The sequence below is a fragment of the Camelus dromedarius genome, chromosome 21 (genome assembly GCF_036321535.1).
Source record: "Camelus dromedarius isolate mCamDro1 chromosome 21, mCamDro1.pat, whole genome shotgun sequence".
Classification (NCBI taxonomy): Eukaryota; Metazoa; Chordata; class Mammalia; order Artiodactyla; family Camelidae; genus Camelus; species Camelus dromedarius.
Window position 1 is genome coordinate 35,289,556 of NC_087456.1, and position 144,179 is coordinate 35,433,734.

A 144,179-nucleotide genomic window follows, 5' to 3' on the forward strand; every position below is an offset into this window, starting at 1 on the left:
TTTTTATTGTTTTTTTTTTTTTTTAATGGAGGTACTGGGGATTGAACCCAGGACCTCGTGCCTGCCAAGCATGCGCCGTACCACTGAGCTATTCCTACCCCCACCTAGATATTTTTAGGGGCTGCAAGGACTCTGTCCATCTCCAAGGCCCACAAGCATTATCTATAGTTCAAATAATGAAGCCTTCTGCAGGCGCCCACTCTGGTTTTCAAATGCATAGAGATATTGTGACAATGACACCAGCTCACTTCCCTGGGCTGCTGACTTCACAGAGGCTTTCTGCCAGCAGGCGTTTTCATAATTAATGGACTAAGAACACCATCAGAATCCTGAAGAACGTTGTGTGTTTATTTGTTGTCTTTTAATCAGAAAGATTGGGAGAACATTGCTGAGGGAAAAACAAAAGTTAACTTTGGTCAAAGAGAGCTCTTGGTTTAATGACCCTCACGCCCTCATCAGCACCAAGAATGCCCCCAGCCACAGAGCGGTCTTTGCTTTGAAGCAGGATTTGCTGTAGTGGAGGTGACTTTCCGATTCTGCTCCTGGCCCCAAAAGGAGAGCTGGGAAAGATGCGGGGCATAGCCGTTAAGTTCTCTGAGGACGCTTTGGCCCGGGAAATGGTTTAACTGCTAAACCCGCCATCTGGCTGGTGAAAGCACCCTGGTCACCAAAAATAACCCGGCAGGTAGCTGTTGACTCACTCTTTTGGCCACTTTAAAACAAAGACAGGCATCTTCTACCACTTCAGTGAGCATTTCATCTCACTAGCCTCCATTTTGTCAGGGCCATGCTGACTCTGTTTTATCATCTTTAAGTAAGAATATTGTGGATTTTTTGGGGAAGAGTAGGTGTTACTTTTAAAAAGTTACGATGACCACCTCATGGGAGTGTTAGCTGTATACTTAAGGCACATCTTCCTTGAAGGGAAAACGTTTTAAAAGGCCTACTAACTCAGTCTAGTTACTTGAATTGAGGAAGTAAGATGCCTTTGCAGTGACTTTGAACAACCTTCTCCACTTCCTGCCAAGAGGCCCCGTTGCAGCGCTTTTGGAGAACTTGGTGAAACCGAATCTGCCGCAGTCCCTCGCAGCCCATGCCGCTGGCGGGCGGTGAGCTCTGAGGGCGACAGCGGACGGAATCGCTCCCCGTCTGATAAGACACCAGAGCAGCGTACGCGTTTCTTTCTTTTATTTTTTGATTCGGTTCCACAGAGAAAACCTTCTACGGAGATAACCATTATTTTGCCTTTCAGACGGACGCATGCTGGTTCCCGGGAACACTGCTGATCTCCAGATATGACCATGTATTTGTGGCTTCAACTCTTGGCATTTGGCGTTGCCTTGCTGGACTCCGCAGCACTGGTTACAGGTGAGTACGAGGCAGCTCACGCTTGCTTACTGATTAACATTATTATCTTTTTTTTTTTTTTTTTTTTTGGCGGAAGGACATTGGTTTGAAATAGAAAAATCAGTTGCGTGTTGGTGACTGGAGGTGAGGGAGCCGCTGGATATAGGTCAAGGTTATTTTAGCTCAGAGAGAGGTGGCTTGTTAATGTGAAGAGCACATTGTTTCTGTTTAAAAAGGCCGAGAACTCGCAATTTAAAAGGCAAACGTTGTTTCTCTGTATCTTGGTTTACAAACTCTTCAAGGATATCCCCAAAGCAACACTATTACCTTATCCTGAAATGACACAAACGTAAGTTTGAGCAAGAAGTAGATGCTAATGACAAAGGAAGTATATTTTTGTTTTTTTTCTTTTTTAACAAACAATGCATTTTCCAAAAAGCCGTAATACGGCTTTGCTTGCACGTAAGCCCTCCTCCTTTCTGACCAGGAGTTTGCTTCCTCAAATTTTGATTGTGACTGAAAAACTTTATTGAGTGCTTCACTATATGGTAATTTAAAATAATACACTTAGGTATTTTAATTAAATATTCACTTTTTGTGAATTCTTATCACTGAATGTATCTGAAATCAAGGTTTTTGGTTCCTTATGATTGTTGCAATGATTATTTGCTTTGAAAATTCTTATGGGGCCACCGCCCTTCCTGGGTGATGGGTAAATATTACAGCCTTGACGAGATAAAAATACTTAAACTCTTAAGAATCATGCAAATGCTGTATTCTATAGGAAAATGTACTAAGTGGACTTCCGCTACCTGTTAAATTTGAGATCTTTGAACAGTTATGGTCTATTTAATGGACATTTCTTGAATGGTTTCAGTTTGGGTCGATGAGTGTATTTTGGTTGATATTTAATATTATTCCTTATGGTGTAGTATCTAAAAGTTATTTTTTATTATTGAAAGGATATTTAAAATGGTAGTTTTGTAGATTTCTAAGTAAGTTTAAAAAACAGGAAAAATTATTTTAAAAAATATCTTGCTTCTTGTAATTCACTTTGAAATCTCTTTTTGACTTTCCATCGCTCCCTGTCCACTCAAAGGTCCAGGACAGTAGCTGTCTTCTGAGTGTGCTACATTGTTGATTTACATTTTATGTAACCAAGGACAGTAAAAAGCAGTGTGGATCGTGTTTTTTTGTTTTTTTTTTTTGTTTTTTCCTTTTCTGTAACTGAAGAGACAGATTAAAAATTTTTACATAGGTACAGCATTTTGTCTCAGGACAGAAAATGTTTATCAAGTTGTCATTCTGATAAAGTTGGTTATCATAACAAAAAATGATAAAGAGTAATCATTTTAATAGGGTGATAATCTGTGTATTATCACAAATCAGAATAAATTTCCACTAAAAATTCCCACTCAGGAACTGTTGCAAAACATTTCTAAATGAACATAAAGAAAAACTAAAATATTTTGTTGGCCACAGAGCAAACCATCATAGAAATTTCAACTCAGTCTACCAAGAATGTTTACCATAAGAAATATTTTTGAATTTATAATGAAAATGAGAGAGTAAAATGACCTAGAAGCCATTAAACCAATTTTGCTGAATAATTTATACTATAAATAAGTGGGTAAATATACATAGATTCATTTTGAAAGACAGAGTTTAACTGCAGTTGCTCATATAAATACTGAGAGCAAACATTTTTCTAAAAGGCATCGATAGTCTTCCTGATACACACTTATTTTTGAAAAAATATATATAGACATAATTATCTGAGTGTGCAAATCTTGTTTATCATGCTTTTAAGTTCTGAGAGCTATTTTGTGATTCAATATGTAATTTTGAAAGTTATTAATCCTTTAAATTATATATTTTTATTAGCAATGTATGAGTTGGAATATGTTTACTCTAATGTGTCAAAATTGAGTTCATTGTGTATAGGAAATCCTGGACATCAAATTTATATTGTGTGTTCTAAAGGCATAAAGAAATAGGGGCAAAGGTAGAGAGACATCAAGGGATAAATTGATGCGCGACTCAGATGTGTTATTTAATCTCTAAAATCCAAATCCGGTCAAGACCCAAGTTCAGCTTTGCCAGGGCAGGAACAACGGCGGGTTGATTTTTACATAAAAGTTGGTCGTCTCTTTGCTTTGTGCTTCTTTGCGGTGATAACTGGAAACCAACACTTTGTTTAATGTTTCCCAATAATTCTAGGGGACAGTGATGGTTTTGAGAGTGCAGGCAGGGAAGAGTGATCTCTGCCTCCAGCAAAGGTGCCAGGCCAGGCAAATCTGCCACTTCATAACATGACAGCCATGAGTACACGAGTGCTGTGAATTATGAGTCATAACGGTTAAGAGCCGTTTCCTGGACCTGGGTTTGCATTTTTTCATCTACACAGAAAAGAAACAGCTCGTGTTACAAACATGTACCTTGCCTTGCATACCACAGGCGTCCAGTTCTAACTGTGAATTGAATTTGGTGAGCAATGCTGTTAAAGTTCTGGATTCTCTACAATGTAGAGACTTGGGGGTGTGAATATGGTTTCTTACTGATTTTTTTAAAAGTGTATTCCTGATACAAACCTGCCTGGGATCCTCATCGTCGCTAGAGTTTCAAGTGCGCTTTGTTACAGGAAGGATAAGGGGAGCCCAGGGGTCTGCCGCCCTTTCCTCCCTGGTTCCCTGTGACTGAGCCCAGGGTCAGAGCACTCGGCTGGAGCCGCATCTTCCCTCTGTGCTGGGCCGCTTGGTGTCCTTTCGCCAGGGACAGCTAACTAGTGTGACAGGGTAGACGTTTCCACCCTGTTCGTACACACACAAACACACACACACACACACACACACACACGTGTATAGACATACTAGTTACATGTGTGTGAGTTACAGATCCTGTGTACTACGTGTGTGTTACATCACACACACACAGGTACATGTATGTGTATGTATTGGTCTGTCTATCCTCGATCTGCTGGTTCTCCCTATTGTCTACTTTTTTTTAATTGAAGCACAGTCAGTTACAATGTGTCAGTTTCTGGTGTGCAGCACGGTGTCCCAGTCATGCATGTACATACACATATTCATTTTCATACTTTTTCATTAAAGGCTGTTACAAGATATTGAATAGATTTCCCTGTGCTATACAGAAGAAATTTGTCTTTTATCTGTTTTTATATGTATAATGGCTAACATTTGCAGATCTCAAACTCCCAAACTTATCCCTTCCCACCCCATACTGCCTACTTTTAAATATTGGGATTCTGTGGGCGTCAGTCCTTGGCCAGTTTTAGCTTGTTTCTTGCATTCAGAGTTCCTCATCATCACCTAGTGCATATTAATGGTCCTGGTCCTCTGTCTCCAGAGTGTCACCCCTCAGGGGGTGGAGCCTACTCTCTTTCCTAAACTGAATCTTGTTTTGTTGTGTTGTGTTTTTGCAAAAAGAAAAAAAGAAAAAGAAAGAGAGAGAGAATCTGAGATATATATTTAAATGCTCCCTGAGGACTATCACTTTATTTTTTAGTAACCTCTAAAATCTTTCTCCCTTTTTCATCCCCACTGCTGTTGCTTTAATTCATGCCTTCATCACTTTTCACTGGCAGAATTGTAATAGTTTCCTAATCTGTCCAAAGTCACATGTATTTCTTTTCACACCCACAGCTTTAAAATTAAGTAAAAGAGGAAAAGGCCCCTCTAATATCTTCTTATTTTCTGGTGTACACGCTAAACTCATTGCTGCTGAGTCCAGCAATGCGCAGGGCCAGGAGCTGGGCGGGATCTTTTTTTTTAATTTTTTTTTCTTCTTTCTTTCTTTCTTTCTTTCTTTCTTTCTTTCTTTCTTTCTTTCTTTCTTTCTTTCTTTCTTTCTTTCTTTCTTTCCTTCTTTCTTTCCTTCTTTCTTTCCTTCTTTCTTTCTTTCCTTCTTTCCTTCTTTCTTTCTTTCCTTCTTTCCTTCTTTCTTTCTTTCCTTCTTTCTTTCCTTCTTTCTTTCTTTCTTTCTTTCTTTCTTTCTTTCTTTTTTATGATTGACCAAAATAGAACAAGTAGGAGGTAGTTTCAACCCCCGGCTGCTTCTCAGCACTTCCTCAAGACTTCTGAGGCTCTGTGCAAATCCTATTTCCCCTTGAAAATTCTCTTTCATCACTTTTGCCATGAAACATCTCCACTGAAATTGTATACTCTTTATCGCCTTTCCTGGTCACTTTTCACATACTGTTTCAACTTGTTGTTGTTGGCATCATTTACCAATCAGGGCATTACTGCCATTGGGACCTTCGTGGAGGCAGAAACTGTCTTGTGCTTTTGTGTATCGTCTGTACTTGATTTCTTACCAGGCCCTGAAGAAGTAATGGGCATTTTGGGACAGAACTGCAGATTCTAGTCATGGGGGAGAAGGAGGAGGACGAGAACATTTTCAGGAAGAAAAGGACAGAAAAGGGATAAACATGAGATAAAAAAAAAAATCAGCCAGAGACAAAGTGGGAAGATGGAGCAGTTAGACAATTTCATCAAGATTAAATACAATAATTTTGGGTCTAGATCTTTATAGGTTTTGCCTTTTTTTGGTTCCTATTTCCTTCTTGTATCTCCTGACTTTATCTCTTATCCGGAAAAAGCCTCTTGATTTCTTAAAAAGCCATCATTCAAGAATGTGGTTCCTAAATTGTCTGTGACCTACTCCGTGGACATACCTGCAGGTGGCATTTCATTTGGTGGGTCAGCTTTGTTCTTCAGATCCAGACTCCACAGGAAGAAGGGGAGGGGATGCTCATGAAGCCAGGGGACAAGAACCCAGGGTCAGGGCCAGTCTTACAAGTGCTGGCGTGGGCAATGCTCGCTGTGGTGCCCTGGGATGGTTTCCAAGGGCAGAGAAAGAGTGGTGCCCCTGCAAGGTGCACTGTATGCTCACAGAAAGTCTCCAGGAATCTGGGCATCATTTCTTACTAGATAATGTGGTAACACATTTCAGTCTGAGTAGGGAGAGAGCAGAGATTTGCTGTCAGGAAGATTAGCTTTGTTGATGAAAGCATACCTTTAATATAGACAAGGTTTTGTTTTCAGACCATGTGGCTGTAAGTTACTGGTACAGAGATAGGACTTATTCATTACCACAGAACTTTGATCTTCCTCAATCTTGCAAGTTTATGGGAATATTTAGACAGGAGAAAAGACCATGGAAATGTAATTTAATCTCAGTTTAAACTTCCTTTCAATCTTATTTAAATCGTTCTGCCAGTATAGACACCCAAGCACATACTAGTTACCTGTCACCAAAAGATGAGTGTTATGACTTTGGCATGCATGATGATCATAGTCTTATGGAAGGATAAAGAAAAAGTAAAATATTGCAATATACATAAAACACTAAAAAAGTCTAAAAAGAAAAAAATATTGCAGGCTATTCATTTAGCAATACCATATGATATCTATTTCTATGTGATTCTGAAATATACAGAAATAAAAATTATCATGATCATTAGATTTTGTGTACATGGCCCTAGCCAATATTTAGACTAGAAAACATCTAATTATCATCTAAAATCTTTAATATGTATTTCTTTTATATATCAAAATGTTACTTTAATTTCAGTCTGTCAAGAGTCTGGGGAATGGCTATTGTAAACAGAGTATTATGTGTTCAGGACTAACAACAAAAACAAGAAAGAAAAAAAAAACAAAAACAGAGAAATGAAAACCTTTTTCCTCTTTTTAGCCAGGACAAGTGTAAGGACACAACCAGTCAGTGCTGGTGAAAGACTTGAGACTCTTTCATTCCATGTATAGTGTCTTCAGTTAATTCACTTCTGAAAAGATAATCAGCAAGATTATCAATGCTTTTGTTAGATTATTTACTGAAGACTCAAACTCAAACAGACTTTAACAGCTTTTACGGTGCATAGGTATACAGTGTTTAAAGATCAAACACTTGGTGGAAGGTTCTAGCTCAGTGGTATAGCACCTGCTTAGCATGCATGAGTTCAATCCCCAGAACCTCTATTTGAAAAAAAAAAAAAAGAGATTAAAAAAACCCCACTCATTTCCTGTTAAAAATGAGACCCAAGTATCTGCAATAAAAAAAAGTTACTTTACTAAAACTTCAGTTTCTCCTGTAAATAATTGCAAGTCTGATAAAGTCATAACTACATGCAACAATATTCAAGCGATGATTGCCATTCGTGTATTACAAATTTACTGCCACTAGAGACACCTACGTAAATAAATGTGGTCGTCATATTTTAAATACCTCCTCTTAAAACAACAATGATTTATTTACTGATAAAAGAAATATTAAACATCACAGCAAATGAGGCAGGAGCCATTCCAAGTTGGAGAAGACCATGGTAGCTGCAGTGGAGAAGTATTTCGGAAATCAAATTCTATGAATTTTTTATCTTGATCCAAATCATTTTTCCATCTCTAATGTACAGTTTCCTCATCTATAAAGTGTTGTAAGCATTAAAAGGTATACTGTTTGCAAAAGTACTTTAAAAACTGCGAAATGCTTGGCAAAGTTGTAAATCTTACTTGTGTAATCCCATGAAATCACAACACACAGGTCCTTACCATTGAAACATGATTCCACATCTCATCTCTTCCTTTGAGAGAGTCTGAGAAGACAGTTTAAGGCTGTGTGAGAGAGGAATAAACCCTTCTAGATCTTTGAAATCTTTTAACTTTGTTTCTCCTATTTAGGGATTTTCCAATTACTCTGGATCCTACTTCTTAAATAGTTTATAGATCCACCCACATCACAGCTCCTGGCTAGAGTCGTACTGTTTCTTACTGTAACGAGAGCCTGTAATCTCGTCTCCCTTCAGTCCCTACTAGGATAATCTTCATAAAAGGCACACTCACCTTTGCACACGCCTCCTTCCTCGGCTCCCTGTGGGATAGAGAGCATCCTGTCCTGGGATTTTGATCTCAAGAGTGTTTTGACTCAACATTTATGAAAATAAACATTTAACTAGAATATCTCAACATTCATGAATTTTCCTTGAAAATAGATTTCACACAAAAACCTCCATTATACCAGTTTAATTCCATGAGTATTTTAATGTATCCTGATTAAATTATTACCAATTTTTCTATCTTTATTTTACTGAATTAAAAGTTCAACAGCATCAATTTTCATTTAATTTTTACAATTGCTATTAAATTTATGAATCAATTGACAGCTCAGTGGTACAGCTGTGTGCTTAGCGTGCACGAGGTCCTGGGTTCAATCCTCAGTGCCTCCACTAAAAAAAAAAAATATATATATATATATATATATATATATTTTTATATATATATATATATATAAATTTATGAATCAGTTTTTACCCACATCACATTTTATTGATTATAGTTTATGCCTGTGAGACTTTTCCTTTATGGTTATTATCTTTTAAAATGTGATTTTCCCTGCGAAACAATACACATCTAAATTCCCCAAGAAGGTTTAAATGTTTCTGTTTAGCCAGAAACAACATTTCCTGTGTGCAGTTTTAGCCACTGTTGCCTTCTTTCTTTCTTTCTTTTTTGCATTTCAATGTTACATAAAATGTAATTTATGCAATACAATTTTTCACTTCGGTCAAATTTCAGATGGGGCAGCGCTGGCCGTTCTTACTTCTGTTTTGTGTTGGCACTTCTGTTGGTAACATCCACTTTGTGGTTGCGAGTTCTTTCAGCAAGATTTCCTTTGAGATTTTGAGAGTCCGGGTTACTTCTCAGGGAGCCGAGGGACACCTGAGAAATGATTATAGGACTGTGTATAGTCTAGCATTGTTAGGTTTTAATTCTCATTCATTTGCATGACGTTCTTCTAATTAACTTACATACCTTGTGCCAACTTCTTACTAACTGGTGGAACAAAAAGTGAATAGAAAGATGAACACAGATTTGAATGTTCTCAGTGTACAAGGGCAGGTGAGGTCACAATTAGTTGTCAGACCATCCTCCTTCGGTCTCTGCATTTAGGGAAAATGAAAGCAGTTACACGGCACACAGGGTTCTAACTGAATCCCTCGAGATCTCTCCGGCTGTGTTCCGGGGTCACTTTGTGGCAAGTACTCCATACTCCTCTTGTAAATTTCATTTTCCCAAAAATATGTTTTTCTGCTTCTAAACTGTTGACCACACTGTGCTTTCTTCCCTCCAGAATTTTTTAACTGGGCAAATTATGATTGCTTCAGTTCCACATATGAATATGCATATGTATATATATTCCACATTGAGTTCAGAGGTCACCTCCTCTGGGCAGCCCTCCTGCACGCCTTCTGGTCCTCCACCCCTTTCGCACCTGGACGGCTGCTCTTGTGACTTGATGGTCCTGTGGCTGGCCCGCTGGTGACCCCCTCACCGGGCTGTCTCTCGCAGTGGCTGGTGAGCTGCTGTCAGTTTTCACTGGGCCTCTGCTGACGCCGCAGTGAGCTGATCGAATGCGCGGCCTGTCGGTGCGGCCCGATCCTGCATGCAGAAACCGCTTGATAACTCGCCGAGAACGACTTTAGTGGTCCTCCTGCTGTTGCTGTGCTTTAGGTGAATTTTTTATGGTAAAATTTCTACATGATAGAAAACTCCAGGGAATAGAAGAAAGAAAAAAATGCGTGCCATCTTTGCTAACATTTTATTTTATTTTTTGTCCCCTCTCTTTCTTTCTTTGGATCACACATTGTGTATCAAATTGCATGTCCCATTATTTTTTCCTAAGTAAACCGGGATTATTTCAGGCAACTTGAGAAATACAGGAATAAGTACGTAGGAGAATAAAAATCTCACAGATTACCAGTACCCGTCACCTAGAAACTTCCTGAGTACTTTATTTTACCGGGTTAGCTTAATCTGTTTTATTCACTTACTCATTCCATGAGCAGATGTTTTACGGGTGCTCTCCTGGCCCCATGAGTTGGGAACACCGTACCCCATGTCCTCCCTCGTGAATCGTATAATCTCAGCATGGCAGGGGCTGCTGAGGGAGGGAGCGCGGTGAAGTCTTTCAAATTCTCCATAAGCTTCATCCTCAGAATAATAATATACCTTGCAACAGATAACTATTTGTGCTCACAATCCTGTACAAATTATAAATTATTCCTCTAAAATCTACATATAACCCACTACTCTATTCTGGCCAGACTCCACCCAGGGCCCCGCGCCAGCCAGACCACTCTGGCAGGCTTCCGGTCATAGGAATTCTGGAGTTGCCACCACTGAGCTCTGTACATGATTCTTGGACACTGAGTAAATGAAAGTGGTAGATGGGCCGAGGAACTAGCCAACAGTCCCGCTTGTGTTGGTTAGCTTTTTCTTTTATTATTTCAACTGCAAAGAAAAGATTTACTTGGAGAGAATTTTACACAGACACAAGTACACACCGCACAAACAAATTCCTGTTTTTAGTGATCTTTCACAGTAATTTTCCAAGGTCCCCAGTTCATGAGGAGTGAGAGTTGGGGGGTGAGGGCTGAGAGTCCGTGCTGAGTCTCTCTGATTCTGGCTCTATTGTTTCCCAGCCTTCCTAGTGGGCAGCTTAATAACCAGGTAACTGAGGCCAGGACGCCATGACGGTGGGCAGATCGCACCAAGACTGATGGGCAGCTGGTGGTTTCGTAGAGGTCACTTGTGTGAAACATGCATTAATCCTCAACCACTTGATTTAGCTGCATGAGTGAACCATTGTTCCCTGAGCCATTTCCATATCTTTAGCAAGGCCTGAGACCATGTGTCTCTTTTAAAGAGCAAAAAGACATCTCTGATTAAGTTGTCTTCACTGTGAACGCTGATGCCATGTTAACAATGCAAAAGTGATGTGTTGCCATAACCTTGGGGAAGAGGTTGACAAAGCCCAGGGCCGAGTCTGCCTCGAGGTGAGTGATAAGATGAAAATCATGGATTTTCCCTGACCTAATTTGTTTTTGATATTACATAAAGTGAAAACCATTGAATAATTTACCAAAGTATCTCAAATTTTTTTGTTTTGTTTTTGAAACACAAGGGAAGTAACTTGACCTTTGTTAAAGGCTTTGATCATGGAAAATATATGAGGTTCTCATCTTATTCCAGGAAGTGTAGACACCAGATCATCTTTTCATAGTCATCCAGAAGGCATAGTAAATGAATCAGGTAGACCGTTTTCTACTCCAGGAACAAGATGGATATAACTTAAGGGAAAGTAAAGGAACAATGTTGATTGTTCGCTTACTATAAAAAACACGGGTTGCCAGTCAGATAATTCAGGCCACGTGTTCCACACAGACTTCTTAGACTTGGGTTTCCAAGCCTGCTTTTGTTTCTAAACTAAGATTTTAGCTTATGCCTAATACACACTGTCTTCCTACTTTTTAGCGATTCATTTAAAACATGTTTTGAGCTGCCTTATTGATACTTCAGGCATGGGCAAGGTGTCCAGTGGCTAAGAAAAAATCAATAAAGCAGAGACCCCAGGGCAGAGTTCTGACTCTGAGAGGAAGTGATGATACGAGGGAGGGAGGTGAGGAGAAGAAAAGGGTCAGGGGATGGATGAAAGTGATGTCAAGAGACGACGCCAGGAACGCTGGACACAGACGAGCTCTGCTTTGAAAGCGCTTGAGAAATTAGTCTTTGGAATCTTGCCCAGACTCCCTTCCAAGCTTTCCAATTAGGGAACATTCGGAAAATGACCTTTTGAATCCCTGGCTTCGTTATCTGTACAATGGGAGTAACAGTGGTCGTGTTAAATGAGCAGATTTACTCATTGCTCCCCCTGTTCCTCGAGCCCCTGCTCTTCTAAGTGCTGACACAGTGGTACAGACACCAGGAGAGATACCGGCTTCCATGCAGCTTCCCTCCTAGCGAGAGAGAGAGAAGAAACCCAGATCAGTAACTGAGGAAGTTCCAGACGTCGGCAAGTGCTGTGAAATGAAACAGTGTGGTTGGACAGAGACCAGCCAGGCTGGGCGAGGGCTGCTTAGACAGAGTGGTCAGGGAAGACCTCTCTGGAGAAGGGTCATTAAGCGACCGGTTGGCTGACAGGAGTGTGAAGTTTCATGTGAGCTTCTTCGCTGGCAGGTGCAGAGGTCCTTAGGAAAAAGCAAAAAAATTGGCGGGTTCAAGGCACAGAGAGGAGGAACGGTGCTTGCAACATGGCGGGTGGAGGCTGAGTGGCGAGCGGGGAAGCGGGGACACAGCCAGAAAAGGCAGGTCCAGCAGGGCCTGCTGGGGGTGGGGAGAGCTTGGAGTCCCCCTGAGTGGGAGAGGACGAAGCCGCTTGGCATTTTTAAGCACAGGAGGACCTACTCTCTTCTCTGCATGAAGAGACTGCTCTGGCTGGTGTGAGGAGGGCAGACGGGGAGAGAGACAAAGCTTGGGGACCAGTTAGAAGCCAGCTGAGTTGGTGGAAGGGAGAAGGCGGTGGTAATCTGGACCAAGTGTTGACAGTAAAAGAAAGGGCAGACTCACAGGAGCTGGAGAAGTGGCTGTGGGGAGGAGAAGCAGGAAGTTGTACAGAGCGACTTAGACAGTCAAGGGTCTGTTTTGTGCATGTTAATGCTTGAATTCTCATTAGACCTCCACCTAGAAGTGTCTAGAACTCAGCTGGAGTTGAGTTTGGGGCTCATTAGGTCTTGACTGGAGCCATGACTTTGGAAGCCACTATGTACAGAGGGGTTTAAAGCCAAGGGATAAATGTGACCGAATTGGAAGAATGTTCAGATGAAGACGTAACGAGAGCCCACTCCTGAGCCCTGGGACATTTCCTATTTGAAGGGGCTGGAAGGAGGGCGTAGGAAAAGACAGAGAGAGGGCATAGCCAGTGAGGAAAAGGAGAATGTGTCTGTGTTGTGGTGTTTTGCTTAAGCTGAAAAAGGGGCACATCGAATGTTTTGGCAGTTTGCTGTAATCTCAATAATGAAATTGTGCCGAAAAGGCTCAGCAGGGGGGAAGGTTGTGCAGCTCGCTTTCTCTCCTGGCCCTGCTGCATTTTCACACAGAGATAAAGCCGAGTGTAAGCACACCTGGTACATCCCACGTGTGTGCAAGGTGGTGGGGCGGGTAGAGCGGCGGAGGGAGGGGGAGCAGGAGGACCAGCTTATTACAAGCAGTATCTTAGCCTGTGGGAGACGGATAATCGTGTGTGTGGCTCTGTCCTCAGTGAATCAGAAAGCAGAGCTGCTGTCATGCAGAAAAGCTATCTGGTTGTAAGTTGGAGGGAGAGAAAAAAAAAATCCATTTTCAGATGCATCAGCTCAATTACAAAGCAAATATCCCTTTATTTGCCATTGTTCCAAGGATAAATGTTAGCATGAAGGAGATGACTTTCCATCAAAGTAAGAGGACCCGCATCCTTTCCACGTGATGAGCTGCGATGCCCGCTTGCTCCCTGGTAACTTGAGAACCGATGGGACCCACAAGTCCATCTGCAGGGTCAAGAGAGAGAGGTTCACTCAGAGGAAGATCATTCTCAGGGTGACCCACAGCGGAAAATCGCCAAAGCCTTTGAAATACAAGACTACCCCTGTTCTAGGATTAGAAGGTGGTGCTGTGCCGAGGGCGGCTGGCAGGCAGGGCCGGGGGGCTGCGGGGTGTGGCTGGTGAGAGACCAGAGGCCAGGACCTCAGTCTGCTGGGGAGCAAATCAGATACAACCAAGGAGAACTTCAAAGATGGGCAAATACCAATAAAAATGCCTCTAGCTGTCAAACGTGGAAACGGTGCCAGTTTTCTCACGTTCTGTTTTTCAGGAGCATTGTAAAGCTAAAGATATTTTCTGTTATCATCAATTTAACTATACACATTTCCCCCATCTATCTTAATTAGGCAATTTTCAAAGCAACAACAGTAAAAATGCATTATGCTTGAGGAGTCCAGGATGACCTTTCCGTTATCCTTAATAGAACGCCTTCTCTTAAACTAAATTTTAATATTTATGTTTCCAAGGACGGGGCGATTACAGAAAATGAGTAGGAAAGCACTTCACAAAGTGTAATGGAATGCAGCCAGATCAGGGATCCTTCACGCAAGCATTTGGAAAACCACAAAGGAGTCCCAGCTCTGCTGTCGCTGTTACCGCTAGCTTCTCCTTGAAGAACTGGAATAAAAGTTGAAATCTTGATTTAAAAAGCAAGACAGGGTGTGCATATTAATCTTTAAATCAAAATATACAAATAAGGACTGTTCAGCCACTGCCAACGTGGACTCCTATTTTGTAATTAAACTATTCTAGAAACATCTGTATTTGCTAAAAAGCAATGGGCTAAAGAAAAGAAAAAAAAATCAGTGCAGCCCACTAAGCTGTGGTTTTGTGGAGTCTTTGCTCTGGTATCTGTTTTATCAGTTTATGAAAAGAAAATGCTTGTCATAGACCTATTTTTTTGCTAAAAGAGTAGAGATTTACATTTTAAATCCAAGGATTTGCATAATGTTGTCTCTGAAAAAAATTCATGTGCCTTTTATTTTAATTCACCCTTTATTCCATTCCTTATTTAATGTAGAAAATAGTGCTACGAGTCTTCTAAATCAAATGTAAGATAGAATTCATTTAAAAATCTATGCTGGCTTTCCTCGCCCAGGAACTTTCTCAGAAGTAGCACTTCTGAAGGATATCAGACACCGTAACTCGCCTTTCACTCCAGGCTTCCATTTCACAGGCTGAACATCTGGATCTGATGGGCAAGAAAACACTTCCTTCCGCTGACTTTCCTAATCGTCCTTTCTTGCAGATACACATGCTTCACGTTTGCTGACAAAGTTGACATGGTTTTCGTATCTACTGTTTTAACACACAGTGCACTATAGAATTTTCAATGGCTCTCTTTTTTTATTAAATACATTTTAAGTTCCTTATGAAAACAATAGTAAGAGCCACTCTGAAAGGGATTAGGGCCACAGATGTTTCCCTGGGGAGTGTTAATGGATTTAAGATCCATCAAAATGTTAAAAAGTCCAGAGGTTAACGATAATGATGGCACATGGGCGAGATTAAAATTCTTTTTCTGCCAAAAAAAAAAAAAAAAAAAGCTAGCTTAGTTTCTTCTGATTAAAAAAATTAGCTTGTGGAATGAAACAACCATCTGACCTCTAAAATTTCTCATGCTGGTTTTATAATGAAAGAGGATTTAAGATTAGAACTTAGGGGTTACATGGTACCTCCTCCCCCAAATTTATATACATTTTCTCTTTTCACCTATTGCTCTGTTTTACAATGGTAGCCTTTAATCTACTGAACTTTTTATTCTTCAAGATACAGCACATAACCAGTAACTTCGGTCCCTCTCTCGTGCTAAATGTATGAGTGTGGAGATGAAAATCAGTCAAACACTGGTTAATTTTTCTTATCTATAATATTAAAATTACCAAGAACAAATTATAGACCCACGAATGCTTTGGAGAACTTTTCATCTCAGGAAATACATCAATGGGCTGCATCTGTCAAACAAATTCAATTAATTCAGTAACAACACCTTGCTGCTTATGTCATTCATTTTCTTTTGTGTTTATTTTCCTTATGTTGCATGTATGTAGTCAAAATAAGTTACTATGTCAGGATATAAAAGGACCAGGAGAACTTGTCTTCCTATTAAAATCATGGACAAGGAGGATGCCTTCTATTCCTGTCACTTTGTTTTGAGATGGTGCCTTTGAATTTTATTATGCTCTTTGCTATTTCCTGAGAGTCAAATATTGGTCAAGACACTGTTCTGTGTTGAACTGGCAGCAATATTTCCTGCTCCTTTTCGGGCTGGGATTCCTAGAGGAGCTTAAGCAGAAAGAGAAAGGGAGTTTGGGAATTTGGAGGCTATTGTAAGTGTAAGGCATTGTTATTTACACACTGATAAAATTTTAAAGGAATGATAAGACTTTCCAAATCATCTGTGTTAACTCCTCTATTTCACATGGAAAAAACTGAAACTCAAGAACATTTAGTGATTTGTCCTATGTTTTACCAAAAATGAGGGGTCTTGGTCCAGAGTTCCTCCTGGACCACATCACGAGGTCCTTAGCCATTTGCCTGACAGAACGGAATGAGTATCAGATTAGATGTTCCAGGACAAGTTTTGAATCTTGACTTGATCACCAGTTCCTTTGCCCTAGACTGAGACTCTGAGGTGTGGTGTTGGATAAGTCACTTGATTTCTTCAAGCGTCAGTTCCCTCTTCAGTGAAATGAACTGCCCATTTACTTCCTCAGCCTGGGCATGATTGAGGTTTGGGGCGGGAGAACTGGGTGGTCTTGTGCCCTGCACAATGTTTAGCAGCACCCTTGGCGTTCACAAACCAGACGCAGTCATGCCCCTTCCCCACCCCTCCTTCCTGGCCAGTTCATGACAACTTAAAATGCCTTTCGGCATTGCCAAATGTCCCTTGAGGGCAAAATTGCCAGTTCTCACCACCTTCCTTGAGAAGTTGCGGTTTAGTTGAAATCATTTCTTTGGGACTCACCCAGCACTGATGTTGTGCAATTCTGGACACGTGCCTAATTCTTGGATGCTGCTTCACCAGAAAAGACTCACAGAGTGTTAATCACCAGGAAGTTTGTTGGGTACAGTTTACAGTGACCAAAAGGGACATATATTTTTTAGCAACTTAAAATATTCAGAAATACTCACAGGTGAGAATCTTATCATAGCAATGAGATCTTAAATATTGGAAAGGTTTAAGAAGGCTTAATGAACAATGCAAAAGTTTCTTCAGCAGAAGTGGCATAATGTTCTTTTCAAGTAAAAATTATCTGTGCTTTTACCAGGTGTCCAAAGGGCACAACAAGTCAGTCATTATTTCATAGATTAATAGGGACCCACGTTCAGTCATAGATGTCCACCAGCCAGGTTCCTTTCTAAGATCACTTAGACCACGAAGGGCAGTTGTTTCTGGTAAGATCTGTGAGAACAAACATTAAGTGTTTCACAGGGAAAAGGGTCACAGACGGAGTTTCATCTTTTGTGCAGGGAAGAAAGAGACACCTCTTATCCTCAGGTTTTTAATGGAAGGATATGGTTGCTTCCCTTTCTTTGCCTCCTCCATCCTCATCCCACCCCCCGCCCCCAAATCCAGATACCTGCCAGTACAACATGAGCATCTGATTCAGAGCAGCGCGTGTGCAGTCGCTACTAAGGGGCATCGGACCCTTGTTCAGCACCGGATGCTCTTCTGAGGGGCCCCCCACCCCACCGCTGCACTCCCCGGGGTCACTTTGTTGGCTATTCATTGCTGCCAGGCCCCGAGGAAGTTTCCTGACTTATACCTGACTTATGACCGACTGTTTTGCAAGAAATGCGCATCGTGGCGGTGGGGAGGGGGGCAGGGGCACAGGGAAAGTTTAGGTGCTGTGAAGTAGGAGCTGAGAGCTCGGATGGATTGGTGATGCTGTGCCAGATGGAGATAAAAATTGAGGCAGCCACATCCTGTGACTAAAAATTGTTTAAGTAGGCAGACTTCTGTCGAGAAGGAACAGCAAAATGCACAAGACAAGGAGATGCAATTAGAGGGGGAAAACCAATTTTGTTTAAATTGTGTCTTCTGTTTATAGAGCATTTTAAATGCAGCCTATGTTGGCATTGAGATCATTTTGCACCTACTGTATACAGCTATATGAATATCCAGAATCAAGATTTTGATCTCTCTTTTTCCAGGGAAGCAAAGTTTGGGCTGATAACCAAAACATTTGGTTATTAGAACAGAGAAAAATTACGTGGATTGTATTCCTCATCATAGTGTTGACAATCAGTTTTCCAGAAAATTAAGTTTTTCCAAGTCTACTAATGGAGGAAAAAACTTTTCCTGATACTGAATATTCTCACCAGCCTGCTAGTTCCTCAGTTGTCTCTCTTTTTTTTTTTCATTAAAGAAATTCAACTTTGATAAGTTGTACTATTTTCTGTTTAGATTGGAGTCAAACAAGTGAGATTTTATTTCTCCCCAGGTTAAAATTTTAAAAATTAAAATAAAAAAAATAAAAATAGATTCATTATAGATATTTACCCCCAATCCCAAACATATCTGAATGACGTATACCCAGTTTTGTGGGTTAAAAAAATCAATTGTCATTTAAGAAAAATAAGCAATGTTTTCATTTTCAACTGTCTTGCTACTTCCGGGTTCTGACTGAATCCAGAAGCAGAAGTTGCAAAACATTGTGAGAAAACTTTTGCTCTGTGTTTTTTTTTTTTTTTTTTTCCAATCTCCAGTCAAATGGAAATACCAGAAGTCTGAGAGGAAAGTCCGTTCTTGCTACATGCCCGTTTCAGCTCTGCCTGTCCGCGGCAGGGCCTTGGTTACCCTCCACCCCTTCAGCATTGTACGCTGTCACCTCCCTGCCCTCATCCGGAAGGCCTTCTTGTCGGTCTCTTGTTGCCTGGCTCCCTCCGTGCTCCATAAAAATAAGCACTGGTAGCATCTCTTCCACAATTATCCAGAAATAGTCTTATTATGTTTAGATACTCGATGAATGCGTTACACTAAACTGTATCCAGGTAACCAGCCTGTGGGGTAGCCCAGTTTTCTCACTTTTAGGGAAGAGGTTGATAAGCATGTAGATTTCAGCCACCCCACGTGCCGGGGGCCGTCCTTCTGACCCCTGTCTCACTTCAGTGCCTCTCCTCACCTACTTTTTACCTTCTCCCTTCAATACTGTAGGTCCCCTAAGGAGGGACTTCTCCTTGCCTGTATCCTCAGTGCCCAGCATTAGAGAACCGCTTTCAAACATACATTTGTCGAAATCGCAGCAAATGAATGAACTCATGAACCCTTACAACTCTTCGAGGTAACTTGTTATCATGGGAATATTTTATTTTCTTTCTATTTTTTTCTTTTCTGGCAAGATAGTTAGGTTTATCTATTTATTACTTAATGGAGGTGCTGGGGATTGAACCCAGGACCTTGTGCATGCTGAGCACATGCTCTGCCACTGACCTGGACCCTCCCCTGTGAATATTTCACACTGTTTTGTGTAGAGACACTGACACCGAGGACTGATATCCTGATAGGAACACGGTGACTACTGAGCTTGTGTATTATCTTATTCTGTTATTTTCTTATATCAGGAGGGGATGAAATAAGGCAGTGTGCACTTTGAATAACTGTACCCATGAAAAAAACCACAATACGTGGACGCCTTACATCCCCGAGACAGAATGACGTGCAGACCCCGGAATGTTTACCGTGACTGACCAATCCCCAGTATATGAGAAAAATATTCCTTCCACATGAAGTGGTCCATGTCCTTTTGCTTTATCTCTTACAGATTAAAGTAGCAAGTTTTCTGTGCTCCTTCCACCCTTTCCTGTCCCTCTCACCACCCTCCACCGCCCCCCCCCCAAAAAAAAACAATGCTTTAACACTTTGGTATCTGTTACCTGGGGATGCTAAATAAAACATATCCATCTGAAACACACACAAGCACACACACACACACACACACACACATACACGGCCAGACTGTGGGATTGCCCTTCTGCCCTGATGCAAGCTTCTAGAAAGTTGTGATAATTCAGGCCCCCTGCAGAGATGTTAGAGACCATGGCATAGTTGTCTGGAAGTTTTTCATACTAATCAGAAAAGAAACCCAGCTCTCTCTTCCCTTTGGAGTAAAAGTCTCTCAAAGGAAAAGCTTTTTTTTCACTCTAACCATTTGAGAAGTTCGAGTCAAAGAACCAATGTGGTCCTACCTTACAGGGAAATTTCTGCCCTGGTAGAGAGTGTTCTGCCTTCACAGTGATAAGTGAGAACAATGATATTCTTCCCAGACAAGAGCTGACAACAGAACATTTTTTTACAAGTCTTAATGGTGAACTGAAAATAAAGGACCAAGTTATTTCAAGTAAAATATACACATTTGGAGAGGTGAGATTGTATTTTCTTAAGGTTAGAAACTCAGAGGCAGATTAATATGGACCAGTGCACAACTGACTTCACTTAGTGTGATCATCTCTAAGTCCATCCATGCTGCTGCAAATGGCATTATTTCATTTTTTATGGCTGAGTAGTTTTCCATTGCATAGATATACCACATCTTCTTTATCCAGTCATCTGTCGATGGACATTCAGGTTACTTTCATTTCTTGGCCATTGTAAATAGTGCTGCTATGAACATAACCTGTAATACAGAAGAATATGAAAAATATATATATATATATACTTATGTGTAGCTGAATCACTATTCTGTACACCAGAAATTAGCACAACATTGTAAACCAAATGCACTTCAATTGGAAAAAAAAGATGGACCAGTACAGACCCCTGGGCCTACAGCTGGTCCACACAAGTCCTCCATCTCTAAGAAGGAAGTACCAGTGTCCTCATACTTTGACCTCTGCTTTCTTGTCTTGTCTGTCATCACGAGATATGTACTATATCAGAGCCATCATTTGCTTACATTTCCTACAAATCCTCAACAAATGTACGTGTCACTCCATGTCAGGGGACAGAAGACACAGCAGTGACGGGAGATGGGTGGCCTTTCCCCACAGAGGCTTCCTGTGTGCTCCACGGCGGAGGCACAGAGGCACCCCACGCTTATTCTGAGACCAGACAGGTGCTGTCTGAGGATGCACACGGGCAGCGGATACCTGATGACCAAGCCCATCTGGTCCTGAAGGGTTTTCTCATTTAATTTTTCCTGTGGAACTAGGTTATTAATTTGCTGTCAAAGGAGAACATTTGGGCAGCTTTTCTTCAGCATGCGCATACTTGTTCAGAAGCCCTTGTCCGTAAGTGCGCGAGCAGTTCTTCGAGACAGAGCTCGCGGCCTGGAGTCCCTGTGCCAAGAGCCAGGGAGGTGCTCGGTCTCTTCAGGCGTGTTAGCGGCTGGCTTTTCAGGCAGTCTCTTCCCCAGGCTCCTCCTGGCAACGTGTGCATGTTCCCTTTCACAGACGTTTGCCAGAGTTTATTTGTGTCATTTTCAAACGTGTTAATTTTATAGGTGCAACTGGTGTTCCTTAAAATGTCTATTTTGCATTGGGTTTGATTTTTATTGTGTTTTTTTTTTATTTGCTTATCATCATTTGCATTTCCTTCCTGGGAACTGCATTCATGTGGTTTGCACATGTGTCTTTGGTGCAGCTGTGTTTAAATTTTGATATAAAGTTGCATGGAAGAGGACAGAAATATACATATATGTATTTTCGCAGCTGATTCAAATGTTAGAACCAGGACCCAGGTCATCAGCTGCGACTTAGTCTAGAGGAGAAACCATATGTGTTTGGATCAATTTTCCTCTTTGAAAAATTCTTAACAAGTAGTTGCTGGAATGTTCAGGGCAGACTTGTGCAGCCATCAGGGAAACCAGCCTCCATCCACGCAGGAACAGGTCCCTTAGGGAACGCAGGTGACTTTGGCAGTGAGCCCAGAGGCTCACGAGACCCTTCTCAGGGAACCTACCGCACAGCGATCCAAAGTGCATCGGCCAAAATCAAACAAACAAGCAAAAAAACACCGTCCCTGGCGCTGGGGCGGTTCATTTGGCTTCACCTTCACACTCCCACCCATAGCCGCGTGCTATCTGCTGGCTCGTCCAGCAGCTTCATGACAGCCGTGTTCCCCATAGCCTCCCTTTTCATTTTCTCTCGCCAGGGCACTGCAGCATCTGAGCTGAGGGACATCTCAGAGGCCACTAAGGGCAGCGCCCTTGCCCCTCTGGCCAGCACCCTCCCTGACTGAATATTTTCTAAGACTACTGTTTTAAAAGGAAAGCCTTGTCGAGTGGTGAACAGCCCCAATTATTTAAAAGCTGTGGTTTCCAAGTCTTGTCACACCTTTTAGTCTCAGTCCTCCCTCTTAAACATTCCTTAAAATTAACTCCCTTCTTCCTCATCATGGACCCTAAAGAGCTGTTCTTTCTGTGGGTTAAGATCTCAATTTACCATAATGAAAATAAAGAGTGAGACTTTGCGGTTTTTATTTATTATTAATTTAATAATAAGAATAAACCCAATCTATATCAATATAAATGGCATTTTTCATGAAAAATGACCACATATGATAAAAGAAAGGTTTAGTAAGAATGGTGGCACTGTTTGCCGTTTTTACAAGTGTCTGTGATGTCCATCTTAGTGAAGACAGCTCTATCCTTATATGTGCTTTTCCATTTCTACTGTTGTGGTAGTGGATACAGTATAGCATCTGGGATACCCGTCTTCTACTAATGAAAGAGAAGAGAGGCAAAAAATACCTCGGTATTGTGAAAATAGTTTTGACCTCAAAGACACTGTTTTAAATTATGAAGTGCAGTTGGTTTACTGTGCCATGCTAATTTCTGGCGTACATATGTGTGTGTGTGTGTATATATATATTTCTTTTCATATTCTTTTTCATTATAGGCTATTACAAAGTATTAAACTTAGCTCCCTGTGCTATTGAAGACATTTCGGAAGGCTCTTGGGACTCCCTTGGGCCTCCAGGACACACTTTAAGGACCACTGGCTTAAGTCAACTGGGTACAATTCTTTCCTTCACATCAGCATAAAATACCTTCTTCCACAGAATGGTATTTCAACTATTTGAATGCATTTCTTGTATCCCCACCTACACTATTTAATCTTAGGGAACAATGTCCTGCATTTTCTTAAGTTCCTATGCTTGGCGTACTGTCTTACACCCTCCCCACCCCTCTGCCCTCGAGTTCGTCTTTTCTGGACACTCCTGGATTTCAGTTCTGTTCTTAACGTGTGTTATTTATCCTGGGCTGGACCCAGCTCCTCAGGGACCTCGTACTTTGACTCAGCAAACATACATCTTCCAAAGGACGGCTACCGAGAAACCACCACATCCAACCTCGCAGGCCAGCTGCTCATGCGCAGCCCCGGGGACCTCAGAGCCCACCCAGCCACGCGCAGGTGGCCTTTCTTCCCTGCAGCACTGGTTATTTTAATAGTAACATCCATCAGAATAATCACAAAAACTGCTGACGCTATTCAGCACTTGAAATGTGCCGGATGCTGTATTTCATGTGTATTTGCATCCACTCACTAATTCTTACAATAATCCTATGAGGTACCCACATTTATTAACCCCATTTTATAGATAAGAGTGGGAGGCATAGAGAAGTTAGGGAAGTTGTCTGAGGTTACAGAGCCAACAGGAGGCAGAGCCAAGATCCGATCCCACACCAGAGTCATTCTGACTTGGGGTTTTCTGGGAGCTGTGTGTTTAGATAAACATATAAAAATGCAAATGTAAGCCTGTATTTGAATCAACACACATATCAATGTATGTTTTAGACTGGAATGTCGTGGTAGGAGAGGTTGACTTGGAAGCGACGGGAGGCACAGAAGAGGGTGGGAAGAGAGGGAGAAGAAAGGGAAGGGTAATTATGAAGACTGAAAATTCTGAAATTCATCCTCTCCTTATTCGGGAGACCCCTGCTTTTTGTCAGCTGTAAATCCGCCCAGTGACTTCCCACACCCCGACCATGTCACTCTCTCCTTTTTCTAGGACAGCCTTGCAGACACTGCAGGTGTTCTAAGCTGCCTGGCAGTTATGTGTCTGTTGTTTTAGCACGCCTGCCTCTGTTTTCGTAGCAATTAGGAAAGTTATGGGTCCTCCTTTAGCTCCTAGGACTTCATTTCAAGCCCTTGCTCCAGACTCGCCATTCCCTTTGTGCAGTTGCTGTGCAGATGTGGGGGGAGGGGCTGAACTGCCACGGTCCCCAGCCAGGGCACGGGCCATGGGGGAAATGGAGCATCCGTGTCCTGCCCCCCTGGTCCCTGTGCCTAGGAGATGCCCCGCACTCCTGAGTCTGTGATCACGCTGCCACAGAACGGACACACCCGCCCGGCACAATGGCTCAGCAGGCAGGGCTGGACTGGTCACCACTTCCTCTGTGTACTTCTGAATTCCTTAGACCTGAGCCCTGCTGGGTACCCCTGCTCCCCTCAAGCCCTTGCTGCATTTCATTCTTCTCAGTCCTTTAATGGAACCAAACCAAGCTGGTAGTGGTAACAATTTGAATAATAGTGGTCTTCAACTTTTTCTTGAAAAAATAGCATTCTGAGGAGCACCTTAAGCTGTAAGGTTCCTTTATCAAATGAAATAAGCTGAAACTTCTTGTGAAGTGTAAAGGGGCAGAGGCAGGTTTGTGGAAGTAGAAGGAAAAAGTCCTGGGTCTGAGGAAGTGGAGACACTGCAAGCTTCCGGCAACAGTTGAAAGAGACTTCAGTCAGAAGTTGGTCCAGATACACACTACTATATGCAGAAGAGATGGACAACAGGGTCCTGCTGTACAGCGGGGGGAACTGTATTCAATATCTTATAATAACCCATAGTGAAAAAGAATATGGAAATGAATATATGTATGTATAGTTGAGCCTCTGTGCTGTCCACCAGAAGTTAACACAACATTGTAAATCCACTACACTTCAATTTGAAAAATGACAGAAGTTGATCCGATGACTGACGCCCTGACCAGGCTACTGGAGGTACGTAGCCTCCCTCCGAATCCAGGGCTTACCTGGGGGCCTTGCGGGGTCGCATCGGCCACAGAGTAGTTTTGTGGTTGGCTAGATGTGGACTTTAATACCTAGACTTCCTCAATTTAAATCGCAGCTCCGCCCCGTCCTGTATCTTTTAGGAGAGTTGCTTCACCTCTGTGTGCCTCAGTTTCCTCATCTGTGAACGGCCTCCTTCACAGGTACTCAGGAAGAGATGGCTGGCACAGAGAGAGTATTGAATACACGTTAGTAATTATTATCATCGTTGCTAGGCTTGTACCCTTTTAATAAGCATTCCTTTATGCCTGACATCAGGTTACCTGTCTGTCGACAGAGCAGAACACAAACAGAAGAGTTCATCACAGCAATAAATGCTTCTGAAGCTTCAGGCTATGCGCCTCCCCCCGCCCCCACGCCTTTGGTCTTCTAAGGAGCAGAACATCAAATAGCAAGAACACGTGGGGCTGAGCAGGAAGGGCCGTGATGCAATTTAAGGCAGTACGACTCTAGGTTTTACATGTATATCCATGGAAGTTCAGCTGCTCTAAGAAGATGGGACTGTGGATAATTGAGGCGGGAGCGTGGGTTTTCGTTCTGTTTTCCCCAGTGTCTGCAGCTGGCTATGAGAAATGCGGAACAACTCATCTTCCCACATTTGAAAGGGAACTGCACACCAACGGGGAACGATTGGTTCAAAGTGGCTGTGTATTCTGCTGCAGTTGTGAAGTGTTTTAACAGCAAAGTAGATTATTTGGTTGGCAAGAAAACAATGCAAAGATGCCATGTGTAGAGAAAAGCCCAGGCCCCACCTGTCCGAGAACAGGGGTCCGAGGACACGCTATTTTCCTGTGCCCTTAGAACTATCTCATCGGGGCCCAGTGTAGAAACTGTTTCCCTGTAGAGAACCATGGTGGTCTTTTCTTTCTTTCTTTTTTTTAAATCAACTAATAATTTTTAATAGTCATGTTACTTGGAAACAAAGTCAAGTAGAGTGACCCTTAGTGAGACTGAGTGAACGAATGCAGTTTGGAAACCTGGAAAATGCCAGCTTAGATACATGCCAAGAGCGGCTTCCATCTCGGCCTCCGAGGGCGACTCCCGCCCCTGTGTGAAGCCCTGGTGCTGCCGGGAAAGGAGGCCGCATCTCCCATCGGGGGCTGCTTACGGCCCCAGGGGTCGCCAGGTGGCCAGTCGAGGACTTGTCTTCCCACTGCCCTGGGCCCCTCCCTCTGGCCCCTGCGAATTCCAACACCAGGAGAAGGGCTGGCAGGGAGCTTACCTTTTGGCTTCGTGATAGACTCGTATCCACGCAGCTGAGAAGAGGAAGAAAAACGCTCTCTTGTCCTGTTAAGGCCTGAAAAAAATCCAGGTCTTCCAATTTGGAGAGTTAGCTTGAATCTGAATGGGTTTGGAGCCAGTACGGGGGTAGGGGGGCAGCTTTGGATCATTCCTGCTGCCTTTTATAACAGCTTAATAACCATTTGAATATCATATTCTGTAGGGGACTATGTTTTGCTGTTTATTATAATTTTGATGGACATGTGTTGACATCAAAATATGCCAAAGAAGTCGAGTTCGGTGCACGGGTGGGGGAGCCAGGAGGAAGCCGAGTCAGCGAAGCTGCGGGAGGGCCGGCCCTGCAGGGCCCGCGCACAGGAGCGCGCACTGATTTTACAAGATAGAGTAAGAACAGCCTTTGACTGTGCAGAGGCTGTGACAGAGAGGATGCGGACAGATTTTATCTAGACCAGACCCAAGGGTCAAGGGCATAAAATATTCCAAGAGCAAAGTCATCGTAACATAACAGTATTTTCAAGGTAGATTATGAATACGCCCACCATCAATATACATTATAAAAGAGTAGATTCGTTTTCCTTCGTCTTGAGAAGTTAACTATGATCTCGCTTGAATACAGGTATCTGCAAAGAGCTCAATAATGGTCCTGCAGGTTATTGTATCAGTCAGCTTTGTATCGAGCTAGCAAACGAAAGATACCAGTGGTTCAAATATATACAACTAGAGATCTGGAGGATTTAATCCACAGACAGCACAGAGGCATAGGGATGGCTTAAGCAACTAACCTCTTTCCTTGGGTCTCCTCTACCATTCTGTGTGATAGGCTTTTGTCCTTATGCTTGCCATCTCATGTCTCTTGGTGGCTGCTATGCATCCATACTTTTCATCTGCATTCCAGGCAAGAAGAAAAGGAAGGGCAAAGTGGGAGGAGATTTTTCCTAGTGAGCTTTTGCTTTTTGTTTCAGAGATGGAAAACTTCCCCAGAGACTTTGTTTACATGAATTGGCCAGAAATAAATCCTGGGGTACCCACTGCCAAAAGAAGTGGGAAGGAGGCTTGAAGAAATAAACTATTTTAGCTTTCCAGCCTCTCTTGTGGACTAGACCAGGGAGAACGGGGTTGGGCATAGCTTTTGAGTACTGATCGCGTCTGCTCGCCGCCATAGCTGGGAGTCACTTCACGTGATTGAATCTATTAGGACATTTTATCTGACAAGCTTCCTGATGCGCAAAGATCAAAGGAAAATGGTGAGCTTGCCTCACATGGGAATAATTCTGTTAGTGGTAGAAGAGGCCAACTTCTTTGGCCAGATGAGTCTGGGAAGCCAAGATTTTGGCTTGGCTGCTTTACTGACAGGCATTCATCCAGTCTCTGGGTCATGGTAGCGGTGGTGTTGAATCCTTACTAGCTGCAAAGCACTGGGCTCCACACCAGGGAGAGCATGACTGAAAAAAAAAGAGTCATGGTCTCTGCTTTAAAAACACATAGCCTCTATCTGTGGGCCACAGCACGCACACATACATGCAAACTGGTAATTCACAACGAGCCACAGAAATATGGAAAACATACCGGTGAAAACTAGAAGGTTCAGAGATATTCAAGTGGTTGATAGATTTTAAATCCTAAGGCTTGGATACGTAGTTGCTGCATCCCAGGCATTGTAGGCAGTGCCTAGCATAAGCAAATATGGTCATAAAAATAAACACAGGGGACTGGCACCATGTTTGTCTGCAGAGAGAGCGAGGGAATGTTACAGTTACTCAAGGGTTTAGCTCATAGCCAACCCCAAAAGCAGAAGTCGGAGTTAAAATGTGCTCTCATAAATGTGGAATATTGACTGTTAGAGGGATCAGGGCGGCCTCACAGACAGAGACCTTGGACAGAGAGCAGAAATGGTGAGAGTTGACCAGATGTCTCTCTGCGGGAATGCATCCCCAGTACTCAGATCAAGGATGAAAACACAGTGTGATAAGTTTCATGTGAACATACACACAGAGCGACACAGTAGCAAAAAGTAAAGCCAGCTGACTTGGGGTTTTAAAGCCCCTGTAGGAGTCAGATGGACGCAGAAGAGGGGAAGGTGCAGCACCCAGGAGAAACAGAGGCATTGAGACATCTGAGGTGTGGGCTGCAAGCACACCAAGTGCTTTAATTTTGCCAGACGCCTGCCATACAGCTACTCAGAATAGACAGTATTTAAAAGAAGGAAGGAAGGGGGCTGAGGCATTTGGCAAGTAAATACCAAATAAGTGGCATCATTCCAACTGCACGGTTTGGAGGGAAGACAAATGATCGAGGCTGAGGTGCGAGTGGATGGTAAGGTATTAGGTGGGTGCTGTGTCGGCAAAGGTGATTTAAAAGGGAAGCGAGGAATATGGCGGCAGCTAAAACGTATTCCAGGAGGAAAATGAAAGATTTTGTTACATGAGGTGAGAAAGGTCTGTGGGAACCAAAGGGAAGGATCCGAGAAGGCTAAGACTGAGGGTCCTAGAGGTGCAGGCAAACACTTAGGGGTTGCAGAGCTTTCAGACTCCAAAAGGCCAAGGTCGGTGTTTTCACCTTTCAGAACTGGGGAGGCCATCTCTCCCAATGGAAGCATTAGAGCCCTTTGGTGAACAGCGATATATTTAAGGGTGATGAAGTGAGGTTAGCAAAAGCCACCCATCCATGTAGCAAGCAGCAACAAGACCACCAAGGGTATCTTCGTATGTCCAGTAGGTGACACGTGGTCTGTAGTCTGAGCCGTAGAGTTGACGATCGTGGGTCCTGGTTGGTCTACAGAAGACACCATTTTATATGATTCAGCCTAATGGCAGTGGTTTCAAAGGAGTGACTTCTGTGCAAATAACATGGTTGAACTGGTACCCACAGCTAGCACTTTGGGTCAGAATTACAAAGAAGGAGCTAAATGGCTGCATAGTAAACCACAAAAAATGAACACTTATTTTCAGAACTCAAATCATGGTAGATCTGAGAATAGGTGTGGAAATGAGTAACTCTTAGTGTTGTCGCCTCGGTCGCCAAAATCCTGTGCAAGGTTCTGCCTCTCTGAGGGGTGGTACTCACACTGGACGTCCGCCAGCTTTTCCCACGCTCACAACCACCCACCTGCACCCAGGGTCCCTTCAAGCCTCTGGCCCTACTGCTCCCACTGTGGGGGCCTCCCTCCTTCACCTGCTGTGTGCTCACAAAATGAGATTTGTTTTTAAACCTTGACAATCCTCATTCTTCACCTTCCCCAGTCTTCAAGATGACATTTAGACAATCATTAATGAATCACTGTGTTTAGCAGATGACGACTGTGTTTGCTTGTGGGTGTGTGGGTGTGTTTCTGGAGAAGAGGCTAGCGCATTTTTTCTGACACTAACTAGAAGCTATTAGGCAATTAGGAAAAAAATGTTAACTCCTTTGATTTGCGAGGAAGTCATTTGATGACTTAGAAAGTCTATTGATAGGTTTCCTTTGGGTAGGAGGTTGGAAGAAAATTGAATTGTTTGATCAAGATTTTTTTCAAAGTATGAAGTCTGAGATAAGAGTTGACTTACTTCTTTGGAAAGAGATGATAGAATTAGATTAAAGTTAAGTACTTCTTTTAAAATATGTTCCTTCATTTTCAAGTTTTTATTCTGGAGCCATTTATTTATTTGGTTATTTAGGGGGATAATTAGGCTTATTTCCTTCTTTATTTAATGGAGGGACTGGGGACTGAACCCAGGGCCTCCTGCGTGCCAGCACACACTCTACCACTGAGCTCTACCCTCCCCGATTCATTTTTCAAATTTTTACATTGTTTTCACACCATGTTTTACCTTTGCTAAGCCTCCCCTTGCTGAATCCTACAGATATGGACCCTTGACTTGTCTGTTCTTTCAGAAGCAGAGCCAGGGTCAAATCCAGGACTTCCTATAGTCACTCCAAGACCCCTTTTCTCCCCCATCAGCAGATGAAAAATCTGTTTCTTGTACAAAGATACTACTGGGAAATTTTTTGAAAACAAGTTTTATTTTAACTGAATTCATAAGCAAGTCTCTGAGCTGTAACGTCCAGTAAACAATGGAGACGCAGCGCTCGACTGTACACCCTCTTCTTCTCCACATCTGCTCACACTCCCATCGTCCTGAAAAGTGCACTTGGAAAAGGATGGATTTGATCAGATACTTCTCTGGCAACACTCCAAGGACCTTATAAAAGAAAAGCTAATATATGTTCCCCTTTTATTTTTTTTTTCTGTTGTGAACATCTTATTTCACAACTATGAGAACAAATGCTGGGTTTTTTTGTTTTTTGTTTTTGTTTTTTTTGACATTAAGTGAAATCTAAAAGTATTTCCTAGCTTCTGCTTTGAATTCATTTTTATACTTATCTCAGGAGTTTTGGTAGTGATCTAGACATTTTGCAAGTGCGGTCACACAAGTGCACCTCTGGCACAGCTTGGGGGGGCCCACATGACAGACCCAGCTTAAATACTGAATATGAATGTTCCTATTTTTGCCTTTCATCAGCATTTTTAAGGAAAGACATTGAAACCCAAATTCATGATAACATATTTATAATACCTGATTAATAATGTTCTACAATCCCATTAGGTATAAAAATTATATTCACCTTCCTAATGTGAAACCTGATCAGTCTGGGGTTTAAAGGTTGGTAATAAAAGAAAATTCTATTGAAGAAATACATTGAAAAGTGAAACATAAGACAGCTTTGGACACACTGACTACTTAATAAAAACAAAGGCTGAAAAAATAAAGACTGAAATAATTTCCTAATGAATTTACTACATAATATGTTTCAGAAATGTTTACATTACAATTTTTAAATCTAGGGATCTTTTTCCCCCGTAAGCTCCAAAACAATTTATAAGTAATATCATCAAAACACAATTTAGGAGAAGTCACTGTAAGGGCAGTATAACTAACAAATTAAAACCCTCTTCCCGCTCTGTGTCTCTCAGTTACTCTTGAGCTCTGCCTTTCCCTTCTCAGGCCTTTTCCAGCCTCGTCGGCTGCACCCCTCGCTTCCCGTCCACCCACCTGCTTACTACTTTCTGGCCGCTTCTCCTCATCCGCCCCCGAAACTACTGGCTTTCACACCCAAGCATCGCCCCCCGGCCTCCTGGCTTCTGAAACGTTAGATCCCCGGACCAGGCGTGAGCCTCGCTTTCCTCCGCCGCTCCTGGAGCGCGGACGTCATCGCCTGCTTTCTTCCTGTTGAGACGCGCTCTCCTCTCCTAGTTTTCACAGAGCACGAGCCCAGCCCCTCTGGGCGTCCTTGCTCGCCTCAGCCCTCGGGCGGGCTCCCCCTTCCTGCTGGCTCCGTCGGCGCCGCCGCCGGGGCGGCGTCTCCCCGGGGGCCGTCGCTCGGCCCCGCCGCTGCTCTGCCTTCTGGAAGGGGCTGGCTGCCACGTCTGTATCCCCAGCTTTGCTTGCTCTTCTGCCTTAAAGACCCACTTGCGCAGCTGCGCAGCGGACACTGCGACTGGAACGCCACCGGCATCTCGGACGCCGCACGCCCCGAGCCGGACGCAGCGTCTTCCTCCACTGGCCCACTGGCCCTCGCACTCCCCGGCCCAGTGAATGCTGTCGGCCTTCGCACAGCTAGGCTCCAAAGCAGAAACTTAGGATGTGCGCTGAATCGCTCCGTTTCCCGCAGCTCAGCATTTAGTCATAAAATATCCCCAAGTCCGTAGCCTTTAAAGCTCCTGAAATCCCCCCCCCCCCGCGCCCGCGGCCGCCGCCGCTCACCGCTTGGCTTCCTCCAGCGGGACGGCCTGAGCTCGCCGCCCCCCGCACCTCTGTGTTTTTCTGGCTCATGAAAACTTCCTTTTTAAAAAAAGAAATTCACTTTGTGTTTATTTAATTATTTAGCTATTCATGCCTTTCCGAGTGATTTAAAGTTTAGTTAGATCTTGCTGTTTCCATGTGACCTACACTTAGGCCCTGGTTGGTCAAAGTGAATCACGGTGACCATTTTCCCCTTGACAGTGATACGATTTAGACCAATGAGACATTAAGAGGTTTAGGGGAAGCTGCGTCCTGGGTCTTAAAAAGAAACCAAAGGACGGCGAGGCCCCTTTCCTGTCTCTGGTTGCTGTTTTGTGAGAATGCGACACCTCGTCACTTTGAGACCTTGAGGGCACTGAGGTTGATGCCTGTGAATGTCAGAGAAAATACAGGAGGACCCTGGGCTCTGACGCTGTTGCTGAGCCACTGAATTGGCCCTTTTTTGGTGAAATAATCAGTCCCTTAGTGTTTTTTCTGTTTGAGTTGGGTTTGTTTTGTTGTTGTTAGTTGCAACTGAAAGTATTCGAGCAGCCAGCCTTCTGGAAGCTTCTTGCAGCCTCCTCTCCCCTCCCTGAGCTCCACTCGGCACAGCCAGGGGGGCCCACTCGCCGGCTCAGGGCTCTGCCGTGGCTCCTGCTGCCTGAGGATAACGCTCAGACTCCTGAGGCTGTAACAGGAGGCCCTTCGCCAGCGGCCGTGCGCTTCGCTTCCAGAAACGTTGCTAGCCTTCCGGCCGACCGTGCTGCTGGCTTTCCAGCCACGAAGAACAACTTTCACTTTCTGAGCTGTGCTGGGTTCTCCACTCTGGGCCACGCTCCTCTCTTGCTCTGAAAGACTTGTCTTCCCTTCCTGCCCGACGCCCACGGGTCCCCCTCTACTTAGACATTGCTTTTTTGGGGGGTATCACCCACGATCACCCGAGGCCGGGTTAGGCACTCTTTCTCCTTCCCCAGCACGCTGCACCTGGCTCACTGCAGCACTTGGCAGGTCGCCGGGTGGTGGCAGCCCAGTGATGGGGAGAACGGACTCGGCGCCGTCCTGTCTGGTCTCAGCCCTGCCTGTGCCGCGCACCAGGTGAAGCGCCCTGGACAAGCCGTGTGATGCTGTGTTCTCCTCGGCTCTGAAATCGGGATAACGGTCACACATACCCGTGTGACTGCGGTGATGGAGGACGCTCACACACGTGGTCCACACACACAGGGGGTGCGGGCCGTCTGGTGTGGCGCCTGGCACGTACGTGCTGGGTGCGTTAGTGCTGTTATGACTGCATCGCTGTGACTGTGTGTCTCATAGCCTGTAGGTTGCTTGAGGCCAAGGACCGTGTGTCCTTAGCATCAAACATGGACTCATGTACATCAAAGGAACTTGAAAATACTTAGGGTGAGTCAATAAAGAGGGAACTATTTGTTTTCAGTAAACAAACAGACGCTGTTTTGCCTGTTTCCATGACAGAGGCTAAGTCCACGCTCTCACCCTCAGTTTGTTATTCTGAAGAATGGAAGAGTTTGTTCTTCTCACCCCCCAGTGGTATTAAGGAATGCAGTCTTTTATGGAAAAATCAACAAAGTAGTAGGAAAGAATGCAGAAGAATATATTCTCAAAATGAAACAGAATTTCCCCAGAAATAAGCTTCTGTGAGACATAGATTTTTTGAGACGGAAAGGTTTGTGAGACATAGATTTTTTTTTTTTTTTTTTTTTACTTTGCTGGTATCTTTTAAAAAGCAAACCCAAATTTAAGAATTTTGGAGTCACTAAATATTCACAGATACTTCTCTCCAAAGATTTAATTCACTGATTTTTCACACTGTGGATGAATTACGTGCGCACCTGGGGGCTAAACCCTCAAAGGAAAGGCTCTTTGGCCAGCAGACTTCTGGGTATTCTCTGGATATACCGTGAAAGAGCAATTACAACTTTTTTGAAAAAAATTGTGTCTACACACTTTCCACTGAATCCAAATTTATCTTCTTAAACCAAAGACCTTTATTTCCCTCATTTCCTTACTCCTCACATGCAGTAAAAAAGGCACTGCCTCTCTGGCCTCAAGACTGTGTCTTCTTTTTATGGGCGTCTGGACCAGTATCTCAAGTTCACCATCACTGCCTTAGGTGAAGGATGCTGTCCACATCTATGAAAAGCTGTGAGCACGTTTAGCTTTTATTCTTTTAAAAAGTCTATGCCATTGTCAACATCTCGTTAACAGTAAGAACCCACTTGATCTGGGCCTCATTGCCCCCCTGATTAGGGTCAACTGGAGTAGATGAGCATAATCAGACAAAGTGATGCAAAAAATGAAAATAAATCTTTTTCCTTTTCATAGATCAGGCATAGAATTATTTTTCTATCTTTGTGAATTTGGTGTAAGTTATAAAAATATGTTAATGAACTGATCATTCAAACCCAAGTGGTCCATTTTCTCTGGAAGGGTTTATCACTACAAAAGGATGACAGCGCCCCTATTCTTTTTCTTAAAAGGTTAATCTTCAACTCGGTCTTTAAACAATATTTTTTTTTATTCTACCTTTTTTTTAATGGAGGCACAGGGATTGAACCCAGGACCTCATGCATGCTAAGCTTGAGCTCCACCATTGAACTCTCCCCTCCCCCAGGCAATCTTATTCTTAAAGTCCAGCTTTATCTGACCAGCAGCTGCGTGCCTGGATCTGAAATGGGTGGGCTCACTTCTGCTCTCCCTGCTGATGTCCCGTAAGCCTGTCCAGAGCTCTGCCGATGATCAGAATACCATTCCTGCCTCAGAACTGAGGGCTGTGCCTCAAACTCAAGGCTGTGGGTGCTCTGTGAGATTAAAACTGCGCCTTAACGTGAAAAAGGCAGTAAAAGACACGGCTATCGTGGGAAACAGACCCACAAAGAGCAGTTTTACTTGGGCCCCTCCATGTCCTCTCTCCACTATTACTGAGGGGCTTGGGGTTGTTGTTTTGTGCTTTTTAAATAACTTGATTCAGTCAAACCAGCCTCAGTGCAGCACATGGAGCCTGACGGGCTGTGTGGACACCCAGGCTGGCCCTGGCCACCGAGTTCTCAGGCAGAGAGAAGCCATGTTCTGAGGTTCTGAAAGGGCGATGATCTTAGCACCGCTTTAAAAGCCTGCGGTGTTCTTTTGCCTTTGGGGAGTGTCTCCACCAGTCAGTGAGGAGGGACGGTGAACGGAGTGTGAGGCTGACAAGAGGCTGTGTCTTCCTCCGTCCAGCTGTGACAATCTTTTTTTGGTGCGTTTGTCAAACTACACATCCGTGCAGTCAGTGAGGGGTTCTGGGGTAGTTTTCTAGGTGATGGCCTGATGTCTGGGACCCAGACGACACGGCCCTGGTGTCCGAGCACCTTTGGGAGGGGCGGCCTGGGACTCAGAGCCCGTGGGGCCCAGCCGTGTCCACTGCTGCTGCAGAGATAGAATCACGGGTGAGAGGTGATTGGGAAGTCATGTGTGTTTGAGGGCTGGTATCTTTGCTGTCACTCATAAGCCTTGATCTCGATAAGATGTTTTTAAAGCCCTCCACGCAGTGGGGGGAGTGCACAAGGAATGCATAAAACACAGCACTGCCTGTGCTAAGAGCATCCAAGCCAAGGGCACACGGAATACCGCATTCTGCCTGTGAACTCTGGACTCTAAATTTCTTGCCCAGCGCAAGTGGCATTAACCATAGGAAAAATCATGCGGAAATTCAGAATTCAAGACAGTAAGCAGGTACAGATTTTTACCTACCTCATAATTAAAAACAAAATGAGATCTGGCGGGCCAAGTAAATGAATACATGGCTCAGCCCCAAGAGCCTCTTAAAAGAGCTCTAACTACCACTGGGTCCCTGGTGCCCATTGCAAAAGGGTCACCATCGATGGCCACCAAGCGGAAAAGGCAGAGGGATGGATGGTGTTGACTGGAATGAACATTTATTTGACACCACCTGTGTGCCTGCTGTCTGTTTCGAGAAGCCCTGTACCACCACTACATCTCATCGTCCCATTTACTCACACACACACTGGGTGTGTGATTCTGTCTCTGCACAAGGAGAACGAAGCCCGCAGGCATTCTTTAACCTGCACCAGGTCCTGACAGGCTGAGCTAGGATTCAAAGCCAGGCCAGCTGAGCCCAATGCAAAGCCCAGGTCATTCTGGGCATTGTTTTGCATTCTGTTCTCCATCGCAGGCCATAAATATCGATGTATATGAAAATTCAAAAGCACATGAAAATGGCAAGAGGAACCACAATACCGTCTTGTGAAATGAGGAATTACACATCCCATATCTTACAGGGAGTTTCAAAATCACATTGCTCAAAGTTGTGTCACTGAGGGAACGCGTGCGGGAGCTCGACTAAGACCAAAACCCGAGGTATTTATTATTTACCTTCCGTAAACGAGCCTTTGCTGTGGAAATGCGAGGGGTGCCGGTTTCACCGGCACCTGTAGGAGACACACAGAGAGTTAAGAAGTCCAGTGCCCAGAGGTGGTCGCTGCGATGGTGGTGACAAAAACAGTGATTAGGACCATTTTTGATTTCCTAAGTGAGGAAGTGCTCAGCGCTTACTCAAGGGCTGGGTGCTTAACTAAGAGCTTCACAGCCAGTATCTTATCGAACAGGCATAGAGCCTGACGAGTAGATATTACAGATTAACTGAAGGACTGCTGTTCAGAGGGGGTATGTCACCTTTCCAAGGTCACACTCCCTTGCGCTGTTTTCACAGTCTATGAGCTTAACTGGACCAGTCTGCGTAAAAAGATAACTAATTAAAGTCAATTTATGATCAACATCCCCATGAGTGCGACATGATTATTATTCTAGAAGTCAGAAGACCTTAGTGGCCTGGGGAGACCAGGAAATTGCCATGAGGTTGGAATTTGAACCAAGTCTGGAGGATGGCTCCAGGGTCGTTAAAAGAAGGAAAGATACTGCAGGCTAGGGTCAGATTAAACTGACAGGGAGGAAGGCGCCAAGTGCTTAAATCCTGCTGGGTTGCCATAAATTGCATTTGAGCTGAGTTTGAAACGAGTGATTTCAGTTAAGCACATTGATACTGTTATTGGAAAGGCAAGTCAGAGCTGGACTGGGAAAGGTTTTCAGTAATAATAGTAAAGATTTTAGAATCTGCTACTAAAATAATTTAATGAGAACAGCGCATGTCAGCACCTTCTAAGAGTGGACTCGTGGGGCGGCAGAGCGTGGGCTGAGCACGCGTGAGGTCTTGAGTTCAACCCCCAGGACCTCCATTAAAAAAAAAGAAGGTGGACGCGGTGGCTGTATCCGGCATGCGTGTGGGGGGCGGGGCAGTCACAATTCAGAACTGAGTATAAAGGCTGGTGAATGAGGACAGGATGGGTGCTTGGACCAGGGAGAAGGCGGGGGAAGGGAAAGGAGCCCAGAGCCCAGAGAGGAGGTGTTCTCAGACCGTGGACTCAAAGTGCAAGGATCACGTGAAATGAATGTGGAGTCCTCCACTCCCAGAAGGTGGCCTTGTTCAGTTGGTAAAAAACGCAGGTGCTTTGGGGTCTGGCAAACTTGCGACTGAGTTTTGGCAGTTACTCACTCACTCTGTATTGGAGCAATTTATTTCAACGTCAAGTCTCTTTCTTTCCTTATTTATAAAACAAGAGTAACACCGCTGATCATGCAGAGGTAGGCCGAGGGGAGCAGGCATTCAAAAACCTGTTCCTTTTTCACTCAAGACAGAGGAAAACCTTCCTGACAGAAAAAGGCATGAAAAACTCACCCAATATGAACTTTTCTGTAAAAGTCAAATAAAAATGGTCTCCTGACCTTTTCCAGGACAGGTGATTTCTGGATGTTCATACACTAGGTTAGTATTTTCTATGCCCTGAAACTATTATTTTTAGCAATGACCTGGACAGTCAGTAGAAATACTCAGCATGGAAAACTGTTGATTGAAGAGTGTCAGGTGACATGGAAAGGCAGCGAGCCCCTCCGTGCGCTTCTGCTTCTCCGGCGTGACCTTTCACGAGACTCCAAGTGTGACACTAAGGAAGTCACCTCACTCCTCCAGCTTGGGACAGTAGGGTTGATGTGGTATGTCGTGGGGGGAGGAACAGCCTTAAGAGATGGTGAAGGGTTCTGCACTTTTCAAAATAGCCTCGCCTCCTCTCTGGCCATTTCATCGTCTTGAGGTGAGAGGAGTGTGCATTCTATTTACAAACCAGGGCAGCTGCCTCACTGGCCTCTAGGCCATCTCTCTTCCACTGCCAATCTCTTTTCTCCAAGTTGCACTAGGTAATTAATGAATCAGATTTCATCACGGGCCCAGGAGGGGGTGACTTTTTATGTTACTGGAGAGAAGATTGGATTGAACTTTTTTTTTTTCACATTAAAATGTCATTGGCAAACGCTTTTCCAAACGAAGTGCTTCCAAGGGAAACGAGTCCTCTTCCTCGTCCTCCAGCGTTTTGGAACCACCTCTTCATTGAAACAAAAGCACAGCAACCTGCATCCAGCTTCGCTGCAGCTCCTGGCCTTATCAGCCGGCCCCACCGTCGGCTGGAGACCTGTGGTTTCTCCCCGACGTGGGGCGGAGGATGCCGGCGCCATGGTAACGCGCTGCACCATTTGCAGAGGCCCGCGCGCCTAACCGCACCAGCTACACCTCTTCCTTTCCTATAAAGGCTCAGAATCAGAAAAACAGAAGTGCAGCGAGGGGGAGAAACCGCAGGCGCAGAAGCGCCGCTGCCGCTGCTCTGGCCGTGCGAGCAGCCGTCCGGGGGCAAGAGCCGCTGAAAACCTCGCCTATCTGAGCGGGGAGCTGCTCCCGTTAGGCCCCGCTCCTTTAATGATTCTGAAAGTCAATCAAGTGTTTCTGTTGGGAGCTTTCAGCACCAGGAAATGAGAAGTTAGTAGTGCGTTTATCAGCCTTTGCTTTTTTTTTTTCTTTCTTTTTAATTGGAGTCTAGTCGGTTGGCAATGTTGTGTTAGTTTCTGGTGCACAGCCTGGTGATTCAGGCGTCCATACATATTCCTTTTCGTATTCTTTTTCATTATAAGCTGTTTGATTGCAAGATACTGACTGCAGTTCCCTGTGCTGTGCAGGAGGACCTTGCTGTTTATATGTTTGGTACACAGCAGTAGTGCCTGCAAATCCCCAACTCCCCATTTATCCCTCCGTCACCCCCGTCGTCCCCCACCCCCTGCCCCAGCGTTTGCTTTTACTTCCCTGCACTCCTGGGGCCTCGGCAGACCCTCGGACCCTTCTGTGAGACGGGAAACCAGTTGTTGGGCAGACTCCTCACCGCAGCCTAGTGTTGATCTGCGTTTTCCTTGTTATCTTGTATTTAGGTCACCAAAAAAATGGCGTAATTTTAATTTCACTCCCGGTTCGTTTAAAAAATGTGGACGGTGCCGTAAGTCATTGAACGCATCGCTGGATCCATGCACGCCCCCCCCCCACTTTCTGCACCCCCCCCCAGCCCCCTCTTTCCCTCGCCCACTCCTTCTAGGGGCGTAGGTTTGGTCCTGCGCAAGCTCTTGGTTCCGTTGTTTCGTTTTGAAGCATGGGCACAATCAGAGCAAGCCCTTTTCCGGCATGTGCTCTTTTTCCTTCCTTGAAGATTTGGGTGAAAATACTGAAGGCTAAGTTCATAGCTTGATTTTGGGTTTTTTACAGGCCTGTTCACAGCCCCCTCACCCCACCCCCACCCCCGCCTTTCTAAACAGTAAGAATCTACCTCTTTTATAGCCATTGTTCAGCTATTTGCACTTTGTAAAACTTAATTTCAGTGCGTGACTTACTCCGAATCCCACTTTGATGGTTCACACTCGACACATTACTCATCTTGGGTCTCTTTAGTGCAGCTACTGGATTTAGAATTAAGCATGTTCCCCTTGTGGGAGTGTCTAGTTGAATAAGCTTGGACCTTTTTGGAGTCAGACGGATCTGCATTCAAAACCAAACTCTCTTCTGAGCTCTCTAGCCTTCATATATTTATTAGTAAATAGATGAATATCTTTATTAGATAGAGCCTTCATCTGTAAAAAGAGGACCATGCTATCTGCTTTGTGGGGTTTCTGATTAGATAAATGCGTGCCCTTGTTTACCATAGCACCGCCTACCCAGTAGTTGGTTAACAAACAGCAAAAACTATTAACAGCACCAAAGACACTGATAAAACAATGTCACCACCTGGGCAAGCGTCCTTTGGTGACTCTTCGTTTCTTTGATTATGCTCGTTCCCCACCCTGGAGGAAGTGAAGAGGTATGAAAACATATGCTTCCTAAAGATTAATATAATATAATACAGCTTTTGCTATCCTGAGTATATTTTATAAATTTGGTATTTATCCCTGGATTTTTATAAAGGAAAATGGACATTTTCTTAAGAAATAAAGACACACTTAATACAAAAATAAACCTATTCTGAGAAATGTTTTTAACGAGGCCACGCATGAGGAAGTGTTTTCACCAATCACCCTTAGCCCTTGCTTCTCACCGCCAGAACCATCAGAGCTGTAAGACGATTCCACTGCCCCAGCCACCTCTCACCTCAGATCCACTCAGTAGAATTTGCAGGGGTGAAGCCCAGGATTTTTAATCTGATTTCATCTCTATGTTTAATATATACATACAGTTGCACATCACAGACGCAAACCAGCATCACAGGCTGGGATCTCAGGACACTGAGGTCCCCTGGTCCTCTTGTCCACGACAGTGTCTACAAAATATCCACGGAAGAAACGGGTTTGTGGCAAATGCTTTGGGGGAGATTCTGGGTTGAGCAGAGCTGCATACATTTCTCTTTGCCTCTACTGCATTAACACACTGTATAAATCTTTCCAAGGGTCACATAGCATGATGCACTTCTGAAAAAGAGTTTGGCTGTGGGCCATTTTAAGACACGCGAATCTGAATCAAGGATCTCAGGTTGGCTGTCATCACACAGGAAGTAACAATCTTGTTTTCCCCCCTGTGATTTATAGATAAGTATTTTAAGATAGAAAGTAAGGCAAAGTGACTAATCTTTTATAGATGGTCATCTTGTGTGTATTAATTTTTTCTTGTTATTTGTTTAGTTAATTGAAATGGCAGAAATTGATAACATGATGCTTTAAGCCAAATATAAAAGACATACAAATGCACGCCTGCTTTCGGGGATGAGTGCACACTTGCATGCACCTACAGACGAGCAGGAATGCTTGTGTTGTTGCACGTGACGGCTGCTGGGAGACAGCTGGGTGTGATTGCTGCATTTAAAAAATTATGAATTTAAAATTTTATCTCTCCTCCCAGGGGCCTGTGTATTTGCCCTGTTTATTGTCAGCTCAGCTTTGCAGACTGATACATTTCCTTTTTACTTGTGTTTTTATTCACGTGTGTGTGTGTGAGCTGAATGTTTAAACAGTTCTGTAAGGTCTACAGTAAGTAGGATTGGTCCTTGCCCCCATCCTCCTCCCTCCATCCTCCCCCATCCTCCACCCATCCTCCTCCCCATCCTCCTCCCATCCTCCCCCATCCTCCTCCCCACCCTTCTCCCACCCTCCTCCCCATCCTCCTCCCCCATCCTCCCCATCCTCCTCCCCACCCTTCTCCCACCCTCCTCCCCATCCTCCTCCCCCATCCTCCCCCATCCCCCTCCCATCCTCCTCCCCATCCCCCTCCCCATCCTCCTCCCCATCCTCCATCCTCCTCCCCATCCTCCTCTCCATCCTCCCCCATCCTCCCCCCATCGTCTTCCCCATCCTCCATTTTCCCAGAAGCCAAAACAAACACTAGGTGATTTCAGCACCTTTAAATGGTATTTTCTGCTGTCCTGCTGTTTCTTTTTTCTTTTATTTTCAAAAATTGTAGCCAGCATCTATTGACTTCCTTGCTTGATCTTGGAGTATTGTTTTTATCTCCCCTTGTTTTGCCCACAGATGCAATGTTGTCTCATTTCTGAGAAGATGAATTGCAGTTGGTTTCAGGGTCTTGTACTGTCTTGTTTCTCCCGGGTCTCCCTTTTGTTTCTCTTGGTCTCTGTCCTTAAAGGCTTCTGTCTGTGTTTCTTGGATGACTATTGCATTTAAGAGTGAGGCCGCCAAAAAGGTCTGTTGAAATTCTGTGTAATTGGTGGAATGTGTACATTATGGCTGTAACTAAATTGCATGAAGTCAGAAAGGCATTTAAACTCACTGGGCCTTAGTTTCCTTACCTATCAAAGGAGCTACATGTCAATAGATATTAAAATCTTAGGTTTCTATACCCACTGAGATGTCTAAAATTATTTTCTGGTTGGTTTGTGGGATTTTGGGCGCTGATAACAATAGACCCAATGCTTTAGCACAAAGTCTGCATAAATAATAAGAAAACGAGCCGTGGACAGTCTTCTGTCCATCTGCTCCTTCCTGAGTGTGTCTGCGAATGATTTACTAAACTCTTGTAAGTCTCAGTTTCATTTCCTGTGAAATAGGAAAAATAATTGCCAACTCATCAACTTTCTGGGATATTTAAGGGCAAAAATATGCAAAGAGGTCTGCATACTGTCTGATACACACTGTTTCAGTAAACTGTTCCTGCGATTATTGTATTTACTGATGGAAAGAAGGAAGACTGTCCTGTGGTCTCTGAAATCCAGATAATGCCTCGCTTGTCACTTGCACGGAGAGCTTTCTCCAGAGATGCTTATTAATTTGTTGTGACTCCTTGGGTTTGCTGTCTGTGAACTCTATATCAGATTTGCAGAATAAGTAAAAGTGCAATCCTTTCATTTTTATCTTCCTGCTTTACTATTATTATATACTTAGTGAGCAAGGAAAACCGTACATATCTGTTTTCGTGGACCCTTATTTTTGTCCTGATTTGCTTTTTTTCCATTTTTGGGTGGCCTTTGTGTCTATGGAGGTCAGGTTTGCATTCTCAACTTTTAAGACATGCCACCATTAATTTTAGGCTGGACGCTGAAAATAAGCATTTATGTTGTCTCTTCTGTTTCCCCCTTCTGTCCTTGTATTTTTCTCAGATTTACTGAACTAGACAGGTTTAAATCCCTTTGGAAATGGCATTCCATTCTTTTTGCAGAGGTAAGGGAAGGGTGGGGGGAGGGGAGATGGGAATGGCTGGGGTGGGGGGAGAGGGGTGGTGGTAATGGTTGGTATGTAAAGCCCGAGTACGTCTTTTGAAATGTCATTTTCACTCCATTAATTCCTTAGTTTTTTGCTGAAATCTCTGATGGGGGACTTAGGGGTGTGACTTCAAGGTAACTGATTTGCCATCACTTAAACATTTTGAGTTGTAAAAGAAACATATTGGGAAAGGTAAATTCGGTAGCAATACATGTATTAGAATAACACAGCTTTGAAGATCAAGTGGTCTGTTATCTACATTTTCCTCTGTTTCTTGTACCTCGTCAATTCCATGGGTGATTCACAGGCACAGGTTTAAAGCACAAATGATCTACAGATTTCTGGTGCTATGGTGCCACCTACTGGGATATTTCTAAATATTCCTTTGTCTAAATGATGAAAACAGGCACTTACAAAGGAAAAAAAAGGTGTAGAAAATGTTGCCCCCAGAAGTAAAAGTCAAAGGGTAACACACGGAAGCCGCAGGTGCACGGCGGCACTCTGCTTTATTGTGCTCACCTGGCGAGACGTGGGCGCAGAGCTTAAGGGCACACTCGGCGCAGCTTAGACTTAGAGAAACGCGGTGTTTGATGCTGCTTTTCTTTCATTGTCACACCCTAAGTACGTGCCCTCTTATTTCTTACTGTTTCACATTTTTCTTTCCCCGCGTTCCACACCCTCCCAGCATTATTCACAGATAATGTTTACATACGTTGTAACGTTATTTATATGGACACAGCCTCCTAATGTTAAGCGGGCATTTATTATGCACTGGTTATTGAGTGCTTTAGGCAGATGTTTTATTTGCTTTGGGTTCATGTGACTCCACTAACTGTAAATGGTTGCTTTCAAGTGATGCACGAACTAGGGCTGTCACCCACTCCAGACAGCGGAGGTGACCTGGTTGGCCAGGCAGATCACTCCGTGGCTAAACCCAGCAGCCAAATGGGTAGATCGTGACACAACTAAATGACTCCTACAAGCACTCTTACCAGGTCTTGTTCAGCGCTGGTCCCTCCTGCTGTGATTTTGCTAATGTTCTGATGATGTCCGGTTCGCGAAATGCAACAGACACTTGAAATCACTGCTCAGAGAACTGAGGAAGAGTTACAAAATGGGGTGAGATGTTGACACCTTGTGCAGACGGCTGCTGGTGCGGTCCCCTCTGAGGACGCACATCACTTCACCTACCCGCTGCCTTTCCTCGTGCGGGGAGCCAGGCTCTGCGGGAGTGCTTGTTGGTGTCCCGCTGATGTTTCTGTAAAAGTCGTTGGATCATTTTTGGGGGGAGGGGGGAAATATGTCCTTTAGATATTACCTGAGTGCTACAGAGACGGTATATCTGCCTATAGGGTTTTGTGACTGTGAAACAAGTCATTTTAGTCGCATCCCAAGTCTCAACTGTGATGCCGAGGGCTCGGAGTTGTCTTTCAAAATGACAGGAGGCTGGTGTCTCTGCGTGTGTCTGCGTGTGTCTGTGTGTCTGTGTGTGTCTGTGCGTGTCTGCGTGTCTCTGTGTGTGTCTGCGTGCGTCTGTGTGTGTCTGTGTGTGTAGTCCTCTACAAAGAAGGTGAAATAAAGCGTGAGGAATGCTATTGTGTTTTACTATCACTTGGTGGGAGAATTTAGGATCAGATTTTGAGATAGATTGGTAGAAAAAATGCATATTCAACTCGGGGATCCTTTGTGGGAAGCCAGCACGAAGGCAGAAGGAAAAGGAGAGTGATCGGTTTTTAGATATTACGCTGTTTTCCATGGATGCTGGATTTTCTGGTATTGAGGATTAAAGGGTTCGGGGGAAATGTTGGCTGTGGGGGCATGATCAGATCAGGAATACGTAGATGGCGGCACAGATAGGTATGTAGTTACACAGACGAGGTATTTCTCTGTTCCAAGCTCCGGAAGCCACTTCACAGCTAAACAAGAGGTGTGTGGGGAGCTGCAATACTTTGTTGGATGTTACTGTTGTTTGGTTGACTTTCCTGGTGAAATAACATCCTGCAGTAGATGGACACACCGCCGCATTTTCTCTGTCTGTGACATATGCAGAGCATTCACTCAGCACACTGCATTTAATCTGAAAGTCTGTGTTCAGTGTTAAGTTCACTTTAGCAGGTGTAGCACGACTGATCACTTGCTCTGCGGAGCAATCCTGATTAAGATGCTTTTTTGTTTTTACTTAGCTTATGAGCTGTTAACAAACACCAGTCTCTATGGAACCTGTAGCACTGGCTAGAATAATGTCCTTGCTGAAAGGTCGGATGTGAGGAAAAGCTTGCAGGACGAGATGATGGGGAAAGCGGGATGCCTGAAGGTGGAGAGCCAGTCCTGTGGAGTCAGATGGGCTCAGGCCAAGTCCGGGCTCGCACGGACCAGCCCCGAGAACTCAGCCACGGCCCCTGCCGTCTCTAAGCTTCTGGGAGCCACTGTGATGCTTAGGAAAGAAAATGCAAGCAGAGGGCTTAGCGTAGTGCCTGGCACTCAGGAAACAATGAATATTAGCGGTTAGTAACAATAAAATACTGTTAGGATAATATATTCTAGAATAATAATAAAATATTATTAAAATAAAGTATTGTTTCTTGAAACATTCTTAAAAAAGATAAATCTCTACAAACTTTCATCTTCATTTTGGTAACAGTTTACTCTCCTTTTCAAGACGTAGATTAAAACGCTACACATCATCGCTTTCCTTTAAAAAAATGCATTGCTTTCGAACTGATTGGAATTAAATGAATATCTCCGGAGCTGTTAACATGTATGTGGCCTGATAAATGGGTCAGAAACATTTCTGTCATATTGACTCTAGGATTCATAGCGCTTAAGTGAGAAAAGAAACAGCTTCCTTATCAGCCCCTCATCGTGTTTCTCATGTCCCCAATAAATAGGTGGCAAGTTATAACTCCTTTTTATAAAATGCTCCGTGTCCTTTGCACTACGTATTTCAGTGGCCACAGATGAGCGGGTGGGAGCCGTAGACCGTCCGACCTGTGGAGTCAGCGATGGAGCTAGCACAGGCACCGCTAAGGTTCCTCTCTTCTCTGTCATCAGATCTATGTTTCGATTTCTCCTCCATATGAATTGATTCCGTCATGCAGGAAAGAAAGTCCAGCCTCGGGATCAGGTTTCTAACACTCGCTCTTGGCGTTTCTCCCCAGGCCGTTGTCTCCAGGCCTGCCGGGTTTCTCCCTTGCGTTTGCTCATGCTCCGAATCATCCAACAGTGCCTTATCCACCACTTATTATGTGCAAGGCTCTTTGTTACGTAACCAAGGCTACTTGGTTCCTCCTCCCCGCCTCCTCGTCTTATTATATGATTCTTGCTGATCTCAGATGGAAGGAATTTTAGCTTTTAGTCATAGTCAGGTGCATGGATAACCTAAGTGTCTCTGCAGACCGCTGGAGGCTACGGCTGTCTCCACCTCTCTCTGTTTATCTATATGTCTTACGGATTATGAGCTTTTCAGGGCAAAGGAAACCTTCACCATGCTTGAAACGAGCCACTAATAGCGTGCCAGCAAAACCATAAATCTGCCTTGGACCTAACTGAATCAAATTAACTCATCTGAAGCTCCAAGGATTTAAGTGTTTCTATTGAGAAGGAGCACATCAAACAGGTTTAGACATTTAAAAGCTTCTCTGTTTCCCAGATAGAGAGGAGACAGGTATTACATGAAGTGTGTTCACACATGCAGACCAACTTGAACATTTTGAACGCGGCGATACGGGAAATTCCTTCCAAGCCGTTACCATGATGGCTCTTCTTCCTTTTGCTTAAAACATGAGCGATGTTAGCTACTGCTACACCGATATCTTATTTCCCTTATTCCTTCTTTTGCAAATCACAACTCTAAGAACCTAATTTAGAAGGAAATAAGAATAAATGAGAGGAGGGGCAGAGAACAGCTCAAGTGGTAGAGCGTGTGCTCAGCACACACGAGGTCCTGGGTTCAGCCCCCAGCACCTCCTCTAAAATTAAACAGATCAACCTAATTACCACCCCCCCCAAATCAACTGAAAAAGAAAGACTACATAAAACTTTAAAAAATGAGAGGAGAAGGAAGATTATTAATGGGAAGATAAAAATGAAAAGAAAGTTATTTTATATCGGGTAGAAGGGTAAACGCTGAGTAAACAGGGCAAGGATGCAGATGCAAATAATGTAAACTTAAAACAATACTTAAGTATGAATGATTCAGGAAAAGTAGACAATATAGTGAGAGAATAAGAACATGGTCTATGTATTTTAAACTATATCTTGTAATAATTATGCACATTTATATATTGTATATTTCGTATATGTGCGTATAATAAAAAGAAACATTTTATTTCGTGGAACAAACCAGGGGGGTGTAATTGAAGAATACAGGATCATGCACCTCTGATGGCGCTTCAGGGGGAGAAAGTTTTTTCCCATCAGTGTGTCCTCAGAGCATGGAATCCCAAGGCAGGCAGGTGTCTTAAACACGAGAGGGTCCGACCTATCCAGTCAATCAGTAATCGTTATCTCAATAAATGAATGCACTTGGGAAAACCTTTTGAGAAGTCTTTTCAAAGTCTTTTGCAGACAAGAAATTAATTCCAGTAGCTCTCCTTTATTCTATTATGTTTTTAAATTTTACCTGAGATTTCAAAACCTAATAGCATAGTTTTGACACACCTGGGCTTTGTAAACGTGATAGCAATAGGAGGAATATGGTTTCATTGGGGTAAAAGGTACTGAAAGTTGCCACTTTGTAAATGTGAACTAACAGAGGTGTATATACATACACACACACACGCATGTATATGCATGTATATACATAAATCTAACTTACATTTACACATGTGTGTATGAAGTTTGAATCTTTCTAAGAGATGCTTTTTTTTTTTTTGCAGGACAAGGTGTGGATACTACAACTAACGGTAGGAATTAATATTTGGATTTTACTTTATTTTTTGTTGCCAGTTTTATATACTTAATATTGATAGAATTTTCCATTATCATCTAGTGAAATCATTTTTAAGGACAAGCTTTATAATCATGAATGGTCCTTGACCTTCTCTTGATCATAATATGCCTGCTTATAAGTTTTGGTAACTACCTGAACATATATATTATTACTTGTAAATGTATTTTGTGTATAAAGTATAGCCTTTCTTATATGGACAGCAAATCACATGGTAGATTTCCAACCTCTTTTTTAATTTTAACATTGTAAATAAATTTATTTATTTTAGTTTGATCACAAAACTTCATAGTGAAGGAGCTATGTGAGAAATTAGAGAGAATTCTAAACATAATTACATACATATAAATTCCTGCAAGAGAAAAGCTTTGACATTATTTAAGATAGTTTGTCATAATCATTTCCAAATTCTATTGTCACAACTGAATTCAGTTTTAACAAGTTGTCCTAATCCTGAGATAAATTTAAGCAATGCAGATGCTGACAATAAATTCATACATATCACGTGCAAAAGAAGAGAGAGAAATTAGATTGCATCTGGTTAAAAGTTAATTACATCGCTAAAGTGTTACTGTTATGAAATTATATTATTTGATTTCCTGATCAGTTATATGGTTGACATTATGCAATGGTAGGTAAAGCCGTTAAGATAACCTGATGTAACCATTATAAGGCACAGTTCTAGTGAGGCACATTCACAGTGTTCTGAGAACTGGATTATTAAAGGAACTATTTCTGTAATTAAAGAAAAATTCATGCCGAACTTCAGAAACAAAGAACTGTAACAAAATGTTCCTGAATATGCGTAAGAAGCGTGCGGTCTTAATTTTAAAAGGCGTAATATTGGGACTTTGTAGTTTTATAGTGCCTCAGAGAGGTTCCATCCGTACATGAAAGTTGCTGCCACTTAGCGGATTGTGATTGGCTTATGCCACCTACTGGGGCGCAGCTGGGCATTCCTCCTTTGCGGGAGGATAAGTTCATCTCAACCACAGAGACCGGTTGCTTCTGCAGGTGGGGTGGGAACGGGGTGGAAAGGGGAGTGAATGTTTGAAACGATAGGTGACCCTCACCTTGCGGAGAGCTTCCACGATCTCTGCATGGACTCTGTTACCGCAAGCCTCCCGGGGATGGAGCCAGGTGAGTTAGAACCGTGATTCCCAGGTGCCAATCCAGGACGGCCCCTGCCAAACACCGCCAGCAGGACGGAGACCAGTGGGAACCAGCGCATCTGCAAAGCGTGCGCGCGGGGACCGCGTGGGATTGGCAACTGGAGCGCGTCTCCTAACCCTAAATTAAACTCTTATTTATGAACCCAGGGAGTGTGCACGGAGCTTTAGAATGAGTGCAAGGGTGACGGGACTTCTGGGTGGGAGGGTGGCTCTCAGAACACCGTTTCTTCACACACCAGGGACTAAATGTGCTCCAGACCAGAGTGCCTTAGGGGTGCGGCTCTTCAGAACGGTAGAGCGCTGTCCTGTGGGGTGTTTGGGGTGACTCTCCTTCTCTGTAATTCAAATCTGACAAAAGGATGGAGTGGGTGATACAGGGAGATTGTTGCAACATTTTCCTCAAAGCAAAAGGGATCATCGGAACCCTGCCACTCCCAAGTGAGTTCAACCTAAACATAGCAAACAAATAATGGGTCTAGTCTCTAATGATGAACGTGAATTAATGTTATTGGACAGAACTTCAAGCCCCTCCTTCCCTCTCTTCCATCTTCTCTCCCTCCTCCACCTCCCTGACATGTTTTTTTTTAATAAATTTTTTCTTGCGATGAGAACGTTTATTTTTTTTAATTTTTAAATTTTTATTCTTTTTGGAGAGGGCAGTCATTCCCACCTTTTAGTCAACATATATCAATGAGAGAACGAACACAGGTTAGATTTATGATTTTACACCAAAGACAGGAAGACATTCCTTGCCTGTTACTTAGTTGGATGTGATGGCATGTAATTAAGGGTGAAAATGTATTAGTAAAAATATGTATTTGTGAGTTATTAGGATGTGAAATTTTAGAGGTTGGACATTTTCTTTGGAAAATAACACACAGAACAACCGTGCGACCCTTTGGGGCTCTGTAATCACAGACCGCTCTGCGGTCTTTCCTGGGCGCTGGCGTGGAGGGGAGGAGGGGGGTCTACAGGGCTCAGAGAGGGTTTATGTGTATTTAGCAAACATGGATTTCACGTCACCTGTGACATTCACGAGTGAAGCTGGGTCCTCCCTGTGTCATCTTCCTGTTCCTAGTCAGTGACCCTCCGTTCCTGTTCTCAGTTCTGTCCTGTCTTAGCATTTCTGCCCCTTTTCTAGCCCCCCCCAGTTGTCCCCCCTTCCCCTATCTGTGCTGTGCTGTCTCATCCAGCCTTGTTGAGCTGAATGAACAAAACTACTAGTGGCATATAGCTCCATTTTTCACTAATTAGACATTGAAAAACATAAAATGTGCTATTCGTAGAAGTAAATACATGTCAAACAGAGAACATTAGGGAAACACCTCTATAATCCTAATCTTCAGCGATCACAGTGCTGTTTTGCCTTTTTAAAACAACTGGCGAACTCCCCCATTCTCTGAGATAAAGGAGCACTGTTTCCGGGCGAGAGAGCGCGACGCAGAGGCTTCAGCACGCGGTGCCATTGGCCCGCTCTGCTCTCAGGCCAGCTGTGTGAGCACCACCACACCCCGCCTCCTCTCAGCTTTCTTCTTCTGAGGTGCACTGGGGCTGTGGGAGATGGTATATCAGTATCTCAAATTGTGTTTCTTTCGTTGTCATGAAAAAAAACCCATTTTTATAGACTTGGGTCATTCGTCTATTTGTTTATGAAATTTGGCTTCCAGTCTTTTACCTGGCCTTCGCTTTGTTTGAATTTGATCAATTAAAAAAAAAAATCAGTGTGTGCCTTTTAGAAGTTTGGTCTTTTATTTTTTTCTCCTGGAACCCTAGCCCTCTGCATAATCACGTCCCAATTTTATCTTTATTCTTTTCTTCATTGATACATCTTTTACAATTTCTCTTTCTTTCCTTCCTCTCTTTCTTTCTTTCTTTCTTTCTTTCTTTCTTTCTTTCTTTCTTTCTATCTTTCTTTCCTTCCTTCCTTCCTTCCTTCCTTCCTTCTTTCTTTCTTTACAATTTCTTGGAGTCATCTTTATGCCTTGGATTTTATCCTTCTGAACCTAGTTGCTTTGCACATTGAGAATCTAGCAATTAAGTGGGAAGAGGTCAGAGACTAGTTGCTTTTAGCTCCATTTCCCCATTTTTACCTTTAGCAACTGTTCCATGGCTTTTACTATTTTTATTTATTTATTTTAGACTTTTTTAAAATAGAGGTACTGGGGCTTGAACTCAGGACCTCATGCATGCTAAGCATGTGCTCTGCCACTGAGCTATACCCTTCCCCTAGACATTTTTTCAAAGTATTTTTCTTCCAGTTTTTAAAAATTGAGATATAACTGACATATAGTGCTATATACTTTTGGGGGGTGCAGGGGAGGTAATTAAGTTGTATTTATTTATTTATTTATTTATCTTAATGGAGGGACTGGGGACTGAACCCGGAATCTCCTGCTTGAGAGGCACACACTCTACTGCTGAGTTTGTTTTCGATCTTAATCTATTATATCTACACCTCTGATGGCATCTACAGCTGTATCTATGCAGGTGCACATACGTGTGTGCACTTTCAAATGCACACGCCTATACACATATACACCGTGACTCACAGCTGTGTGGTGTGTGCATGGGCACACACGTACATGTATGCACATTTAAGTACACATCGTCATGGATGGGAGTCAGTAGGCTCAGATGGGCTGACGTTTCAGGATATGATTCACCTCACCTGTTGATTTTCTCCTCCCTGCATCTCTCATGACTGTGGCAGGACTGAACACAACAGAGGCATCCACAAGTCTGCCTCCAAGTGACCCCTTTCCTGCTCGCACCACTGCATTCTCACCCGCAAGCATCTCTGAACCAGGCAAGGCCGCCTCAGAGACCGTGCCTCCTCTAAACCCAGGCAGCCCCACCGCGGAAGTCTCCTGGGACCATACGGCTCACAATGGGACTCCTGCTGTCACAGGTTGGCGGACATCCTAACTCAGATGGGGTTAGGGAGACTTGGCTCTCTTTCTGTTTTTTCTTTATTTCTTCTTCTTTTTTTAAATTTTAAAGTCATCAGAACAGTTTTTCTTTAAGTGTTTAGGTTCTTTGTGTGTGATCTTACAAAGTGTGTAAAACGCAGAACATCCAGGTGTGAATGAAACGTTGGCTGACTAAAGTGACGCCCTGGGGCTGTCAGGGAGCAGGGGGCGAGGGAAGTCCGCCTGGGCAAAATCCGGGTTGGGGGTGTTTTCGGTGTTCCCTGATCTGTCTCTGCCAACCACATCATTCTCCTGGTCCCGCTCACCTAGGCTTCCTGTCGGCCCGACAGGTCAGAACTCCCTGCTGCGGGTCTGGGTCGGCCCCGCCCTCCCTGGCTCTTACCCCGGAGTAGAATCTTTCTTGGTTCAGTTTCAGATTCTCAATATCAGAAAATTATCAGAGACAGACAGTTCATTTTTTTTTTAACCACACTGAGGATTAACAATCCAGTTTAGTTATTTGGATTTCTTCTAGCAATAGCTGCATTATTTTTCAAAAATTAATAAACTAGGGTTGTGCATCCTAATGGTAGAATTTAAGGTACTGTGGCCAAGTTCATAGCAAAATATCAGGCTACCGTAGGAGGTGTTTCTGCCAGGCGTAGCCCCGGATGCCCCTGGAATCCGGGGGCACCCCGATCTGCTTGTTGGTCCTTTGTGAAGCAGACAGTTTCTAGACATGATCTGATCAGAGACTGAGCTCTGTGTTCAGTAAGGTCATCAGTCTTGGCTTGGAGCACAAGCGTGGGGAGCTCCGGCCCGGACTTGCGGCCCAGGGTATGTGCAGAGTTTTGAGCACCATCTTGATGGAGGTTTCTGGCTGCCCTCCCGCCAGGTGAACTGAAATACGGGCAGACTGGCTCTTGAAGAGACGGAGCCATTTCCCACTTTGGTAAACTGTAATACCAGTTTGCTGCTTATAACCTCTCGGTATTTGAAATTTTCACCTGCGCTGGGGAGGTGTTGATGCAATGACCTCACCTTCCGGCCGTCGGCGTCCGTCAGCGCGGACGCTGCACCTGTCGGCGCCCGCGGGCCCGCTGGCGCCCTCTGCCGGCCGTGGCGCCCGGACGCCTGCCCCGCAGCGTCAGCCCCGCTCCCGGGCCGCGCCAAGTCCGGGCTGCCGGCCGCCTAGACTCGTGCAGCTACGAAGAGCGCACGGACACCGTTTAACGACGCGGGGAGGGAATCCAAGCGCTGGTCCACGGGTCGCATTTGCTGGTTGATGAATTTGGAAATTCATCCTTTCATAGTTACCCTCCCGCCAGGAGACCACGTAACAAAGGTCCTTGTAATGGAGATGAAATACTAAAGAATGAGAATTACGAGTGCACTGGGAAAGCCTGTTCACGGGGTTCTTCAGGGCTTCCTCTGTTTCTGTTTGGGACAAGTGTTACTGCGCAGTGAAAACTTCCTTTCGTTAGAGATGAAGAATATGTACGCAGATTCTTTACTTCAGGACCTCCTGCCAGTAACAGACGGAATAAAAGCAGGCCGTGCCTCTTATCGATGAAGCGCACTGAGAAATTGTAACCACAAGTACACTGTTTATTAAAAGACTGAAAAAAAATTAGATGCTTACATTCTCCGTTCGAACACCAAGATTCTTTCAGTTAAGCACCTCTGTCTATAAAAGCTGCAGACTATCCCCTCCCTGGTCTTTCCAAAATCACTGTCTAATCAGTTCACGGTGCCCTTTTTTATCCTGGAAAACAAGCATGTTTCTCGGGTTAAAAATGCACACAGACACGTGTAGCCGTTAGTGACCTGAGGGCCTGGAAGTGACAGGTGTGAGTGGGGAGCCTGACAGCACAGTGACTTTCCCTTCAGTATGAATCCCACGCGGAAGCAATATATATCAAGTAGAGTAATTATTATTTTGAAGCGTTAAGACGCTTCCCTTGGCCTGAAAAATCATGACAGGCAATCCACAGACTTTAAACATCTGGGAAAAGACCTGCCCTCACCTCCCTGCCTGGTTTCCTGGCTCCCACTACCGTGGGAACCGCAGTAAAAAAATGTGGCGCTGTTAGCAAATCCATGGATTCCCGGGGTGTGGCCGGGAAGGAGGCATGACCTGGGGGCTGATTGTCACACAGACTACTCTGCTTTGCCCCATCAAGGAATTCTTCCTCTCACAGGGGCGCATTCCACTGATTAAAAATCGATTAAGATTGATTAACCTAATTAAAATAGTAATTACCACTCCTAAACCATCCTTGAGATTACCTGCTCAAGGGAAGTGGTTTTCATATGAAAGGGGAGGTGGGCGATTTAGCGAGTGGGGGAGGGCCCCTCAGAACCTCCTGATGACCAAGGACACCTGGGAGGGGCAGAGAGAACACGACGGGTAAGCGAAAAGAGAAGAGAAGAGTGTGGAGGAAGGCAAGCCTGGCTGATCCCAAAATTTGCAGAGGGCCAGTTCTGTGCCTCCTATTTTTTTTAAAGGATAAAAAAAAAAAAATGCATTTTCTACTCTTTTCCTTGCTCTGTTGGAACCTTCCTCTGAGAAGCCAGAGCTGAAAAATTGATGTTTCTGTTGTTCATTCTATTCCACGATTGAGTTAAATTTGGAAAGTTTAGTGGTTTTTGAAGATTGAGCTGAGAACCCAAACTCAGAATTTTGGAAGATGCCCGTTCAAGCCTCGCGACGTGTACATGTGTGATTGGAGGCCGCCTGCGTGCTGGCATCGGAGCACGTGCGCCCGTGCGCTGGGCTTGAATACTGAGGATCCGACTGCAAATCCAAGACTAACCTCACACTGTTGAACCAGTGACCCCAGGGATCGTGACGGTGAAATAACCACATGAACTCAAATAGGAGCTGGCCCGAATTTCCTTTGCCTTTGTCGGGACCACTAGCAAGGTGCTGAGCAGGCAGTGGGCACCCAGTGAGCGCCCGTGGCCCGCCCGTGCTGGGAGGAAGGTGCGACCTGCTGTAGGTGCTCTGACCTTGATGATGGAACGTCCTGACCAGACACAGGGTGGGGTCTCGTGGGCGGCCACCCTTGATGGTCTACACTCGCTAGCACGTATGAGGTTGGAGAGGAGGGGATGTTGTCTGTGTAACGTGGAGGCTCTTGGGCTCCAATCCCGTCTGAGTTTTCCCGGTCTCCGTAGAGAAGGTAGAATTAGGACCTTCAGCTGGAAGGAAAAAACCCGAGCTCAGCAGCTGCAGGGGCAGCATCCCCTCCAGCTCTGCTTCAGGAAAATTAGGCGAAGCACCTGCACCCAGGGGTCCCTCCCCAGAGAGGCGCGTCCCACCCGAGGCGCTGGGCAGGGCTGGCCGCAGGCCCCCGTGCAGACCTGGCCGCAGCCTCTGGCCCTCAGAGCTCACTTCCAGCCCTGCGGTCTCGGCAGCAGCCAGCGGCTCCCACTCTGCGTGTTCTCAGGGCTCTCTAAAGCAGCCCTCCCCCGGGCAGTCCTCCAGGCGGAGATCCCAGACCCTTTCCAAATGTGTGCTGTGCTTGCAAAACTGCGCGGGATCTGAGCCGTCTGTCAGTGAGCTCGTCCCTCCCACAAGCCGTGCTGCTTTGCAGCCCGTTTTGCAGGCACATACGTTGTGGCGTAGCACGAGGGCTGCAGCAGCAGCGGGCATGCGGACGTTGGCTGCGTGGCCCCTGCCCTGGCGCGGGCGGCAGGGGTGCGTGGCGCTGCTGACGACCTGTCTGATTGCAGGTGCTCCCGGAGAGAGGATGACAGCCCGCACCTTGCCCGCAGACACTGCTCCCTCACCAGCAACCACCCTCAGCCCCGCACACAGCAGCCTCGCTGCCTTGCCTCCACGCATCTCCAACTCGACCACCAAAAATACCACCTCAGGTTTGACCGTGATGCTCTAGGTGTTTTAGGTGCTGGATGATGAGATAAAAACTTGAAACTTTCATGCAGCTCTTTCATTTCACACCAAATATTACTTGCAGCTTTCCCATTTTACCAATTTTCATATATTGTTACTAAATTAGGCAAAACACTCCTCCCCAACTTACCAGAAAGCTTTTTCTGGGCCTATTTTATTTTATTATTTATGTTATAAAAGTTTATGGCAAAGAAGAAAGATAACAGATTTTAGTGTCATCTAGCTGAGAGCAAATCCAGCCTCTTAATTTCCTAGCTGACTTTGGGACAAGTGACTCTTAGCTTTCTGTGTGTCGGTTTTCCCTTCTGGAGAAATGGATGTAATGATATTCATTTCACACAATGGATGTGAGCACTGAATCTGTAAAAAGCCTGGTATGAAATGAATAGAACAAAAGTGTAACTGGTGTCCTTGTTAGTAATTAAAATAAGGAGAGTAGTAACTGATCGGGTAAGGACTAGCCTGGGCAGGACTGCACATCAAGGCAGAATTGTACCAAGCAACGAACGGCTTCCTCTCAGCTTACCTGATGCTTAGTTCCAATCCTTTGAACTGTTAGTTATCTTAAAGAGCCTTGTGTAGATTAACCTTTGATTCACTTTCTTGTTTTAAAAAACAAGCGAGTGTCAATTCAAACTAGGAAGAGATTCGGTTAAGTTGGTCTTTGCTGAAGCGTTTCCGCCTCGCCCTGCAACGTGACAGACGCATTAACCAGTGTTCCTCTGTTCATTTCCTTGCAGATTCGCTCTCCACACCCCCTGCACCATCCTCTCTGACCACTGCAGCAAGCACGTACTCTGCAACAGCTCCCACAACCATAGGTGACAGCCTGACCCCCAGTCATGCAGTCACACCACCGCCACGCGCTTGGGACACGCTCACAGAAGGGTCTTCCGTTTGCTCCGCCCTGGGCTCTTTCCCGGAGAAGTTCACTTGAGGGTTCTAGTCCCGAGGGCTAGTCAGAACCACTGCTCTGTGTCGGCAGTGCGGCAGCTAAAGCTCAGGGCGTGGTGTTGCGGTGACAACCTACGACGTCACGGTCGCAGCATCCCTCAAGAGTTGTGTGCTTCATGAGACGCACAGAGAAATGACCAGCTAGGCTAGGGCTTCTAAGAGAGGGTTTTGGTATTAGGATGAAAAAGGACAGTTCTATCAGTGGGGATCTCTGTTTCACGAGGTCAGTAGCAGGGGAGTGATCACAGGGCCCCAGCCGTGCGCACGGGGCGTGGAGACAAAGGCAGGGCATGAATGGCCATCACTTGGTGGGTGTCCATCAGAGGTCAGCCACGCAGAGCCTGCAAGCGTACCATTCTCCCCCCAATTTCTCCAACTCAACGATCAGATTAGCGGAGAGCTCTCAGCCTCCACAAAGCACATTTCCACTCAGTTCTTCAGTCAAAGACACGCACTCACACAAGATATGTCTCAGGGGCTGGGGAGCACAGTTTGGCGCCCTGGACCCAGTATCTGTGTGAAGCTTACAGAAGTTAAACCAGGGAGTGAAGCAGCCCTTGCTTACTCTCTGATTTTTTTTTAAACAAAGGTGTGAACTGAACTCTCCAGGGGTAGTGATTCTATAAATGTATTTGAGATTCATTAAGGGGATGAAGACTTTTTAAATGAACAGTCAGCCACGTTATTGCCATTCTGTGATCAATGTGTGTCCACCAGGTCTTAATGTGACATAGTCACAGTTGTGCTCATTGGGTCAATTCATGAAAATGTCTTATAGAACTAGCTCCTTGGTTTACAACCTTTGAAGTTTTGAGATCAAGACGTGGGACCAGGCACCGCCACCTCTGCGTTAATCTGCTCCGCCTAGCTCAGTCGCCTCTCCAGTTTATGGAGATGAACCTTTGTGAAGCGCCCTGCCCCAAAATGACAGAGTGGAGATATTCTAAAATGCAGCTTTCATAATTTGAATTCTTTTTTTTTTTTTTTTTTTTTTTTTTTTGTCTATTACAGCTACTACAACTCATAAGCCAGCATGTGGTAAGTTTGTTTAATTAAAGGCAACGTCTATCACTTTAGAAAAGCTCTTAAATTACTTCCTTCTCTATTCCAAGCTTCCAACACTCCCTAGCGAGCTAAACTCCCTGACTCTAGCTCCTTGCCGGTGGTTGTCTCCCGTTCTTAAAAGCCAAGATCCTTCAGGGCAAGAAGCTTCGACGTCATACTTGGACCTGGCTCTGAGGACCCGGGTTGATAGTTACTAGCGAAACAGTTAACTTCAGTTTGGGATTTTATACAGTGATAAGATAACGAGTTTGTCTTGGGCTGGGGGGAGGATTCAGGGTGATGAGAAACATGAAATCTGAATAATACCTCACGGCTAATCAAGAAGAGAACGGTCCTCCTGTCTGTCTGTCTCTGTCTCTCTGTCTTGCCAGGGTTCAGCTCAGAGCAGGTGCTTGAGAACAGCTTGTGCCCGTCCTTTTCCCATTATTCTTCCTGTGTTCTCAGTGGAACCAGGGTCCTTCTTCATGGCCAGGGCTCCTGCCTCCAAGTGTTCCTAGATCTCACCGCTGGGGTCGCTGCCTTCGGTGGCTCTCCGCACATTCAGAGTGAACATCCACCTTCGTGTGTTTGCTTGATTAATATGACCCCGCGTGACCAGGTTTCTCATGTGTTACTGCTTCCTCGCACTGTTCACTAAGTAACATGCCAGCATACGTAGCTTTTCAAGCACACGTTTCTTGCGGGCCCCGTCTTCCCTCCTGCTCTCCTTCCTCTCCCCTTGGAATCCCACGCCATCCTCACCCGGCACCTCCTCCTCCATCAGTCTGTCCATGCCCTGCTCCCAAGTTAAAATGCAAACGGAGTCACCTCCTCCGGACACCTCTCCTGTGCCTACAGTCTGAACCGACTTCTCTGTCCTTTTACTCCGTATTATTTTGTGCGTGATCTTATTTTAGGTGTTTTTCCTGTTTTCTGTGGTTCCTGCTTATGCCTGTGTCCATGTTGGATCCTAGGGTCCCCAAAGCTTAGCGCTTGTATCCCTAGTGCTTGGGACAGCATCTTAAGCTAAATAAGGGCTTCATAATTTTTGTTGCACTAAAAAAAAATGAGTGAATATATTAATGGGTGTTGAAAAGACATATTCACCAGTCAGTGGCATCTATTTAAATAAAGGGGAGCGTGAGACTACACTCTCATTTTCACACTAAGGAGGCATCGTTATCCATAATCTTACAAAAGCGGAGGAATGATGGCACCTGCGGTCTCCAAGTACGATGTTCCGCATGTCGAGAGAAAGAGGTCATCCCGAACTCCGTTTCAGGAAGCAAGGGGGTGATAAAGCAGGAGAAGGAACGTGCCAGGTGCACTGTGCGTTGCTGCGTAATTCAACAGTCACCGAGGCCCTGCTCATGACAAGTGTGACACAGGGATCTGGATCTGCGGTGATGATCAAAACAGACAGGACTTTGCTCTCATGGGATTTACGGTCCAGTTAGGAAGACAGACAGACATGAATCCAACAATCATATAAATACAAGCTCACAAGCCGGGGTCGTTGCTAGGGTGGTGACAGATGGAATTACGAAAGAGCGACATGGAGGCCCCCGGTGTGTCCTTTTCCTTTTTTATGTTCCTGGGGATATTTTGTTGGTGATTTGCTATTTTTTTAAAGTACGTGTTGAGTTTGTATTACGCAATGTAGGTTTATTCGTTCTGAAAACTAAAGGACAATCTTCGCGGTTTAATTTTCTTTCAGAAAATAAATATGAAGGCATCAGTGTGAATTACTCTTACAACGGTAACGGAACATACAGCGCAAAACTTGCTGCTGGTGATGAAGTGACATGTGACCCCCTTGAGTGTAGGCAGAACCAGCTGCATGGTCTGGAGACGTGCACAAATCACACTGTTGAGATAAAACATGACTCGTGTGGCGATCCACCTAAATCTCTACAACTCGAAGTTCCACCAGGTACATGTCCACTGATTTCTGTCTGTGTGTTTACAACAGGGCAGGTTTGTGTGTGGCGCCTCCCAGTGGTCACAGGAATCAGCAGGTGGGAGAACAGGCCAGCGGGGTGGACTTCCCACTCTCCTGACCCAGTGACAACAGGACCGCCCACAAGCCTCTGCGTTTGTCCCATTAATCCAACAACCGTGTGAACACCCGCCTCCCTGCACTTCATGAGGGCGGCTCACGTCGATGAGATGTGGCTCCTCCTGAGCGACTGCTCAGCTTTTTCCTCCTCTACCTAATTCAAGTCGTTCGACACGGATGTGCCCACAGCAGCCCTTCTAAATCCAAGCGTGGCTGCAGTATCTTGGAGGGGAAACGGAAAGGCAAAGGTTTGATGTTTGTGGAAGGAGCAAAAGTGCGTTCACCCCACAAAGCTGAGTCACGGGCGCGTCAGAGCGCTCAGGGCGGCTTCCGGGGACGAAGGGGCCACCCCAGGAGCCCGCTCCACAGAGGCCGCCTCAACAACACGCACTTTCCAGAAGGGATCCGCGGACTGCGTGAACTTGCTGAATCTCTCTCCTCTGTGAACAATCCAAGAGCGCTGATGGGCTTGCTAATGTTTGAACAGGTCAAAGTCTGGTGTTTTTGAAAAAATGCCACTTAACTTATTCACTTTTTCTAAAGGTTTCTGAAATACATTACCAATTAAAAATAGAAAATGACTGCTTAAAAAAATAACATTTCCCAAGAGGGAAGACTTCAAGCTCTGTGTAATGATCATTCAATAAAACAATCAAAGTGTAAGTGAAAATTTGAAGATATAAATAAGAAAACTAAATGGAATGAGTGTTTTAAAATGCACACAAAAAATGCAATTTCATCTGGACGTTTGCTTGAGTACCATTTCTTCAATGTAGCATAAATCCTAAATGAAAAGCTACTAATATGTGTGACGTTCAAAAAGAATAAACTAAACGTTCAAGAAATGCAAAACCCTGAGAGGCCTTAGACTTTTACAAAAGTAACCTAGATTCTTGCCAAATTCTGTGTGGTGAATATAGTTTCAAAGACGATCACGGAGCCTACGGCACAGCACTAAGTACTCATCACCTATTTTTACATCCTCTTCTCGACAGATCCTGAACATTTTAAACTTGAAGTTTGTGTGGAGCCTGAAAATGCAGCTACATCTCTTTGTTTAATTTGGAGAAAAAATGGAAGCAGTGCTTGTGATGCAAATAAAATTACGTACAAATTTCAGTGCGGTAAGAGTCTGGCGTTGACCAGAAGAGGTTTTCCTCTACCGTGGGAAGTTTCTCTAGGCGTTACCTAATCCGGCCTCCCTCTCTCCCTCCCTCCCCCTCCCCTCTCTTCCTTCTTACCTTTCTTTCTTCTATTTTTCTTCCTTTTTCCATTCTGTCTGTCTGTCTCTGTCTCTCTCTCTTTCCTTCATAGCCCATGATGTGTTTGGAATCAAATCACTGTATTCTCTATACCCCTCACATTCACAAAATAGACAAATACTCCCCCTGAAAAATGATTTTTGAAATAGTAATATCAATTAATTTATAAGAATTTTCTTGGCAACTGTTATACATGGGCATTGTTGAAAATCAGAGAAAAGAGTTATAAAAAATCGTGACACGCATACTGCTAGAGCGAAAGCCCTGAGACCCATGGGCCAGAGGGCTCGCCCTGCCGGCCCTCCCTCAGCACCACCATGAGCAGCTGCCGGCAGACTTGGATCAGAGAAGAGTAGAAAAAGGGTGCTAAGTGCTTCTAGGAATGGGAATTTGGGTTCATGGGAGGGGGGACAATTGAGATAACATTTCGTTTTAATGATGACTGATTTAATAACTTTTAATTTCCTTTCATTTGTATTTATGGAGATGAAATCTCCCTCCCCTGGCAGAAAGCCATCTGCTACGCCATGGTTGGCAAGATGGACAGACAGACACAAACACACACACTCTCACACAAAGGCTGGAGTATGATGCTGGTTGTAATCGTCATGTTATGGGAAATATGCTCCACTTAGATGCAAGCAATACAAGGCAAACAAGAACAAACTTACGACAGACTGATGAGAAAACACTGATCTAAGATGTAGAAAACAAACTTATGGCTACCAAAAGGGAAGGTGGGGGAGAGATAAATTAGGAGTTTGGGATTAATAGACACACACTACTATACATAAAATAGATAAAAAACAAGGAACTATTGTAGAGCACACGAACTATGTTCAATCTCTTGTAATAGCCTATAATGGAAGGGAATCTGAAAAAGAATATATCACTTTGCTGTACACCTGAAACATTGTAAATCAACTGTACTTCAGTTAAAACATGTAAAAAAACCCAACGACCTAGGATATCTACAAGGTAAAGAGGAACTCAAGTGCAATCTCAGTTTCTGAACAGAGAGTAGTGAGCTAACGCCTCATTCCCTCAGGTAAATGAGAGACACTGTCAAATTTAGTCTTACTGCCTAACATTTTCTTTACAATTGAGTATGGCAAACGCATACACTGTTATAGCAGTTTTCAGAATTTTTACTTGTTGTTTTGGCCTTTTGCATAGGTTTCTAATCCAACAGATAGTAAGTATAGATATAAGTACAAAATAAAATTCAAATGTGATGTGTTACAGTCATGTACTCACATGCAATCCTTACTTCTTTTAGGTGACTACCCTCGACAAAATAGCAGTGAACAAATTAGTAGTAACAAATTGGAATTCAAAGGCCTTGAACCTCAAAGGACTTACATTTGTAGTTCACAAGTATACTATAATAACCTGATTATTACTAACCAAACTAAAACTATTAAAACAGATTTTGGAGGTGAGTATATTACTTACTTTTATATGTTAAATTTCTTTTCCTTTTATGTGCTTATGATTCTTTGAGAATCACAGAAAATGCTGTTATGGATTTGGAGAAAGGGTTTTAGAATATGGATTTGAATCAATCTTTAAAGTAGAATTTAGAAATAAATGACAGAGGATCCAAACCTCCATCAAGTTTTGTGTGTGTGTGTGCGCGCGTGCGCAAATTAAAGGCTGTGGTGAGGTTGTGGTGGAAACAAAACTGTGAGATGAGTGAAATGCTTGTTCACTCATTTCCCATTTCATTTCCTCTCTTCCTGTAGCATCCTTCTCTCGTTGGTGTGTCCCACACCCTCTGCCCCTCTAGCAAATCCTGCCTCTGATAGAAGCATAGTGAGCACATAAGCTAATAAAACACCGTGGTAAAGCTAAGGATCAATGGCAAATAGTAATTGTTACTAAAATGCCAGCAATATAAACTACTGATAACAATTGGAAAATAAAATTCTGGAAAACAACAGCAGTTAGAAGGTGAGGGGAGAGAAAAGTGAAAAGTGCTAAGGCTTCAGTCTTACTTAGTAGAATTAGAGAATCTGGTTAAATTTAGAATCTGCTAGGAAAATATGTCATTTGTACATAAGACAATTTATGCATAACTACTATAAAACGTGAGAGAAAGAGGTAAGTAGACGGCATTGCTTATAAACAGTAGAAGAAAGCTACGGCATAAAAATTCTACATGTTAAAAGAGGAAAAGGAGAAAGAAGAAGAGGAAAGAAAGAGGAGGGAGAGAGAGAGTGTGTTGGAGAGAGAGGGAGAGAGAGAGAAAGGAGACGAAGGGGACAGGAGAGGAAGAAGAAAAAGGTGGCAGGGAGGGAGGAGAGAGAGAACACTAAGTAGGAAACAGAATGTAAGATAGCAGAAACAGGTCACAGTGTATCAAGGTCACTATGAATATAAATGGCTTAAATTCACCTTTTGAAACAAAGATATTCAGGCTTGAGTAAAGACCTATTTGGAGGGAATTTGTAGCTTTAAGGAAGATCAAGTGACATTTTAGGGGAACTTTTTATCGCTTTGCTATTTATTGAATGAAAATCAATGGAGAGTGCTTGGAAAAGAACCAAAAACAAATGCAAAGATAGTAGAAAGGAGAGAATAACAAAGTTTAGAGGATAAATTATTGAAAGAAGGAACAAACAAAAATATCAAGAATTTATTAACACATTTAAAGACTTGTTTATTAAAAGAATAATAAAATAGATCTCTAGCAAAATGACCCCTCCTCCAAGGATGAAAAAAAAAAGAAAATTAAAAATACAGAAAAAATTTTACAGACTATGAAGAAACTTTGCATCTAATCTGAAAAGTTAGATAAAATGGATAACTTTCTAAAACATATGAATTATGGACATTTACCCAGAAAGCATTAGAAAATTGGGGTTAAAATTATAGTTCAGTACCTCTCCACTCCCTTCACACTCCCTGTCTGCTTATATCGCCTGCCCTTTAAAAAAGAAAAACCATAAAAGCAAGTTTGCCAACATTCAAAGAGCAGTTATTTCCTATCTTATCCAAACTACCCCACAGTACAGAAAACATGGAAATCTATCAACTCATTTCGATTACTGTTAGATTTGGGATAGGCCTAAGGTTAGTGCTATGTGGATGCAAAATTTGGGCAACTATAGAGCAGTCTTTTCTCTGAACACAGATACTAAATCTGTGTTTAATGAAGTGGACCCTTCAGTACATTATCAAGTATATAGTTGCCAAAGAAGATACACAGATGTCAAATAAGCATAAGAGAAGATGCTCCACGTCATGTGTAATCAGGAAAATTAAAACTAAAATAACGATAAGGGATCGCTGCACACCTTTAGAGTGGCCAGAATCCAGAGCACTGACGTCAGCAAATGTTGGAGAGGGTGGGGAACAGCAAGCACTCGCATGCATTGCTGGTGGGAGTGCAAAAGAGTGCGTCGCTTTGGAAGGCATTTTGACAGTTCCTGTTAAACTCAACGTAATCTCACCATGCAATCCAGTCGCCACACTCCTTGGTATTTACCCAAAGGGGCTGAAATCTCACGTCCACATAAAAACCCTCACATGGATGTTTACAGCAGCTTTGTTTGTCATAGGATCTTTTGACAGAACGTACTAAAGTGATTCTGATTTCATGCGGAAGGATGGAGAGCTGGCGATGAAAGGGCTTCCTAAATCCACGTCTCCCAGTCACCCCCAAAAACTCAAAACCACAAGAAAAAAAAAATAAAACTACAGAAACATTATGTCCTCAGCATAACTAGAAAAATTGAATGGTTTTTGGACATTAAGTACTAAAATTAGTATAGTCTTTATAAATCACTGTGACAAAGTAGAAATCCCAGAAAAAAAAAATCTTTCATTTTTTTAAAAGTACAAACGCAATTCAGTGGAAGAAGGAATTTCTTTTTTAAACAAATGATCCAGTTATCCCTTTAGGGAAAAAAAAAAAAACAGCCTTTAAATCTCAACAAACACAAAAATAAACTCAAAATGGATTGCAGGCCTAAACACTAAAGCTAAAACTATAAAATGTCTAGACAAAGACATTAGAGAAAATCTTTGCTGTTTTAGTGTAGGCAATGGTTTCTTAGATGGACACAAAAAACAACAATCATAAAAGAAAAAAATTTAGAAATCAGACTTCATCAAAATTAAACATTCTTGCTCTTTGAGTAAACCCATTAAGGACATTAAAAAAAGCAATCCACACATTATTAAAAAATATCCACAATTTTTTCAGCAAAGATAGTTTTGCCAGAATGTATACAGAACTCTTCCCCAAACAAAATAAGACATCAAGTAACACAATTAAAAATGGGCAAGCATTTTGAACTTGTGCTTCACAGAATATACTCAAATGGCCAATAAGCTCATAAAAATAGGCCCCATATCATTAGTCACCCAGGAAATGCAAATTAAAGCAACAGTAAGATGACGACACTGCACACCAACTCAAATGGCTAAAATTAAAAAGAACACAAACAAAACCTGACAATACTGCTGGTGAGAATGCAAAGTAATAAGCCAGCAATTTCACTCCAGATATTTACCAACGAGGAAAGGACATGTCCCTAGAAAGACTTCTACACAGATACTCATAGTAGACTGACTCACAGTGGCCAAAAACCTGGAAACCACTCAAGTGTCCACCGACAACTGGATGAATACATAACATGTGGTCTGCCCTTACAGCGGAATGCTACTCACAAGTAAAAAGGACTGACCACCGACACGCAACAACATGGATGGCTCTTTGGGCCATCACGTTGAGTGCAACCTGCTAGACGTAGAAAAGCACTCATTGTTTGGTTTCATGTCTATGAAATGGAAGAAACAACTAACTTCATCAGTAGTAACAGAGGGCAGTTCGGAGAGTGTTTGGGTTTGGACAAGGGGCCTGGGTTGACTGGGAAACGGCAGAGAACTTCCTTCCTATGACAGGAATGTTTCATGTCTGATCACGATGGTGGTTATAGAGATGCATGTATTTGTCAAAACTCATCAAACTATACCCCAACAAGTATGTTTCAGTGCAAATTACACCTCATAATTTTGACGTGAGCATTGATTACATGCTTCATTTCAAGTTCTGATGACTGGCTACTGGGAGTGATGACCAGTGCTACTCCAAATGAGGACTGTTTCATTCATCAACACTACCAGGGACAGATTTTCAGCACGGTGAAATCTGGAAATGACCAGACAGCTGGACAGCAGCAATAATATAACAATGCAGTAGTGATGGGAGGGAGAAGGCGTTTTCAGGTCTCTTCAAGTCGGGGGAACATGTGGGTTCCGCGGTGCCACCCGGAGCGGCATTCACTCTGTTAAATGACCTCTGGTGCAACCCTAATAAGACCAGTTCTCTTTCTTTTAATTTCATTATTAATTCATAATTAAAATCAAAATCTGGCAATTTAATAATGCATGCTAATAATATGAAGGATGTTTTCTCCATGCCTTAGTTTTCATATTTTATATTCTTATTCTTTTAACAGATCCAGGAGTCCCTAAGTCTCTCAATTGTTCTAATGTAAGTGCAACTGATGCACAGCTCTTCTGGGAACCACCTGAGAGGACTTCTCACGGGTTCACTCTTTGTTACTGGAATGCTTCAGGTAACTTGTATGGAATTTAATTCCATCTAGGAAAAGACGAATCAAATGCGGGAAAGTGCAAGACACATGGGTTCAGCCGCAGAGGGCGCCACGGGCCTCCCTGCACAGCAGCTGGGGTGGGCGTCCTCCATGCCCAGATTGCAGAACTGCTTCCCCCGCTGTGGGCTCCCCAGCCTCTGAAATGACTAAAGCTCAGAACTGCCCCAGTACTTGCTTGTCTCTCTTGATTTCCTTAGTTCTCATCCTTACACCCCGCAGCCTAGAGAAAGAAAACCTCTGGAAAGACGACACACATACCTGTCTTCCAAATATTCCTCAAGTGAGCGACACTGGTTTGAACTCACTATTCAGGACCACAAACAGACCACTTCCAACACTCACTTCAACTGATACACATAGGAAATTGAGTGACTAAAATCGAACATGTACCCATTTAGCCACGGAGGCCAGTTTGATGACAGGTAGAATCTTGGGGGCGTAGTTCTAGTTAGCGTTAAACTTCTCCAGAAATAAAGGTGGTCCAAAAAATGTGCTATGACTGGTTCAACCAGCAGACTGGTTCCTCCAAATCAGAGGCCAGTTAAGAGACTAAACATCTCCTGGACAATTTATCCAAAATGCTTGTAGAGAACACTGAGCACCAGTGGGCCGTCTCAGAGCAGACTCAGCACCTGGGAGAGCCCCTTGCTAATCGTTTCCCTACAGCTTAAGGCAGGGTTCATGTTAACATCTCCCTGAAGTCCATCTCTTTGGTGGGTGGGTAGATACCAGACCTAAATTTCAAATTTTGAAAAGTAGAAAACCTTTTATCTTCAGCGTGTTATTTCGTATTTTGATAAAATTTTGCTTTTGCTGGTTTCTTGAATCTTAATAATCGAACAACTAAAGCAAAATTCAACACATGTGTGGTTTTCATATTACCCTAAGAGGACTCAGATGCTGTGGAGGAGAAATCTGTGCAGTGTGTTTACAAAGTTACGTCTATGAGGAAGGACGAATGCAAACTACAGGACGTTAAAACAGTGGGACGATTGGATGTCGTCTGCCTCACTAGGAACCTCTTGTACAAACTCTGATTTCTGTATGAGCACATCCTTTGAATTTCTTTTCTCTTCTCTGAATCTTCTACTCGCGGTCCCATTTGTATCTGGCATACAAAATACTCACATATTATTCTGGCAGTTTTTGTTACTTTTAATTAGGTCTTAAATTCCATTTCATGATTTTATCATTAATCATTTCAGTCACTGAAAGCTGCAAATTAAAAGAGGAGAGAAATGTAGTTGACATTTCTTTCATTTCCTCTATGTTTTTATGACTATTTTAAGGTTTTGTTAAACATTTCAGTAATGACTCTGGGAGGAGAGGTCCGTGTATATGTTCAGAGCTCAGACCACGTGGCTGAGGGTCGCAGGACTTCAGATCAGTGCTTAAGTTCGACAGCTTGAACCGTGCTTTATTTGCTACTGTATGTTCATGTTTTGAGCGCAAGACCCCTTGGGCAACTTCGGTGTCGTGTATGAACTTAACGACGCCAAGGGACAATGAAGGCTTCTCGGTACCGGGGGCGAGACCTCAAGTCATGGTTGCACTCAAAGGACTGTTCTTCAGAAGTCATTGAAACCAACGTGCACCCCTCAGGGTCACAGCGATGTTACTGGAAATGATTTTGTGTAATGCCTTTTTTTAAAGAGTGAAACTACCTCTTTTATTTTTTTTAAGAGCAGCTCAGATTGGGAAGTTGTTCATGGATTTCCTGAGGTGTTTTCTAAAAAGCAAAGAGGTGACAAATGTCCTCAGTCAGTGTCTTTCTAGCCATTTCCAGAGCCGCAGGCATGACTTGAAATGAGGCATGTTCCTATTTCCCTAAAGAAAACAAAATTTCAAGCCCTGAGTCAAGTAAGTCCTTCGCTTGTCCCGCTCAGCCTGTGCTTCTGACTTCAGAGCCCTGAGGACAAGTGTTCCCACACGTGGAGGAGGCGGAGAGGCTCATATGAAGTATACTGGCCTTTCTACCAAAGCTTGGAACCCTTGGCAATTGGAAATGAACACTGGGAACCAGCTTTCTAAGCACTGTACACTTACATTCCCCAAATGCCAAAATCTTTTGAAAAATGTTTTGTTCAAAATTCAATCAACAATTTGACTTTTGTCAAGCTGGCTAAAAGCGTCACAGAGCAACATAAATGAACCTTATTTTGATGCTGAATTGTGAGGTTGTGAGGTTACACCCACAAACAGACAAAATCGAGTCACTGAATGGAAGCCAGATGGACCTTGAGAATGACTTGTGGGTTGCAGCTGAGTTAGCAGTTCATCCTTGTCCTTGCAGCCAGACCCCATATCAGGAGCTGGCAGAAGCTAGGAGTCGGCAGACTACCTGTCCCTCTGTAGAACTGCCCCTCTTCCTGTCCCCAGAGAGAACTCTCACTAGGGTCAGGGCAGAACTGAGTAGCAGGTGTAAGTTGATTAAGTCCAGCTTTGAGGATTTCTGAGAAAACAGACACTTACCTGGGCTGAAGCAGGCACTCTGTCCCATCCACCGTTCAGCCTCCCACGGTGAGGTGGAGAGACACCTGTAGCCTCCATTTTGTGGGTAAGTAACTGAGACGAGACATCAGCACGTGATAGATCTTTTCTCACACTGTTTCTGCAAGTGCCTGGGCACATCCAGCTGGACCAGAGAAGTCAAGTGTCCAAGAGTAAGAAAGAGCTGGCCCCTGTGCAGTCGTTGGTGCCCTTTTCTGTCCCGGGATGCACAGTGAAGCTTTGAGCAGAGCCTCAGTGTCCGGACCTCATCCTGGCTCTGTTCCTCCTTCCCCGTGAGATCATGGGCAGACTGCGAATGTCTCTGAGGCTCAGTTTTCTCATCTGTAAAATCTGATGACATCAAGAGTGCCAGCCTGTAGGGCTGTGGCGATGGCTCACGGATTCACGTAGACCACCTAGAGCCGAGCTCGGCACAGAGCACCGTCTCCGCATTGCTCTTACCGTGGTTGGCGCTGTTAGCGGTGTCATCACTGTAGCTGCTACTAAGTGACACGCTGCCTCTCTCATCTTTCTTTAGACTATCTTTCTTGGTGGCAGTTGGCTACTCGAAAACAGTCAGTGCCTAGTGACTTTTCAACTTAACAAATGCTCAGTCATCTGCCTGAATGTTTAAACGTATTTCAGCAAGGTGTCCTCTCTCCTATCCCCACCCAGGCAGACTCTGCTGTCCTGGTCGGGTTTGTGCCTGAAGTCAAAATGCTCCTTCCTTCCTTAAAGTTTTCTTCTCTCCTTACACCTGCTCAGTCGCACTCATCTTCTAACGAACAGCTCAGATTCTCCTGCCAGCGTGAAGCTTTGCTGCATTGTCTCAGCCCCCATTTGTTACTATTGAGCTTAGGCCGTAGGACAGGGTGGACCAGTCTATTGCCGATCAAGAGAATTCGGCGTCTCAAGTCCACAACAGTAGCTAAAACCAATGCTCAAAGTTTTGAGGTTAAGTATGGAAAAAAAGATTTCACCAAAGTACCAGAAAAAAAGGCCTTTCACAATATGCACTGTGGGCTGTGTTTTCTCAGAAAGCAAGGAGACCATCTTCTCAGATATGCCTAAAATTATTAAATACGTGGTGCAGCGAATTAACTATAGGAAACCATAATCGTTGTATATTTGAGTCTATTGCTAGTAATCGCATGTGTTTGATCCATTTGCTAATAATTGTGCGCACTTCCGAGCACCAAGGATGTTTTTATTTCTCCATCATGCAGTTTTGGAGTTGGCTTGGAGTGATTTAACGTAGCGACGAAATTAAGTGTGTGGTCTTCTTGACTTTTGATGACTTAATAAATGTTTTCTTTTTCTTCCCTTGAGATCGAGTATGCCTCAATGAGACTGAACGCACATACACTCTGAGAAATCTGAAACCTTTTACAAGATATGATGTAACAGTACATGCCTTTGTCAATGGAAGGGTGTTTCGTCCCGGAGCTGATGCGAAATGTGAATTTAAAACAGAGACGGCACGTAAGTTATAGGCGTCGGTGCTTTTTCCTGTGAGCGGCAAGGAGGAGCGCGCAGCACGTCCACCTCCGTGCTTCGTTTGGGAAACACACTGATCTGGCACATAGGTTGACATCCAGGGTTTATGATCATTTAAAATACAACCATTTAAAACCCCGCATCCTGGGTTCTCTGTATTCTTCAGAAGTAATCACTGTAAGCATGCAGTATAAAAGTTTATGGAGTGGCACAATTTATAAGATTTCAGGCAGTTAAGTACCTAATCATGTTAGATAAAAATACATTACCTATTTTTATTTCTTTATTGTCTGGAAATATTGACTGCTGTCAGTCAACTTAATAACGTCTCACTCACAAAGCGTCCCCTTGCTAACGTCTGCTCACCTGGCAAAACACCTCATAAATCATAATATGTTGTTGGCACTTTCTGCTCTGTTACAGTGAACTACCTACTGTTTTATTTTATGTCATCTTTTACATTCATTTGGCTCTTGCCACCTGTATGATGGCTCCGTGGATTTTTGGTCCAAAAGTGGATCTGTCTCTGAGGTTGACGTTAATTGCATTGGGTCAGGGAAGAAGAAACGCCCTTGAGTAAGGCAGCAGCTTTCAGCTCCAGGGACCCTAACTGGCACCAGCTCACAAAGAAAAATTGTCCTGTGCAGGGCTGGGCACTGAATGCTCTTAATATCATTTAGGTTCTGGTTTCAAAAGTCTAGGCCCTCTGTCAGTTCATCCACATTGCTGCAAATGGCATTATTTCATTCTTTTTTATGGCTGAGTAGTATTCCATTATATATATATATATATATATACACCTACCACATCTTCTTTATCCAGTCATCTGTTGATGGACATTTAGGTTGCTCCTGTGTCTTGGCTATTGTATATAGTGCTAACTATGAGCATTGGGGTCCATGTATCTTTTCAAATTAGAGTTTTCATCTAGAGATTATCATACTAAGTGAGATCGGTCACACAGAGAAAGACAAATATCATTAATCACTTATATGTAAAATCTATAAAAATGATACAAATGCACTTATTTACTAGACAGAAACAGACTCACAGGCATGGAAAACAAACTTATGGTTACCAAAGGAGAAAGGTGGGGAGGGGAAAATTAGGAGTTTCGGATTAACAGATACACACTACTAGATATCAAATCGATAAACAAGGACCTACTGTGTAGCACAGAGAACTATATTCAGTATCTTGTAATAAACCATAATGGAAAATAATCTGAAAAAGACTATCTGTATACATATCTACATGACTGAATCACTTTGCTGTGTACCTGAAACTAACACAACATTGTAAATCAAGTCTACTCCAATAAAAAGATAAATAAAAAGTCCAGGTCTTCAAGCTCTATGCTTTTGTTATGTTCCTGAATTTCTGTGCTATCACAGAAGCAAAGACAATTCATTGCTTCTGCTAAAGAATCCAGCCAGGTAGCTGTTCACCAGGGTCATGTAAGCACTTCCAGAAAGGAGGACCTGGGTGGTCTGCAGGCCTTTGGGGTTTCCCAACCACCCTCTGTCCCCTCCCCACACTCCCCTGTTTTCTCTCTATTCTCTATTTCCACACACGCCCCTTAAGGGAACTGCAAACACTCTCATGATTTCAAGTACCACTTAGGTGCTAATATTTACTGAATGAATGCGTGATTTAATTTGGACGTTTTGTTACAGCTTTTCCACGTATGCTCTGTCCTAGCTTTCCAACCCATAACCCCCATAGTTTATATTGTACCCAAAGATAGTCAAGTAATTTAAATATGAATTTACCAAATGATGAAAGCAACACATCTTTCTTCCTTTTGGTAGCTCCAAGCCCGGTCAGGGGCTTAGAAGTCCTACGGAAGACAGATAACAGTGCAACTGTGACTTGCAAGGCTCCTGCTTATTTTAATGGTCCTGATACAGAGGACTACCATTTGGAAGTCAAAATTGAAGATAAACCAGTTAGATATTACTCAAGGAAAATGTGCAGCTTCGTGGTAGAAGGTCTTCAGTACTCAACACAATATACATTTGAGGTAAGATTACAATGTCTATAATCAGCGCAGAACTGATACGCATCACAGCCACTCGTGCGCAGCATTTAAATAGTGCTGAGACCAATGCTCATGTAAACTTGAGAAGCTCGAATATCTGAAGGGATCATACTTCTAAAGTTTGAAAAGTTTGCCTGCAAACTTTTCATCTCTAGTACTAAAAGCAGTAGTTTTTAGCAAATATTTTGTTGGGATATTTTTGACCTTCAACGTGATTTACTTATACCTGAATTGTTGCTCCGGTGTCAAGTAACACAGCGTTTTATGCGCTGGATGTCACTTTATCACTTCTTTCTTTCCTCTTGGCTTTTTATCTTTACTAGTACAACTTTTTTAATTACAAAAAAAATCTTTACAGGTACATTGAGATTAGAAAATAGTAGAAATAAATATTAGGAAAGACTGATGAATGTAGAGAAGCATAAAGCACACCTGTAAGCGCGCTGTCTGCCAGCCGTATTTTGCACGTACGCCTAAGATGGAGACACTCAGGCTTCCCTCCTGCTGCAGGGAAGGCCTGCGGTCCTTCTACCCCTTGTGTGTTTCTTACCCGTAAGTCTCCTTTACTGTTTACCTGGAACACTTCATTTCCAGTCATCAAATGTGTGAGGATTTTTTTCCCCACGTCAAGTATCTGTGACACCGGCTGGGTGTCCCATCATTTAATTCAATTCTGACACCATCTACCCAGAGGTAGCGTCAGGTCCCACGGGTTAAGGGCTCGGTCTCACAGGACTGGTCCCACCCACTTCAGGTGCCGATCGCGAGAAGCAGGGCCCTACCAGTTCTGCTCGATTTGGCTACCCAGGGGGGGCTCCCTAGACCCCTTCCTTGGGTTTGTCTGCTCTGGTGAGGCCTGCGGGGGGTGGGCCCGGGAGCAGGGGCCTCTGTCCCTGGGGACTCGAAGTGTGGTGACTTCCTGGTGCGGCTGAGCTCTCCAACCCGGAAGCACGCTGAGCCCTGTTCTTTTGGGATTTTATGGAAGCGTCATCACGTAGGCCTGATCAGCCATTAAATCCATTTTCAGCCCTTCTCCTTTCTCAAGAGGATGAGGAGGAGGAGGGCGCTGAAACTTCCAAGACTCTACCCATGGCCTGGTCTTTCTGGTGACCGGCCCCCATCCAGGAGCCACCCAGGAGCCTGGCAGTCACCTCGGTAGAATAAGACACTCCTGTCACCCAGGAAATTACAAGTTTTTCTGGAGCTCTGTGTTGGGAATCAGGGTCAAAGACCAAATATTAGGACACAAGATGCTTCTAGATCCCTTAGCACTTAGAGAACACAAGAGTTCAGGAGTCCTGCACCAGGAACCAGAGGTGGGGACCAACATCTATTTTCCATTTTCTCACGACTTCCATAATATGAACTCACAGTTTGAGAAGCTGTGTGTTTCATAAATCACCATGTCATGAACATTTTTCCATGTTAACTATTCTGCTACTGTGCAGTTTTTAAGGGTTGCATAAACTTCTACCTTACAGCTTTATCACATTCTACTAACTATATCTGTTTTGGTCTCTGTTAAAAACAATCATCAGTAAGCATCCTTATTGGGCAAATAACAAAATCTTTGACTATGGCTTTTGCCATTTCTGCTTCAATAAATTCCTGGAAATGAATGTATCAGGTCAAAAGGAATTTCCATTTAATTTAAGAATTTTCATGTTACTTTATTTTTCCTTTCCGCGTTACCAAATTACCCGTCCTGTAGTCATGTGTGAAATGATTGCTTCGGAGTCTCCCTGACTCTGAACACGCCCTTTTTCTTTGGTGTTTAGTGGGTAAATATGATATTGGCATCTCTCTTTGTTTTCATGGGTTTTCTTTATTTACTGTTGAGGAGAAACACTTTTTTTATTATCATTGTTCTTGTGATAACATGCTCCTTACCTCCTTTGTCCAGTATTCTTTGGGGATGCTTCTTGAATCTTAATAGGATTAAACTCTTTGTCTCATGTGAGTCACAAATTTTGTTTTCAGTGTATAGTTTGCCTTTTTATTTTCTTAATAGCACTTTAAATCATACACAAATGTCCCTTTTATTTTTATTCAGTCAGATTATCTCTTTCATTTCTTGTTTAATGGGAATTTCCATAGTTGACTACTGTTTAATGTGATATTGACAACTAGTCTTCATAGTCTCATTGCTTAAAAAAGTGTGTATGTATATATATATATATATATATATATATATATATATATATATATGATTTCATATATATATGATTTCTTATTTTTAGCCAGAAAATTAGGTTGGACTTTAATCAATTTTTCAATGGTACCAAATTAGATGACACCATGGTTGTGATGCTGTGTTGTGTCTTGTTTATATGGTAAATTATAGTGATTGATGTTCTAATATTGAACTATTGTCACATTCTAAGAAAAAACTCTGCTCTGTCATTGTGTATTATTTTTCAGAAGTATTTTTGATCTCAATAACTTAATTTCCTAAGTCTTTATGAAGACATTCATAAATGAGGTCTTTCAGTAAGTGTGTAGAGGTGATGTTGGCATGGGGGGGGGCACATGTCATCCTTGTTATATTTTTGGTATAAAAGTTCTGTTAACCTGATGAGACCCCTTGGAGACATTTTCCTGTTTTTCTGTGTTTTATAACTTCAAATAATACAGGAATGATTTATTCACTGAAAAAATGTGTTTTAGCCTTTTGCCGCAGAGGGGTTCTTTGAGACCCATTTATGTTTTCTTTCAGTGTCACCGTCCTTTTTGGGTGTTTTAGCCCTTTTGAGTGAGTGTGCCACCTCTGTTTTCCCACAGAACGGTCCGAGTGAAAGAACCCCTGTGCTCTCAGCCACCACCCTGCACCCGCTTCAGCCCCCGCGGCTTCCTCGCGCCCAGGGAGCCCCCCGCTCGCTGGCTTCCTCTCCGTTTCTCAAAACACCCAGGCTTCACTCTCTTTAGGCATTTTACTCAATGATCTTCCTTCTTTCTAGACTTTTCTTCTCCGATTTGTTAATTATGATAAAGTATTCTGGAAAAATATAGATAAACATCATACTGGAATACAATCTTAGAATTCGAATTCGGAGCCAGTTACTCAGTCACCGGCTGACTTCCCCTCTTCAAGCGCTTCTCTTGTGCTCTTCACCGCAGTTCCCATAACTTGTTTATGTCTTTATTTAAGAAGCCACCGCTGCATTTACACCTTCATGAGGGAGCAGTCGTTTTAGTTTCATTTATCGTTGTGCTCTCTGGTTAATAAATTCATTAAGTTGTTTTGATTAATCTTGATTTGTTACTTTCCTTGATTGTAGGTTTATTTTTCTTTAAAAAATTATTTATTTATTTATTTTGGGGGGAGGTAATTAGGTTTATATTTTTTTAATGAAGGTACTGGGGATTGAATCTAGGACCTCATGCCTGTTAAGCACACGCTGTACCACTGAGCTACACACACTACCCACCCACCATAGGTTTATTTTGATGTTCTGCTAGTTTGGGGATTTAAAGTGATTTTTGATTATTTACTTCTTTCTCTTTTTTTATTAACTAGAAAAATTAAAGCTATGGATTGTCCTTTGGTAAAATTTTGACTCTGTCCCATGTCTGTATTATCTATCACTAATTTCTCAATGACTGACATAAAATTTAATGAGTAGATTTTTAAAGTAGAATATTCTTATTATTGATAATTTCTAAAGAGTATAGAATTGTAATTTGGAAGAGTTTTTAATTTATTTGTTTTTTAAGAGACTTTCTATATTTCTGGTTCTTAAATTTTTTATTGCTGTTAATTATTAGTTTATAAAAGATAATTGGCTTTTACAATTTCTGCCTTCTGGAATTTATAATATTTTCTACAGCTTATGATACATACATTATGATAAATGCTTTGAATATTCTGTGAGTACTGGGTTAATTATATATTCTCCATAGTTTTAAAGCTTAGATGTGTATTTTCCAGATTTATTACATTTGTCATTAATCTCTTTTAATGATATTATTCATATCTATTTTTGCTTACATATATGTGTGTGTATATATATATATATTTTTTTTCTGAAGATTCTTAATGCTTTCTGGATCCATGCAGTTTCCTCGGTATATCTAAATTGTTTTGCTTTATTTGAATTCAATATTTTGAGATGGAAGTATTTATGCTACTTATGTCTATCCTGTAAATTTTACCCTGTATTACTTTAGAGCATCAGTCTTTATCATTTTAACCCTTGTGAACTAAATATCACTTTAATATAAATATTGCAATTCTTACATTATTTTGTTTCTACTCAGCCTTAAAAATTTTTTTGTACGTTTTATGTGTAACTCTTGTAAAAAAATTACGGCAAAATTTCCTTTTTTAAAAAATGTGGTGATGTTAGCCTATTCATAGGTAATTATTGGTAAATTATTTTTAATAGATATTATTGGTAAATGGGCTATGATGTCTTTATATCTTTTCCATTGTTAAATACCTTCTTTAAAAGAATCTTGCTAGTAAAATATTGACATAATCTTGAAGCTTCAACTTTAAATGAAAGCTAACCAGTATATTTTTTATGAAATTAAACAGCAATGTATGCAAAATATGTATGTGTTATACTGACTTATAAATTCATGTTAAGAAAACAATTTTCTCTTTTATTACTGAAATTCAGGTCTATTATCACAACGGGGAACATCGTGGTAATTCAGAAAGTGTTTCGCATACGACATCTTGTAAGTCATTGCTTGGCTATTATATTATATTTATATTAAATACATATTAGCATTTTTCAAAGCTTTATTATTTTACATTCATATGCATGTTTAATTATTAAATGTTTAAACTATGCATTTTCCATAGAAACTATATTTTCAGTTGTCTGAACAAACACATGTGCAGGAGAACATATTAAAATATAATTCCTTAAATTCAAATTAGAAGATTCAATTATTAAAAGATTGCTGATTTCATAAAATAATGCATAAAGGAGTTGTCTGCGTAGACTATGATGCATACGGCGCCTCTTCACGTCAGTAACGAGCACGTTCGTCCTGCGCACCATTTTAGAGACGGTTCCCTTATCTTCCCCTGTCCTTCCACGTATGCACGGCAGAAGCAGGCGTTGCCTGCAAACCTGTGGCTCACCCAACTGCAGCCAGGTTAAGCGTTCCCTAATGACAGTGTGGCTATTTACTTTTTTGTCATTAATATTTATACATACTTTAATCAAAATAAAGATGCATAGAGAAAAAAACTCACTTACATTAAAATGTCACTATAATAGTGACAATAACAGCTGTGTGTTACCACTCCCCCTCCAGGATGACCACTTTTCACCATTTCTTCTTACAGTTTCCTCCTTCTGAATAAATAATAATATCTGCAGCTCTATCCAGAATTATTAATGTTTGATCTGGGCCGTGGAGGAAGGAGACTTAGCCCGCTGCTTGTTAGCTTTATAAAAAAATTAAATGTAAAGCTCCAAGTGCAATATTGCCTGTTTCTAATGTTCTTGCCACTTCTCTGTCTTTGCCTCTTACCCTCATGTGCACAATCACTGATGCTTTATTTCCCCAAGTCTTTTGAAAGAGGAGAGATATAAAAATAGCTTATTTTCTGAGTCCTATACGAAGTTTTAGTTCTTTCTGCTCAGATTTATAAAATAAAAGCTCCTGGTGTGAAATGCCAGCCAAATTCAGTCAGCTCTCTTTGATTTTTATTTCTATGTACTTTCTTTTTCCCCCACCACCCCCAATGCAGGTACTGGGGATTAAATCCAGGACCTTGTGCACGCCAAGCATGCGCTCTACCACTGAGCTGTACCCTCTACCTCCTATGTACTGTCTGTTATAAGCCCTTACAATAAACACAGCTGCATTGGGTTTTTCTGATTATGTCAATAATTTATAGCAGCAGCGTCTATGCTGGGGTCATACACTCAGCTGGAGTTTTCACGCTGACATCTTAATAGACCAGGCCTGGCATCACTTCACTCAGAGAGACGCAGAGCGGGAAACAGCCCAGGAGGTGGTCTGGCTGTGGGAATCCTGGTAGCAGGGCGTGTGGCAGTCCAGGGACTTCTTACTCTCTGACCTTCTCCCAGGAGATGCAAGAGTGAGACCACATGTGTGGGTGCGGGAGCTTCCCCAGCTTGGAAGCCCCTCACGTGCTTTCCACACGGCCTCCTCCCTCTTCACGCCCGAGCAGCTGCCCCTTGGACATGCACTGTTGCTCCTGGCTTCAGGCTCTTTCTAACTACACTTCTGCCTGTTATATGCAGCCCCCAGACGCCTGCCTCGCTAACTCCCTCACCTCTCAGTCTATCACCTTCTAACCTACGGTACTATCTGCTTATTCATTGTGTATACTGTTAACTGTCTATCCTCCCAGAAGGAAAGCCCTGTGAGGACCAGAATCTCTGTCTTTACTTCATTCTCTGAGTATCTTAAACACCGAAATCAGTGTTTGACACCCACTAAGACTCAAAACATTTTGTGTGCACACTGAATAATTAGTACTGACCACGTCCCAGGGACGATGCTGAATGTTTACCATGAATCAAACTTGTTTAGCATCATTTTAGGAATTAGGGATGGACACACAAAGATAATAAGGATTCTGGCCGAGGTCCTAACTAGGAAGTGATGGAGACAGATTTCAAACCCAAGCTGTCTGGCTCCAGAATGGAGGCCTTAATGTGTTTGTGTTATTTGACTGCACTCTCACTGTAGATGAACAGAATGACACACTAATTCAGGGCAAGGGAGATCTCCAGTACACTCTCTTCTCTCTGCCCTTCCTCTCAGAGAGGGCGTGACTTCACATTACACCTTAGTGAAAATTCACGCCGGGCTGAGTCTAATCTCAACTACAGGATGAAAAATTTTTGTCCTTTGGTTAATTGATTTTATCCCTCAACGAGCAGATTTGTCTCCGTGGGGCAGAGAACTTTCTGATCCCTTTAAGAGGCTGCCTACTTCTGCATCTAAAATTAAACTGTGGGAGTTTCTCTCTGAGAATTACAACTAGATTTCCTTTTGGATTCCTTCCAAATGGAGTGACTGAAAGAAAGAGAATTAGATCTAAATGATGGTATCTCATAAAAGGACATTATTCAGCAGAAGGGAAGAGATTTGCTTTCCTCTACTCTAATTACACTCTTAAAATATGAAGTGTTTTTATTGGTTCTGAACAATATAGACAAAGTTTACAAAATCAGGAATGTATTGTGTTTGGTTTCATTCTAAAAACTGTATTTTTTGAAAACCTCAAAAGAAATGAAAATGTTAAAATGTAAGTGCTTTAAAGGTGATTTTTCAAAAAATCCAGCAAAATATTCGATGTAATAAGTTCCCTTCATGTGTTTTCATTTCTAGATAATTCTAAGGCTCTGATTATATTTCTGGTGTTTCTGATTATTGTGACATCCATAGCCCTGCTCATTGTTCTCTATAAAATCTATGCTCTGCATAAGAAAAGATCCAGGTAAGAGCTGAATTCAAAATAAAAAAAATAATAATCATAGTAATAATGATGAAAGCCCCATTTATGAGGCAGGTTTGGAACCAATTAAGTGAAAAATCTGAATTCAGAGATGACAGCATGAAGACTAGATCATTACTGACCTTTTGATCAAAGACTTTTATATGGTCTTATTGGTTTATATGAAATATTAATATTTTCTATGTTCACTAATAATGGTATGGATTTCCTTTAATAATAACTGATGAAAAGAAATTGAGTCAGAAGTAAAAAAAAAAAGAAGGATCTAGAAATGACAAAGGCAAAAGACAGGAGAGAGAGATAGGGACGTATATGCATTCATTTGGCCAGGAACAACTACATTTTATGAAAACCAAGAGGTTTCAAATAAAACAACATAGCCACCTATCCAAGTATGGCTGACCACCCTGGTTTCTTCCTCCCTCACTTTTTCTTCCCCCTCGAGGCCCCAGTGTTCCTCCCCCCTCCCCCTCCTGCTCTCCCCTCTTTCCTTCTTACCCTCCCTCCTTCCTTGAAGATATTCATTTAATATAAATTGATTGCCAACAGAATTCTATGCTTCTTATGAATAAGGAAACTTATATTTCTTATTTTCACAGCAATTTAGATGAACAGCAGGAACTTGTTGAAAGGGGTAAGTATGCATGTACTTTTTGCTGGTGAATCTCCCTTCTCATTTGAATCCACTCATTTTAAATAATTCAACATTAAAAAATATCTAATCTGGACTTTCTCTGTGGATATGGTGTCAAAAGTTAAATTCATTTATGTATTTATTCAGCCAGCAAGAATCTAGGACTTGCCCAGTGAACACCAAATGTGGTGCCTGTCCTCAAAGTACAGCAGTGACAGGTCGCAGCCTCTGCTCTTAAAGGTTTAGAGTCGAGCTGAAGAGACAGAATTTGATAGACGCCATGTGGATAATATGACATTTGGTAGATGCCACAGTTGTCCAGTGTATACAGTTCCAGAGAAAGACCGACAATAGAAAACTGCGTGTGGGAAGGCAGGGATCTGGGTCTTCTGAGACATCAGACAAGCGCGGGCGTGGTGCAGGGAGGGGCAGGCGCAGTCTCGCAGGCCGTGTGCTCGCGTGTTCCCACTCAGGGCGCCTTTATGGACCGAAAAACTGCAATTTGACTTAGGAAATGAAAACACATTCCATTTTTCCTATTTTCTCCTAAACTTTTACTGTTCTTCATTCATTTCTTTTTTAAAATGTGATTTTTAATCCAGTAAAATGGGTTGGAGTTAAAGAAATTGAAACTATGTGTACGGTAAAGAGAATGAGTTGCTTTCTCATACTCAAGACAGGACAGTTTTCAGAACTCCTGCTCCTGGGTTGAACTTGCCTTCGAAGGGTTTCCCTCCTAGTCTGTGAGGAGAAGCTCGGGGGTGGGTTCCTCGAAGTGCCCCGAGGGGCTTCGTTTTCCATTGCAGGACCCACTGCTTCCTGACACCGGGTGGCATATTGCATTTGTGCATTAACCCTCCGGCCCTAATGGGGATGTGAAGCTCTGTAAGGGCAGGGAGGGTTTCCTTTCCCAGTCACGGCTTTACCCCCAGCGCGCAGGGGAGCGCATGGGATTTCACGCACATCCATGAATAAGTAAACGAAGGGGCTGAAGCACCCTGAGGGTTAGTCTCCACAGGCCGAGGGAAGGATGAAGAGCTCGAGCGAGAAGCACCTGAGACTGGGAGGTGGAGGGCCCCTGCCAGGGCTCAAGGCTGCCCCGAGAGCGTCAAAGGAGCCTGGACCTCCAAGTTGGCAGAGATCGCCCCTTGGAATGGCTAGAACTTACTTGGACCCCATAAAACCCCAGCTGTGGCCCAGAGTTCAGAAGGAATGCAGGTCCGAGACCCCCGGCCGCCCCAAGAAGAAACGTGCACGGCCGGTTTGATAGTTGGGGTTGGATAGAACATTTCCGTGGACAGTAAGACAAACCTGCAAACTGCATGGACATCTTATTTCTGTATCAAACCAAAGAGGGGAATTTGACGTGAATCCTGAAAGAAATACTGCCAGACGCACCTGGGATAGTGGGAGAAACACTTGTTACGCGTGTAGCGGCTTATATTCTCTTTTTCTTCTGAAACTGTTTGTCAGGGCCCAAGCACGGTGATAGCTGTCGACGTTAGCATTATTTTTATTCTGTAGTAACTTACTTCACAAGCGTAGCACGTACTGAGCTTCACGCTCTAGGGGCACAACAATTAACACGGTCTGTGCACAATCTAGTATGAAGAGATGACCACGCTAAGAGGAGTCCTGGGTGTCAGAATATTAATCATCTTCTCTTATTTATTTGTTCACGATATTTCACAATAAGTTAAAAACAGATAGAATAAAAAGAAAAAATAATCATAACCATATAGATAAATAAGGATGGTAATTGCCGTAAACGCATGCAATCAAACAAAAAATGTAGACATCCTTCCAGTGGTGATATTTGGTCTGGAATCTGCTCCTAGAGAGAAAGCGAGAAAGGACATTCTGGGTGGGGAGAACGGCATGTGCAGAGACACGGGGACCTGACACTGCGATGCCCTTGGAAACTGTTCCTGCCTAAGATGTAAAGCACGAGTGTGGGAAACGGTGCGGCTGGGATGCGCCGGGGAGGCCATGAAAGGGATCACGCAGGAAACACTTACACTTTAGCCTTCAGGCAACAGAGAACAAACAATAGTGGTAGTTTTTTTTTTTCCCCAACAAGTAGAGTTGCATGCTCATATTTGCATTTCAGAAGATGAATTTGTGGCAGTTGAAAAGGGAAATCAGGGCGGGGAAGGCCTGAAGGGAGGCAGAGGAGTCAGGAAGATGTTGTCACAAGGATAAGGGGAGTCCGGAGTGTGACCACAGGCAGCAGGGGCGGAAAGTGCTGGGTGACCTGTTGGATGCAGAACAGAGGGAGAAGTCGTGGACCACGTGGAAGTTTTTGTCTTAAGTTACTTGGTTAATGGTGGTCCTGTTAGCTGAGACTTAAAATGCTAGAAAAAAGGGGAAATAAATGACTGAGCATCTTGGCTTTGAGGTACCCATGGAATAACTGTGTGAAAAATCTGAGCGTAAGTTGGAAAGATTAATATAAAGCCCAGAAGAGGGCTGGAGCCTGAGATTTAGGAGTCCTGGGTTTATGCGTGCATCTTTATTTGTGAGATCTTCCTGGTGGAATGTGTGTGAGAAGGAGAGATGCTAAAGACTGACTCCAAGATGTCAATTTAGTGAAATTTGTGTGGGCGCTGGAGAGAGAGACGTAACGATAGTCATGAATGTCTGATGTGTTTAAAGATGATGAGAAACAGCTGATGAGTGTGGAGCCCATCCACGCAGACGTCTTGCTGGAAACGTACAAGAGAAAGATCGCGGATGAAGGCAGGCTCTTCCTGGCTGAATTTCAGGTGCGTGCCCTTCCCGAGGTACGACGAGAAAGCTGACTCGGTGACCAGCATGGCTCCTCCTTGCATGCACTGCACACCCCTCTGCCTTGGTAACTTAGCCCACATAATCCTGCCACTGATGGATGCAGAGATGACATATTTAGGGCCAGAAGAAAGACTCCTGGTCATCAAACTAGTCAATATTTTCCAAATAATGCTTTGTTGTGTTATTACTAGTTACGAAGTTGTCTCACGGAACCAATTTGGCTGATTTTTGTACTTGTACTCTCAGTACAACATTATGATTCAACAAATTTTAAAGCAGCAGAGCAGTTAATGCTAAATTTGCTCTCACTCATGGGATTTATTCGCAGAGTAGTCCGTCATTCATTTTTTTGAAGAGTGGTGTTTTTTTTTCATAATTCCTAATAGCATAGTGTCAGTTACCATATGCAATTTGTTCATGGGTATAAAGGGAAACAGGTTCAAGGATGTCTCATTTGCTCCAAACGAGAAGTGGCAGGGGGAACTGGTTTTTTTGAATCGGTTGTGACCCGAAGGATCTTCGTGTCTTTCAGAGCATTCCACGGGTATTCAGCAAGTTTTCTATCAAGGATGCTCGGAAACCCTTTAACCAGAATAAAAACCGCTATGTTGACATCCTTCCTTGTAAGTGCTCGTTGAGAACTGAATTTCCACATGTTGAGTCTACTTGGTTCGTCATGATTCCACTCATTTGTATTTCTTTTCTTGGAACAGATGATTATAACCGTGTTGAACTCTCTGATGTAAACGGAGATGCAGGGTCAAACTACATAAATGCCAGCTACATCGATGTGAGTGGAAGTGCACACCCGCCAGGTCCCACCCCATCTCGGTCACTCTGTCGTCCATCACCTTTGTTTTTCTCGTATCCATGCACTCCGTCTGGTCCCTTCTCTGTCATGGCGGAGTATTAGAAGTACTGTTAGAAATAATGTGAAGCAAGCCCACAGGTGTCATTGGTACAAACAACACGGTCACTCATATTTGCAAAAATAGTTCCTATTTGCTACTGGCACTAGGTAGTGTAGGGTTTTTCTCTGCAGACAAAGTGACACTAAGAGTTAAAACACTCTGGTGCCTGTTATGTGCTGGGTATTAGACCAAATGATCTACGTGAGTATTTTTCATAAGAGCCCCACCTCTGACCCTTGCCGTGGAGTTGGGGACTGGGCGGCTCTGGTTAATTCATTACTTTGCCTTGTTCAGTTAGTAAAGATCTGATGACATTGTGCCGCGTGACTAACTTATCCAAAATACATAAATGTGTAATTTGTTATACAATTGTTAAGTGATGCATCACACAAATTTTAAAAAATGTAAACAGTATAAAAACACAGACAGCTTGAAAAAAATCTTCATCCCACGCAATCCACCATTTACCCGGGGCCTCCACCCACCTGGAAAGGTGGCCTCTGTGTAGTTTCTCATTCATCCTGGGGGAGTTTCTACATAAACAAGAGAACTCCAACATTTGTTCTTCCTTTCTTTATCCAAAGGTGTTAACATAATACCCACACTGCTCTGTACAACGCTGCATTTGCCTAAAACATGTGCTGGATAAATGAAATATCACTAAAAAGAAGGGAAAGGCGAGCTTTTCCTGTAAGGGGCCAGTTGGCAAATATTTTGGGTTTTGCAGGACATGCCATTTCTGTCACAACTACTCAGCTCTCAAGCCGAGCAACTACTTCCACAGACAAGGCAGAATGTGGCTGTGTTCCAAAAAGACCTGTGTTTACAAAATCAGGCCATGAATTCGGCCCACAGGCTGGCCTTTGCTGACTTTGGACATAGAGCATTTCTATATCTTTCTTTTATATTTTTGGAGTAATTCTGGGCATGGCTGCACTGTGGCGTATTCCATCAGTTCTGATAGTAATGGGCATTAAATTTGTTTTCTCATCTACTGTTGCCAACAGTTAGTGGTTTATTATAACTAATCTTGACTCATGTTATCCCACAGTGAGTTTCAGTGTATCTGTAGGGTGACCTCCCAAAGGAAGAATTCCCAAGCTAAGAAGAATATGCATCTGTAATTTTAAAAACGTTTCCAAGCGGTCCTCCAGTGGGGTTGTACCGATTTACATTCCACCCGCAAATAATGAGTGTTTATTTCCACTCAGACCCACCAGAAAAATGACTGTCAAATTTTTTTTTGACAGTCAGAGAGTTGACAGTGCATTGGTCATGCTACCATATATGCTGGTTTATGAGGTCATTCTTAAATTTTTCGTAAAGTAAAATAACAGAAAAGCAAAAAAACAATTGAAGTTGGGGTTTTGTTTGCTTGTTTGGCTCTATTTGAATATATAAACTTTCAGTAGAGAAGATGAAATGGTAAAATTCTATTTATTTATTTATTTATTTATTTACATGGTGTATTAATTTCCTAGAATGGCCATAACAAAGCACCACACACTGAATGGCTTAACACAACAAAAATGTGTTATCTCACAGTTCTGGAAGATAGAAGTCAGACATCGGGTGTTAGCAGGGCCATGCTCTCTCTGGAAGGTCTGGAGAAAAAAATCCTTTGCATCTTCCTGGCTTCTAGTGGTCCCTGGCAATCCCTGGCGTTCCCTGGAGTGTAGCTGCGTCACCCTGTCTGTGCCTCCATCAACACGTCAACACATGGCCGTCTTCCCTGCGTGTCTCTATGTCACTGTGTCTCCTTTCTCTTACAAAGACACCAGTCATTAAATATAAGGCCCAACCTCAGCCAGTATGACCTCATCTTCCACAGAGACCCTAATTCCAACTAAGGTGACATTTTGAGATTCCGAGTGGCCATGAGTTTGGGGCAACATTATTCACTCTACTACACACAGTTTATGTAAAGTAATTAGAAGGATTTAAAGGATCTAGGATGCCTGCGTTACGCTTCTAACTTGCTGCACCAGCCCAGATGAGGAGAACGCCCATCTAGTTTTAAAGATTGTTCAAGGCATATAACAAAGACACATGAAGGTTATGAATACTGTTTGTAAACGCTAACTAACATGTTTGGCACAGTTAAATACCTGATCGTGAGTTTAAAAAAATCCCCCTTACAATTGGAAACTGCGGAGGGAAATACACAACCAAGAAATGGTGGATCTAAAGCAGCTGCTTCTGTTTCACAGTTTGACATGTGAATGAATAATTGAGGGCTCAGTAAATGACATGTCTTTGTGTGTGTTTTGAATAGGGCTTCAAAGAACCCAGGAAATACATCGCTGCACAAGGTAATTTATCTGCAGGTCCAATATTCTTTTTGAAAAATTGTTCTATGGCACTTTCAAGAGGACACGTCTTACCAGGGTTTACTTGCTCACCTCCCAGGTCCCAGGGATGAAACCGTTGATGACTTCTGGAGGATGATCTGGGAACAGAAAGCCACAGTTATTGTCATGGTCACTCGCTGTGAAGAAGGGAACAAGGTGAGGACTTTGAAGATTCATTGAGGGAAGGCCTAGGGCCTCGAGGTGGAGGCTGGGGTTAGGAGAAGACAGTGCTGAGTTGCGTTTTGAAAAGTCCTGTGTGTATGTGCTTGATGACAAAACAAAGTTCTCTATTTTAATCAGTATGACGTTTTATTTAAATTTTTCAAACATGTAGAAAAATAAAATACATATGTATATATATACATATATACAAGTAAAATGTAGATGTTTCTGCTTAGCTGGATTTACGAGTGATTCCTTTTTTGTTGCAGTGTTACTATAATTATAAAATGTTATCATTACAGTATTAAGTTCAGTACATTTTTTTTTTTACTTTATTACTTAAAAAAAAAACTTTTTTGTAGGGGGGTGGTAAGGTTTATTTATTTAATGGAGGTACTGGGGATTGAACCCAGGACCTTGTGCGTGTTAAGCACACACTTCACCCCTGAGCTATACCCTCCTTTCCTAGTTCAGTGCATTTCTGTGTGCTTATTTCACAAGCACTTGTGAATCGTGACCTTGGGCAGATAGATGGTAGTCCGTGTAATGTGACTTAAGGAGGCACGAGAGCCTCCCATCCCTCAGCCTGAAATGACCCACGTGCCACCACATCATTTCTGCAGACCACTGAGCAAGTCCTTGTTTAGTCTGCAGCTAAGCTGGGAAGATCACCCTTCTGCTGGGTAATGTGAAGGAAACCCTTCAGGGCAGTTAGTGGGAAATGGAATACATTTTCAGCATCACAATTTAGAGGAGAATATACAAATGTTTGGAGAATTTCAAATGATACATGTTTGCTTTGTTTTGTTTTACAAAGAATGCTTAATAGAGAAAATCGCTTAACTGAATGATGATTATTTTTTTAAATATAGAACAAGTGTGCAGAGTACTGGCCGTCGATGGAAGAGGGCACCCGGGCTTTTGGAGATGTGGTGGTGGAGGTCAATGAGCACAAAAGATGCCCAGATTACATCATTCAGAAGTTGACTGTTACACATGTGAGTTTGCTCTGTGACATAACTTCAATTTTCACACGTTGGTCTAAAAATGTAATTACAGAATATTAGATGTGAGACATTAGCATACGTCTGGGAAATTCTTTGTAGTGAAATACAGGAGGAAGAGCTGGGTTAGAGCAACAGCACAAGCCAACGGGGTCAAGGTAGGTCACTAGTGAAAGCAGTGTTCACACGGCGCCACATCAGGAGCTGATGACGCCGTGAGCCTTGGAGAGTAAAGAAAAGAGGCCATTAAATGTGTTGAATAAATGAATAAATTACTGAATGACTGACAAAAAGGATGTCTAGCCTCAGTGGGTTTATGGAAAGACTATTTATACAAATGGCAGACAGACTACTGTAAAAGTAAACAGTTCTATCTCTGTAGGGCAGAAAAAGTGTTGAATGTTCAGTTCAGGGGCCTGTCAGTGAGGCCTTCGGCGGTAGTGAGAACGGAGGCCTTCACGTGGATTATGTGGTGCTGTTCCTGTGGGAAGTTCAGGCCTACGGAGAAGGGAAGTTGAGCAGAGCCCGCTCGGGCCTGGGGGTGGGGCAGGGCAAGTGCGGCGGCCCGTGGCGTAGGTTTCTTCTCAGGGTCACGAAGATGCCCTGTGATCAGCTGGCGGTGATGACCTCACAACTCTGTGAATATAGTAACATATATAATAAAATATAAAAAAGAACTTCTGTACTTTCAGGGAATGAATTTAAGGCATGTGAAAAATATCTTAATAAAGGTGTTGAAATGGAGGTCATTATAGATAAGGCTGAAATTTTCTCTGAATTCCATTTATAGAAGGTTATTTTCAGTAATCTAAGTTGCATTTCCATATGGTCCAGATACATCTTCTGCAAGGAGAAGCAGCACGTGCGTGTTTCTCCCCAGGCCTCCTAAGACTCCGGTGGCATCACCAGTGACTGTGCCCTCCGAGGGCTGTGACTGTCCCAGCAGGGCCCGTGACTGAATGCACGACGCCCCGCGCCGTGAAGGCCTCCCGTGCCAGGCCTGAGCGGAGGCCCGGGCCGGTCTGGTTGCACTGGTTCGCCTGCCGTTACTGCTCGGATTAACTCAGTCGTTTCCTATCTGGACAATTGCAACCGCCCACGCTCTGCTGCTCCTCCTGATGTTTCGGTGGAGGTGGTTCTTCTTGACTCCTGCTCAGAGAACTATGAGTGACGCCCCTGCTAGTGGCTACCTTGAAACTGGGGCAAATTTGAGCTGTTATTTGGGGCTGCCTGTCCTCAGTTCTCTCTCTACAGCCTAAGTGGACCTTCCTAATAGGAGAATATAACATTCATCAAATAATTAATCAGACTTTCTTCCATGACAGTAGTCCTGTTTGCCTACCAAGCAGAAGTATTTCAAACAACTGTGAGAATGGCTTTTAGTTTATATCTTTTAATACCCCCTCCTCCCACCAACCCCCAGTTTGTGCGTGTGTGTGTGTGTGTGTGTGTTTTAAATTTCTTTGCTTGTTTTGGTTTGGCGGCATGAAAGCTCCTGGCAGTTTCGGCTACCCTTGCCACACCTCACTTACCTCCCTGGTAAGTAACTGCTTACTGGTCGGTGCCTGCCAGTCCTGCACGATGGCTCAGTTCCTAGTTATTTGTTGGAAAGGAAAATGTGATCATGGATGAAAAGAACTTGCATGAGGAGTGTTCTGTACTGGCCTTCCCTTCCGCCTATTTTTGTCCCATAGTTTGCCTTGAGAAAAGCAAATCGTCTAAAAGAAATATTATCTCCTGACTAGAAAAAAGAAAAAGCAACCGGAAGAGCAGTGACCCACATTCAGTTCACCAGCTGGCCGGACCACGGGGTCCCGGAAGACCCTCACCTGCTCCTGAAGCTGCGCAGGAGAGTGAACGCCTTCAGCAACTTCTTCAGCGGCCCCATCGTGGTGCACTGCAGGTAAAGGGAGGCCTGCTCCCGCGGCGCCGGGCTGCTCGGATCCGCGCCCCGTGGGCTGGGAGGGCCGTTGCCCCACTTCTGCAACTGCGATCCTGAGAAGCAGTCTCGGAGGAGGAACCTACATTGTTTTCTCTGCGTCACCCCGGTTGGCTTTTCCATTCCTTTTCCTGCCACACTCACGCCTTCAACCGTTTCCTTTGCTTTGTCAGTGCTGGTGTGGGACGCACGGGCACCTACATCGGGATTGACGCCATGCTGGAAGGCCTGGAGGCAGAGAACAAGGTGGATGTCTACGGCTACGTGGTGAAGCTAAGGCGCCAGAGGTGCCTGATGGTTCAGGTGGAGGTATGTGCTCGCCCGCGGCCACTGGCCTCACCTTTGCCTTCTGATGTAAATCTTTTCGTGGCGGGAGAAGTGATCTTAAAGGAAATCCAGATTCTTCTCAACCTGTCATTGAAAATAGTTTCAATTTCCTGAAAACTAATAAATCATTTGGTAAGCACCAATCCCATTAGAAGCATTTTGCACTAGTGGCCACAAGAATTGTGGAAGAAAGATGACTGTAAAGTATACTTTAAAAAATAATGAAATACTATTTACACATATCAGACTGGGAAAAGGCAATGCCAAAACCCGATTTGGCAGCATCTCATAAAATTGAAGCTAGCGGGACAGGAGACTAGAGGACAGTGGCTAAGAGCCTGGATTGGGGAGCTAGAGCTAGAAGTTTCAAATTGTGCTTTTTATTCTTAATACTCAGCACCCATTTACCAGTTTTTAATGTTCCTGTGCCTCAGTTAAGTCATCTGTAAAATGGAGATAATGACAGTATTTACCTAACAGAGTTATGACGCAAAAGGTAATCGAAGTAAAGCACTTAGAGAGGCCCCTGGAACGTGCACGTGGTCAGTAAGGGATGGTTTTTATCGAAAATGCCTGCACTTGACCCGGCAATCCCACACGTGGGCTCGTACCCAAGAGAAGCGTCAGCAAACACGCACAACCAGCAACACGCAGGCGTGTTCGTGGCAATCAGCACTGTTAGGACAACAGCAAATGGAAAGCCTTAAATATGTGTCAGTATAGGAACGGACAAACAGAAGGTGGACATGTGGGCTCTGCACAACGCGCGCTGTGCTGCAGGGGACGCGAGATCGTGTGGGTGGGTGCTCAGATGGAAACAGTAAGTGAACGTGGCCACAGAGCGAAATGTATGCAACACAATGTGTGTGACTGTTAAGGACACAGACACGTACGATGCTTACAGATGCAAAGATACTGGTGTAGAAGCATGAGAGCAGGCTGCCCACCAGAAATGATTTCCCATGGAAAAATAAAATAGAGGGGAAGGATGCGGCCAAACCCGGGAGACCAGCGGTGGTAGTTAAAGGGTCTGGGAACTCATCAGAAATACGTCATTTATTTGAAAATAGTGGATTCAAATATGATAAGAGGTTAGGAGTTGTTAAATCTGGGCTTGGCGTATTGTGCTTTTTTAGAATAACTTTCTCTGTTCGAAAGGTTCCAGAAAACTCTTTGAAAAAATGTTCTGTGGAGCAGCAACTTGCTTTTCTTCCTCTCAGATATAGCACGCAGTTTATTATAGTTTTACATGTTAGTGATTTAACTTCCTGACCCAATGCTAGTTACAGAGGGAAGTGACACGGCGTCTAACTGTTCGTGATAAGACGTAAGCTGCGTGCTGCACGGCAGATGCCTGGCCATCTACCAAGCAATTTTTTTTCCTGGAAAAATCGTCTGAGATGGAACTTGCACATATCCCAGAAACCTGTGACAGCCAACTTCCACAGTATTTAAGTGTCACAGACACCAGTTTTCTTTTCCACCCATTGTCATAATACGAGCAAAATTATGGGAATGTATAGTTTATTTAAATATGAGTCATAGGATGGTAAGTTATCAATTAATCATCTGTATTCTTCCCTGAAACTGCAGGCACAGTACATCTTGATCCATCAGGCGCTGGTGGAATACAATCAGTTTGGGGAAACGGAAGTGAACTTGTCTGAGCTGCATTCGTATTTGTGTAACATGAAGAAAAGAGATCCGCCCAGCGAGCCGTCTCCGCTGGAGGCTGAATTCCAGGTAGTAACCGTGATAAAACACCATTAATGACAGCTTGCACCTCTGTTTTCCAGTGCTGGTGACATAGGTCCCAGATGGGAACCTCCCGTAATGCAGAGCACAGATGAGGAAACTGAGACACAGAAAGTTTAAGAGAAAATGCCTGAAAGCACACAGCTATTATGATTTGTTTCAACCTCGAAATCCGACTTTACAGCCAGCATTTTAATCATCCCTCATTAAGCTGGTGTAAAACAAAGTGTCAGAATAATAGTATGTGGCCACAGAGCTGGCCTGCCGAAGGCAATGCAGCATCTCACCTTTAAGAACTACATCTGGTTCTGGTTTGTAAAGGAAATAATTAGAGGGGTTTATGACTGCTTGGGAGGGTGAGCTGGCTGGAGCCGGTAGACAGAAACTAAAGGGTAAATACACGTGTCCTAACCTGTTTGTTTGGCAATTACTCTGAGAACTAACCTATGATTTCAGAGAGTTGGCATGGCTCTCTCCAAACTGTTCTGTTGTCAAAAAAATGTTTTGTAGCTTTCCTCTTTCCCCTACGATTTTCAGTTTATTGAACCTTTCTCTAAACTACAAAGCTGGTCAATTCGGAGAGTTTCACAAGACCAGGAATGTGCTTTTAATCAGACGCAGAATCGCTTAATGTTCGGAATCAGAGTGGGGCGGGTGGGGGGTGTGGAGGTGGGCACGAGATAACCACCAGGTGACACCACCCACCAGAAGACTGAGCTGGGGGGCAAGAGCTGGCCGGCCACCAGCGTGGCCTTCCCTAGGGGGCTGTCTGATTGTCCTCACTCTTTTAGCTGGTAATTCAACCCCGTTTAATACATTAACCCTATACGCATACACTGTTTGAAACATTTATACGTTTAATTTAAACATTCATATGTAAAATCACTAAAGGAAAGGGTAAATTCTTTCACTGAGCAAATATGATTGAGTCTGTGCTCTGGGCTGTGTATAATCCTATACACAAGAGCCCAAGTGATTTGGAGGTGGGCGTGGGGAGTAAGTGTCCTGCAGAACACAGGGAGTGACCACAACTCTGAAAGAAACAGGGAAATGAGTCCATCTGAGCAGAAAGGGAGGCAGGAAGTGAGCTGGAGATGCAGTCTGATCGGCAGAATAGTGACGGAAGTTGAGGCGGCTCGTGTCTGGTGGCCTGGCCTGGCCTTGCTGTGGCGCCTGGTCACAGGTAGAGAGCTCAGTGGCGCGGAAGCGAGTAGGGAAAACAGGAGCTTGTGCTTGAGAGAGAGACGCATGCGAAGTCGTCACAGCAAAGTGGGAAAGCCATCTCCCAGCAACGGCGGTAGGGCTGCCACACATGACGGTGGGATCATTTGAAATTTATGGTCATGAATTTACGGAGAGTCATTCGGTTGTTTTGTTTCGTTTTGTGTTTCTGATCCCTGCAATGACACTGGAGTTAGGGGTGGTGTATAGTTGGGTCAAAGCCATCTAGGATTTTTTTTAAAGTGACCAATTGAAAGTTGGGAAGCAAAGGAACTGAGGGTGTTTGCAAGTGAGTGACATAGTGTGGACACAGAAGGACACGGGGCATGTGGAGGAAGCAGCAAAGACAATGTACCAAGGGCTGCGACAGGGCTGCAGGGGGCTGGATTGGAGGCACTAGGATAGGAAGGGTAGGGATGGCAGAAATCATAGGTTTTAAGGTGATGCAATGTTTGGAATGAAACTTACGAAGGTAGAGTGGAGAATGTGGATGACTGGGGAGCTAAGAAATGAAGACACTGGAGCGTTGATTCAAAACAAGGTGTCATATTTTAAAACTATGTACACAATACATACACACACACATATATGCACACAAATATGCATGTGTAATCTTACCAAACTGTGCAGGACTCCCTCTACTTGGGTTATTCATCCACTTGACAAATATTTATTGAAGCTATTTATTGGGAAGAGAAGGCTGCAGGCAGGAGATCTTCCAGAAGAAACTGACATTTAAACTGATATCTAAAGGGTGAGGAAGTCAGCAGAGTGACAAGAGGGGTCATGGTGGTCCAGGCAGGAAACACCCGTATGAGTTTGCCGAGAATCAAAGGACAGCTTGGCTCCTTCCAAGGATTGAGGAAGTTGATTCGGCTGCAGTGCAGAGGGGCCCAGCAGGAGGTGAGGCTGGAGAGGCAGTCAAGGGCATGACCTGAAAGGCTTTCTGTGTTGCACAGATGTTGGAATCTTCCCAAGGAAGCTGCCAGAAGCCTGAGAAGGGCAGTCTCTGTTTTGTGCGTTAGAAGGATCAGAGCAAGTGAGACTGAAGATCAAGAGGCCACTTAATGATGTTTTCAAGGGAGGAATCAGAGTGGACTAGACTACGTAGGGAGAGAGGAGGGTAGGAAGACTGGAGAGCTTTACCGAGAAACATGGCAGGTCTGGCCGACTGATTAGCTCCTGGAAGAGCAGCCAGGAAGGCTTCACGAGATGACGTGCTGATTATTCCAAGCATGAGCCTAGACTTCTGCAAATGCTTTACCTGGAGAACTTACTTGGGGCTATTTAAAATAATTCACCATTGCTCTTGCAATGCGGATAATAATCACCATCTGTCCAGTGCTTTCCACTTACACAAGAACAAACCATACTATTTGGCTATCTGGCACCTATTAGCCAGGGAGCTTATTCTGTTATATAATTGTATATTTTTAGTTCAAACCAACCGCATCAAAGTACTAAATACCTGAGCAATTAAAAGGAAAAATTTCGAGGCAAACGTAAAAATTGTGATCTTGGAGAAGGTATGCAAATTTCACAAAACTTGATGAAGTTATTTTTTGAGTGTCTTATGCTACAATAATAAACTAAGCCAATACTTCTGTTTTTAAAGGAGTTTTCCATGCTTTTCCTTTCCTTCAGAGACTTCCTTCGTACAGGAGCTGGAGGACACAGCACATTGGCAAACAAGAAGAAAATAAGAGTAAAAACAGGAATTCTCACATCATTCCATGTATGCTGTTTATTTGATTTTATTTTTTGTACCAGATAAAGTTAAGCTCACTTTTGGATTTGTTTAACGTGAGACACACACACAGATGATCTTGAAGCAAGTTTTTGACATTTGTTTGACAGTAGAGGATAGTTGTAGGCTGTTTAAATTTCAGTTGTAGCAAATACTTTGGACTCCAAACATTTACAACAGACTTTGGAAAAGTGGTTCTGTTCAGTGTTTTTCTTCTACCAATTCGTTCAGAACTGGGTTGTCAGAAAGACGTCACTTCTGAAGCTGGGAGGAAAAAAAGGCCAAGTCCTCTTACCAGTTCTCTCTCATCTTCAGTTTACTTCAGTTATTTACTCCAGAGTCACTGCCAAATAGCAAAACTGCACTTTTTGTTCCCTTGCTCTTCCCTCTTTATCCCTTCCTGATATCAGGGAGGCTAAAAGTAGGTGGAAAGTGTACTGTAAACTGTCAGTCATCAAATTTAACAAATCAAACTATGCATCATTCTCAAGACTTGAATTCTGCTTTATGAGTATATTGCTAGGACCACATCTGGTGCAAGTAGAATTTTATTCAGCTGCATTTACTAAAATTAGCATGGAGGAAACGTAACCCAAGCCAATAAACCAGACAACCAAATAAATCGGATCATGCATGGTTGACCTACTTAATTTCTGAAAATGTCCTTATGAATATAGCCTAGAATATAGAAATGGTGGTGCTATAGCTAATCAGGTCATTCGGCTAGGCCATTATAAATGAAAGAAACTGAGAAATACTGAGAAATAATGGATGGAATCATTTTCTTGATTAAGTAATAATTTATCTGAGATACCCATTTAATTAAGATTGTTAATTTAATGTTAATAGGATATCATTGGAAAATTAGGTTTTTACCTAAGGTATGTATTTTCTTAACTTATGTATCTATTTTTAAACTTATATCTGGCAGAATGATGAAATTCCATGGAAAATAAAGTATATGCATTGAAGATTGAATAGTTACACGAAACTTTATGACTCCTATTTGCTTAACATAGAGTTATGTTCTATGTTTTTTTTCCTGGAACTCTCTTGGGACCTCCTTTTTATTAGACTTTTAAAAAGTAATTTGTTAATCAATAAAAATTGAAGAGGATCTCATTCCATGTAGATCAATATATTTACAGAATGCAATCTATTGCTTCTAAATTACTTTCTGATTTCCATTTGACAATCAAGCAGAGATCTGGTCTTTTAAAGAAAGACTGACTCCTAGTTTGCTTTGCGTAGATGACTTTAACAGGGTGCCACTTCGACACGAGCTGGAAGTGAGCAAAGAGAGTGAGCACGATTCAGATGCGTCTTCGGACGATGACAGTGACTTGGAGGAAACAAGCAAATACATCAATGCGTCTTTTGTCATGGTAGGTCCGCACATTTCCAAAATCCGAGATCTAATGCTTTAAACAATATGCCTGTGTTATCATGGCCCTGCATGAAATGATTTTTATCAAAGAATGGTGAGCTTGACCACAGCTAGGTATTGATGGACACAAAAGTCTCAATTTTCATATTGTATTTTAACTTACTGAAATACTTAGATGTTAAAGCTTAATGAGTTGATATGAAATAAAACAATGCTATTGCTTACAATTTATGACAAATACGACTATAATTTATAAAATATTAAATTTGAGCAGAAACTAATGTTTGAAAATGCTTGTATTTACCCAGATAACCCAAACTGTAAGTAAATCCAAATTTGTATATTTGTAGAGTTAAGCATTTTTCATTCAGGTTATTTGAATTATGAGGTGGGTCTGTTATATACCTTTTCTTAAAATGCACTGAGAATTCAAACAAGGAATTTCAGTTATTCGGTAAATACTTTTTGCACATAGGCTCAGCTGGATTTCTTTCTTTCCCCAATTTTCCTAAAACACACATTCATAGAATACGAGTTTAATGATGTGCTCTCATGAGAATATATAGACACAAATTAGAGACACAAAGATAATTTGAAATGCTCTTGCTATTTTTTTTACAATCACATTAACCTTTTTTAGAGAAAAAATGGTACTTGGGAAGGAAAATTTGGTTCATCTTCTAAACTAATATCTTCCAACGCTGATTCCACATTCTTAGCCCAGTATTGTAATTAGCTAACAAAGCACCTCACATATAGATGTCACATTATCGCGTGGACCTAAGAATCTTAATATTTTTATGTAACAGCATTGATATCAAATTAAGTGACTACATTTCCAGATGGTTATTTTAATGCTGCACTGTTCTCTCGTCAGCAGGAGTAACCAAGTCTCACCTATTTTATTTCACTTTTCTAAGAGTTACTGGAAACCGGAAGTGATGATTGCTACTCAGGGACCACTGAAGGAGACCATTGGTGACTTCTGGCAGATGGTAGTCCAAAGAAAAGTCAAGGTGATTGTTATGCTGACAGAGCTAAGGAGTGGAGACCAGGTTGGTACTTTTAAGAATCTCTTTTTAAAAATTTTTCCATCCTAAAATGTGATTTCTTCATTCTTGGATTACTTGCTTGATGGCTACACCTGTCTCCTTTTGAACTCTTTGTCGCACAATTCCATTGGAAATTCCCATTTTCCATCCAAGCATCCAAGCACTGGCCTCTGAAGTTTTGCATCCGGATCCAACCTTCTCTCCTGTTTGTCCCTCCTCAGCTGCACCCACTGCTCACAGATGACCGGCAGCACCCGAGGACCACCTCTGCTAAACACAACAGACACAGCCGCGTTCTCCTTCTTTTTCTTCCAAGATGAAAACCAAACTCCTCAGTCTGATATTCAAGACCCTGAACAATCAGGCCCTCAAATGTCTTTCCATTTTCCTTACGTTTCTATGTTTTGCAGACTTTCCACTCTGGTTAAGGAGGTTTACTGGCTGAATCTTTAACACACCATTTCTGTTTTTATCACTGAGTCTCAATTTTCTGACATTCCACATATCTCAAGTTCTCTTCCCATGTTGATCCCATTCTCCTAGAAGGATAAAACTCCTGAAATATGCATCTAAATCTTGTCTTCTTTAAACCCGTGGAACATTTATGGTCCTAAAATTCTGCAGTTGGTGGTGAGCTTAAGGCTTACTTCGACCTTCCCCCCCAGTGCCTGTTACCTGTGCTGGGTGCTCCCCTTAGCACTGACTTAGCAGCATCTTCCTGGCGGTACATCTTAGTTTTAGCACCTAACACGTTATCTGACACATGTTAAAGCTATTTAATAAATATCCTCAGAAGCGTGTAAATATATTGCATGCTTTTTCTCTCCCTCTTTTCCCTGGTTTCCTACCCCTGTCCACAGAAAGTAGCTTTTTTATTTTTATGTATTTTTTTTGAAAAAGAAATGTTCATTCAGATTTCCAACATGGAATTCCAGCAGTCTTTTCTTTCATCTAAGTTGCAAGGGCCAGAAAATGGAATGGGTGTGTTGTCAGCAACGGTGGGGCTGTAGTCGGTGGAGAACCATTTGCAGAGGGAAGAAACCCTTTTGTATTCCATCTGTTCTTCAACCTGACCCCTTCCTAGGATGGCAGAGCCCTTCTGTCGTCCTTCTGGGGTGTCCTGGCCAGCTCGGTGACTCCTCCGTTCCCTTGATTTACACCAGGAGACACCACGTATGTGGTGAACGGATGTCTAACAGACCTCAAATAGATTTTAGGTTTTTGTGAGTAGGTTTCAATTTTAGAGCACAACTAGTCATTTTGATTTAATAGAACAGAGGGAAGAAAAGAGAGAGAGGGAGAGACAAAGGCAAAGGCAGAAAGGGGCACTCTGAACACTGAGGAGGCAAACAGAACGCTTGTGTAGATGTTGAAAGCGGTCTCCCCTCTCCAGGAAGCCTGTGCTCAGTACTGGGAAGAAGGGACCCAAACATGCGGAGACGTGGAGGTTCAGATGAAAGACACCAACAGATCTGCGGCCTACACCATCCGCGCGTTCGAACTGAGACATTCCAAGGTACAGAAACGGGTTCAGGAGGATGTGTACCGGGTGGACGTGACCTGGTAGGAAAAGCTCGTTCGTTGGGAAAACAAAGCAACCATCAACTGAATGTTGTCAGGGTAGATTTTTTTAAATGACTTAAATGAAAGTAACTATGAGGAACATGTGACCATCAAATGATCACATGGGCTGAGCTTGCTCTGAGCGTGTCCCCTTGACCTCCGCTTGCAGAGGAAAGAGCCGCGCACCGTGTACCAGTACCAGTTCAGCAGCTGGACGGCGGAGGGGCTTCCCGCGGAGCCCCAGGAGCTCATCTCTATGATTCAGAATCTCAAACAGAAACTCCCCAAGAAGAATTCCACCGACGGGAATAAGTACCACAAGACGGTGCCCCTCCTCGTTCACTGCAGGTGGGTGGGGTTGCGTGAGCCGCGCCCTGAGCTCCGGGAAGCAGCGGTTCACACCTCCCGTTGGATTCGACTCCGCCTGGTGGCCGCAGCGCGTGGCCGCAGGGGAGCCTGCACGGGAGTCTAGCTCTGCCCCCTGCTCCCGCAGCGTGCCTTCTGCAGAAACGCGGTAGAAACCAGGACAGCTCGGTGCCACACTGTTAGACTGCGAGTCCTTAGTACCAGTGTCGTGCCATCCCTGACGCCCCCGTGCCTAACGTTGAACCTGGGATGTCAAGTCCTCAGTAAACTAATGAACGAACAGAAGGATTCATGGGCAGGTAGATGGAGGGACGTGACGTTTTACTTCTGCCTCAGTGCATTGAGTCACTCCTTTAGGTGTCAGCAGACTCCAGAGGACTGAGTGCTTTGCCTCCAGTGAACAGCTCTCAAGTCATGTCTTAACTGAAACCTCAGTGTTTAGCAACTTTGATTTGAAACCCATCACCTGACTTTCTAAGCTGACCCCAAAGGCAAAGATTTGCATAATAATACTTGAGTTTATGAATTTCTGTCATGCAGACCCATAATGTTTGTCTGTGGCAGATACCTACGTAACCATCTCAAATAAGAAATACTGAAAGAAGGATGTGTGTTTACATAAAAATGTTAAGATAATGGAGACATGAAAAACAGCAAAAATGGGAAACGTAAATCTAGTGACATGCTTTTAGAATGTTTGAGAAAGCTTGATAATAATTATTAGAATTGCATATACTACAATCAAGCCCTTAGATATATACTACTTTTGGACATCTATTTTCAAAGGTAAAATTTACATGGAAAGAACGTGGAAGAAGGGAGATTTAGGCTTTAAAACTATATGTGCTTCTTAAGGTATGGTTGAATACCTACTATCTGTTCCTTGGTTATGAGTGAGGTTAAATGAAGTTCTACTGATAACATATTCTTTAAAATGAATTTTTAAAATAATGTAACACACCTTTCACAATTTGGAAAATGATTTGGTTGCCCTCTTTTTAATGAATAATTCCACTAGGCATCATTTTTCTATTGGTATGGAAGTCTAAACGTTTGTAAAAAAGCATTTGAGAGGCAGGAGTGAGGAGAAAAAGCATGTGGTCTAGAAATTTACGAAAGATCAGGTCCAGCATTTCTGGTTCCATCAGTTTCTGGGTATGGCTTTCTCTCCCCTAAATCTCAGTGTCTCATCCATCAAAGTGGCATTATGTTATTTGTTGTAACAACTTCGGATGTAAATAAAAATGCATTCTCATTCATAGACTACTAAATAGAAGAAAGTATATTTTTAAAGCCTGAGATAAACATGTTTTAAACTATAGGTCTGTTATATTCGCAAGTTGGAAAAGTTTGTACAAAAAATGCACTTAGCAGAAGTATTTTACTCCTAAGAGACTAGAATAAAATAATTACAATAAGCCTGCAGTGAAGAACATATTTATGTTTCTCTCTTCCAATTTTATTCCAATATCACCTTTTCCATAAAATGTAGAATTATTATTATTATTATTATTATTATTATTATTATTATTATTATTATTATTATTATTATTATTATTATTACCTTTTCTTCCTTTTATAGAGATGGAGCTCAGCACACAGGAGTATTTTGTGCTTTGTTTAACCTCTTGGAAAGTGCAGAAACAGAAGATGTGATAGATGTTTTTCAAGTCGTAAAATCTCTACGCAAAGCTAGACCAGGAATGGTTCCCACATTTGTAAGTATACGCCACCACTGGTGTTTAACATGCTTTGCGATTTTTCATGGGAGGGGAAGGTAATTAGGCTTATTTATTTATTTTAATGGAGATACAGGGGATTGAACCCCGGACCTCGTGCCTGGTAGGCATGCGCTCTACCACTGAGCTACACCCAATTTCCTCTCCTCTCCTTCCCTTTCTCCCTCCCCTCTGGTCCTCTCCTTTCATTCTCTTCTATTCACTTTTCTAGTCTTATTTTTTGAATTCCATTTTTACATCATAACTCACTTTGAATTGTTATCAGCATAAATAAGAAAACTAATTGGATTTTGCCAGCAATTTGTGGTGGCATTTCTGGAAGAATATTTCTTTAAATGCTCATTAATTTCCTAATTTCTCCAACCTTTAATCTTGTATCAAATTGTGTTGCCATGTAGCAGAACATCCCAAGAGGCCAATCTGGTGAAGCTGCAAAGGAGATTCTGAAGAGTATTCTATAGTCAAACCTTTAGATGCCTAAGGAGATTTTAAAGGTCCTTTGTGGGGAAGGTGTAGCTTGGTGGTAGAGCACATGCTTAGCATGCAGAAGGTCCTAGGTTCAATCCCCAGTACCTCCATTTAAAGATAAATAAGTAAACCTAATTATCTCCTCCACCCCTCCCCCCCCCAAAAACCCCAAAATGTTCTTTTTATGAAAACACACATTTATTCCACAAATAAATGATTAAGTCTTGGTAACTTTCATTTGATGTAAAAATAATTCCACAAACCTCTTTTATGTGATTTCTCCCTTCTTTCCTGTATTAGGAGCAGTACCAATTCCTGTATGATGTCATTGCGAGCACCTACCCGGCCCAGAATGGACAAGTAAGGAAAAGCCACCATCAGGAAGATACAATTGAGTTTGATAATGAGGTGGACAAAGCAAACCAGGATGCTAATTGTGTGAGTCCACCGGGCCCCCTGGACGAAGCCCCTGAAGGCAACAAAGAGGATGGATGCTCCAAACCAGCGAGTGGCTCTGAGGGGCCAGAACATTCCGCCAATGGTCCTGCGAGTCCAGTTTTAACTCAAAGTGCATAGGAAGAGGCATGCGGGGGCAACTCGCAACCCCATATGAAGTATGATTTCTATTTTTCTAGAAGTAGTGAGGCAAAACTGGTACACAGTGGATTCATGACATTCAAGGACCAACATTGGTGGGAAGTTTCTATTTTACAGCTGTAGAAAAATATTTAAGACAGTTTGGCTGAAGTATTTTGTACAATCTTGTGCTTATTTTAAAGTTTTTTCCATCATTCAGCCAAAAAAATCACCTCTTTGTAGTCTTTGTATGTGTGTGTGTGTGTGTGTGTGTGTGTGTGAAAGAGAGAGAGAGAAAGATTTCAGGTAAATCTATATGCTGTTGAGAAACTTTGCCTTTTTGGTTTCTTTTCTTTTTTTTTTTTTTTTTTTTTGAAGGAAAAAGACAAGACTTTATTCTGGAAATGTTAGCTTAAATGTCTATTTTTTTAAAAATCATGTCACGTGTGGCCTCTTTGTAAGAATAGCATGTACATTTCTAGAATGACCTCAAGATGGCCTCCTTGTTCTACCTAAATATCTCAGAGCTTCCTGTGTTACTTCTAGAAATAGATGTAAACGTAGTGTGTGTGTATAGTTACTACAAGAAAGTTAACTAAATTAAAATTTGGAAACCTTAGGTTCCATATGTTAGCATTTGGTTCAATATCTTTTCAAGTTTATTTAATCTAATTTAAAATTTTCAGGCAGGCCTATCTTGTTGTCCTCATGTGGCGGTTACACCTTTGCAACACAGATTAGTCTTTGTATAATATGTAAAAGTCACTGCTGCATAATTTTGACCCAAAATTATAGGTTTGTTGCAATTGAACTTAAATATCTTTAAACAAATGCATTTTCTATTAAATCCAGAGGTTAAAAACAGAGTCATGAAAATGTATTTGTGCTAAATATTTACATGCGAGGCCTAATATAGTTATTTTTTTATGGACTAAGACGTCGATATGAGACATAGAACATTGTATATGCTTATTTTTCATCGTACAGTTTGTCTTTGACTTTCATTAAAGTGCGTTTATCTTGAATTTCTCAAATGCTTAGACTGTTTTTACCAGGAATTGATGTCAATAATTACAATAAAATTCAATTATTATCTCTTTTTGTACATAATATTTTAGGCATGATAAACATTCACACATGGATTTTGGAAGCATGTATTGAAATATAGGCTCATGCAGTTAACATTTGTGGAGCAGCTCTGCAGGTCTCATTCTTTTTTTTTAAAAATCTATGGTTTAATTTTGAATCTAGAAAAAACTTCAAGAAAAATGGTCATTTTCAAAGGGTAATAAACAAAACTTCCTTTACTGAATTCTGCATCAGCCTGTTCCCTTAGCCACATGTTACCTTTAAGGGGGTTTCGCTTTCTGTGTCTTCACTATCCTGCCTGATTCTAAATCTCTCAACTATTGTCGTCAGTTGCTGCCTGATCAGCTCCCATTTGCCTTGTGATCATCCTTCTTATTCTTTTGTTCCTATACACACAGAATTAGCCATCAGTCCTCACAGCGTTGTACAGCACCTTGCCGTTAACAAAGACAAGAAGGGAGTTTTAGGATGAAGCAATCGTTTCTAATTTACCTTGTTTACTTTTATCTCTTCACTTACTAGTGAAAAAAGGGGATTGTGAACCATCCACTATCAGCTCTGGCAAGAAAGGAAACTTGCTTTACCCCTCTCACTGGCCGTGCAAACCCCAGTGCCTGAAGGCTGATGAGTTCCCATCGGAGGATGTGGTTGAAATTTACAGTCCTCATGTTCAGTAGACTAATGTCGTGTGTGTCTGTTTCTTCCACGAGCCGCTTTCAAAGCACAAACAGCAAACAGTCTCAGTTCTAAATTATCCACAAGTAAAGTTTTAGTATAGAGGCCTTAGCTGCCAGTGACACTTTCCAAAGATAGATGTGGGTTTTAGATGTGTGTTTTCCCATTTGACTCTGTCCTTTCAAGAAGACACAAAATGAATACTTAGATAACAGAGCAATGGGAATTTCTATTAGTTTACCAGAAGCAAGCTAGGCACATTTTTTCCCCTTGTGTGTGTGAGAAGTTGTGGTAACAGGAGGGGCAGCGCGGTGGGCAGTCAGAGGCTCCATTACCCCGTGAGAACACGTATCGCTCGGAAGTTGGGGCCCGTCCCACTGGAGCAGGGACTCATGTCTATGATTTTTATCTTAAAAAGGAAAAGAATACGTGAAGCACAGACCCATGTCTATGACCGGGGTGGCATTCCTGGGGAATCTGTGATGAGACATTAAAAATTCCTCCTCTAAAGTTTGGCACCGCCATTAGTAATTCCAGGACCTAGTCAGAAAAATTAAGCAAAAAGTTCCAACTTAATAAAGCCTGGTCCATTTTAGGGGCAAGGCTTGGATCCTATTGTATATTATTAGACAGAAAGAGACTGTGTCGCGTTCCATTTAAAGTTTGCTTATTTCTGGTGCTAAAATTCACTGGGAATAAAAGATACACTTAGCACTCTAAAAATTCAGCTCCCAAGCCATTCATTGTTTTTACATATGACAAATGCATATTTGCAGAAGAGAAATATACATTTTAATCTCTCTGTAATGCTAAGCCTGTATGAAGTGATTAGCTGAATGTCTTCGCAATGATTGTTTTTAAAGTGTAAGTGTCTCCTCAGAATGCAATGCTTGCACAGCGAAATTTTCATCTCTTTTGCTGTTTTCCTGCTAAAACACTGAATGTGAAGTTTATTATTTCTTATAACTAAGACTGGTCTTAATTTTTAATTTACACTGGAGATTAGTTAGCAAATGTTCTCATAGCACTATATTAGGCCTAAGGAAGTAGATGCAAACTGTTCTGGCTAATCGCAGAGAGTTTCTTGATGTGAAGACTTCCAGATGCTCAACTTCCAAGGAAAGGAATATCTCTTAGAATAAGTAGGAGGGGCTATGACTCACTTTCTTATGCAGGTTTCACAGCTGGAATGACCTGAAGGTTCTTCAAAGGGACACATCCAAAATTAGGATTTTTTTCATTCCCTGTTTTGGGTGAAAAGATTTATTCTGCAAAAGGTCCATTTTCTGTAATTTTTCTTTTGTAAGCCCCTTTATACTTCTCTTTCCACTTTCCCAGTTCAATACTAACCCAGTCAAAGGGTGTGCATCTTATATCACTTCTTAATAAATAAAAAAAATTATTATTATTATTACTAACATTTATCGAGGCACAATTCTTGCCAGGCATTTGATTCATTGTTTTACCTGTATTTGTTTCTCAAGACAAATTCTCCAAAGCACATCCTCTTAATATTTCTATTTTACTGATGAGAATGTGAAGCTTAGAAAAGTTTGGTACCTGGACTGTTCCAACACATCTGAACCAGCTCTTACTGGCACTAAAGTCTGTGTTTATAAGCTCCTGATCTTCTGCCATCCCCAGTATCAACTTTGTTCACATATTTTGAAAAATTAGTGGGGAAAAAAGCAGTCTGAATTTCTTTTATGTCTTTTCTCAATCCTGTGATTAGAACAAAAACAAAAATAAAACCACGTGTAACATATGCTCTCAACAACCCTGTATGCTCTAGTTAGCTGAGCTGAACTCACTCACAAGATTGAAGTGATTACACAAAAATAAACACACTCTTAAACACCTACAGGAAAGGGCTGTTCTCAGAATGCATGTAAACAAAGATCACTTCGTTCCCAAAGTGAGAGCCAGGAAGTAAAACCCAGCGATAAGTCACACATGTCATTGTTCCATTGTCTCTCAATTTGGTAATCAGAACAAATTCTTACTGTTAAGATCACATTTCAGTGCATTTGCAAAGGACCCATCAATCAGCATTTGAAACAAGTTAACAGGGTGCATAAAATGGAAACCACGTCTCAGAGAGTATGACTCACTCCTTCTCTGGTAAGTGAGCCCAAGGGCACTTGGTTTCTCTGACCTAGCTGTCCCCAAACATAGGATGCCAGGGACCTGGACACGGATTTCCTATGGAAAATGACACGTGCGTTTCCCTCTAGAAAACCAGGGCTTTCTTGATTCATGTGCATAATAGTAAAAGTGGGACCTCTGCTGCACTGTATTTAATTTTCCAGGAAAGGAGAACTTGTGGGGCTCAGTCTCTTTCAGGTATGATGGGCGAATCCTGCCATTAGGGGCTGGTGACCTTTCAAAGACTGAAAATATTGTCTTGAATTTTTACGGCTTGTGTAGTCTTGGCTGTGAGATGGAGAGAGGATGTGGCACCAGGGAGGGAAACACTCTGCCCACTGTCATCACACTGGATGAAAGACGGTAAGCAGTTGAGTTGCCCATTAGCACCTGTCCCTCAGCTGCTAACCCAGGATCCACACAGGGTTTCCTCACCACGTTCCAAGGTAGCTTCATACCGAGAATTTTTACTGGTAACCCACAATCCAGGTTTGTCATTAATTCAGACTAAGTTGTCCCTCATGAATTACAATTCATGACTTTTGTCATGCAAGTTAGAAAACAGAAAGGGATGAAACAGATGATTGCCTTTCTAGGAAACTGACATGGAGTCAATCCCTCTATAACGGAGGTTCCATTTACCTTTAATTATCTGCCTTCACTGCACTGACAGCTTAACTTAAACAGGGATGGAAAACACAGGATATGCAGAAGATTTAAAATTGCAACTTTGGATATTTTCATCGTAATTAACAGAAATTAAAAAAAAAAAAAAAGAAACTTGCTCACTGGCCAGCTGGTTCTGCTAAAATGAAACTTCCTCATTGGTATCTGGTGCCTGCTTTGAGTTACTCTGAATTGACTGTGGATAAACCTCCCATCATTTCTCAACATGGTGGTGGGTCTTCGTGGACATGAGCAAAGAACAGTGAGCTAGCTGTCTAAGGTAACACTCTGTGGGACATGTCAGCAATGGTTATTTGCACATCATCTTCTAAAAACGTGTGTTTTCTCCCCCTACCCTGTTCTTTCCCAGGGCAGTTTCTCTGATTAGGTTACAGGTCTTTAAGGAGCCATCAGATCTTTGCCTTAGAAGCTGCATCTGGACATGGCTCCCGTACTGTCTCGGAATGTCTGGTAACCCTAAAAAACGCTGCATCCTTCTTGGATGACGGAGGAGTACCACAAAGGATCACACTTAGTTCAACATACAAGAAGGGTTTCTTTCCGATAGCTAGAGTCATGTGAATTCCACGAGAAATGCTTATCAGTGACTCAAATGCAGTGAACTTTGGTCTGGATTTTTCAGCGTCTGTGCCAGGGTGTGGGTTTCCCCTAACATAGTCTAATGCTTCTCATCTGTGCTCACAGTCAGTTTTCGTTTTATAAAGTGACTTCTTAAATGAAACAAGTTATTTTTGTAAACAGAACATGCTTTGGCAGTTTTCTCTTTGTTTAAAGTAGCATTAAATCATGGAGGTCAAATTTCTCTTTGATGAGAGCCAGTGGTAAATAAACTCTATTTGTTCTTGCAGGAGGTAGCAAAATATTTATTCACAATTTAAATGCAGGAAGTTAAAAAAGGTCAAAATCAGTCAAGTCAATGAATGACAAATTTAGTCAAATTACTAAAATCTACTGTTTCTCTCTGCAGATTTTTACTAGTAGGTTTTAATTCAATGCCCTGTAGTCATCAGAGAACATATGAATTTCAGAAATAAAACCAACTTTATATTTATACAGTGTTCAAGGAAGAGATTGACTTTATTTAGGATTGCAAGATGACGCATTTTGTAGGCAATTCATAAGTCTATGGAGATTTACATATAAGTTATTTTTCTGGGGATATTATCTGAGGTTTGTGTTTTATGATTTTATGTAGCAGGTGAAGTTGTTACAAATGCAAGATATGCTTTGATGTGAATTTTCACAAAAGAAAACAAAAAAGAGAAGATAAGAACGGGGTGTGGTTGGGAGTTCTGGTTACCCCGTGGGGAGCTCTGGTCCTCATCCGTCCTGACCCTCTCCTTCTTTCTGTGCCCCCAGTTCAGACACAGGGACAACAGCATCAGCAGTTCTTGTCACCAGCCCGGCCCGGAAGTACCCTGCCCTACGGACAGTTCATCTGAATTAGTCAGATTCCTCCTCTCTCTGCTCCCACTTCCCCTCTTGGAGCTTCTCTGCTTGGAGCCACTATTATTTAAAAAAAAACAAAAAACAAAAAACTTACCTATTAGTACCATTAGATGAGCCTAAACTCGGTTCAGGACCACAGAATGGTGGATGGACTATTTCCTTTACTATCTTCCTCGCTGCTCTTCCCAGCTCAGGCCATCTCCTTGGGCTGATCATTTCATCAAATGTCACTGACCCATTTACTTCAAACGAACAAAAATAGAAGCCACTCACCTAAATTTTTCTTACCCGTTTAAGCATGTATTTCTACCCTTACCATCTTCACTTTCAGAAGAGGTTTCCCGTCCTCTTCACTAAACTCTTCATCTGTGGTCTTTGTGTTTTGTAGAATAAGTCTTGTTTCATAAAACTGATACGTTCATTATAGAAAAGCAAGCAATACAGAAAACATCAATGAAAAGTTAAAAAGCCATCCCGAATCCAGTGGAAAATTGGCTGAAGAAGAAAAGAGAGCTCACAGCACAAGAGCTACGATAGGCCTAAACACAGGGCAGCTCAGTCTCACACAAATGAGGGAGGTGCAAATAAACAGGACATTGACACGATCTTTCTTAGTGGGAGACACGCAGAGCGGTGGGGAGCGAGCCCATCCTGATCCCCCCAGCACTAAAGAAACAGCCCCAGAGCGGGTAGCATCCCAGCAGCCATCAAACTCACAGACGGATTTCCCCTTCTACCCAGAGACCCCACATCTCCAGATTTGTCTCCAAGAAATAGCTCTGTAGCTACAAAATGTCATGTGTGCAAATTATAATATCTTTCTCTGAATCAGGACTAATCACTAGAAACAGCCCAGTGGCCATCTGTAAGCTTCTGGAATAAGCTAAGTTTCTCCCTTTCAATGGAATGGAGCTTCCATTGGAATTCAACTGTGAATTTACCAGCTGGGGTTGAAGCGGGATGGAGACATGGGTTGGACTTGTACATCTTAGCATACTGTCTGAATTTTAAACTGTGAATCTATTACTATCTGAAAAACAATGAAAATTTTTAAAGTTCCCGAACGTACTTTCAGATATAAACATCACTGTGCTTTGGTGGCTATCTGTAGAAGTTCCCAAGAGAGGAAAGGAGGGAAGGAGGGACAGAGGGAGGAAAAGAGGCCAGAATAAATAAGAATTTTTTTTATTAGAAAAAACACAGAAAAAATTAGAATAACATAAAAATTTGAAAATCATAATTGGATTGAAAAATTTTAATGGATTATATTTAATCCAGTTGAATTTACTATAACAAAAGGAACTTCAATGAGTTGAAAAACATTTTAACCTATATTTAAATTATCTCTTTTTTAATACCTGCATTAAATTTAAATGACTTCACGTTGAACTTGAGGCAAACAGGGATCATAAAAACTTCAAAATGTTTTAACTTCACTTACTGTTCTTTGTCGTCCTGCAATTAAAGACAATGAATTGTCATATCCACACCTCCTTCAACCTTATCTTTCTCTACCCCTTGATGTGTTTATTTCTTTTGCTAATTTCACAATGTCAAGCTGACAAGCACTGCATTAAACCTGCACTCAAATTGCATCGGGGTCTAGAGTCCTTTCCAGGGCTTCGCCACGCCTGAATTTCTTATTTTGATTAATCTCTGACTGATTTAATCTCATTGTGAAGTGGGCCTTACCAGGTATTCTTTACAATGCTGTTTCCCTCTGATCTGATACTGCAGAATGTCCAAAATTGACTTTCTACTAGAAAGAGAGCATGCAGGACATATAAAATTTGGGAGTCACATTTTTTGGTCCCAGAAACTTTTATAGACTTTGTTTCACTGAATTCTGTCATTGATTGTTGCTGTGGAATGCTGGAGCCAAGCCAAATCTTTTTTTTCTTTTAATCATCCACTTGTGTTTTCTTCTTGGATAATTTCATGATTCTTTCTTGAGCTTTGAAATTCAAAAACTCATCCCACTTTATCTTGGTATTGACTTTCCCTATAAAGTCTTCCTGGGACACAGTGCGTACCATTTTTAAAATTGAGATATAATTGACCTATGCACTACATTAGTCTCAGGAAAAAGCATACACTTTTTTCTTGTGATGAGAACTTTTCAGAACTATTCTCTAAGCAACTTCAAATACAGTATAGAATTGTTAATTATAGTCACCACAATGTACATTACATCCCAGGATTTATTTATCCTGTGGCTGGAAGTTCGTACCTCTGGCCCATCTTCATTCACCTCACCCTCACCCCCTCTACGCCCCCACCACCTCTGGCCACCACCAATCTGTTCTCTGTATCTATGAGTCAGATTTTTGTTTTGTCTTTGTTATTTTTTTTTTTAATTCCACATACGAGATCATAGGGAATTTGTCTTTCTCTCTCTGATTTATTTCGTTTAGTATAATACCCTATAGATCCATCAATGTTGTCACAAGTGGCAGAATTCCATTTTTTTTAATGGCTGAATAATATCCCATGGTGTCCATATAGCATGTTTTTTATCCATTCATCCATAAGAGGACATTTAGTTTGTTTCCATATCTTAGCTACTGTAAATATTTCAGCAACAAACATGGGAGTGCATGTATCTTTTTGAGCAAATGTTTTTGTTCCTTTTGATGAATATCCAGAAGTGCAATTGCTAGATCATACGGTAGTTTTATTTTTAATTTTAGGAGGAGTCTCCATACTGTTTTTCATAGTGGTTGCACCAGTTTACATTCCCACCAACAGTGCACAAGTTTCTCCACATCTCCACCAACACTTGCTGTTTCTGGCCTTTTTCATAACAGCTGCTGTAGCAGGTGTGAGGTGACAGGTCATTGTGCGTTTGCTGAGCATCTCTCTGATGATGAGTGGCGTTGAGCACCTCCCCTGTGCTTCTTGGCCTTTTGTGTGTCTTCTTTAGAAAGTGCCTATTCAGGTTCTCTGCCCACTTTTTAAAAATCTGATTGATCTTTCAATTGTATGAGTTCTTTATATATTTGGGATATTAACTTCTTATCAGATATAGGATTTACAAATATTTCCTCCCATTCAGTAGGCTGTCTTTTGGTCTTGTTAATGGTTTCCTTCGCTGTGCAGAAGCTTTTAGTTCCATGAAGTCCCACTTGCTCATTTTTTGCCTTTATTGCCTTTGCCATTGGTGTCAAATAAAAAAAAAAAATCATCGCTAAGACTGATCTGATGTCAAGGAACTTACCCCTATGGCTTTTTGTTGGAGTTCTATCATTTCAGGTCTTTTGTTCAAATCTCTAATCAGCAGTTGATCAATTTCATTCTTTCACATGTGGCTTTCCAGTTTTCCCAGCAACATTTCTTGAAGAGAATGTTCTTTCCTTATTGCATAGTCTTTGTTCCTTTGTCATAAATTAATTGACCGTATCTGTGTGGACTTATTTCTGGACTCTCTGTACTTTCAGTTTTTATATTTGGATTTTATGTTTTTCATGTTTTTTTAATTTACTGTCTCTTTGAATTTCTCTTCCATGCATGTGGTTTCCTTTAGGGACCCTTGTTCACATTTCTGCACCCAGCAGACCCCTTCAGCTCTTGAAAGGCATCTCTCTCTCTTGCTTCCCACCGCTGGCTGCTGTTCTGAGTAGTCTGATGCCACCTGGTTCCTGGTACTTGGTATCTGACGTTTCTCGTTTTCCTTCCTGAGATATTTTAGGATGTTTTATTCACAGTGAGGCGCCATGATGTGGGCAGGTTTTGTTTTGTTTGCTTTTTGATTTCACTGTTTTAGTCACTTGACAGGCTCATTCATATGGAAACTAATGTTTTCCAGTTTGGGGAAATTTCCCTAAACTACGTCTTTAAGGATCGCCTCTCTTCCCATTTTTTCATTCTCTCTCTCTCTCTCTCTCTCTTCCCCTCTCCCGTCTGTGTGTGTGTGTGTGTGGTCGTAGGTGAGAATTACTTTTCTTTTTATATTGAATTTCCAAATTCTCTAATTTTCTTATACTTAACTTTGCTATTTTTTGAAGAACCTCATTGCCTTTTTAGTTCCTTCTCTGAGAAACTTCACCTTTATTTTCTATCTTATATTGACGTATTTCCTCTAAAATATAATTTCATTAATAAGAGTTCTTATTAAATTAATTGATTTATTTATTATCAGGATCTTCACTTTTCAACCACCTTAAGTTGATCCTTTATGACGGGAAACGCTCTCTGGGTGTATTAATTACCATCTCGTTCTATTTCAGGTATTGTCTCTATTTTTGTCTATGTTTCCTTTGCCCAACTCTGGACTTTCATCTTTTCTTGGTGAAATAATAAGTTCTTTTCACTGACTAGTAAATGTCTACGCCTTTAAGACACAATCCAGTTAGTACTAAATGTGTATCTTCTTACCTCAGCTCGAGTTCATTACCCCTTCACCTTACTCTCAGTGCCCAGGGGTTACAGCTCTACCACGGGGCTTGTATATGTCCTGTTCCCTCGTAACTTTCATACAAGTGTCTCTCTCAGGAAGCCTACATCCCCAGCATCAAGAACTACATCTGACAGTAAACAAATTTATGGTTACCGGGTAAAGGGGGTGGGAAGGGATAAATTGGGAGTCTGAGATTTGCAAATATTAACTACTATATATGAAACAGATAAAAAAACAAATTTCTTCTGTACAGCACAGAAGAAATATTCAATATCTTGTAGTAACTTAAAGTGAAAAAGAACATGAAAACAAACATATGTCTGTATATGCATGACTGGGGCGTGACACGGTACGCCAGAAATTGACACATTGTAACTGATTATGCTGTTATTAAAAAAAAATCACATCTGAATCTGTTTTCTTTCTGTAGAACTTCCAGTAGTGGGAACATTGACATGGTCACTAAGCGTGTTTTCAATGCTGTAAGTCACCTTTCACCCCGAAAGAAAAGAGTAACTTTTCTTATGTCCAGTCGTGTTCTGTTTTATCACTCTTCACTTTACTACACTTTGCAGATATTTTATTGTTTACAAATTGAAGGTTTGCGGCAACCATGAGTGGTCAGGTGATGGTTAGTGTGTTTTATCAATAAAGTATTTTTAAATTAAGAAATGTACTTTTTTGGATAAAACGCTTTTGCATACTTTAGACTACAGTGTAAACAAACTTTTGCCCTCACTGGGAAACCAAAAAATGTGTATGACTCCTTCTACTATGATATTCACTTTATCTGGACCTGAGCTTGCAATACCTCCAAGGCCTGCCTGTATAAATTTACATCAACCTCAAGGAAAATACTGACTTGATGATGATGAACTTGATGATCCCCAACGTCATGACCATGTTTTCTCAACCGAGTCACCCACCCTTAAGACAAAGGCTGGGCCGTTCTCCCCAGCTCCGGGAAATCTTGGTTACTGCAAGTCTGCACCCCACCAACGCCTCCTTCCAGCCCTGTGTGTCATCTTCTCCATGACTCACCTTGAAGCAGCTCACGCCCCAGTGAGCTTGTCACTTGTATCTCAAGCACCTGACACACACACGGCTCTGGGGACATCCTAATGAGAGTGCTAGTGAGTGGAAGGAAGCAAATTTGTGGGGAACTCTGTGGTCTGCCACAAACCCATCCAGGGACCAGAGCTTACCTGCTCGTGTGACAAGGTGTCTGCAGCCTGGGGACACCTTCCTGCCATCAGACAGGAAGTGGGGGACAGCGAGGGGATTTCAAAGAGGAACTAAAATGAGTGACTATGAGAATCTAAATATACTTTGCCCACCCGTTTCCAGGCTTCTCTAGAAGGGAAATTGTTGTCTTGGGGGGAAACATCTGGTCCTATGCCCTCTCCCCCTGGTTTTCTTACTTAACTTAAAATTAATTCCACACTCTACCTACCAAGTTTTAAGATAAGAAATGGGGATTGCTTTGAAACAGCTAATGGAAAGCAACGCCCCGGAAGTCATAATTGGAGTTTTTTGTTTTTGAGTTTTGTTTTGTTTTGTTTTTTTGATCAGACACATGCAAAAATAAACATGTGATTAACTTCCATTTGGGTGCATGGAACCGCAATAAAGCGAGCCCATGGTCCCTAACCACACGCGCGTCACGAGGGTGGTGCAGTGCAGAGTGCAAATCACGGACTGCTTTGTGAATTTTAGAGTCCCAGTGAAGGGATTTTATTACTGAATAGGCACTTTAAATGTGGGTGATTTTTTTTTTCATAAGAATCTGTATTTTTAATAAATGAAGCATTTGTACACATGAAATAGCTCATTTTTATACAAATAGAAATAACCTCCCAAATAAGTAAATTTTACCAAAGGAAAGTACAACTTCTTTGTAGTATTAAAAAGAGAAGCTTCTCCCCCCTTTTTATTCCCCTACTGTGTGAAGGTCTCCAACACTGGGCGAGCCCCCTACAGAGAGCTACGTAAACATTCCACTCTGATTTCAGTAAAACAGTCATATTTCAATTATCAAAATAGTCATATTCGGGTAGTAATTCTTAATGACTCAAAGAGCAACACTGACTCATTAATTTAAAAATAAAACTGGTCTTTAACCCTTTAAAGGTTATTCCATCATTAAAGGAAATGCAAAGATCACCAAAGACAGAGGACTACAGACTCACGAGAAACTCGACGTGGACATTCTTCGCTTTGTTTCTATACGTGCTTGATAAAAATTTTCTTTAAATACTACAAAAAAAAATCTTGGAAGAAGATTTAAAACTCTTAGACTTACACAGTTCTGACCCCAATAACTTATCATCTACAATGTCAGAGGAAAGAGGCCCTAAATGCTCCCTGGAAAGTAAATCTTCCCCGAGCTGCCAGCCTGATGGTGGGTCAGTCAAATCAGCTATTTTAGCTTTTGCTTTATGAGAAATAGAAAATGTTTTTACAAAACTCATAAACACACACAACATAAATGAATTCAGTGGGGTCTCTGGGCCAGGGTCAGTAAAACCAGGTAAATAAGTTATGCAGTCACTTAAAACTTTCTCATTACTTTAAGAAGAAGGTTCACATATTAGCGAAACAAAATACAAATATTCAGTGTTTCAGTTTGGACTTCTTAAGACTTTCCCTTTATTTAAAAGATACTAATTTATTTTTAAACCCCGAGTTCCCATTTCTTTGATGAAGACCAAATCACTAACTTTAAAAATAATTTTGACAATTAATTCTGTGGAAATAACTAATTTTCTGAAAAAAAGGCAAGAAAGTCTGTGGAGACTACATTCTCCATTCAGGACGGTTTTTCATCTAAAATATTCAGATTTCCTTTCTGAATGAGTGCTGAGCAAAACCAAATTTGAGCAAATGTACGTTTTATTTTACTGATTTAGGGTCACATTTTAACACTAGGTAACGGTGAACAGTACAGTTCATGGGCATGATTTGTGTTTTCTCTGGGGTAATTCTGTTCCACGAGGTGCTCTTCCTTCCACACATGTGCTTGAGCACTTCTCCTCGCCTTAGTGTACCACGTAGAATGACCACCAGGCTGTGCTACAGCCTTGGCAATGGTTTTGTTCTGCTGGAGGCCGGGGTGGAGAGGACTGGAGGCTTCCAGACGCCCGGACTTGCGTGTGTGAGGTCAGGACACTCGCTGGTGCGTTCAGACACGCCTGCTTCACAGGTTTCCTTCCACACGTGAGCTGATGTTTTATACGACTGAGCTCACTCATGCTGACTTGAGATGGTGCGACTTGGTAAGTCAGTCACGTTCTTTCTGCAGAGAATAATTCTTTCTAGAGCACATTCTATACAATCTCCCGCAAGGGGTCTAGCCTGACACCTCCGCTCGCGTTCTGGGAACCCACTTCTGTCTCTCTGCTCCGACAGCAGGGCCCTGGGAGGGAGGTCTCTTTAGGTCAGAGCATCCATGTGTAGCTCCTATGCCTCTAACCTTCCCAGGCATATCCCTTTATCTGCCCACATTAACACCAGCTCCTTTCTGGGCAAAAAGAAACATAAAAGGAGCTCCATGTTGGGTCATACTTTCCTTTGCCCCAAATCAGAACAATGTACAAATCTCACAGATACGACAACACATCCCCTGAAGCCCGTTCATGTGATGCATTTTGGCTACTTGGACGGCTCAGTCAAGGGTCCTTCCCGCCAAAGTGGTCAGACGTGTATTCGTCAGAGGTAGCCGGCGCTCACGGGAGCTTTGGTACTTCAGCATCTTCTTTGGATGGATACCTTTTGAAAACAAAAGAATTTTTAATTGAGGAGAACTCAATACCATAACAGGATGGCAAACTAGAAATGTGTCTAGTAAAGATCATTTAGAAAGTACAGGGTTTAGGAAAACATGTGTGCATAAATCTGTGTGAGTTTTGCCGACAACAATCTGAAGCTGTGCACTAGCTCCTAACGACAGTGTGTCCTTAGAGGGACCACTTCTACCCTCGTGCTGGTTGTCACCTTGAGCGTGTGCTCTCCTTCTCTTGGGCCCTAGTGTATCTCCACTGAACTGATCAGCTTTGGAGGTTACAGCTCTAAAAAGGCTGGCCTCAAAATCTTTCCAGAACTGTTCAAATGCAAATGCAAATACCCTCAGAGGTTAGCAAAATAACAGGAATGAACAGAAAAGGTTGATAAAATATTCAGGGTGGCAGCTTCAAAAACACGGAAAACGCATACCGTACCCAAAAGCACTCAAATGCAATTATTTGTGAAACACAGCTCTGGCCCGCAGCCCCCCAGCCTGGGCTCACACGGCCCCGAGCTCCGGTTACCAGCCCCGCTTCCACCACCGCGTCTCTCTTCTCTCCGTCTGCCTCTGTTCCTCCACCTTGGCGCGCTGTAAATCCCACTGCTGAGGAGGAGGAAGAGGAGGAGGAAGAGGAGGGGGCAGAAAAGGAAAAGGAAAAGGAGGGGGAGGGGAGAGGGAGGGGGAAGGAACGTCCTAGCTCCTCAGGGAAACTGGCTCCTTTCTCTCGTCATACTCTACACTTGAAACACCACTTTAAGTTGACCTGAGGGTCTGCAGAGTGTCTTAACAGGCTCATCCCTCTGTCCTTATGGTCTCTACTGACTTCAGACTCACTATCACGTACCTGTGGCCTCTGATTTACGGATCCCAACGACGCAGGCTCTGTGTCTTAGAGCCTCTCCCCTCTGGGTACCAAGGCTGTTCCCACAGCCCTCTGTCCTGGCGGGGGTGGGGGTGGGGCCACCAGGGGGAGCGGGCCAGAGGGGGAGACTCTTGCCTTTCACGGTCTCTTTTCTCCTTTCTTTCCTTCTTTCACAAGCATTCCCCGTTTCTCCACAGTTTTGTGCCAAGAGGCAGAAATGGCCTTGCTTTTCACACAAATGTGTTTTTCCTTTTCCAGGGGCTGCTGTCCCAGGAGAAGGGCGCTCGTCTCACCCTCTGTCAGTGCGTGAGGTTTTCCTTGACACGCTGTTCAGGGCTGGCACTTTGAACCTGCTGGTTCCAGAGTTCGGATTTTGGACCTCTCACTGCTTTCGTGTTTGTAACCTCTCTGCCCCTCAGCTGAAGGTTTTATTTGCCCTCCTGACCCTTGGTCCACTTTCCGCTCAGGTAACTGTCCACTGCTTTCGTCTTGACTACCTGCACTAGCGTCTCACCGGGGAGGTATGCAGCTTGCCACTTCCGCTGTGTTTAGTTCTTGCTTTAAACTGCACCTCTTGCCTTGTCGTCTTGCAGCGCCTCCTTCTGACCCGTCTGACGCTTCCTTACACCATCATCTCTTCCTACTGTCCGATTTTCCAGAAAGTCTCAAAACCTGCTTTGAACTCCACCCAGTTTCTTCAAAAAATTATTCCTGGAACATTTTAATAAATGCAGACAGAGGAGGTCAGCCTGCTCTCTACACGCACGGTCTTCTGGGAAAATACATTTTGCGTGAAGGTGAGATGTCGGCCCCTGATCTCACCTCCATTAACTGGGCTGACTTCTCCCTTTTACGTGTCCAAGTCTTCTCTGCTCGTGCCACTGCTCGGCACGGCCACCGATGCCTAGAGGTATTGTTGACTTTACCTCTCACCTTTGGCTAAAAGTATAAAGAAAGACTTACTAAACATTTCAGCTGGATTTTTCTTTTATCCGAAGTAGTGCATTGACTAGACTTTTGCCCCCCAAAAAAAAACCCACAAAGAGAAGGGGGAGGAAGGCCCATGTTTTCCTCTGCTTTTTAGAACCTAAGGTAATTAATTAGACAAAATCAAGTTCTATGTATGAATCTAACAAACTAAATATACTGCCTACAGAATAGGCCTAGACATCTTCCCTCCACCGAGTTTATTTAAGGTTCCTTGGCAGGAACTCGTGCTGGAATAGGCAGCTCCTTGGATGCTGTCTACTTGCAACTTGACACCTAATGGTTTTCCTCTTGGCTGAGAAACTCCATAAACAGAAGTGAGTGAGGGACCACGTGACCCCAGCCCTCCCGGCAGCTCAGCTCGGGTCCCTGGAAGGGAGGGAGGGGCTGGGCTGTGGGACGGAGGCTGCTCTTGGCTGCTGCTGTAAGATCCATCCAACGAGGGAAATATCCTCAGTGACAGCGTGAGGCCGTGTCCTCAGGGGCTGGGGCATCCGCCTGGGCTCCGAGAGCTGGGTGGCCCGGCCACTGCACCCCGGATGGGGGGCCGCCTTCCGGCAGCCGAGCGCCCCCGTGGCGCGCGCAGAACGCGAGGGCAGCGGAGTCTCTGGGATGGAGAGTCCGAGCCTCGTTCCGCCCACGCGGTGGTGTGATCGCGGAGGGTTACTCAGCCGTTCTCAGCTCAGCTCTGCCGTCTCTGCAGCTGGGGTAACACTTTTAAAGGAGCGTGTGCGCTGGGCAGTCAGGCCGAGCTCTGCGCGGGACCGCGTGCGCGGGCTTCCTCGCTGCGGCCCCGACGGACAAGCAGCCCCGCTGCGCGGCTGCGCGGCGGGCCGTTTTCCGGCCTCTCCAAACCCTCGTTTTCTCATCTGTCTCCCGGAAGTCAGGAGAGCTACCTCCTGGGGTTGTTGGGAAGATTATCCAGGATAATGGGCAAAAAAAAAAAAAAAAAAAAGTTACAAGAGTAACTGACACAAAGTAAGAGCATGGTCAGTGATGGCCATTGCCCACAACCCCCCGAAGGAGGCGGTGCCCCTTTAAAGACGTGGAAATTGGTACCCTGACAGGCGCTAACCAGTAGACCTGGGGCTCAAGCTTAGATCGACTGGCCTTTAAAAGTTGGCTCAAAGCACCAGGCTGATAAAAATCCCCGTTGCCAGTGCCCCTCGCTCCCCGTACCGCGCTCCCTCCCACCCTGCCTGCAGGCGCCCTGGCCTCTGTGAACCAGGCCCACACGCAGCCCTGTTCTTCTGCTTCCCAGACCAGCCCGACCTGGGGCAGGAAGTTCCAAACCAGACCCAGCCCCCCATCCTCTGAGGCTGGAGACTGAGTCACTCTTCCCGCTACTGCGAATGCAGGACAAAGAGTTCCCGCACTAACCACAGAGTCCCGTCTGCCCCCCCCCCCCCCCAGGAAAGCGGCAGCGGCCGCACACAGCGGGGGAAGCCGAGGGGGCGCTGCCGTGGCCTCGGGTCCCAGGGTCCCGGCTCCCCCGGCCCCTCCCCGCCTTCCCTGCCCGGCTCTTGTCAGCCTGCAGCTCACAAAAGCAGGCTGGGCCTGTGGTGGGCGCTCCACAGACACCCCTCTGATTTCATCAGAGGCCTCGGGGCAACTGTTAGTGCCTCAGATTTAAACTGAGGAAGCAAACTTCGAATGCTCACCCCGCGCGCCCGCGGTCACAGGCACGAGCGCGCGCGAGAACAGCCGTCTTCGCGTTTGCGCTCCGCTGACGTGCCTGGATCACCGAGAACGCGGTTTCTCGGCCGCGGCGCTACCGAGCCGAGTTACCAGCGGAAAGGGGAAGGGGGGGGAGGATTCGCCCTTGCTTTTTTTTTTTTTTTTTTTTAATTTTGTTTTTCTTTTGTTAAATTTTTTTTTTTGTTTTGGGGGAGGTGGTTGGGTTTATCTGATGGAGGCACTGGGGGTTGGACCCAGGGCCTCGCGCACGCTGAGCACGCGCTCGCCCGCTGCGCTCCCCGCTCCGCCACCCCCGCTGCCACCCAACAGCCCAGCACGGAGGCCGCGCCGCGGGTCGGCCCGTCTCACTGCCTCCGCTCTTGGCCCATCGGCCAGCACCTGCGTGAACAGCCGCACCGCCCTGCAAGCAGGACTGGGATGTGCGGCCTTTATTTCGTGCCCATAAAAAATTAGGAATTATAAGAGTTAATTTTTTTGTGTCAACGTGACTAAGCTAAGGGACACCCAGATAGCTGGTAAAACATTATTTCTAAGAGGGGGCGGTGAGGGTGTTTCTGGCAGAGATAAGCATCTGATTCAGCGGACTGAATCACCAATGTGGGCGTCCCCCAGCCCACAGAGGGCCCAAATGGAGCAGGAAGTCAAGGAGGGTGAATTTCTCTCTCTCTCTCTCTCTCTCTTCTAGAGCTGGGACGTCCATCTTCTCCCATCCGCCTGGTTCTCAGGCCTCTGGACTCGGGCTGCCCTGCACCCCCAGCTCCCCTGGGGCTCCAGCGTGTAGGTGGCGACCGTGGGGCATTTGGCCTCCATAACCACTCCCTGTAACATCTCTCTTCTCGTCTCTCTCTCCTTCTCTCTCTCTCTCTCTCTCTCTATATATATATCCTCCTGGTTCCGCTTCTCTGGGGACCCCCTGCTAGTACGAGAATTCTGCGATCGTAGAAAAAGGAAAACAGGGGTTGGGAAGAACGAGCAATGTCGGCCACCGCACTTCGCAGTATTGTCCCGCGTCTCAGGGGCCTTGTCAGTCTGAGGGAGTTTTGTGACCCGAGGGGAAAAAAACAAACACTGAGCTAACCGTAGTCGCAGACTTTTTCTAAAGAAACTCTGGCCCCACAAATCTTGAGCTTTTACCAGCTCCTGAAAGCGAGTCGTGGCAGCAGGCCAGTCAGCTGGCCCCGGGGCCGCGGCCGAGGCCCGGGGAGGCGCCCACGGCCGGCCGGGGCTCTGCATTCGGAGCGCTTCCCGGTAACCGTGCTGCGACTCGCTTGACTTTCATGCAGGTCATCTTTTCTGGACTGGGGCTCAGAAAGCCCCCCACATCCTGTGTTCCCTGCACGTAGCCAGCCAGACGAAGGAGGCTGCTGATCACACAGCTTATATCATCCTCCGACCTGGGACTTGAGTCTGTCAGGTGTTACGTGGGTGTAGATGAGGCCAAACCATTGCGTCCCATCTTGCCTTTTCTTATCTGCAAGACGAAGGGACAGGACTCCACCAGCAGCCTCGGAATCTGGGTTCCCAGAGCCGCGGCACAAAGGCCAAGCTGGACGGGTGATGGGGCCAGTGCCAGAGGCTCCCTTCTGGTGGTCTGAATAATCCAGTGTGCCTCCCACACCGGTCTTCGCCTGGCCGGCACGCCTGGTTCAGCTGAGGTCCAGGCATAACAGGCCGGCCCTGCCGCCTCTGCCCGCGGGGCCGCAGGGGCCGCATGTGGCTGTTTGCACAGGCCTGTGAGCTGGGGCCTGGCTCCCGCTGGCCTGAGCCTCTCACTTCTCGGAGAACTGGAATTCCCCAAATTTTCCCCCAAATTAAAAGAACCAACAAACTGTATTACAAAAACAAACAGAATTTGTTTTTCTTTGGACAAATAAAAACTAATTTATGCTAAGGCTTTGTTGCCTTGAATCCACCCGACCGCACGATTCCCTGCCAACAACTTTTCTGTTAGCTTCTCAAGTTCATCAAACTGAGCCCTTGCTGGTAAAAGTAGAGGTTTTGCAAGCCACTAATTGGCCTAAAATGCTCCGCTATTTTATATAAACACACAGCATAGTATCAAAAATAGAGTTGCATTCATTAGCCTAAAATTCCAGCCTCCCATGTGAAACCTTTTTTTATACCCCTCAAGATTTAGGTCTGCCTCTGGAGTTAAAGGAAAACTTGTTTTCTAAACGTGTACTCTGTAATTTCACATTAAAAAAAAAAAAGAAAAGAGAGATGGGCTTTGATTTCTATTTTTGCCTATTAACATATTTTATGAGCAGGGAGGCGGTAAAGGCAAGTCTTTCCATCAGCTCTTTGGCGCTAATATTGTGAGGAATGTAAATCTGAAACTAGGCGAAAACAAAGTGATAACAGCCCAACAACAACAAAAACAACAGTAATAACAATAATTGAATCTAATGTGATTTATTTATTTGAAGTATCATATTTTAATACTATTATTAAAACATTATTTTATCAATATTTTAATGTTAACATTTAATAATACAATATATAATAATACGCAATAAATATTAATGCTGTTATTAAAATAGTATTAATAGTATTAGAATAATATTATTAAAATATAGTAATAGTAATAATAATCATAATCATAATTATCATAATAATAAAAGAGAAATAGATGTGTTCCTGTGGATGCTGCCACAGGTGGATGACAAAATTGTTTTCTGAACTGTTTTGGCACCCTTTGTGATTTTCAGTGGTCCAGCCCATTCCGCCCCTCACCGGTCTTAAGTAGTAAGACTCTTCTGCTTCACCCAGAGCAAGCAGATTCCGTGTGCCTCCCTGTGTCCGGGACTCAGGGTCCCTCTGCGTCTCCCTCCTGCGGCGCCCCCTTCCCGGAGCGCTGCTCCTCCTCCGGCCAGGGTCCCGCGGGGCCCCACCTGTGCCCCGGGCTCCACGGCCTCACGCGCCCTGCACCGCCCTCTGCGCCAATACCCCCCATTCGCTGCTCCTGGTGCCCATCCTGATCCACCAGCGTCTTTCCTGGTTCTGAACAACGTTCTGTGCTGCCACCCCCCCTGCGCATCCCACCCTGGCTTTTTCTCCATCAACTTCACATTCTCAGAAGGGCGATGCGAATCAGCAGCTCCATTTCCTTATTCCAGATCCACTTTTCCAATCTAACACTGTATATACGTATAGGAGAGCAGAAGAATTATTTTTAAGCTGTAACCTACAATATTTAAAGAAGCCATTGGAGTTCTTAAAAAGTCTTAATATCACTAATTATAAGTGAAATTTGAAGCTCAGTGCCTATGAAGACACTCAGGGTGAATGAAGACTTGGGGAGGGGCCACTCACAAAAACCACAGCCAAGTGCAGATTCCTCCAAGTGGGTCACACATTCCATGGGGTAAAACCACGGGCTCACCGTTTGGAACAATAACACTGGAGCTTGTGGCTGCCTGCGGACGAGGACTGAGGGTTAAAAAGGAGGAGGCGGGGAGAGAGAGAGAAGGACTGCAGCAGTGGACACAGGAAGCTCGCGTCTGCGGGGAGAGAGGGGTGTAGGGGTGTCCCCTGGGCAGCTGAGGGCAGAGCGGAGAAGACAGGGTGTATGATATGAGCTACATGCAGCGGCTGATGTTTGCCAACTGAATGTATAAGGAAAGTTTAAATGAATATTCAGATACATAGATGTACAACCTTGAATTAGAGAACAATCTGCTGAGAGCAGAGTCAGTTTCTTGATGTCCTGACTTCTCTCTCACAATATTTTTCCAAAATCTGATGGTTCATTCAAATACTCAAAGAGGAAACCACAAAGAATGCATGCATAAATGTTACCCCCAAAAGAGAAAAAAGGAATGGCAAAAGAAAGAAGTGGTCATTGAAGAACACAGATACAGAAAGTATCCACTAAGGATCGGGTGGACACGAGGTCCTGAGACATTCCCCAGTTTGTAAACATGTTTATTAGAATCACTGTTTAGAGTAAGTTGAAGTAGGGCTTGAAGAAGAAAATGATATTTAAGACATTTAATTGGCAGGTGTCAGAAAGTAAGTGGAGGAGGGGGGAGAAAAAGCAAAATGGAAAAGAAGTTAATAATCTAATTAGGAACACAGAGGGAGATTATAAGAAAGAAAAATAAAAGTTAAAAAAAGTCTATAATTTAAGAAATAGGAAAAAATAATAGTTCTAGAAAGTAGTCAACTGAGATCTTATACACACAAGCACACGGTTAATAAGGAGGGTAGTTTGGGGTAACTAGGTGGTGACGATGGACATTAGCTCTCCCTCCCCGCCATGCACATGCCGCTGCTCACATCAAGAGATGGAGTGCACTTCCCTTTCCCTGACCTTGTGCCTAACTTCCACCAGTAACCTGTGGTGGAGGTGATGTTCTGGGACTTCCGAGCCCAGCCCGGGAGAGTTCTAACAGCTTTCACTTCTGGTAAAATCGCACCGCTGCAGGGAAGGCTTCTTTCCTGGACCTGTCAAGGAAGAGTAAGGCTTTCCCTGATGCTCCGCCTCTGCAGCGAGCTGTGCACATTTCTATTCCAGTTTCCACCACACTGCAGGCGCCTCCTGGCCAGGTCTGGACAATCATTTTAAGAAGTCTGTCAAACACGTAAGTGGACTGACTGATAAATGAATTAACAGCACAGAGACAGTAGTGACCACCACTGGAGAGAATAATGCCACCAGAGGAAAAAGGTGACAGGGATGAATGATCTATATCTAAAGGATAAACAGAGACCTGAAGAGTACGATCCTCTGGGGATCTTTCCTGCTCTAGGTAACAGATCTTGGCTGGAGAAACTGATAGAAAATAAATCAAATGCCGAATGATAACCTGTTAATGAGTTTGTTAAAGACTGTTAGGTCTTGCCAAAGGTTGATGTGTACCCCTCCCATGTGCAAGTGAATGAGGGTCCTGTGAACAACTATTACCAACAGCCTGCGAGCAGAGCACTCCTGCCAACTTAATTAGTGATGGGCGTGCCTTTCCCATCTCTTTCTCTCTCTCACTCATGAGCCTGGAGACGGACTCTGGCTTTGCGGAGAGCACGCCTGGAGCAGCATGGGGCCCATGGCCCCCGCTTGTAGGAAACACTGATTTCTTGCGTGTCTGAGAGAGCACTTCATACATGCCTCTGATGCTAAAACTGCTATCTTCAGGAGTGACCAAGATTGGGCAATTTCTCATCGAACTGCTTCCTGGAGTCACAGCTAGAATAGACATTTCTCCGCCTCCCTTGCAGTGAGATGTGACCCAAAGATTGCACTCTCCTACCTGATGTCGCATCTTTCAGGCCGGTCATGCGTGCTCCTGTGTGCCGTTCTTCTTCTGCAGCTTGAGGTCACCAGTCAGAGAAGCCTTCAGCAAGCTATTGATCAAGAACATATTTTATAATAGCTTCATATGGAGTATAATCTATAAAAATATCAAATCACTACATCATATGCCTGAGACAAATACAATATTTTAAACCAACCATAGTTCAATTGAAAAAAAAAAAAGAAGAATACTTGTTTGGGACTTTTTATGAGTGGAAAATAAATGCCTACAGGTTAAGACATTGAAATTTAGTAGTTTGTGGTCTTAAACAGTATGTGCTACCTTAACCAATAACCCAGCCAACTCCTGTCTTGAGATCCAGACCCAGATTTTGAAAAATCTCGGCTACTCTTACATTAAGCACACATGCAGAGCTGAAACAGTATCTTGGTTTCCAAACTTATCTTTCTCATTTTCAGTCTCCACTCACTCTACTCACCACCTTAGGGATCTGGGCTCACGCTCTATGCCGGTGCTTCCACAGCTTTGGCAGGTATGCTGATCACCTGGCAGACTTCTTATAACACTGATTTTTGGCTCCCCTGCCACCACACTGCCTCCATCCCAGTGATTCAGATCAAGGAAGTCTAGGCTGTGGGCCGAGACCCTCAGGTCACACTGAAGCTGCCGGTCCCCGGGCCACACTGCGAGTAGCCCTGCAGTACGCCGCCCCCTCCAAACCGTGTCCCCTTCTGATTTGCTGTGAGTGCTGAGTGGTCTGCCTCTAATTTGTCTCCAAAATCTGTCCTCTTCTTTCCGTTTTTCACTTGGCCTATTTTCAGCTTCTGCTCTCTCTCACATTCCTTGTCACCTGGATTCCCCAAGTGTCTGCCTCTTTCAAACTCACTCTTCACACAGCCGTCAGAGTGGCTTCAAAAACCGACCGACCAGCCAGCCAGCCAACCCACTGAAACACTGAGTCGCTGCAGTCTTCCCACGTCTAAATCCTTAGTGTGGTGGGTTTTAGACTTCTTCCTTCTTTAGTTCATTCATTTTTCCTCCCCCAGCAGAACTCTTCCTTTAGTAACCTTTTGTGGGTGGGCAAGGCTCACCTCTGGCTGAACTCTGAGTGGGAATTGAGATCCTTGAACTCACTGCCCTTCTCCCACCCACACAGCAGTCTCTGATGGGTCTCCTGATGAATCCTGCGGCCTCTCAGAACAGAGTCTGAGAATGACTTATTCAGATGGAGCCACCACGTTGATGAGAAAAGAGTTACAAATCTGAGAGCCTGGCATGGATGGCTACTCACCAGCTAGCTCCAGGTTAGGTGTGCAGTTTCATGCCCTGACTCTCCCTCTCCTTCTGCAGCTGGGGTCCCCCTTGGAGCCACCCTGGCTGCTCATGGTTCTCTCCCACACCACCAGGTGTGCCCTTTCCTTTCCTTAGGACGCCCTGTGCACACACCGCCGAGCCCAGCACAAGTGTCCCATCCTCAGGAAAGCTCTCTCAAGTTCTCATCCCAGGACCCTCAACACTCCAGGATGGAAATTCTCACTTTATCTTCGTCTCCATCTGTATCCCAGTTGCAATGGCCTTGTGTTTGTTCTAGGACTGAACTCCAGGAAAGCAAGCCCACGTCCTTGTAGACTTTTTTAGATCATCATTTTTTAATATAGAATATGTCTGCAATAAATGTCTGCTGTGCTCTGGAATGGGATGGGATGGCTAACTATCATGATTATCCTCATAAATCTTGTAGGATATAATTTAGAATCATTACAAGAAATCATTTCCTGTTATAACATAGAAATTAAGTACTGCGCAATAGTCACGTCTGCGGTTATTCTGTAATTTTTATTTAAAATAAATAAGAGGAAGGATAAATTTGTTCTATTGGTCATTTAAGGTCATTTGGTCGTCTAGTCTTTCTGATTAGAAATCTATCTTCAAAGGGAATTCATTATTAAATTCCCTTTCTATATAATTTGTGTATAAATTACAAATTAGTTGTAATTTATTTTAGCCATCACACGTGAGACATTAATACCTCCACGGTCTCAATGACTATGACTCTGGAGGAAACCCTCCGTGTAACAGCTATTTTGCCCGAGGGAGTCACACGTGAATGTAATGTTCTTTCAGTCTCACTGGACGCCGTTGACTCCCCTGTGGCCGCCTCTAGCAGCAAATGGTTGGTGAATTAAGAAATAGCTTGTGCTGCAAGTTAAGTATGTTTTTCCCCTTAATTTGGAACAACGTGCTGTACTTTCATGCAAGGATTTTTAGCGTCTTGCCACTACAGCCTAGCAGGGAAAGGTACGTGGCGCAGATCTGACAAGCTGACTCCGGGAAAGCTGGAAGGTGACGTAACGCAAAGCAGGAGTAACCTCATCCCCAGTACGTGTCAACTTGCTGCAGCCCCTGACGTCCTCACTCCCGCGTGGATGATTAGTTTCCAGGCGCATGAGGGGGAGCTGCACACACCTAGGGAGGAAGAGGCTCCCCAGACCTGGGGACCCATTCACTTCCGTACTGATTGTACTGATTGTGATTACAGTGTGTCCCGCTGTTGTGTTTTCCTGCCTTGTTACAAATGTAAAGATCGGTTTGAAATCATTTTAATACGCTTCGTATCACATTAAACGCATCATTTTAAATACATGGCATGACCTGCATTGTTCTTTTCAGGCTTCCAAACATGCGGGAGCGTTTATGCAGTTCATAGCAGGCGCTTTGCACATGAATAGTGTCTATGGTGCTGGGTAGAGTTTTGTCTCTTTAAGTTCTGAATTGCTTGCCAGGACCAAGCTGGTGCATTCTCAGCTATAACTTTCCATCAACTGATCCAAAGGCATTCTTTCTCCCTTTTGAAAATCATGGCTGATTAAAATACTGCAACAGCTGTTAGCGATCATGTGATTGATAAGTTTTCAAAGACAGATGTTGAGTATTAAAAGCAGAGCGCCGCAGATTTCCCAGCAGTCAATGAGTGTTTTTTGAAAAGCTGCTACTTTCTTTTCTCCCACTTTCCACTTGGCTTTTTCTTACTTTTGTCTTTTCTTTTCTTTCTTTTTACGTGCTGAGCAGAAATAGCTTTAATAAAACACATTCTTTAGAAATACACGCAATACCCTCCATTCTCAAAAGCAAGGACTAGCATAACGTCCACCCCTGATGCTGAGGAGCTTTGTGAACTCTTAAGTCGTGGGGGTATCTTTAGCTTCTGACTAAGAACAGGGATGCAGTGAAATTCGGTGCCCGCGGACTCCTCTGGTCGGGGAGCTTCTAGGTGGTCTAAATTGTCCTGGAGCAGACCATAGGTTAATTAGAAATCATATTTCTAGATAACTCCAGTTTTCATTGTTCTGGTTTTCTTAATGTGTGCTTTCACAAATTAAGTCTCACGTTAGAAAAATTTTAAAAATACATCATAAGTGCATTACCTTTAACTCTTCTTGAGCATTTAAATCCACGTGCTCTCCTGGCTTTCATAAATTCCTTCTTTGATAACTCCACCCCGGGGAGTCCATCCTGAAGTTCTTGTGCCTAGACTTACGACAACCAGATACGTTTCTATTAAAACGCTGACAGCGTCTCAGAAAGTGGTTCAACTGGCAGCATTACTAGAAGAGATCGTGCTACAAAAAAGAAAAACAATATTACTTACAGAGAATCACAGCATTTCAGAACTGCGAAGGGCTTTGACAATCACTTCAGAAAGAGAGTATTTCCAGTGCTTGGTATTGAATGTAAAGGCTTAGGGGTGAAAGGTGACTAGCGCACACACCCCAGCCACGGGACCCGCCCGGGAGGATTCTAGACTAGCCTGTTTGCCATGGTGCTTGGAACCCCCTAGATTATTCCAGTTTGGGTGGTCTTACAGAATCCTGCCCACTTCTACTGGTCGCCCAGCAAGAATGGAAGCGCCATTAGCTAAGCCCAAATGAAATCACCACAAAAGTCACAGGGCCCAGTCTCGTGATAAACACCACGGCTTCGCTTAGCGCCTTTCCCTCTGGAATTACAGAGGGAAAGCTGCCGGGCTATTCCCACTTCCTCTATAGAGAGCAAAATTGTGATTTATCAGGCGACTGAATAACAAGTTTGCTGTGAATAAAAATATTTCATTGAAAAGCAAGTTATCATTTTATCTCAGTCCTTAGGAGACAGTTTCTCAAAGGGAAAACAAGGACGGAGCCATTCAGCCCAGGATGGAACAGTCAGCACGCTGACCTAGCCGGCGTGCGGACTCCCACGGTGACAGGCACGGCTTCACTGTCAGTCCTTCCAACACTAATTTCAAGAAGCAGTTGTCCCTGAGTTTCTTCACAGGCAGATTGTTTCAGAAGCTGTCACGAAACAATCCATACTCCATCTACTCACATGGACGGCTGGCTCGCGCCCCGCCCCCTTCCTGAGGGCCGCTTTCATTCCCGGTGCCCCTCGGACTGTCACTGGGAAAGGTGGCTCGGAGAGGCTGCACGGGGTCTTTGTGGGCAGATGGTGAAAAACTGGTGAGAAAAAGGCAAATATCAGTTAGGTATTTTATAGATTTTATAAATTTATTTTATATATTTAGAAATATTGTCTATATTTCTATAAATATTATTTATATACTTATAAATGTATTTATTTATTTGCATTTTGAGCCCATTCTTTTTTTTATTGAAGTGCAGCTGATTTACACCATTGTGTTAGTTTCAGGTGGACAGCCCAGGGATTTGGTAATTTTGGCAGATTATATTCCATTATCGGTTATTATGAGCGATTTGGGGTAATTCCCTGTGCTACAGTAAATCCATGTTGCTTATCTATTTTACATACAGTAGTTTGTGTTTGCTAATCCCAAACTCCTAATCTGTCCCTCCCCACCGCCCTCTCCACTTTGATAACCACAAATGCGTTCTCTACATTTGTGAGTCTGTTTCTGTTTTCTTTCTTTTTTTTTTTTTTAAACATTTTTAAATTGAATTATAGTCATTTTACAATGTTGTGTCAAATTCCAGTGTAGAGCACAATTCTTCAGTTATACATGAACATAAATTGTATCTGTTTTCTGTATATATTCATTCGTATTATTTTTTTAGCTTCCACACATAAGTAATATCATTTAATATTTGTCTTTCTCTTTCTAAGTTATTTCACTAAGCAGGACATCCTCTAGGTCTGTCCATGTTGCAGGAAATGGCAATATTTCATTCTTTTTATGGCTGAGTAGTACACCATTGTGTACACACCACATTTTCTTAAGCCAGTTGTCTGCCTGGTTGCTTCTATGTCTTGGCTATTGTAAATATTGCTGCATATATCTTAATATGTTTTACATAAATAAATTTATATGTTTTATATATTGTGTTTAAAAACACAATCATGCTTTCCATGGTGCCCTGGTGCAGACAGTAGGAGCTTAGTGAATACTTGTTCCCAGCCCCACACAACACCTGGTGTCTCCACCTAGTACACTGCCTCTGCTCACCACACTAAGCTGTGAATCCGGTCTTGTGTGTGTACGAGCCAGCCCTCAGCCTCGAACCCAAGAGGACTCCCCTGAAGCCTCAGGGGCTTCTCTCTCCAGGCAGTTTCCACTTTTCAGATGTCGAGACCCACGGACTCCCGGGGCCTCATCGGCTCAGCTTTGATCCCAGCCTCTGCCTGCGGGATGGACCCCTGTTCTCCCCTGGGCACTACGTCTCTGCTCTGGAGTATGGACAGTCCCAGAGTTTATTTTATGTGTTTCCTGCTGTTAAGGCTCGTACCCTCTGCTTTCTGTTGTTGGGTACTTCAAAGTGTCGCCATGCATATTTTATTCAGTTTTAAGATTGCTTCCTGTGCTGAGGAGTGACTGGGTGGTTACACCCAGAGCAGCACTCCACCTCGAAGCGGAAGCTGGAGCACGCGTGCCGCTGGATGTTAGGCCCGATGTCCTGCGTTAGTATCGTCCTCATTTACTTGAAAATCTCAGTGAAGATTTACCTAAAAAATCTGCCCCTCCCCCGCCCCCGGCCTTTTTTTGGTTAGAATCTCACTCTCATCTCTTTTAAAAATTAGATCAAAGTTGATGCTCCCATATCTCGGCAAGTGGCTAAGTGCCGTGTGTGTATCTTTCCTTTATTCCAATTCATTCAACTTGATCTTTCCCTGTTTATTTGAAATGAGAACTGAGTATGGCCTTTGAGCATAAAAATAGAAGGACCAGGCACAACAAATAAAAAACGCAAATTCAGGAAAGTCCTGCTCTCAGGAGAAGCCTGACTCTTCAAAAACAAAAGTGTATAAACTCTACACAACCAATGGAAGCAGAATGCCCAGCTGCAGTAAAATACTTCAAAGAGAATGCTGTTTTCTTCTTGAATTAACCTTTCGCCTGACATGTTCGTAACGCCTCCGAAAGGCAACAGATGGTATTAGAAAAGTAAATTGCATCAAAAGATGTGTTCCAATGTGGGTATTATAATTATTTATTTAATTACAAATTTAGTTTAAAAATAAACCCACTTAGCATGGCAGGTGTAGCTTAAGTATAAATTCAGAAATGGGCAGGTCTATTTCAGATTTTAGGGAGCACATTAGGACAATACAGCTGAAATGACCCTCCATGAAGTGGAGCTTTCCTTTTCTTCTTTTTCTTTTTGGCAATGAGTTGTTTTTTACCCAAGGAAGAATAATACCTTTTGGATGTGGAGACACCAGATGTTGAGGAAGACAAGGCTACCAACTTGCTTTTAAGGACGCATGTATCTTCGCCTGTTGCCCAGAATTTGAGATGGATTGAGTGAATTCATCCATCCTTGCATTTGAAGGAATCTTGATGGGTTTAATGATTTAATTCAGGGTCACGGAACACAAAGCTTACTGGCTCACAGTGTAATTAATACCTTCTTCTGGATTCAATAATTCAATATAATTAGGAGCATGGAATAACCAGGTAAGTTAACTAACTACAGAGAGACACTGTAACAATGGGTTACACGAAAGAACTCGAGGGTGGAATCAGAATTCTTCTGCAAGATCAGAAGCATGGGTGGCCCCATCTTGGGTGATCACACAGTCAAGGAATCTCAGGTTCAGAAGGACCCTTATGTATCTCCTTTTCCAATCAAATACTACTTCCTTTCTGGGCAGTCTCCAGCCCACAAATGAACATCCCCATGGAGAAGAAACTTCTTATCACCTAAAAATCCACTGAAGCTTTTAGAAATGTAGAAAATGTGCCTTATGGTAGGCTACATGGTTTAGGAGGAAAGTATGGAGTTCAGAAATGACTAAATTTAACTTAAATGTTGTTACTTCCTAGTTTTCTACCTCTCAAATGGAGTTAACAATGTCTGCCTCTTAATATTATTTGCTCTATTTTTAAGAAGATGAAATGAGCAAGTCTTATGCTTTCTTCAGATGGAAGCAGTAACAAATGTATTATCTTCAGTAAGTAGTGAAGAAACTGAGGTTCAGAGAAGTTAGAAGAATTGCTCAGCATCCCCCAGGTAGAGAGGTCCTCACATTCAATGTGCTCCCCCAACCCTTCCTCTTGGCTGATGTTTAAAAGATGCTTGGGATGGTCACGAAGGAAGCTCCCCACTTGGGGCACGTCCTACTGTCCTTTCTTCTCTGAAAGAAGTTGGCCCCTGTCCTGTTGGATCTCTTCACACACAGCTGACTGTGTGTGCAAAGTGGGGCAAGCAAGACATTCCTCATCTCCCCTCTAAGACAAGAGTCCTCATTACCCAGACGTTTATGCCTCAAGTTGCTATACAGCGTAGTGGTTAATCTCAGCGCTGTGGTGTTAAATGCCTGAGTTCAAGTCCAAGGTCTACTACTCCCTGAGGATGGCACCTTTGGGAAGTTACTTAAGCTCCCTGGCTTTTTCTGTTTTTAACTGGGGGTGATGCTATGACTCAGTTCATAGGGTGGTTATATAATTTGTGTGATTGGAACTGATTGGAGCAGACCAAATATTTGATAAATGCTGCCCATTTTTACTATCTCCCTGCACCAAGCCCAAGACAGGGAGGGGTTTTGTGAGGTTCTGCCCCAACGGAAAAATAGGAGGAAGCCTTGCTCATAAGGTGTTCTTCTTTGTCACGAGTCATTCACTCCCCTTCCTGCAACATTATATGACGATAGTGCCCGCTTGCCTGGCGCCAGGAAGGTGGAGGCCATTAAGGACGTGGTTCAGGAAAAAATAAGGTTTTGTCCCCAAGTACCTCTGGGATCAAGGCCCCCTGGTGAATATATACCGTTTCCTGACTTTTCAGACTTAACTTAGCAGAGCTAAGAAACTTTCAGATAGATGCGTAATGAATGTATCGGAAGCACTGCCACACTCACACTCTTGAGTTGTCTGGCAGATTCACGACTCTCCTGACTGATCCCTTTCCCTAGAAAATATGTTTTGTGACTGATACTCAAGCCCCGACTCTCATCCTGCAGATGACCGTGGTAATTTCAGCACGTAGTCACTCATTGGCCACATTCGTTTTTAATAGATCATATTCATATTTTCATGTTCATCCAGGAAGACTAATGGTTTCTGATCACAGCCTGGAACACATGTCTCTAATAATAGCTCTGGCTGAGCCAGTTTTTTTTTTTTTTTAACATAAAGATACACGAGTTGTTGAGTAGCTTGGATATTCTGCGATTAAACTGATGAGATCAGGCAACCCTGACTGCTTTGTTTTCTGGAAGTCAAACAGACTGCAACTGTACAGGGGATAAGTAGCTCACTTAGACAGTGAGGCACCATCGGGGAGACAGACGCTTATTAAGTTCGTGGATTAATGCAGAGGCAGCACGGGGAACGTCGCTGCAAGGGCTGGGGCGCGCAGCTGTGCGATGCGGACGTCGCGGCGCTGGTGGCGGGGACGGGCTGCGGGCGCCGGAAACACAGCCAGCTCTCGGCCAGTCAGTGCAACCCCCGCTGATTAATTTTGGTTTTGTTTGCTTGTTAATGGTTTGCTGTATATAAGATTAAAAATAACTAAATTTCATCAGTGCTTTGCAACTAAGATCCACATAATGAAAAATGATTTAAATGTGATTCTAAAGTAACAAGCGAGGTTTTGAATTAATCATGGAGAAAGATTGTGAAAATGTTGTGGCCGGAGTTTGCTTTCCCCCTAATTCTTAGATTACTGACTTGTTATAACCTTCTTTTTCACATTGCATGGAGCTAGGCTTAAAAAAATGCCCAAGACACAGGATAAGTTACTTTCCTAACTAGTCTTTTTTCCTTTCTCCTTCCTTCCCTTACTTACTTTTATCAGTAATTTTGCTATGATAATTTTCCTCCTCTGTTTCTTGATTTTGACCTTAATTTCTTCATTGTTATTCTCATGTTTTGTTTTCCTGAATATCTGCCGACTTGTGCCCCCTGCTACCAAGATGAAGCACATTTTGATGGAAGAGAAATGAACCTGGTGACTAAAGATGTCTGATTCTATGGTGACCCCAACATGGGAGACTGGCATTACGGGCTGAAGAGTGACCCCAGCAAGGTCATGTGCTGAAGTTCTAACCCCCCAGCACCTCAGTATGTGACTGTACTTGGAGATAGAGCCTTTTAAGAGATGATTACATTTAAAATGAGGTTTTTTTTTGTTGTTTTATTTTTTACAGTGGACCCTAATCCAGTACGACTGATAGCCTTATAAGAAGAGCAGATGAAGACATAGCCACACATAGAAGAAAGGCCACGTGAAGACAGAGGGAGAAGGCAGCACGTCCAGGCCAAGGAGAGAGGCTCAGGAGAAGGCAATCCTACTGAAAACCTTGATCCTGGATGTTCAGCCTCCAGAATCGTGAGAAAATAAATGTCTGTTGTTGAAGCCACCCAGCGTGCATTCTTTGTTACGCAGCCGTGGCAAACTAACACAGCTGGTTGAATATATCACCATTCCTTTGCGAGATTCAGAATGGCAAGGGTAAAATCATATCATTCTGTTATTCATTCAGTCAACAAAGAGTTGCCAAGACACATCTCAGCACAGTAACCAAGACAGGAAGCCAGAGATTTCTACTCTCATGGGGCTTACACAAAAGTGCTTTGTACATAAAGTGGTTAAATACATTTATTGGATTATTGGAAATATTTTTATTTTCAAAAGCAACAACAGAAAGGCCTGCATTAATAGAAGAGTCAAATTCCAAAGCTCAAGATTATTTACATGTGTTCATCTCCATGGTAATAGTGAACATTTACCGAGTATTTATTATGTACCAGATGCCATTTCAAGTGCTTTGTTAGCAATGGTTTATTTTCTTTTCAGAACAACACAAATAGGTAGGTGCTCATAAGATGCTCATATTTTCCTCATTATACAAATAGAAAATCTGGGACACAAGAAATTTAAATAACTGGCCCAAGATCACACAGCTGAGAATAGCAGCAAGTGATAAATCAAGATGTGGAAGCTGAAAACAATCACGACACAGTAAGTTGCCGGCATGTCATAGAGTTTTTAGAAATAACGGTTGGAAAGGTTTGACTGGGAGAAGTCTTCCAATGAGCCAGCCTCTGACCTTGGCCTCGTGGGCAGCAGACTTCAAACAGCAAAAACGTGGCAACTGAAAAGAAAACGCGTAAGTTAGGGAAAGGATGAGATGCATTTTGTCTGCTGATACTTTTTAAATATGTATCTGCAGGAGGAGTTGATGTGTTAAGAAGAAGAGAAATGAGGCAGTAAAGGAAAGATGGTGATAGAATCATCTAATCAGCATAAAGTTTGGTGCAACGGGGCGTGTGCGCCTCCCAAGAAATCTTGTTAAGCGGGCGTTTTTTTTTTTAGTATCAGATGACAGAATAGAAGGAGCGAGACTACCTAATGGTGGTCGCCAATCCTGTCTCCTCTAGAGAATTGCTCTATAGAAGTGGTAAGTTTCTGATCATTTCCAATTTTTATGTGGCTAATTAAAGTGTAGTATGGTTTAACAATGAATTGAATAGATTCAGAATTTGCATTCATAAGTAAAACAATATTAAAGAACCCTGCTAAGAGTGTTTTCCGGAGTACATGTGTTTATGTAAGTTTCTCCCTGCTTAAAAAACTAAGCAAAACAACAATAAACATTGAAAGGCCATTACTGGTTGATTCTTAATATGTAGCAAACCTCTAATTTCATTTTCCCTTAGACCAATTTTTTTCTTCTCATTCAACTAAGCAACTTGTCTTGGCCGGCTGTAAGGCTTAAGCACACCCAAATTACTTTAATTTTTTCAGTGTTGTAGATGGGATATGAATGCTCAAGAAACTTAAATGCTGAAATGCTAAAATAATGACATGCGAACCAAGTTGCCCATTTTCCCATCTGCAGGAGTGTCAGCCTTCCTGAGGCAGCTGATTTGTAGGAAGCCAAATTCATCCGCACTTACTGAACAGAGAACTTTTCAAATCTTTTAGAAGCTGTGAGACTCTGAGCTTCTAAAATTGTAGAGACAATTCAAACAGGAAAAATAGTTGGGCATGGGGAGAGAAAGAATCTCTGTGTGCTGGGAGGGAGTGAGGACCAGGCTTGGTAGAGGTTTGAGCAGTTGAGGACAAACCAGTGAGCGGCATGTGGTGGTTTTCGTGGCTGTGATCAGTGTATCATTAAGCCAGAGTTTGCAAGATAGCTGTGCTAGAAAGCTGTTTAATACGAATTTCTTTACCCTGTGTAGGGAAAGTCAGCCTGTAGTGATGGTTGTGCAGACCATGATTTATTTAGCGTGTCAGTGGTCGGAGGCCCTTACTTTCCCCGTGGGACCACTACGTTTTGCTCAGTTTTCACAAAAATGTTCCTGCAGTTGATTACATTCTTGTCTCTAATTGTTTGCCACTCTCTCTGTAAGAGGGTCATACTTTTTTCTCCACTGAATTCAGACTTGATTGTGTACTTTGCTTTGGCCAATAAAATGGGAGTGGCAGGGAATTGTGATGTTTCTCGGTAGCAGTTTTAAGGGCCCTCAGGTGGTTTTACCATGGCTTTTTGCTTTTGACTTAAGAATGACACATCCTTGGGAAAGCTTGCTCCTTAAGTCTGGGCCCAGGAATGAGGAAAATTTGAAGCAGAGCCAAAACCAACCCATGCTGGAGATGCAATGTAAGTTTAAAACAACTTTTGTTGTTGTTGTGTGTCGCTGATAATTTGGGAGCCATTTATAACAGGAGCAGAATCTCACTTAAACCGATTGATACAGCATCCTAAATGGAGCTCCTTACTTGGCCAAAATATAGTTGTGATACTAAAATGAGCCACATGGTCTCGAGCCCAATGTTTGCCCTGTTTCCCCTTTTTCCCTTCTCTCTGTTCCTCTCAATTTCTTTCTGTGAACAGCTCGGGAGTGAGAACCACTATGTTGGTATCTTTCTAATTCCTGAGAATCTATAAATTAAATAAGGGTCCTCAAACACACAAAATAAATCATGAAAGCATGATTACAGGTAATCTCATCCAATGTTCTCATTGCACCTAGGCCTGTGAGTTGGAGTCCGGAGACACACACTGGCTTGTCCAAGTTGATGCAGTGAGGGAGTGACAAAGTGAGCTAGAAAGCTAATATCAAGGCTCCTGGCCCAGGGCAGTTTCCATTAGAGCCTTCAGCCTCCCCAGGGAATTTCAAGATGCTACAATGAGCTCTGACACAATATTTTTCTCTTTTGAGCGTTTGGAAAATGACTCATATGTATGTAACAGACACAGCAGGAAAACAGGCGTGAAGCACTCAGGGAACAAAATTATAACGTCTCATTCTGTCTCTAAGAACCAGAGGAGACACAGGAGAGGCAGGAATGCAGGCAGTGTTGGCTACTTACCCTTGCTGGGTCAAACAGGAGGGTTTCATCAGAACAAACCAACTGGAGCCTGTGACCAAATGAATTTCCCTCTACTGTTACTTCTCCACCACAAGAGGGAAACAGGGGGGGCGCAAATGCGCAGGGAGGGACCCTTTTCCAATTTCACTTCACGTGGGAAAACTGAACCTCTCCCTCTGAGTGTTACAATAAAAGTGTTGGCACCATTATCTCACAGTCCTCCTCACTCTCATTCCTTGTAAAATGACATGGAGCTGCCCTTGAGTTCTGAGCCTTCATAAAGAGAACTGAAGCATGAGATCAAAAACCTGCCTACAAACAGAAGTCCAGGACCAAACAGCTTTACTTATGGATTCTACCAAACATTCAGAAAAGAACTGGTACTAAAGCATCTCAAAATCTTCAAAAAAAATAAAAGTGGTGGTGGTGGGGGGTGGGGGTGGGCAGAATGCTTCCAGACACAGTTTACATGGTTAGCATTACCCTGACACCAAAACCAGACAAGCGTACTACAAAAAAAGAAAATTATAGGCTAATATCTCTGATGAACATAGATGCGAAAATTCTCAGTAAAATGTTAGCAAGTCAAATTCAATAATACATTAAAAGGATCATACATTATGATCAAGTGGAATTGATTTCAGGGATGCAAGGACGAGTCAACATCCACAAATCAATGTGATGCACCATATTAACAAAATGAAGAATAAAAATTATATAATCATCACAATAAACACAGAAAAAAAGTTAAACAAAATTCCACTTCCATTAATAATAAAAACTCTCAGCAAAGGGGGTATAAAGGCACAGCAGGTCTACATAATAAAGGCCACGCAGAGCAAGCCCACTGCTAGTAGCATGCTTGGTGAAAGGTTTTCTTATAAGATCAGGAAAAAAGGACCCACTGCCACCACTTTTGTTCAACATGGTTTCGGAGTTCTAGCCATAGCAATTAAGTAAGAAAAAGAAATAAAATCATCCAAATTGGAAGGAAAGAAGTAAAACTGTCATTATTTGCAGATGGAATATTACTCAGCTATAAAAAAGAATGAAATCCTGCTGTTTGCAGCAGCACAGATGGACCTTGAGGGCCTTACAGTAAGTGAAGTAAGTCAGACAGGCAAAGCCAAGTACCATATGATCTCTCTTATATTTGGAAAGCAAAAAAAAAAAAAAAGAAAGAAAGAAAAGAAGAACAGGAAGAGCGGATGTGGTAGCCCAGGAAGACTCCAAACATGCCTCCCATTTTTCTGGCCTGAGAAGCTGGGTGAGCAGTGGCACCATGAACTGAGAGACACGGAGACTGCATGCAGGCAGAGAAGTTTCAGGGTTTGAGGGAGGAAATCCGGAGTTCAGATCTGGGCATGTCAGTTAAGCTCTCCCTTAGACACAAAAGTGGGTCAAGTAGGCGGTAGGATAAATGAGACTGAAGCTCAGAGAAGAGATTTGGGCTTGAGTTAAAAAATTATGAGAATCACCATGACAGGCTTATTACGAGTCCATGGCCAGATCTCAAGTGCAGTCAGTGGCAGAAATACTCCAGCTCATCCCAGATCCCACTGCCTTCTCTTCCCAAGGTCCCCACGGAGGTAAAAATAGGAATTCGTGTATTTTTCAGAGACTGCCTCAGTCGCCAACCTTCAGATTCCCTGCACGGACCCTGGCTCACGCTGTCTCCTTCCTCGGTCTATGTGAGGATTCCTGCTCAAATTTTACAAGTTATGCAGACTGAGTTTTATTACCCAAATGAAAACTCTATTTTATTGAAGTCCAGTGTAAGATGAGGTAAGGCAGACACAAATATTTCTAAGTTAGCAAAAAATAAAACTCAGCCGATTTTAATATGTGGGAATGGTATAAAGCATCTAACTCCCCTTTGCAAAGTACTATTCCAGTCACGTCCTTTCACATGCCCCAAGCTGTTAACAAGCCCCCCACTTCGACAGTAAGCACGCCCCCGCCCCCGGCGTCCTGGCGTCTGCGCAGCGTGGCGCATCTGAGTGTTGCAGACCCCCGCTCTCTCGGGCAGGAAGCCACGGGCTGCTCCCTCACAGCCCTGATGCTTCCTCCTCACGCGGCGCCTCCATGTTTGCAGTTTCTGTCTCTGAAGGAGCTAAAGGATTGACTCCTTTTTCTTTATACCCTCTTGCAGGGCTGTTACATCACTGCAATGTCTCCTCTAGGTGTGGGAAATAACCTCCTCACCACACCAAGTCTTGCCCCTTCCAATCCATCTCCAATCCGTAGATTCATCTTTTGAAGATACAGCTGCCCTCACGTCAGCCTTCTGGTAAACCATCTACTTCCCCTAAATACTGGGGCAAAGTCTTGCAAGTGGTCTCCAGGTACCTCCTTCTCAACGCACAGCTTTATCCTCCTTGTCTCTCCTAAGCTCCAGCCATACTGGATTCCTCTCTCATCTTGAAATAGGCTGTTTCTCCCACTCCAGAGCTTCCAAACGTCATTTTCTTTGGCTGGAACGTTTCTTCCACTGACCTCCGTTTATTCGTCCATCAGGTCTCAATTTCCCCGAGGTATCTCTGGCCAAATGCATCGTGCAGTCGAACCTTGCACTTTTCTGTAGCCCTTACTAAACATCCGTAAGTGTTTGTTAAATTGCATGGAAAGGGAGGTGCCCATCCTTTCCCTGGATGTGTCTCCAGCGGCTCACAAAATGCCTGGACTATAACAGCCACTCAAAAGTATATTTGGTATAAAAGCTATTGTCAGAAATTGTCGCCATCGTCCTCAGGTTTCACTATAAATCTCTGTTTTTGAGAAGGCTTTGTAAAGAGATGATCAGGTGAGGGTGTGGTGGGGGTGGGAGGGAGAAATCGAGGGTCAGGATCTCCAGGAGGAGCAGGACGAAGTGCAGAGAAGGGTGTACTTAGGATAAACGGACCTCAAAGAAAGAGGAGAAAAATTTTTTAAAAAGGGACATGGACCCAGCAAGCGAGGGGGGCGGTGACGGAGGAATCAAAAGAACAAGAACAGCCCTTGGCGGTTCACTGATTTCAGGGGCTCTGGCTTTTCTTGAAGAAATCTGAGCACCGTCAGAAATCAGCCTAGAAGGAAACTCAGTGCTTCAGGCCAGTAGACGGAGCTTGCAGGGGGCTGTGGCTGTCACTCGCACAGCCCGCAGTCCGAGCAGCAGGCGCCGCCCCGCGGCTCGCCGGGCCCGCGGCGCCGGGCAGCTCCGGCCGGGGGGGCCCCTCAGGCCGGCGAGCCGAGCAGCCCAGCCCGCCCCGCGCCGTGGGCGTCGGGCCCTCGCTGTCCCACGCGGGCTGCGCAGCTCGACCCGATGATTCAAGGCCCCGCCGCCATTTGCCAAGAGTCTCATGTTTTCACTGTGTGATCGCGAATCTTTCATTGGAGGCTGTGCCTCTATGCCGCGTTGGAAGATAGAAAATCCTGTTATCTGAGATCTGTAGTCAGAAAATACTTAACAGCTGCCAAAATCTACCGTAGGCTATAGAATATTATCTCACATGTGAACCGGAAGTACACTTAAATGGGATGCACATTTATTATACACATACCGTGCAAGGGAGAACCGTGCTGAACAGCTTCATTTTGGCAGGGCCAGTACCAAACGGTCCCTTTGTCCAACGTTAACCACACACCTTTCACTAGATTTGGGTTCCATCTTTAACTCAATGCTGGATATTCAAACCAATCTTGAAAAAGAGCAAAGTCGGAGGACTCACACGTTTCGATTTCAGGTTTTACTACAAAGCCACAGTCATTCAGATAGTGCGGGGCTGGCCCAGAGGGCGACCTGCCGACTGATGGAAATGACAAGGCCATGCCAGGTCCAAGTGACCTCCGAGGGGAAGGACTGCAAAACTGCACTGCAGAGTAGAGGGCAGGGTGAAGAATTGCGGGCACTTTCTGTCACCAATATGCAGTCGTCTATCTTCTGCCATAGATGCTCATGGTCCTTCCACCTACAAAATGTCTTCTCCCCCCTCCAGGATCCTCAAAGCGTTACCACCTGCAGCAGGAGGGTCAAAATTCAGTATCTTGGATTCTGCATCAGCTCTTGATGTGACTCCTCTTGATGTAGAGGCTTAAGGACCAAAAACACAAGGTATCTGTCTCACATCCTCCCAACATACAAGGATGGGAACGGAGGATGATTCCCTTACTAAACATGTGCACTTGAAAAAGTGATGAATGAGAGCTACAGCAGCCCCTGACCCATAGCATCCCAGAATCCGGGTGAGCCATGTCCCCAGAGCCCCTGCCCTGGCAGTGGGAGGATTTCTACTGGAAAACACGGCCTTTGAAGAAATTCCCTCGTTCTTCATTGTCTGCAGAAAGTTGGAAGCTGGAAGCCTTTTTGGTTTTTAAATAGTTTTATTTTCAGTCTGGCAACGCTTTTGCTTATATACCTCCCTTAATAACTTTTCAGGTTTTCTATGAATCGGATCCCACTCAATTCTAACTCAGAAGGCCATGCCTACAGTTTGAGAGAGAAGCCTCTCTCTAGGTTTAATCACAGCTATTTGGGGCATATCAAGTTCTTGTGAGATTTCTACAATCCCGGAAGATTTTGAGAAGCTCTTTCTTCCTCGCTGAGAGTGCCCACTGGGAACCAGCTCAGTCCTTTCAGGAGTATCACAAAGGACTGCAGAAGCGCCCTGTTTATTTGATCTCCTCCCCAAGCTTTCAGATTTTTTTTGCTGGCTGGAGATGCTAGGGATTAAAAAAAAAAAAAAAAAGTTTTATTTTCCAGCCCAATAAGGCTTTTCCCTTCTACATTTCCTCTAAATTATTCTTACAGTTTGTTCAGTTCTTTCTTTAGCTCATCTAGTCCTACATCTCGTCAGACGCGGCTAGAAGCAACTTGCTGGGGCTGTAGGCTTCTTTCTAAAGGTCTTCTTAACAAAATCCTAAAGTTTGTTGGGTACTTTTTCTTTTTTTTTTCAATTTCAAGTGAACATAGTTTTTGCTGCTTCTACATAGCCTAGGTCTCCTTTTTTCTAGCCTTATAATACTTTTTTTTTTTTTTTAAAAGATCATTGTTTTTCAGGCTTTGCTAATAATTTTCTCACCATTTTGCTGGTTTCTTCCTGCCACCTGGTTCTAAAGCCAATGCCATATATTTTAAGTTTTTGTTATGGTATCATTTCTTCTAGGTATCAATTTCTGTATCAATTATTAATTGACACAAGTCACAATAAGACCCTTATCATAATAACCCAGGTAGCAAGCAGGTATTTAATCTGGGAGTCAAATTTTCTGGGCTGGTCTTGTCTGATAGCTCACTCATAGGTCTGGGATTGGCAGGCTGATCAGTTGGGGACGCCCCTCCTTCAGTGATTTTCTTTGGCTTCGTCACCCAGTATCCTTAGAGTTCCAAGAACGTGAGCAGAAACACACATGCCTTCTTGAGGTTTAAGCTAGAAACAAGTACCCGATCACTTCTGCCTCACTCTCTTTGCCCAGTGAAGTCACTGGGACAGCCCAGATTCAAGGGGAAATGGACTCCAGCTGGGTTGCTGAGGGCACGTATAAGGGGTAGGTAAAGAACTGGGGCCATTTTTGCAACCAGTCTGCAGTTCCTTTCCCTCCCTCACAATTCCACATACAAACGACTGGGAGATGCTGTTAACTCTTCCTTCTAAGTAAAACTGAACTTTCTTGCCCTTCACTTTCTCCACTACTTCACTTACTTTTGCCCTTGGTCTCCTATTATCCATCCTCCATACATCAGCCAGTTTACCTCAAAAATACAAAGTCAGACCATATCACTCATCTCGTTAAAACCTTGGATGAGTTTTCATCTTACACTTGGTAAAATCCAAATTCTTTATAATGGTCTACAAATATGACAAGTCTGTCCTCGTTCCTCACTCCTCGCTCCTCCCTGCCGTCCTCACCCTGGCTTGCTGGTGACCATCTCACTGGTCTTTATGCCTTTCCTAAAAGGGGCTAAGGTCTCGCCTCAGGGACCGTGCACTTCTATGTCTTGCACTCAGAATGCTCTCCCCCACCCCCCAAGTGCCTCATTCTCACACGTCTCTCAGGTGTCTATTTCAAAACTACCTTTTCAGAGGTACATTCCCTGACCCTATGTAAAGTAGCATCTCCATCATGGCCTATTCAGTGGTCCTCTCTTACCTTCAGTAGATGTGTTCCGAGACCCCA

The 144,179-nt window shown here is 43.2% G+C and overlaps 1 protein-coding gene and 1 long non-coding RNA gene across 6 annotated transcripts; one reads left to right on the top strand and one right to left on the bottom strand.

The window, feature by feature from the left end:
• Nucleotides 1-1,010: 1,010 nt before the first annotated feature.
• Nucleotides 1,011-103,541, top strand: PTPRC (protein tyrosine phosphatase receptor type C). 4 transcript variants are annotated; one of them, XM_010982197.3, is made up of 32 exons: nt 1,011-1,170; nt 1,253-1,368; nt 47,740-47,766; nt 51,693-51,890; nt 55,630-55,773; nt 56,551-56,631; nt 57,776-57,802; nt 59,526-59,741; nt 60,863-60,991; nt 62,409-62,567; nt 66,598-66,717; nt 70,576-70,728; nt 72,555-72,766; nt 77,407-77,467; nt 80,111-80,219; nt 80,837-80,871; nt 83,527-83,636; nt 84,194-84,284; nt 84,375-84,451; nt 86,848-86,884; nt 86,982-87,079; nt 87,958-88,083; nt 89,835-89,992; nt 90,202-90,337; nt 91,949-92,098; nt 94,976-95,066; nt 96,330-96,463; nt 97,386-97,520; nt 98,911-99,033; nt 99,250-99,428; nt 101,029-101,164; nt 101,954-103,541. In XM_010982197.3, the coding sequence occupies exons 2-32, from the start codon at nt 1,296-1,298 to the stop codon at nt 102,227-102,229; spliced, it is 3,801 nt and encodes a 1,266-aa protein (XP_010980499.3). In that variant the 5' UTR covers nt 1,011-1,170; nt 1,253-1,295; the 3' UTR covers nt 102,230-103,541. The 4 variants fall into 4 exon arrangements, with proteins under 4 accessions (XP_010980499.3, XP_010980500.3, XP_010980501.3 ...); XM_010982198.3 differs by lacking the exon at nt 51,693-51,890; XM_010982199.3 differs by lacking the exons at nt 51,693-51,890; nt 55,630-55,773.
• On the bottom strand, nt 20,093-28,010 carry LOC135318805 (uncharacterized). 2 transcript variants are annotated; one of them, XR_010377182.1, is made up of 3 exons: nt 26,005-28,010; nt 24,746-24,943; nt 20,093-20,395 (listed from the first exon to the last, which is right to left on the bottom strand). It is a non-coding gene; the product is annotated as an uncharacterized LOC135318805 (long non-coding RNA). The 2 variants fall into 2 exon arrangements; XR_010377181.1 differs by lacking the exon at nt 26,005-28,010 and adding an exon at nt 25,046-25,326.
• Nucleotides 103,542-144,179: the final 40,638 nt, after the last annotated feature.

Excerpts from the sequence above, each read along its gene's own strand:
- PTPRC (XM_010982197.3), top strand. The coding sequence starts at position 1,296 with ATGACCATGTATTTGTGGCTTCAACTCTTGGCATTTGGCGTTGCCTTG. Across the intron at positions 87,080-87,957 it reads GCTGTGAAGAAGGGAACAAG|AACAAGTGTGCAGAGTACTG; the intron begins GTGAGGACTTTG and ends TTTTAAATATAG. Across the intron at positions 92,099-94,975 it reads CGCTGGAGGCTGAATTCCAG|AGACTTCCTTCGTACAGGAG; the intron begins GTAGTAACCGTG and ends CCTTTCCTTCAG.